The following is a 144,179-nucleotide window of genomic DNA, read 5'->3' as shown; positions in this document are numbered from 1 at the left end:
CACTAGCTGTCTGCGCTGAAATGCAGAGATTGCATTGGCTAGGTGCACTGCAATGTAGGTAGAAGCACTACCAGGGTGCGCTGAGCGGGAAGTGACAAATGGCAAGTTCATTCAACGAGGTGGAAAGACCCTGGAAGCTTCCAGAATCTTCTCCAATGACACTTGCCTCAAGGAATTCGACTAGTGATGAGTAAGAGGCTCTTAGTCTCCAAGTGGAAGCAAGAACTGACAGAGGGAGAGGACACTAGTCAGATCTCAAGCTGACTCATCCTCTCTCCAAACATCTATATATGGATCTCTCCTCCATGAGATCTAGAGGCTGGAATTTTGTTATTGCAAAGAATTGTTGTTGGTTTGAGATTGGAATCATTGGGTGCATAATGCTTTGAAGGAAGGTGAAGATAGGAATTTCATTTGCTGGGAAGGAGATGCTGGATTGGAGCCTTCTGGGTTGTATCTCTTCCTGAACCTTGTTATTCATCAATAAAGCTATCTTGGTTTCTCCTATATACTGATGTATCTTTGATGTATGATTGCATTAGTATGTTTAGTTTATTTCTAATCCTGAACTAGTTATGAATATGAATCTATGTCTTTGTGTAGTGTTCTCTTCTTGTGATCTTGCAGGGACCTGTTGAAGCTGGGCGAGCGAGAAGGCAAGTAGCTGGGAACTCTCAAAGAGAAGAGAAACCAGATCGAGGGACAAACGGAAGACACCGGTTAGTCCATCCATCTCTCTTCATTCTTAATTCGTAAAGGAAGAATACTAGAATAGCTGTTTCTGTTTGTCGCTAAGGCACTGTCACACCTTAGGTGGATATGATCGTCCTACATAGGTATTTTTCCCCACAACACCTAGTATCCAGGTGAACCAAGATTCGCGCCATTGTCATAATCCCAGATTTTTCAAATGATTGGTCATGTTCTAAATATGTGCCCAGCACATATCCTATATGCTTGAACACAACAGAGGTCTAGAACAACATTGGAAGGCCCAACAATCAGGCCCAGATCGGCCCTGCACCCAACGTTTCACGCTTTGGATCAAATAAAGGGTCCCATCTTTTTAGCAGTACTGGTGCAAGCTCAATGTGTTAGAAGCGGGAAAGAATCCAATCAGTGTATTCTTCCCTATGGAAGCGAAGGGAAAACCACCCTCGAGCCAAGACCCTGATAATGGGAAATTCTTTGAGTAAGGATCCCCATATCTCCGAGGTCTAGAGGCGAAGTTGTTCCACTGAGTAGTTTCTGCCCCTTACTCTGCCCACCAAAACCTTTTTTCCCGTATCTGCGACTTCTCCCATCGGAATTGCCCCGCCAAGGGTTAGGTTGATGTCCCTTTCCGCCGCTTTTAGGCACCTTCCTTTCTTAGGTTTATTTGTGCGCCGGGCCGTCGGATGCTCCTTGAGAAGACCCCTGCAACCTTGGTTGATAGTTTGGGGAGTGGATGGGGTAGATTTAGGTTTTTGGATCGGGGAGCTGAAGCAGCCAGAACGAATAGGGGTGTTAGGGTTTGAACCTCTGGGAGCTAGGGTTGCACTGGTGAAGGCAGGGGTGGAGAGGGGAGGTGGTCTGGACAGGGAATGTGGGAGGAAGAGGGTGCACAAGAGAGCACCGAGGTCTGAGGAGGGTGTACCAGGGGAGCATCGAACCTAGGAGAGGATTGAAGACAGGTACCCAACAGGTTTAAGGTCGTTGGAGAGAGCAGGGGATAGTCTAAACCAGGTGCATCATCAATATGGACTGAGGGCGGGGGATGTTTATCAGACAAACTCATACGAAACGGAATGGTCTGGGGAGCTGTCAACGGTCGTAGAGTGGCAGCAAAGGGGCCAGAGCCCATCACTGTTCGGTGGTGCGCCCAGATAACCTGGTCAGGGTAGGGGTCCACCTCGTAGTCTACATCGTCCAACTCCATCGGAACCGACAGTCACGGTCAGTGGAGCTACAATTGTCAAGGAAGCAGCGAAACAGGATGACAGGTAACCAGCTGTGCTTCGCAGTGAGTCTCGAATGATAAGGACAACGATTGAGTGAGGGTGAAGCCAGGTAGGAAGGGAGATAGATGGTAGATCAGGCGAGCCCAGTGCGAGTAGTGGCTATCAATCCTCGGGGTTATGGCCCCCGAGGCCTCCATTGTTACTCGCTGCGGTCTTGCAGAGCTTCATATTGGAACCTGAGAAAGGGCCATCTACCCCATGGAAGATTTTCATGTACACTTCCCTTCCCTTTTTCCAAAGTTTAGCGTAATGTAACTATTATTATTGACAAAGAGAAAAAATATATGAAATTTATAATCACCTTTTAGTCATTAAGTATAAAAACTCACTTTCTAACTTTATAAAATCACTTTATAAAGTAAAGTTCCCAGAAAGTGAAATATGCTTGGTCACTTCTGCATGCTAGGAACTACCAATGCAAAAGTGGCACAAGAATCAATTGATTCAAGGAAATCTCAACAATCGGCCCCTGTGTTTGCTATCTCCTTTACAGTCCCCCTTCGCTGCGCTACTATGATTTCCACCCTTTTAGTAGCCAACACTGATATTTACCCTTTTTAATAGAACCACTCGTGATTCTCCGTAGATCATCTCACCTTAGATCCAATGGTCCAGGTTATATCGCAATCGCAAATCGCTATGGGCAAGCGCTTAGGTCTCAACACACACATATAGAATGCTGCGATGCGATATATTCAATGGTCCCACTGTCCATCACATATCGCAGTTTCCCAATGCTTGAGGTCCATTTCCTTTGTAATGAAATATTGCAATGCGATGTATCGCAATCGCATATCACACTGTCCCATTGCCGCGGTTCCGATAACACACAAAGGCTTTCTTGTGATGCGATATTTTGGCGATCACACTTCGCAATTTCTTAAGGCCTGCGGTCTGATCACACACCACTGTTTTATTGCGATGCGATATGGGTGATCCAACAATTGGAATTTAAGCGGCTTCAACACTGTTATTAACGCAAAGGCGTGCGATTTCCGTTGAATTCGAAGTTCCATATCATAAAGCATAAAAGCAGAGAAACACTTGATTCTGTATCGAATACAAATAAACATAAGTAAAATGAAAGTTCACACAGAATCGATATATATATATATATATATATATATATATATATATATATATATATATATATATATAAAATCCCACAGGACATTAATTTATCAATACTATCAATGTTATAGAGTCTCGGCCCTTTGGCTCGATTACAATGATTTAAAAGACCCTTGTTTCAATCTGGAAATCCTTGCTCTATTACTTGACTCTCGCTTCGCTCAATCCTCTCTCATCTCTGCCAATCCTTCTACATTACATTTTTCTCCTTTTTATCAATCGAATCCCACTCTAACTACTCAATCCCTATTTTAAACATTCTAACAGTCAAATCTCTATTTTCCAGCTCTATCACACACCTATGCTAACAACTTATCTTTGGATCTAAAATAAGACAATTTCTACTTATTACAATAATGAAATACAACTCATTTCTTGAGAGATCCAACCCTCTTGGTAAAAACTGACTTTTGACCACTCAGGTCAGTGAAATTCAACTTGTTTAGCCACAACATGTGAACAGACTTTCACATTGTTGGCTAAGTCCAGATGCTCCTACATCAAACTCCCGGGGAAGAAAAGAATCATCCTTTAGACTTTCAGGGCTTACTCCATACTTCTACAACTTTGTTGTAGTCAACCAGCTAGCATCCTCCACTGGCTGTCCTTTCCATTTGACTAGATATTGAAAATAAATCTGTCCTCTGGTTCTTTTTGATACTATTTTCTCTAAAACAACTTCCACTTCTTTCTTAACGTCCCTTAGCATTTGTTCTTCCTAGTTCAAGGTTTGAACTTCATCTTCTATATTTTCCTCCTGTAGCTCTATCTCTGTCCCATTGTATGGATACAAATCTGCAATATTGAAAATATGTGATATTCCAATCCCTTATGGCAATTCAATTTCATATGCATTAGATGAAAAATTTCTTACAATTCTAAATGCTCCTATCTTTTTCATTTTCAGTTTATTGTAAGTATTAGCAGGAAATCTTTCTTTTCTCAAATCTACCATCACTAAGTCTCTCACTTGGAATTCTTTCTCTCTTCTTTTCATATCCACTCTCTGTTTGTATTTACCACTGCTTTCTTGCAATCTGCCTTTGACATCTTCTTGTAGTCTTTGCATCTGTTTTTAAAACTCTTCAGCTTTTGCACTTCTTGTCTCCTGTTTACCCAAATTTCTGAGCTCATACACACCTCTTGGATTCATTCCAAAAACAATCTGAAATGGACTCATTCCAGTACTTCAGTTTGGAGTGCATTTTAAGCAAACTCAGCTTGAGTTAGTGTAAATCCCACTGCTTAGGATTTTGATACACTAAACTTCTCAATATGTTTCCCAAGCTCCTATTTACTACTTCGGTCTGTCCATTTATTTGAGGGTGGTATGCTAAACTGGAACTGAGGTTAGCTCCTAGTTTCTTCGAAAGAGTTCTCCAGAAATGTCCTACAAACTTTGTATCTCTATTAGACACAATACTTATAGGAAATCCATGTAATCTTACAATTTCTGAAAAAAATAGATTAGCTATATGTGTTGCATCACTAGTCTTCTTACAAGCAATGAAATGTTCCATCTTGGAAAATCTATCTACCACAACATAAATGGAATCATTCCCTCTTTGAGTTTTTGGTAATCCCAAAACAAAATCCATGCTAACTGCATCCCATGGTCGGTCTGGTATTGGCAATGGCTGATACAATCCTGTATTCTGGCTTCTCCCTTTAGCATGCTGACATATCCTGCACTTCTCAACAAATCTCTTAACATCAATTTGCATTTTTGGCCAATAATAAAAAGCATTCACCTGAGCAAAGGTTTTATCTTGCCCAAAGTGACTAGATAATCCTCCACTATGTTTTTCCTTTATTATGTTTTCCCTCATAGAACATTTGTACACAACTTGTTGCCTTTAAACAATAAGCCTCCTTGGACGAGATAATCTAACCACTGACTTCTGTTATGAACTATTGGATTTTGAACTGCTGTATAGATATCTTTGAAATCTGCATCATCTTTGTACATTTCAATCATTTCTTTAAATCCTACAACACCAACTTGGAATTCTTGCACAAAAAAACTTACCCTGGTCAACGCATCAACGACTTTATTCAACTTACCGCTTGTGTGCTTTATCACAAAAGTAAAGCTCTGCAAAAATTCTACCCATTTGGCATGTTTCTGGTTCAATTTCGACTGGTTATTTATGAACTGTAATGCATGATTTTCTGAATATAATATGAATTCCTTTGGTAGCAAATAATGTCTCCATTTTTCAAGTCTTGTTCAATAGCGTAAAACTCTTTATCGTAAGAAGAATACTTCTTCTTCACTTCATTCAATTTCTCATTAAAGTACGCTATTGGTCTTTGTTCCTGACTCAGAACTGCGCCAATGGCAACTCCGCTAGCATCTGTTTCAACTTGAAATACTTTTTCCAAATCAGGCAAAGCTAAAATCGGTTCCTCTATGATTTTCCTCTTTAGCAATTTAAAGTTCCGGTCTGCTGCTTCTGTCCACTTGAACGGTTGAATAGTATCCTTAATTGTTTCAAGAATTGGTGCACAAATCTGACTGAAACCTCTGATAAAATTTCTATAAAAGCTTCCAAGACCATGGAAGATTCTTACCTCAAATATATTTCTGGGAATAGGCTAGTTCCAAATTGCTTGGACTTTCTCTGGATCCATTTTCAATCCTTCTTTAGAAAATACAAATCCCAAATAAATTAATTCTTCTTTCATGAAACTACGTTTCTTCAGATTTATCAGTAGTTTCTCTTTCTGCAGAGTTCTTAAAACCAATTTAAGATGCTCTAGATGTTCTTCCTTACTTTTACTAAAAACTAGAATATCATTAAGATAGACAATAACAAACTTGCCTGCATATTCCTTCACGACTTTGTTCATCAATCTCATGAACGTGCTAGGTGCATTAGTGAGTCCAAAAGGCATCACTAACCACTCATACAACCCACTGTTTGTTTTAAATGCAGTCTTCCATTCATCTCCTTCTCGAATTCTTATTTGATGATATCCACTCTTCAGATCTATTTTAGTAAAATACTTTGATCCACTCAAACAATCCATTAAATCATCCATGCGTGGCAAAGGAAATCTATACCTGATTGTGATCTTGTTTATGGCTCTGGAATCTGTGCACATACGCCATTCACCTCCTTTCTTTGGACTGAGTATTGTTGGTACAACACATGGACTAAGACTCTCTTTGATTAGTCCCTTATCCATCAGTTCTTGCACTTGTCTTCCAACTTCTGCATTCTCTTGAGGAGTTAATCTGTACGCTTCTTTATTTGGCAAACTCACTCCTGGTATTAGATCAATATGATGACTAATACTCCTAATTGGTGGCAATGCATTTGGCAACTCATCCACAATAATATCAATGAAATCATTTAACAGAGTTTTGATTTCTTCAAGTAAATCATCTAAGTTTGTGGAAGTTAAAATTACCTTCAGTCTCCCTATGACAATAAAATGCATTTCTTCACCTTTCTCAATCTCTTGCAACAACTCCTTTCTGCTCATCAGCATGACATTATTTCCAGGTGCTCCTTCGTCAGCGTCATCCTTCAACGACAACAATGTATGTTTATTTCCATCTTTCTCCAAAGTATAAGTGTTTTTTCTCCCATCATGAATAGCTTTCCGATAAAACTTCAATGTTCTCCCCAGCAATACATGGCATACATCCATTGGCATTACATTGCATAATATTACATCCTTATACGTACCAATATATATTTCAACCTTGCATTGTTCTGTCACAATAATTTGATGTCCCTTCTGCAACCATGACACTTTGTAAGGAGTAGGGTGCACTGTCTTTGCTAATCCGAGCTTGTCCACCATCTCTATAGAAACAAGGTTATTAGTGCTTCCACTGTCAATTATTACTTTGCAACACTTACTTTTGATTTATAGGTAGTTTTGAATAAATTCTTCCTCTATGCTGGTTCTTCAATCTCTTTCTTTGTCTTAAGAAATGTCCTTCTCAACAACAGGGATTCTCCTACTTCAGGGGGTTCTTCCTTTTCCACAAGTCGAGGTTTTTCTGGCTTTGCCTCAGCCACATTCACATTCCTCTGACTTGCTGGTTTATTATGAGGACATTCCCACGACACATGTCCCCATTCTCCACATGTGTAGCACCAAATATCTCTTCCTCAACCCCTTCCTCTGGGTGCAAATCTTCCTCTATTAAAATCCCCTCTCTATGGTGGTCTGCTACTTGAACTACCTACTTCATGCTGATGTTGCTGTCCCCTTGGTTTGGTAGTTCCTCTACCTCTTACTGAGCTTCTTCCTCTATTCCTTTGATTCTGTTTTCTCAACATCTTCTCCTCTACCTTCAAACTCACTTGATAGGCATCCCCAATAGTCTTCAGACCTAACAAGCTGATCTCGTCTTGTATGTCATATCGTAAGCCATTGATATATCTGGCTACCTTCTCCATGTCATCTTCTGCATGTCCTGCTCTAATAATCAATCTATAAACTCTTCTGTGTATTCTTTAACAACCATTCCTTTTTGCCTTAGATTCTACAACTGTTTAAAAAGAATTAACTGATAATCATTAGTCATAAATTTTGCTTTCATCTTACTCGCCATTTTGTCCCATTGCTTGATCTTGGACTTTCCTTTCCTTGTTCTGGATGTCTGTAGCTCATCCCACCAAATAGCTGCACGACCCTTCAATCTGGTAACTGCAAATTTCACCTTCTTCTTGTCGTCAATTTCCTCTTCATAGTCAAAATATTTGTCTAATGACCCGATCCAATCCATTAGATCTTCTGCATTGAGACTCCTTCATACGTAGTAATTTCCACCTTTGGTTTTCCTCCTACTTTTTCCAACATCTTAATAACTCTGGTAGTTTCATTTTCCTCCTCTTCTTCTTCCTCAGAAGATTCTTCTTTAGCACTATCATCCCCTTCATCAGGTGTTCTTCTCTGAGCAGTCTCAATTGTTTCCATCCTCATACATAGACTTTGTATCTCCTCCAGCAGAACTACATTTGCTTCCGATCTTCCTCGACCAATGCCAGCTCCTCTCCTTGGCGGCATGTTTACTGTAATCAACCTTAATCTCTCTGTGCTCTGATACCACAAATGACACAAGAATAAATTGTTTCAAGGAAATCTCAACAATTGGCCCCCACGTTTTCTATCTCCTTTACAGCCCCCCTTCGCTGCGCTACTGTGATTTCCAACCTTTTAGTAGCCAACACTGATATTTCCCCTTTTTAATAGAACTGCTCGCGATTCTCCATAGATCGTCTTGCCTTAGATCCAATGGTCCAAGTTATATCAAAATCGCAAATCACTATGGGCAAGCGCTTAGGTCTCGACACACACATATAGAATGCTGCGATGTGATATATTCAATGGTCCCACTATCCATCACATATCGCAGTTTCCCAATGCTTGAGGCCCATTTCCTTTGTAATGAAATATTGCGATGCGATGTATCGCAATCGCATATCGCACTGTCCCACGGCTGGGGTTCCGATAACACACAAAGGCTTTCTTGCGATGCGATATTTCGACGATCGCACTTCACAATTTCTTAAGGCCTGTGGTCCGATCACACACCACTGTTTTATTTTGATGCGATATGGGTGATCCAATGGTTGGGATTTAAGCGGCTTCAACACTGTTATTAACACAAAGGCCTACGATTTCCGTTGAATTTGGAGTTTTATATCATAAAGCATAAAAACAGAGAAACACTTGATTCTGTCTCGAATACAAATAAATAGAAGTAAAATGAAAGTTCACACATAATATATATATATATATATATATATATATATATATATATATATATATATATATATATATATAATCCCACACGGCATCAATTTATCAATACTATCAATGTTACAGAGTCTCGGCCCTTTGGCTCGATTACAGCGATTTAAAAGACCCCTGTTTCAATTTGGAAATCCTCACTCTATTACTTGACTCTCGCTTTGCTCAATCCTCTCTCATCTCTGCCAATCCTTCTACATTACATGTTTTCTGCTTTTTATCAATTGAATTCCACTCTAACTACTCAATCCCTATTTTAAACAATCTAACAGTCAAATCTCTATCTTCCAGCTCTATCACACACCTATGCTAACAAATTATCTTTGGATATAAAATAAGACAATTTCTACTTATTACAATAATGAAATACAACTCATTTCTTGAGAGATCCAACCCTCTCGGTAAAAACTGACTTTGACCACTGAGGTCAGTGAAATTCAACTTGTTTATCTACAACATGTGAATAAAATTTCACATTGCTGGCTAAGTCCAGATGCTCCTGCATCAAAAAGTACCTACTGAGCTACAAAAACTAACACACATTACTTTTGGTGAAGAAGCAAGTCAAAATTAGGGTGTTGCAACTGGGCTCTAGTGTCATTGTCGTTTTCCTAGTGGCAATCATGTTTTTATAGGTGAAATGACAACCCCAACTTAGATTTTTGTCTTGTGTGTGAGAGTACAATGAATTCCACCCACTGTTTCTCAATATGGCAAGGATAAAGGTTGTCACATTTGGGTCTCACATCGTCGCTATGTTTGCATAAGGTGTTAGATGATGCTTTATAGAAGGGTTTTTTGTCACATTTGGTATCTCCATTGATAGTGCCTATTGAGTTTCACAAAAGGATGCTCCTTTGCATATTCGAATAATTTATCAGTAAATCTTGAATTCTCGTTATAAAGGGAGATCTGATTTTATCTTAGAAAACATAGAATATGCCCCTATTTTAAGTACTCCTTTGAAGGAGGCTAAGACATTCAATAATAATTATGGAAAAATACCTTCATTTGTAGATTCATTGAGATATGTCCAACATATACTACTCTTATTGAATGGATTGATTCCATTGGATGAAGGTGTACAAAGTAAGTTTCTATTCAAAAGGAGTTTATCATTTGTTTTCGTACAAAAAAAAAACCAACAACAACATAATAGTCATGGAAGAGGGAAGTTTTGGAGATAGAGTTGGTTTCTTATTTAAAGCATAGTTTTTCTTGAATTAAATTTTCCTTGATAAATATGTCCTTATACTTTGATGTGGGGGAGATTACAAAGCCTCCCCCTTCACATATGGGAAGATGAGATCTTCCGAGAATTTTGAAATAATTTGGGCCAACATATCAACTATGATCCAAGTCAAGAGGTAATGGAATTTTTACCTATGATATAATGTGTAGAGTTGGATTTGAGTGAGGGTTGACCAATATCTTATCATACAGTGTGAAGATTTGAAATGGACCCAATAATTGGACTTCAATAATACAACTTTTTCATGTAGACTCGTGAATTTGTTTAGAGACATGCAATCTGGAGGATGCATGTCCAAAAAAAAAGAAATTCAATTGGATGGAAAAAAACTAACATCATTTTAAAGGAAAATTTAAGTGGCTTCAAAAAAGATAGTTGAAGAAATAAGAAGAAACTTGGGTGGGTAGTTAATTAGCTGAGTAATCTAGTTGATCCAAGAGCTCAGACAAATGGAAAACCACCATCTAAGACATCAAATCCAAGAACCTATAATTGGTGAAGAAAATCATATTGAGGGTCCAATCTAGTTCAATAGGAAACAAAATGAAGTCCTCAGATCAAGAGGACAACTTTAAGATCACAATAAGAATCTAACAAGAAGTTCAATTAGAGGCACATCTCATATAAATCCCAATTTTTGTGATTCTAGTCATATCACCTTTTCAATAGGTAACGAAATGAAAATTATATCTTATAGCCATTGTAGGAATTTACAGGGTAAGATCATGAGACAGAAAACCAAAGGACATCGCTCACAAGCATATCACAGATCAATACACCAGTATTCTTGACGTGGTTGAAACCCTCAAAGAGGGAAACAATCCATGGCCTGAGCCAACGCGACCACTTTAGGCAATTTATTAATAAAAGAATGAAAATTTACATAAGCTTCTCTCATGAACAGTTACCCTACAAATGACCCTCCATGCTCTTTAAATAGAGATCATGGACCAATCGGGTGTTAAGCCATAGATCAAGTGTCGGTAATACTAGGGAGAGAATGAACCGTTGGATCACTACATATCATGACTGACGGATTGTAAGTTACAAAAGTACATAGTAAAGAAACACACTTTACCTAACTCTACACTAGACCAAGTTATACTTAACTATTTCCTATGTGTCGGAATACCCTAACATCCCCCCTTAAGAACAACTTGGGATAGGATTGAAGGATGTACAATTATGACACAATAGGAGAAGGAAGGTGGCATTAGAGCCTATCCTTGCTTAGTGACAACTTCCTGAACTCCAACCATAAATCAAAGTTTAGTAAACTTCACCTCTGTGAGAGCCTTTGTAAAGATGTCTGCAACTTGATCATGTTTTGAACAATATTTCACTTCAAGAACATGGTCATGAATGTGTTAGTGTCAGTCTTTACAGCCTTCCTCCAGTGATCAAATGTGCTCTTACATAGTGATTTTGAAATGTCAAGGTCAAATTTTGTCATTTCAGTGAGTCTTCAAGCAAAATTTGGTCACTAGGTATTAGGTCTAGGGTTTGCTTTCACTCTTTTCAAAGTTTGCCCAAATGTCAGTCCATGTCATCATTCAGCTGAGCCTATCATTATTCAGAGGTTTGTCATCGTCATGTCAGTGTCTAATGGGTCATTTTACACCATGTTCATGCTTCAGTTGTGCCTAGGCAAGCTCATTTCCCTCTCCTAGGGTTTTGGAAGCCAATTTCTCTTGGGCGGCCAAATCATCGGCAAAACTTGTTTCCTGATGTTAATACACCTTCCCCTATCCTTCATGTACCTTATCAAACACTTCCCATCCCTTAGATCCGCCAAATTCCTCATTTTTGCACAAACCCTAGTTTCTAGCTACAACTTGGCAATTTTCTAGGTTTGGCCTGTGTTTTGCCCTTTTGGACCCCTTCCCCTCGCTCAATCTCTGAGATTCCACTTTCCCCTGCTTCCTAACATCCCTCCCCATTCCCAAAAATTTCCCCAAGAATTTAGAAGCCCTCTGTCCCCTTCATTCCGCTTCATTTCGACAAAATTCCTTGTTTCACACATCGGGACAAGTTTCACTCAAAAGCTGTTTCTGAGCAATCAAAGATGAATTTTTCAAAACTGAGAGAGGTTTTTGTCCACAACATGCCAAGGAAGAAAAAACTCCTTCATTTTTTACACAGGTGTCATGGTTTGAGAGAAATGTCAAGAATACCGTTGCCTCAGGAGAATCAAAGGCACCTCTGAAGTGACCTTGGGAAAATCAAGTTTTCTCCTAGCTTGGTTGGCCAAATGACTTTATTGATGGTTAAATTGATAACTAGACACAAATAGATTTCCAATGAGCTATCCTGCGCTCAATTTGGGGTTGAGGAAGGCATTCAAAAGTTGACTGCAACAGCACTCTTCCTTGAGGCAGCCTCATTGGACACTTTTTGACCAGTCTTGGGAGATTTGCTTTTTGATAGGTCAAATCAACTCCAAATTGAAAAATTCCGGTTGGGTTGGACAGTAGACTCAAATATCTTTCCAACGAGCCATCCTGCACCTGATTCCGATGCCGGGAAGGCCCTCAAACAAGGCTGTGAACGTGCGCGACCAAACGGAGGTGCGCGACCAAAAACAGGCCAACGCACTGTGTTAAATTACACAGGCGCGACCAAACGGAGGTGCGCGACCAAAAACTCTGTCTGCTGTAAAAACTCACCCAAACGCCAAATCTCCCTCAAATTTGCTCGATTTTGTTGAGGTATGTCTCTTCCACGTGTGGTGTGTTGGTTTTGTGGTTGCAAAGGAAGGTAATGCTCATGATTTTATGCAAGGAATCAATAGAGAATAAGCTAAATGACTTGATGTTTTGCAAGCAATATGCATGGACAGTTTGTTTGTTTTCAAGGCAATTTTTCCCTTATGTCCCTCCTTTCATTTTCCCATGTAAATTACATATGTTAACATGTCATATTTATTGATCTCATTTGCAAATTAATCATACCAACCCTACCCCTAAATCCTATCAAACCCTAGTCCCCTCTAATCATTTCAAACCCTACCTTTTCCCCATGTTATATGCTCAAAATCTAAACACTAGTATACACAGCAAATTATATATCAAATGTACAGCAAAAGAATGAAAAGAGACATTATAAAAAACAAATAGAAAAGTGATGACAAGGCATACATTCAAGAATTGTAAAAAAAAGTGAAAATTGCTACTTGCATAGCCTTAGAAAAAATAAAGAAAAATGTCATCTTGCTGTATGATGTCAAGGACTTGAAAGCTGAATAAAGTCATGACAAAATTCATTAAAGGTATCAGCTGCATAGTTATCAAAAAAGACCAGTTTTGCTGTGATTAGGGTTTTGCATTAACATGGTATTCTTCCCCATCCTTAAGACTCTGTTTTTCCCCACCTATTCCCTATATTAAAACCCTAATTCAATTGCATTTCCCTTCATTAAAACTCCTTATGCAATTGAATGTCCCTCCCTATGATCAAAGCACACAGTGAAACCCTAATTCCCCATGGTAAAAGCATGATGAAGCTGCCTCTGTTCTAAATGAATTGCTGTTATGTAAATTAGATTGGCAGTGATTTGTAAAGAGGGTTTCATGGTCCCCCTAAACTTAATTCCTAATATCCTCTCTTTTCCCTAATTCCCAAGTTACCAATTCCCTCTCCCTTCCATTGTAACATAATCACAGCAATCCCCTCTCCCATCATCTTGCAATCAAATACCCTAAACCCCTGTTTTTTATTAGCATCAAATGGATATTTTCACATGAGTAAAAACCGAGTATGCTCCTCAAGGACATGCAAAAGCAAAATGAAATGAGCTGCCTGTTACTTGTACATAAGTGATGCTGCCCTATCCCCCTATGCCCATGACATCCTCCCCTCCATGATGAAGATTTTCATTGTCCTTTCCCTTGGTGCTTAAAAAAATCACAGTTTCCCTAAATAAAGTATTGATTTGCAAATGGTGAGAGATGGAATGACATGTTTAGCATTATGTGATGTTTTCCTTCAGAATTCCCTGTTTATGTATATATTTTTCCCTTTCCTATATGTAAATTCCCTCCCCTAACATATCCCTCATGATGTTTCCCCTTGAAAACAACATACTTCACAGCATTTTGCAGGTAGGGCAGCCGTCATTTTGACTTGTTGATTCCACCTTGCTCAATAACATCAGGTCAACCAATGAGACTAATGAGCAAGGTGATGACCGGTCTTCTTCCACGGAGGTTGAGACACAGCAGAGGCTTTTAGAGAAGGCAAATCATGACAAAGATCTGCTACGCAACATGAAAACACATTATTGGGCCAGAATGCATGTTTACAAAGCAAGGATGAAGATCCTTCAATGGCGGTTGAACGAGGCTCTCATGAGGAAAAAGAAAAGTGTAGAAATTTTGAATAATATGACACATATTCAACAGAGATTATCCTGATCATACAATTTAAGCGGAACATGTATAATACATAATCTCCTCTACGTTGATCATCAAATTACAGAAGCAGAAACATCCACAGGCACACATAGAAGCATCAATCAAACTCATAAACACAGTATGTATCCCGGGGAAAGCATCTCGCTAAAAACCCCACACTATCTGTATATTATATTGATTGAATCATGTAACAATACAAAGCATAATACTTCTCACAAGTATCTCCACCTGTTACACACAATACAGCTCAGATTTGATCTCCAAATCTCTCCCGCTGCTTGCCTGCCTCCACTGCTCAAACCTGCTCGAGAACTGATGAGAATAGCTTCCCAAACTCGATTTTACACTGCAAAATAGTCAACCACACTATGTTGGACGTGAGCAACAGCTATAATATCATGAAGATACGTGAGCAAACTCATTGGCATACTCAATCCTTTGATTGTGCAAATCATCATGCACAGCTATAGTCACAACTGATAGCAATCTGATCCTCTAACACCTGTCCCTGCTGAACTGAACATGCACTGACATGCAACTGAGTTAACTGATGTATTCTATAGTTGCATTATGAGTTAATAACTTGTGAATTAATTAATAACTAATTCACCCAACTCATCTTTAGTCTATTGATCAGTTAGACTAAATACAACCAGTTTAACAAAGCTAAACTGAACACAACTCCATCAACTGTACCTCCAGTCCACTAAAATCAACTCACTTGAGTTCTAACTGAAGTCATGCATGCAACAACTCAACTGACTCATAAGAAAAACGAATTTCCTTCTGACAGCTGCATGTGCCACTTCCGTAGCTCAAACTGAAGTGCTCCAAGAGAATAAGATTAAGTTTATAGTCCAAATATTATTGTGAGATAATAATATTTGACTTTTCTATTTTTGACTTTGATCACTCACACTGTGATCACTCACACTGTAATCACTCACACTGTGATCACTCACACTTTCATCAAAAATAGAAGTCCATCTATTTTTCCCAACTTGATCAATCATCCATAGACATGATTCATATGTCTAAAAATAGACATAGTCTAAAAATAGACTTGCGCCAAAAATAGCCTGCGGGCCCACTTAGTGAAGGCGACTCTTTTCACTAAGCTCCATCATCTTGTTGCAATCTCAACAAGAATTTCTTGTTGCACACTTTTCAACACTCCCTCTCAACAAGAAAGGCTTCCTCTCAAACCCGATCCTGTAACTCTGGAATGTTCTCCATGCAACACATTTGGCCGGTCCACTTGCTCTGTCATCAAAGTCTCTGACTGCTATTGCCTCTGTCAACTGAAACTCTGCATCTCTGTGCTCTTCAGTATCTGACTGCTCTAGCCTCTGTCACTTTGATCTCTGACTGCATCCGTGCTGCTGTTGGTTCTATCTCCCAGCATTGCATCCGCACTGCACCTCCCAACTGACCTCCCTGTTGGGATAGAAACATCCTCTGATGCTGAAGCTCTACCTGCTGCTGACAAGTGCTCCCTCTCTGACATCTGCGCTACTGCAACATCTCCATGCATCTCGCACCATTGCACACCTCTCTGTGCCACCTAGCACTGTGCAAAACACTTGTGCCTCTCGCATTGCTACAGCCTGCTAGCTATGCGCTGTCCTGGGATTCCCTGCACTGTCGCTCTCTTCTGCCGCTCCATCCGCATCTGTCTCTACCCAATCAGTCAGTTCCTGCTACTACACATCTGGGGCTCCCGTAGCAAGGTCTCATCCAAGAGGTTGGGTACCTCAAGGATCTTGCCCCTCCTCCTTGGGATGATCAATCCACATCACCCCACCTCCTACCTGGAGGTATGGATGCATGCGATCCCTCAGCCCACCTGGCTTGAAGTTTCCCCCTACTGGAGGTCTCTGGATGAGTAGATGTCTCTACTCTATCTCCTCTCAGCTTCCCCTGTTGTGGCTCCTCCACAACCTCCTGAAGCTGCTGCACCAATCGTGGCTCCTCCACAATCGTCTGAGACTTCTTCTGGCTCTGCATGTTGAGAGGTGATATACGCTCCCTCTCAACCACCAAGTCTCCATCAGTTGCCTCGCTGCTCAAGGCTTCGCATGCATCTTGAACCTCAAGAGCATACAGGTTCTTGACCCGTGAACCAATCTGCTTCACCTGTCTAGTGATGATGTGTCTAAGGAAAACCTTTCCCTTACTGAAGACTACATCATAGCCTCTGTCTTCCAGCATCGCGATCGACACCAAGTTTCTCTTCAGTCCTGGTACATACTTGACATCGGTCAAGGTAAGTCGAGCTCCATGCTCCCTCTGAAAAATAACCGTGCCTACACCTGAGACACTATACTTCTCATCATTACCCATCCCTATGAGTATCTGGAGATCTTTCTCCTCCAAAGTACTGAACAAACTTTTGTCACCGGTCATGTGGAAAGAAGCTCCACTGTCAAGAAACCAACCACTTCCCATCATGGATGAAACCATGCATGCGAAGAGTGTGAAGTCCAACTCAAACTGTGAAGCAAGTGAGGCTGCCTCACCTTCAGATCCTTCCCCGGATCCCTTCTTGGACTTCTTCTTTGGGCAATTAGTAGCATAATGACCCAACTCATGACAACGAAAGCATCTCACCTTCGCCTTGTCAACCTTCTTCCCATCATTGGAAGAACTGGATTCGGAAAGAGAAACCTTCTCCTTCCCCTTCTTCGCCTTACTCGCTAAGGCACAATTCTCCTCATCCTGCATGGATGAAGAACTGTCTCTGGTGCACTGTCTAATCTCCTCCTGCACAAGATCCGACCAAAGTCTCTCCCATCCTGGCAGTTTCTCCCTTCCATTCACCGAGTCCTGGTAGCTATGCCAACTCTTAGGAAGGTCAAGGTGTCCTAGACTCACCATCCTCATCATCAACAGTAACCCCCACACTTCCCAGCTCATCTCGACACTGAGTGAACCTCGTGAGATACTGGGGCATACTATCTCCATTCTCGAACTGAATGTTTCTGAGTTTTATCTCTTGCTTTGGAATTAAATTCGAATTCCACCAGCACAAAACTCAACTGCTTCCGATCTAGAATTCGTGACTGAATAGTAGATCTGATGATCAATCCTCGCTTGATATCCTGTAAAAATCTCTTCTACAAATCAAGCAGCTCTGATACCATGTAGAAATTTTTTCTACAAATTATCTAGCTCCGATACCATGTAGAAATTTTTTCTACAAATCAGCTAGCTCTGATACCATGTAGAAATTTTGAATAATATGACACATATTCAACAGAGATTATCCTGATCATACAATTTAAGCGGAACATGTATAATACATAATCTCCTCTACGTTGATCATCAAATTACAGAAGCAGAAACATCCACAGGCACACATAGAAGCATCAATCAAACTCATAAACACAGTATGTATCCCGGGGAAAGCATCTCGCTAAAAACCCCACACTATCTGTATATTATATTGATTGAATCATGTAACAATACAAAGCATAATACTTCTCACAAGTATCTCCACCTGTTACACACAATACAGCTCAGATTTGATCTCCAAATCTCTCCCGCTGCTTGCCTGCCTCCACTGCTCAAACCTGCTCGAGAACTGATGAGAATAGCTTCCCAAACTCGATTTTACACTGCAAAATAGTCAACCACACTATGTTGGACGTGAGCAACAACTATAATATCATGAAGATACGTGAGCAAACTCATTGGCATACTCAATCCTTTGATTGTGCAAATCATCATGCACAGCTATAGTCACAACTGATAGCAATCTGATCCTCTAACACCTGTCCCTGCTGAACTGAACATGCACTGACATGCAACTGAGTTAACTGATGTATTCTATAGTTGCATTATGAGTTAATAACTTGTGAATTAATTAATAACTAATTCACCCAACTCATCTTTAGTCTATTGATCAGTTAGACTAAATACAACCAGTTTAACAAAGCTAAACTGAACACAACTCCATCAACTGTACCTCCAGTCCACTAAAATCAACTCACTTGAGTTCTAACTGAAGTCATGCATGCAACAACTCAACTGACTCATAAGAAAAACGAATTTCCTTCTGACAGCTGCATGTGCCACTTCCGTAGCTCAAACTGAAGTGCTCCAAGAGAATAAGATTAAGTTTATAGTCCAAATATTATTGTGAGATAATAATATTTGACTTTTCTATTTTTGACTTTGATCACTCACACTGTGATCACTCACACTGTAATCACTCACACTGTGATCACTCACACTTTCATCAAAAATAGAAGTCCATCTATTTTTCCCAACTTGATCAATCATCCATAGACATGATTCATATGTCTAAAAATAGACATAGTCTAAAAATAGACTTGCGCCAAAAATAGCCTGCGGGCCCACTTAGTGAAGGCGACTCTTTTCACTAAGCTCCATCATCTTGTTGCAATCTCAACAAGAATTTCTTGTTGCACACTTTTCAACAAAAAGGACAAATCCCCGTATCTTGGCTGAGGCCTCCCTCACTCATCATGGTACTGATCAGCCTTGATCTAGCATCAAAATGTGAAAATTTTGAGAATTTTGGAGCATTTTGCAAATTTTTGGTAAAATTACAGGTTTTGCCCACGGTTTGGTCTCACCCCGGGTGAGACCATTTTGGAGGACTGCTCGGAATTTTGAAAACTTGGCATTTTTGGAAAGGGCATTCAAAAAGAAAAATTACCAATACTTGGGAGAAGCCTGATTTTGAGTTTTGAGCCTCCAAAAGCTCAAAATACACCTAAAAAATGACTTTCTGCCCACTTTTTGAGTTGCAGAAAGTGACCTTGGGAGAAATGGTTTTTGAGGGGTCAAATCAACACCAAATTCAGAAATTCCACTTGGGATGGAAATTAGACAGGCCAAGCTTTCCAATGAGCCATCTTGCACCTGATTTGGACCAGTGGAACCCACTCAAAAATAGCTGTGAAGGGGCGCGACCAGAACTTCCAGGGGCGCGACCAGAACTTCCAGATTTGCCAGAATTGCCATTTTCGGTCAAAAAACACTGTTTTGACTATGGTTGACCATTTTTACTTGTAGATGATGGATGAATGTAATATTTTCATGGCACTTTGATGGATTTTATCTCTCTTTACCCTTCTAGAAGCTTCCATGATGTAAAAAGTGAAAAATTAATGCATGGATGAGTTAGCTAAGTAATAGAGGCAAGTTGTTTGGCTGCCTATTTTCTAGTCCTTAGTTTAGAATTTGTTTAAACTGCTCCTAGAAAGCTGAGCTCGACCCCTAGAGGTGGGGAAAGGAGTTAGATGGTCTAGATGGTCTATATTATGCTCTCTCCTTCTCATTTTGATGGTTGGACTCTTGTGGGAGAAAGCATTATTGTGTATTGTACATCTACTTCTGCAATTTAAGGAAAGGAAGGCCAGGGTTTTGCAGACTTCATTGTGGATTCTTGTGGATCATTGTGTTGATGGTGTGTCTTCTAATTGTTACTGTAAGTTTGTTTATGTGTTACATCTCTCTTTCTTTGCTGCTAATTGAACAAGATGAAGTGATAAAGTTTGAATTCATGCATGCCATGCTCAGCTTTTAATTCTGTTCAATATCTATGTTTTCCACCGTTTAAAGAGGATTCAAAGTCCTTGTTTGCCCTCTTTAACCTCCTCTCTTTCTTCCCTGATCACTCATCCAAGCCAAAGGCATCAGCACAAGTTCCTACCTTGCCCCAAAGATCCCCCTGCAAAAACTGTGCTCAATCCCCGCACCCTAAATTGCACTCCCTCCAATTGCCACCAAAAAACCAAAAATCTTTAAATCAACCCCCCTTTATCAATTTACTAGCCTAATATCTTTGATCCTAATTGGTCAGCCTAATTATATTATAAGATCTATCAAATCTGACCCGAGAGAGCCTTCTCATACCTCGTAGGGCTAGCTACGAGGTGAAATGGTTTGATGTAGCCTTGAGAGTTTGTCTATCTCAGCCTAGGTGAATTCCAAGCGCTAACAGAATGAACTTTCTGATGAAGTGCATGTGCAGTTCAATGTGTTTACTGTGCTGATGTTGGACTGGATCTTTGCATAGTTGAATGGCACTTTGATTATCACACCAAAGTGTAGTCGGATGATGCTGCTGAAAGCCAAACTTTGACAGGATCTGATGAAGCCACAGGGCTTCCTTACTAGCTTCTACAACACCACGATACTATGCTTCTACTGAAGAAGAGAAATGACACTTTGTTTCTTGCGAGCCCATGTAATAGTTCTTGAACCAAGAGTGAACACATAACCTACAGTAGACTTCCGATCCTCAGGGTCACCAGCCCAATCAGAATCAGTGAAACCAACCAATAGAGGAGATGCTTCTACATTGTAATGAATCCCAAAATGAACTGTACCTCAAACATAAAGAACTATTCTTTTAGATTCTTTCCAATGACTTTCATGTGGGTTTTGCATAAACTGAGAAATAAGGCCAACAACAAAGGAAAGGTTAGGACGAGTATGGGTCAGATACAAAAATTTTCCTACAAGTTGACAGTATAAGGTAGCATCAACTTTAGGGGAAGTACAAGTGACTGAAAGTTTGGCTCCAGACTAAAAGGGAGAAGGGGCTGGCTTACAGTCTTCCATGTGAAAATGCCGTAGAAGATCACATGCATACTTGGACTGGGAAAGGGAAATACCTTCCTTGGATTGCAAGACTTGAAGACTAAGAAAATAATGCAAGTGTCCTAAGTCTGTCATTTCAAACTTGTTTTTAAGGTTGGACTTCACATGGTTTATAAGGTTGGGGTCACTACCAGTAAGGATAAGATCATCAACATAAAGAACAATAATGATAAGAGACTTTCCCACTTTCTTGGTGTAGACAGTATTGTCATAATGACAACTAAAAAAGCCAATTTCTAAAAGAAAGCTATCCATTTTGGCATACCAAGCCGGAGGGGCTTGCTTGAAACCATAAAGGGATTTCTTAAGCCGACATCCAAGGCTGAATTCTGTTTGTATAAAGCCAGTAGGTTGTTCTATATAGATTTCTTCATGCAAGTCCCCATGCAAGAAGGAAAATTTAACATCCATCTGATGGACTTCCCATTTGAAAGAGGCAGCAAGGGAAAGAACAAGGCGGATAGAGTTCATTTTGGCAACAGGGGAGAATGTTTCAGTATAGTCAATGCCTTCAACTTGTGAGAAACCCTTAGCAACAAGACGAGCTTTATGTTTATCAACTTTTCCATCTGGTCCATACTTGGTTTTGTAAACCCATTTGCATCTAACAAGTTTTCGTCCCTTTGAAAGAGGAACAAGATCCCATGTATCATTTGCCAATAATAAATGATATTCTTCATTCATAGCTGCGTCTCAATCTGGATGGCATGAAGCTTCTACAAAGGTGCCAGGATCATAATTCACTGAAGCTTGAGCCAGTAAAGAAGAGGCTCTATCGAACTGAGAATGTGTACGTTGGTGATCTATAGGATCACCGGCAAGAGCACCTGCTGCATATCGAGTAGCACGTACCCATTTTGGAAGCTGAGGAGCTGAAGGAGGATCCTAAGAAGGTGGGGGAGGATTTTCATCCTTGCTGTCATCATCTAAAGAAGAAATATTTTCAGAAGTAGAAGGGATAGAGAGAGGTGGCACATCCGCCGAACTAGGCTCGTAGGCCGATATATTTTCAACAAACTTTACATCTCTTCTAATGATAACATTTTTGGACTTAAGTGGAATAAGTCTATATCCTTTAACATCTTCAGAATATCTAACAAAAATACATTTTTCACTCTTAGGTTCTAAAGCTTTATGTTTCTCATATGGAATATGGGCCCATGCTTCACTTCCAAAAACATGAAAATGACTTACATCTGGTTTAATTGAGCTCCATGCTTCTTCTGGAGTGATATTATTTAAAACCTTAGTAGGAGTGTGATTTACTATGTAATTTGCACAGTTAATTGCTTCTGCCCAAAAATTAAGACTAAGTCCTTTAGATTGAAGCATACAATTAGCCATTTCCTTTAACGTGTGATTCTTCCTTTCAGCTACAACATTTTGTTGTGGAGTATATGGAACAATATGTTGCATTTGAATTCCATTCTCAGTGCAAAAGTTGATGAATTTGTTGTTAACATATTCTCCGCCATTATCAGATCTTAGCTTAAGAATTTGATGTCCAAATTGTTTTTCAACAAAGATCTTAAAGGCCAAGAACTTGTTAAATACTTCACTCTTGAGTTTTAAGAAGTATACCCAAGTGCGTCTGGAGAAATCATCAATGAAAGTTAAGAAATACTTGTAGCCAGAGAATGAAACAACTAGAAGTGGACCACATAAATCACTATGCACAAGCTGTAAAGGGGCTAAGGCGTGCCAAGAGGCACGTTTTTCAAAACTATCCCGAAGATGTTTTCCGAGTCCATATCCAAAACAAACACCATCTATGCAAGATACCATTGGAAGATCTGTCATCATATTTTCTTTACATAGATTTTGAAGGGAGCGATAGTTTAAGTGACCAAATCGCTCATGCCAAAGTTTGTTCACTTAATCATTATGAGCAACAAATACTGAGGGAAGATTTCATGACCCAAATTTGTTAAACTTATACAACCTTGTAAAATCATCTACAATGCCAGTAGCTACAATCTGTCTAGGATCTCTTAGGTCCTTAATTACAACATTGCGAGATGAAAATTCAACGGTTTTACCTTCACCTGAATGAGTTATCTGATATACAGATAGAAGGTTGCAGGATAAGGTTGGGACACATAATACATCATTAAATTGACCATTGTCTATATGAACAATTCTAGTCCCTACAACACTAAGAGATCTATCATCACCAACATATATATTTTTGGTGTTACAATCATTTAAAGAAGAAAACATGGATTTATTATTGGCCATGTGATAAGAAGCTCCAGAATCAATGAGCCACTCATGAGAATGAGAAGAAGAAGATACATTTAGTGCATAACCAGACCGAGATGCTTGACAACCACATATAGAAAGTGCTATTCCTAAAGATGAAGTTGAAGTTGAGGAGTGCTCCAAATGGATGTTATGCTTCTTCATTGCTACTTCCAAGGCTTCCATCTTCTTAAATCATTTAGATTCTAAGTGGCCATCTCGATTACAAAAGTGGCAATGTCTATCAGTCTTCTTCACTTTGTTTTTATTTGCCTTATCATTTTGTTGAAATGATTTTTCATTTTGAGACTGAAATTTCTTAGGACCCTTGTTTGGTTTAGGACCATTCTTTTTAGGATATTGCTTCTTAGGATTCTTTGAATTTGGTTGCTGCTGGGCAGCTAAGGCTTTCTTAGAAGAGTTTCCAAGATTAAGAAGACCAAGATATAAGAGCTTTTCTTGTTCTCTTATTAATGAATCACAAAAGACATCAAAAGAGGGGGACTTGTAGTCTTGTCCTTGAGAAATAAAGGCTTCTCTAGTAGAATGGAAGGTGGAAACAAACACAGAGTAGGATGGTCCCAACTTAGTAAGAATGGAATAGATAAGGCTACCATCTTCTTTCTTAACCTTAACACCTTCCAAGAGAAGTCTAAGGGTCTTGAACTTGGACAAAAAATCTTCAATTGAAAAAAATTTATTGGGGTCCAATGTAAGCAACTCATTTTTGAGTTGATAGGCTCTAATTTCATTTTTAATTCCAAAAAATTTAGTGAAATGTTTCATTGCTTCATTAGGAGTATCAAGTTCTGCGATATGGAATCTAAGGTCTGGAGAAATAGACATCTCTGTAACCCATGTGCTTGATATTTCCTATTTTCCCATTTGGCTGCCTTATCTTCATCATGAGGTTTGGTTTCTTGGCTTGAGGCTATTATGTAAAGACCTTTACTTCTAAGTAAATACATAATGTACGATCACCATTGGAAGTAGTTGGTGCTGTCAAGAATAACTTGGCATGGAATTTCCATTTTAACAGAAACTGAAGCTGTAGATGCTGAAATTAAGTGTTCCAATGGAAAGATTCGAAAAATTAGGCCGATTAAAAAAAAGTGGCTCTGAAAACGACTTCCAGATGAAGAAGTTATGGCCTTTTGAGGAAAAGTTGTTGAAGATGCCGACAAAGTGCGTGAATGTGCGGAAATGAATGATAATGTTATATTTAAAAAAAATCTGCCCCCTTTCCAAACATAAATCTAATTAAGTCACTTTTAAAAAAATTATGTGACTCACTTTTATAAATAAGTGAAAGTCACTTTTACAATGGTACTTTATGAGCTACCCACTAAATTGTAACTTAAATAAAAGATAAAGAGACTTTAGAATTATAAGTGACTCACTTTTTATAATGGGTGAGAACACTTTTACACAAAGTAACTTTAAAACATAAGCTACATGTGCTTTTCAAAAGGTAACTCAACAAAAAGAAAGACTTGAACCCAAGACCTCTATTCTCATAAAGTAACTTTGGAACAAGTGAGCTAATTTAAAATGTTAGTAATTTTTGGAAAAGAGAAAGGGTTTTATTTTTTATTTTTTGTAAGTCACTGAAGCTTTGGGGTGCGTGCTTACCTGAGAAAGCTTTTTTTTGCCTACAAAAAAAAAAACACAAAACCCAACATGGACATACAAAAAAAAAAACCTTACCGCTTAAAGTTAGCTTTAGCCGGAAACTAAATATTTTCCTCAATGTTTCTGATTTTCCGAGATCACACTAAGGTGCGGCGGAAAAGAGCATACACATGAGAAAAATCCTTCCTTTTTGTTTCTGATTTGCCTAGATCGCACAGATTTGCGAGGCAAAGAGCATACGTAGAAATGAAAGGTATAGATCCGATAAAAAAACAAAGAGCTAAATGAACCGAAATAAACGAGAAAATAACTAAAAACTGCAAATAAACATTGTATACCTCCAGATCTTAAAAATGACATAGTTAGGGCTACCAGAAACCTTTTTGCGTCAAACGAAAGGGGTTCCTCAATGGAACAGATGCTCCTAACACAATAGAGCAGTCCCCTCGACCCGAAAGCAGTCATAAACAATAGATCTAGGAAACGACAGTCGGATGCAGTTCTACCGGCTTCAGATTTGGGTCACCAATGGATGCGGCCCTCAAATAGCTCTGATGCCTTGTAGGAATTTACAGGGTAAGTTCCTCAGATAGAACACCAAAGGACACCGCTCATAAATAGATCACAGATCAATACACCAGTATTCTTGACGTGGTTGAAACCCTCAAAGAGGGAAGCAGTCCACAACCTGAGCCAACGCGGCCACTTCAGGCAATTGATTAATAAAAGAATGAAAATTTACATAAGCTTCTCTCATGAACGGTTACCCTACAAATGACCCTCCATGCTCTTTAAATAGAGATCATGGACCAGTCGAGTGTTAAGCCACAGATCAAGTGTCGGTAATACCGAGGAGAGAATGAACCGTCAGATCACTACATATCATGACCGCCGGATTGTAAGTTACAAAAATACATAGTAAAGAAACACACTTTACCTAACTCTACACTAGAACAATTTATACTTAACTATTTCCTATGTATTGGAATATCCTAATAATCATGTGAAGAAAAATTGTGTTGAATTTAATCTTGTATATCACTCATCATAGTAGAATACACTTTCAGCCACTCTACACATTGGTTCAAAAGTAACACATCTCATTTGTGTGTGTGTGTGTGTGTTTATATTAAATCCATTATTTTTGTTAGAAATTAAATAAAAAACCAATGGAATACAAAAAATATTGCGGAAACACAAACAAAAAAACATAAAACATGAGAGACACATATATACATGGTTCAACCAAAATGGGCTACATTCATAGAGAAACAACTAGTTCTTCCTTTTATATTATCCATCAAAATAAAGAGATACAACCTACAAAAAATCTGTTGTTATTTCATATTCGCCCTCACACAATATCCTCTCTTCTTCTCATACATAATAAAACGTAACCACAAAAAAATTCCGTCATACAAAAGGAGGGTTATATTCTACAGGAAAAATACCTAAACTAACATAACTTCTACTGTTAGGTCTTCCGCCTGATGAATGACACAGATTGACTACAAAATTACAATATTTTACAAGACAATTTTTCTCTAATTTTTTTGCTTTGGGGGGATGCCCTTGAAGCCCCACCAGGGACTAGGATCCAACCATGGATGAAGCAAAAACCTCTGAATGATCAAGAAGATAATTAGGCTCCGCACCCAACAATCTCCTACTTGGAGGCTGATTATATCAACTCCATTGCTGCTTCACTTGTTGGACAATGCTTCCACTTGGACCTAACTATTTCTCATATTCACCACCATACTTGAAGACTAATTGAAATTGAGGAGAAACTCAGTTTCTCCCTTGTTACAACCTTTGTTAACATATTTGTAGGATTCTGTCTAGTGTGTATCTTTTCCAGCTTCAACTGTCCATATAAAATGGTACCTAAGTTGTATATGTTTAGTCTTTGAATGAAATGTTGAGTTCTTTGCAAGATGAATGACATTCTATCTTTCATTGTATAACCCACCAATCTCCTACTTCTAGCCCAATTCATCCATAAAACTTTGTAACCAAATCATTTCTTTACTCACTTTTGTAGCAGTAACATACTTCGCTTATGTTGTTGAAATTGCAACAATGCTTTGCATTTTTGAAACCCAACTGACAATTGTTCCACCTACAGTAAACACATACCCTGTGATAATCCTCCTATTATCTCTATCGCCTGCATCGACATATCCCTGTAGAATAATGTTTGAACCTCCAAAACATAATGCTTGATTAGTGGTACCTCTCAAATACTTGAGAATCCACTTCACTGCCATGTAATGCTCTTTTCTTGGATTGCTCATATTCCTTCTCACAACTCCCATTGCATGTGAAATATCAGGCCTTGTGCACCCCTTTGCATACATTAAACTTCCAATCACTGATGCGTATGGAACTTCATACATATAATTCATCTCTTCATGGGTATTGGGACACATACCCTTACTTAGTTTGAAATGTATAGCCAAATGTGTATTAATTGGTTTTTCATTTTGCATATTAAATCTTTCCAACACCTTTTCTATGTACTTACTCTGAGACAATGTTAATTTGTGATTTTTCTTGTCTCTAGTTATTCTCATACCAAGGATTTGCTTTGAAACACCCAAATCCTTCATTACAAATGAATTAGCTAATTTTATTTTGAGCACATTTATTTCCTGCATGTTAGACCTTACAACAAGCATGTCATCTATATACAATAGAAATATAATATAATTGCCATCATTTGTTTCTTAAGATAAACACAGTGGCCAGAGTGACATCTAGTATAACCTTGTTCAGACATAAACCTGTCAAATTTTAGATACGACTACCTTAGAGTCCATTTTTGGTCATACTATCTCTTATTCAACTTGCACACTAGTTTCTCCTTCCCTTTGACCTCATACCCTTGTGGCTGTTGCATATAGATCTCTTCCTGCGAATCCCCATGGAGAAAGTTTGTCTTTACATCTAACTATTCAAGATGAAAATCTTCTACTGCCACTAGACTTAAAATAGTTTTGATTGAAGCCATTTTAAAAAAAAGGAGAAAATACTTCATAAAAGTCTATACCTTTCTTTTGTGCGAACCCCTTCAATATAGGTCTAGCCTTATACCTCTATTTTCTTCCATCTTCTTCCTTCAACATGTAAACCCATTTATTTTGCAATGTTGTTATACCTGCAGGAAACTTGACTAAGTCCCAATTTTGGTTATGTACCAAGGATTCCATCTATTCTTTCATGGCTTGCTCCCACTTCTTCCAGGTTTCTATCTGCATTGCTTCTTCATATCCTCCCGATTCACCAGAATCAATCAACAATACATAATATAATGAAGGAGAATATAGTTCAGTGGGTCTACTTAACCTGGTAGACCTTCTAATAACACTAGCAGGAGTTTGAGATGCATGTTTCTGTTTTTCATTATGATTTCCTGACACCTTTGACTTTACTTTTATTGTGATCTCATCATAGCACTATGTATTATACCTCTGTTTTCTTCCATCTTCTTCCTTCAACATGTAAACCCATTTATTGTGCAATGTTGTTATACCTGCAGGAAACTTGACTAAGTCCCAATTCTGGTTATGTACCAAGGATTCCATCTATTCTTTCATGGCTTGCTCCCACTTCTTCCAGGTTTCTATTTGCATTGCTTCTTCATATCCTCCCGATTCACCAGAATCAATCAACAATACATAATATAATGAAGGAGAATATAGTTCAGGGGGTCTACTTAACCTGGTAGACCTTCTCATAACACTAGCAGGAGTTTGAGATGCATGTTTCTGTTTTTCATTATGATTTCCTGACACCTTTGACTTTACTTTTATTTTGATCTCATCATAGCACTATGTATTATGTGTTTTCTTTTTCAAGTTTCTTTCCCTGCAACTGATCTTTGTACAAGACCCTTTCATTGAATATCACATCTATACTCCTCATGATTTTATGGTTTTCATAATCATATATGCGATAACTAAAATAATTAACACCATATCCAATAAAGGTACACTTCTTTGATTTTGCCTTAAGCTTTGTTCTATTTTCTTTATTAATGTGGATAAATGATTCACAACCGAAAGTCTTTAGAAATGAGTAGTTTACCTTTTTACTTGTTCATGCCTCCTCTGAAATACCACCATCCAAGGAAATTGAAGGCCCTTTGTTTATTAGATAAACAACAATATCTAAAACATCTTCCCAAAATTGTTAGGGAAATCCTGCATGCAATCTCATGCACCTTGCACGCTCCATGATAGTCTTGTTCAACATTTCTGATACACCATTTTGTTTTGGTGTTCTTGGAACCGTCTTCTTGTGAAAATTCATTGACTGCAATTGCTAGAGTTTATTCTTCTAACCGTTAGTATTTTAATTGTTTACAACAATTAACGAAAAAATCGCAATTGCAATCTTCACAAATAAATTATGTGAAAATAAACTGGAAATTGAGAAATTTTAGCACACAAACATAAAATATGACAAAATTATTTTTGGACAAATGTCCCTGGAAAAACCCAATGCGGGAAAACTGTTGCAACAACTAAGGGTTTATTATTATGCAACAATGAATTTCCGAGTACAATATTTGGTAGCCCAACTGACTATCCAATCAACAAGAATTTGACAAAAAAAATCTAGAGAGAAAATTCTCTCTTTTCACAAGAAAACCCCTAGCCTTTGTCTACCTCTGAAAACTAACCATCCAACCCCTACGTAGGCCTTTTATGTGCTTCTTCTGATCAATCCACGCAACTATATTGGGAAAACCAATGCAATCCTCACGACTGTACTAGGAAAACTCACGCGACCCTAAAACTACAACTCCTCAGAAAATATGCGCAACACTTGCGGCTGTCCTGGGTTGACTTCTTCGTGAAATACTTCTGTCACTTGCTTCTACCTCTCTAGAACTGGAAAAATTCCTCTGGATTAATATCTCTGCCCTTCACTAACACTTGCTACTTGATCACTGAGTATTTGCTGTCACTTATCCATCTACCCATCGACCTCTTCTTATAATCTCTAGTTGAGACTTCAACGACCATGATTAAAACTTAATCAATAGTTGAGATCATCTCCAAGTCAATCCGTGTGACTTTCTAAATAATTTACACCTTTCTCAATTAATTACTATTAATTAATCGATTTCCCTAAGTTAGACTTAGAATTTTTTTTTGTTATCGACTAATTAATTTAATTGAGTCCTATTTAGGTGGAATTTCCAGAGACGATTTCTGTGTTTTGGAGAAATCTTGTGGTTTATCCTCTCCATAGAGTTTCAAGACTAGAAGACCATCCAACGCTACAAAAAATAATACTCCCTCTTTGCGAGAAGGTGTTCTCTCTCTATTGTTGTGCAACTTCCACAACACCCTGTCTTTGCATCATCCTCCCATACACGCTGCTGATATATGACAACTATAACTACTTGCTACTGCCCATCAACCATTGTGCTAACTCTGATTCATCTGCCACAGGCTATAGCTGAACCATGATGCATCTGTGCTGTTGCTGACACTGCATTGTACAACCTGTACTGCTTCCAACTCTGCATCCACACTGCAATCCAACTAATGCTCCCTCTCAATTGTTGTTGTTACTAATACAATAACTAGAATTGAGAAGTATACAAAATACTGAATCAACTTTGTCTCTATGCTGCAATTGTATCCTAATTCTTTGACCACTACTAGCCTCTACACTGTCCACTGGAAAGTCTACGTTTCTATTGATTTTTCACTATGCCTCCTACATTGCTATCAACACTGCTATGCGCTCCTCAACACCTAATTACAACTAGTCTGTAACTGCCACTTTGGAACTAACTGCATCAACTGACACTGATCCTTCTGTTACTGAATACTATGAGTCCCTTGTATTAAGGGTAATGATCCATGGGAAAACATCATCTGATGCTCACCTCTATGGACCCTGCCAAAATATCTACGCAACGTTGGGACTAAAGCTCCATATGACTCCACATATCTCTTAGAGATATAGTTTCAAACATGGAAAAATATTCCTCTAGCCTAGAGGAAATTTTATCAATCTCTGCTGATGCATTCACCTGATCCTACTTCTCCTTCTTCATTTGAGGACACTGATACTATAGTGGCCAAACTTGCCACACTTAAATCACTTGATCTTGGATATATCCTTCTTCTTATTCTTCTCTCCTTGCGAGCCTCTCGATGTGAGGGCTACATTGTCTTCTTCCTTCTCACTCTTCAATCCTGTGCTGCTAATATCACTGATGGATCTCTTAGCTATAGTTCTCCTCGTCTCTTCATGTGATAGATTAGCCCACATCCTCTCCCACTCAAGAAACGTATCTCGTTCCAAAATACCTTGGACTAAATTATCCAAATCCTCGATGCCACTATTGAATGCTAATATCACCATTTATGTAGGTGGAGGCATCTCTCCTACAACTGCAAGCTCATCCTGGATATCCTGAAGTCTGGTGAGAAAGGGGTCAATGCATTCACCCTTCTTCATCCTAACATTCCTCAGATTTTCTTGTAAGAAAATTTTACGTTGCTCGAAAGGATTCTAATATAACCCTACAAAAGCATCCCACATTTCTTTGGCCATGTTCTTGGTTGTTATATGTGAGACTATATGGTCCCAAACTCCATCTAGGATCATCCACTTCACCTTGGCCATATCTTTCTTGAATTCTTTCATCTAATTTGCATTAGTAGGTTCTGCCACTATGTTCTTTTCATAGTTTTTCAGGCATTCTCATCGAGTAGGAAGGACATATTGGCCTTCTAGATGATATAGTTGGATGCCCCCTCCAACTTGTTCCGATCTCTAAGCTCAATGGTGGCCATCTCTACAAAAAAAATAAAATTGGGATGGAGATTTCCCTCTTTTACCTGCTCAACTGCTAGTTCTGCTATTCACCCTCCCTCCCGGAGTGAGAAAATCTACCTATTTCTATTGTCGATTGCAATTGTAAATTTGGATTTATGAAGCTAGAAACCCTTTGAGAGAAATCCCCTCTGTGTGTGTACTTTCTTTTCCACCCGACCCTGAATCTTCCATAGCAAACTGCTACAAACCCTATGTACCTGGACAAGAATTTGCTCTGCGAAAATCTAAGTTGCCGCTTTCTCTTGTTGTGCTACATTCACAGCTGTTTCGTCTCTACTTGCATGAATTGTACAAAGAAATATCACGAGGCTCTCGTATCTATTTTGAGTGAACCCATGTGGACATCTGAAAAATTTGTTCTACAACTCCCTCTGACCCATAATTTTTTTTTCCTTTGAGCTTCTAATCCATCAATTATGCTCTGATACCATGTGAAAATTCCTTGATTGCAATTACTAGAGTTTATTCTTCTAACTATTAGCAGTATAATTGTTTATGGAAATTAACGAATAAATCACAATTTCAATATTCACAAATAAATACTGCAGAAATAAACTTGAAACTGAGAAATTCTATCACACACACATAAAATATGGCATAATTATTTTTGGAAAAATGTCCCTAGAGAAAACCAATGTGGGAAAACTGGTGCAATTGCTTAGGGTTTTATTATTATGTAGCAGTGAATCTTTGAGTATAATCTTTGTAAGCCCAACTAGCTATCCAATCAGAAATAATCTAACAAAAAATATCTAGAGAGAAAGTTCTTTCTTTCCACAAGAAAACCCCTAGCCTTTGTGTCCCTATGAAAACTAGCCATCTAACCCCTACATAAGCCTTTTTTTTACGTTGTTTGTAATTGATTTGTACGACTGTTCTAGCAAAAACCACATGATCCTTGTGGTTGTACTGGGAAAAATATCCTAACCCTAAAACTGCGATTCATTAGAAACTTTGCACGACCATTGCAACTGTCCTAGGCTTACTTCACCATGGAATCCTTTTGTCACTTGCTGTTGCCTCTCTAAAACTAGAAAAAATCCTCCGGATCACTGTCTCTACCCCTCACTGACACTTGCTACTTGATCACTGAGTATCTTTTGTCACTTCTCCATCTAACCATCAACCTCTTCTTATAATCTCCAGTTGAGACTTCAACGACCATGATTAAAACTTAATCAATGGCTGATATCATCTCCAAGTCGATCTTTGTGGGTTTTTAAATAATTCACACCTTTCTCAATTAATTACTATTAATTGATCAATTTCCCTAATTTAGACTTTGGCATTTTAATTATCAACTAATTAATTTAATTGAGTCCTCTCTAGGTGGAATTTCCGGAAACAATTTATGGGTTTTGGAGAACTCTTTTGTTTTAGCCTCTCCACAAAAGTTTCGATACTATAACACCATCCGATGCTACAAAAAATAACACTTCTCTCTATGAATTCCATGCTTTGAACAATAATTATCAAACTCCTTGCTGTAATATTCACCTCCGTTATCTGATCCGAGACACTTCACCTTCTTTCTTATCTCATTCTCAACCAAATTTTTCCATTTCTTAAAAGTATCAAAGACATCATAGTTATTTCAAATATAATAAATCTAGGTTTTCCTAGTTGCATCATCAACAAAAGTAACATAATAGCGAGAGACACCGAGATATGACACCTGAGTAGGTCCCCATACATCTGTATGCACAAGCTCTAAAATTTCACTCTACTTTTCTGTCCCAACCCTGAAAAATCTAACTCTCTTATGTTTTCCATAAACACCATTCTCACAAAAATCCAAATCAACATGCTTCAAACCTAACAACCAATTTCTTGAGTGAAGAATATGCATCTCCTTCTCAATCATCTGCCAAAGTCTGTGATGCCACAATTTCATCTCTGTTTCCGTGGAGGTTAAAGCATTAACATAATTATAAATACCATTGCATAAATACAATGTACCAACCTTTTCTCCTTTTACTACTACCATGGCTCATTTAGTGACCTTCTAGGTTTTGTCTGTAAAGGTAGTTCCAAAAATTTCACCTCCCAACTACCTTGTTGAAATTATATATATATATATATATATTTGTTTTTTCTTTGTTTTTTGCTTTTTGTTTTTGTTTTTGTTGTTTTTGTTGTTGTTTTTATTATCAGATATGGAACATGCCTTACCTCCTTTAATAGCCATTGGTTTCCATTTTGTTGCTTTATAAAAACCTTACTCATTCCGTTGAATAATTTAACTAGTTTCAATATGTCAAAAGAAAATTTATTATTAAAGAAAATTTATTATTAAAGCATGAGTTTCATGCTTGGGTCAATGTTTCAAGGTCAAAGCCTCCATTCAAAGCTTCTAGGTTTTGTCTTCAGTCATTAGAGTCATTTTCATTTTTATTAGACCCTTCTTGGGCTTTTGTATCATGTAAAACTAATTATTTTTGAGTCAAAAAGGTTATTTGTCACCTCCACACCAAGTCGGCCCTGTCCCCATGAAGTCGAATTACATTAGGGAAATTCAACCCAACATAAAGGATATATATAGAGAGACAACTTGAACTATTTGTCGCATTCACTCAACAAGTTTTATCTTCAAGGAAGAGAGGGCAGAAAGAGAGAGAAGTAGCTGGAGAAGGGAAAAATTTACTGGGAAGATCTAATTCTAGGCTTTGGGCTATCTATCTCTCACATGTGAAAAGTTTTTGGGCAGTTTCTAGGGCTAAAATTTTATGTCTACTGCAGGTCTGAAATTCTGTTGTTGGGGGTTGAAGTTTTGTTGCTGGAGGAACAAAATCCTGGACTTATCCAGGTGGATATTGGTGGCCTCTCGTCTATTCCACTTGGACCCCCACCATTGTTTCTTTCATTTTTTCAATTTCCTTAATTGTAGCACAATTTACTATTTTTGGCAGTTTTCCGGGTCCTGAACTTCCGAAGTCGTTTTGAGGCCCTAAACGACAATTTTTTTGGAAAATCGCGGACATGAATCTGTGATTTTGGCACAATATTAATTGCTAGTTGTTGTAGTCCTAAGATAGATCTTTCTAATGAGGTATTGTGTGCATCAAACGAAGATCGTATGCCAAAGTTATGATCAGGGGAAGTTGATGTACTAGTTTACCCCAACGAGGAGCATAGTTTGGCGTTTCATCTCCTAGGGTTAGGTTTTTGGATGTTTGAGGTTTTCCATTGTTTCTCAATAATAAATAGGCCTTCAAGCCTCATTGTAACATAGTTCAAAGGCATGTAGCTGCCACATCTCTTCTCAGAGATAAGCTACCATCACCCGAGCTCGTTTATTTCCATTCTATATGTAAGCATATTTTTATTTCTTTTATATTAATGAAATGAAGTTTTATTTCTAATGCATCTTTGTGCTTATGGTTATATTTGTAATTTTTTGCGTTCTTGTTTAAATTCAAATAAGTGGTATTAGAGCGGTATGCCATTTCTTGATCGTTCTTTTCATGTCCCCAATGAGGTCGGGGTATAAGGAGTTAGGGCTTGATCTGCTTGAACATTTGCAAGATCAGCCTCACAAAGCCTGACAACCATCCATGGTGGAAGAAAAGAAAGACGAGGGAGTAGGAGATCCTATAAAAATATTGCTCGAGGAGGTCCTTGAGAAACAACGGAACGCGATGATGGATAACTTTGCCCAAATCCTTCAACGGTTGCCCACTGACAACGCATATACATCCAACAACCACTCTGGAGGTGCCACTCCTTTTAAGGTACAAGTAAACTTTGACATTCCAATATTTGAGGGCTAAATAGATGCAGACGCCATAGATAAATGGTTAAATATGCTAGAAGGATATTTTTCTGTTCATGATTTTTCCAGCCAGGAAAAGATTACTTTTTCTCTTATCAAAGCCATCCCCCACATCAATGACTAGTGGGAAACCTAGTGTGAGCAGAAGGATGAAAGTACACCCTCACTGTTTTCAGCCACACCCACTTTGAATTCATTCTGGGATTCCATCAAAGAGAAGTACTACCCTATCGAGAGCTATGAGGATAAATACATAAAGTGGACCACGTTGTGGTAGGGAAGGGACAAAGACGTGCTAGAGTTTACCAATGTTTTTCATACCCTTTGCACGAAGTTGGGTATCAAGGATTCTGAGAAACATTTGGTATTCAAGTACCGCGGCTGCCTACACAGGTACATTGAGGATGAGATGGATTTCTTGGAAATCTCCTCACTTGGCACATCGTACCAATACGCTGTCAATATCGAGCAAAAGCTTAAACAGAAAAAGCAAGACTTTGGATTTGCGAATTCGAAGCAAGGGAAAGGTGCTCCTAGACCGCAGAACAAAGAAAAAATCCAAGGCGAGGCGGCCCAAGACAACCCGCCAAATCCACAAGCAAAGAAAAACACCGCGAAGCTAAATAAGGACACAGAAAGTGGTGTGAGTTCCATAAGAGCTCCACTCACAACAAAAGTGAGTGTCGGGCCAAGAAGTCACTGGTGGCCGAGCTGAAGGCTTCTGTATCAGATGCATATTCTGAATTTGAGTTAGAACCTAATAAGGGGAATGACAAAGGGAAGCAGATTATAAATATAGAGATCGACACCATCATTACCCCCATGAAGATCCAGAAGGAGGAACCTGAAGATCCAGAGGGGGAGGAGAGCCTCTTCCACTCCTAGATGTGGGTAAAGGGTTCCCCGTTACAGTTCATTTTCGATAGTGGGATCCAAAAGAACCTTATTTCAGCAGAGGTCATGAAGCGGATGGGCTTACTAACGAAAACACACCCACAACCGTACACCATCGGGTGGCTTTACCAAGGACGAGATCTTTGCGTCAACCAACAGTGCCGCCTTCCATGCAACATCAATCCCTTCACGGATGGGCTATTATGTGACGTTGATCCTCTTAATGTTTGTGATGTATTATTAGGCCAACCATACTTGTGGAAGCGACATGATGTGTATGAGTCAAGGCCTTGCGCTGTTATTGTTACCTTGGGAAATAATTTTTACAAGATATCGAAGGTAGCACCACCTACCGCCATCTCTTTGGTTACTGCAAAATAATGCAGTAAGCTCATTTCCAAAACCGGAAAATTTATTTTCCTGATGATACAACGTCAAGGAAAGAAGAAGACGGTGGCCACGACCTCTAGACAGGGCCCCTCCACACGAAAACAATAGATGGACAAGGTCATGGAGAAGTACGAGGACATCTTCACCTCCCTCGCAGGGGTGCCTCTGCACTGTCAGGTCAAGTACTCCATCGATCTGACCCCAAGTGTGATCCGGATCTTGGGGGGAGGCCCCTAAGATCTGAAAAATTGAAATGCTAGAAGAAAAAGAGGAGAATGTCCAATAAGAAAAACCACAAAGATTTTTTTTATTAAAAACGGAGAATAACTGTAAAAGTTACATTGTGGCAGACAAATTGTCCTTTTACAAAATGTGACTTGTCACTTATAGTATTTTTCAGTTACAATACCATGGGTGAATGAATACCATGGGTGGATGTCACAATACCATGGGTGAATGAATACCATGGGTGGATGTCACTTATAATACCATGGGTGGATGCCACTTACAATACCATGGGTAAATTCCATGGGTGAATGAATAACATGGGTGGATGAATACCATGGGTTGATGCCATTTTCTATTCAGATCATTCCTCCCTCCTTAATAAGCAATGGTCCCCATTGCGTGAAGTTCCCTCCTACGAAGCCTTTGTTGAATATGAAGAGCCACTGAAGAGAAGGGTTTTATGTGGTTAGCCCATAACCATGATGAATGTAAATACGAGGATAGAGATACTTTGTAATGCTTGTGACCAACTATGATACTGATAGTGTGCGGCATAGCAAATGGACTTCGATGAAGTGTGGGTTTGTGGATGACCCATAACCATGATGAAAGAAGATCCGAGGATAGAGATGACATGTAATGCTTATGACCAACTGCGATACTGATAGTGTGCAACCTACCAAAATGGCATCAACTGATGGTATTCATCCACCCATGTTATTCATTCACCCATGGTATTGTAAGTGGCATCCACCCATGGTATTGTAAGTGAAATCCACCCATGGTATTCATTCACCCATGGTATTGTGACATACACCCATGGTATTCATTCACCCATGGAATTGAATCGTGGTACTGTAACTGAAAAATACTATAAGTAACAAGTTGCATTTTGTAAAAGGATAGTTTGTCTGCCACAATGTAGCTTTTACAGTTATTCTTCGTTTTTAATAAAAAAATTATTTGTGGTTTTATTTATTAGACATTCTCCTCTTTTTCTTCTGGCATTTCAATTTTTTAGATCTTGGGGCCTTCCCAAGATCCAGATCAAAGTGTGCCGCTACCCAATGGACCAATTTATTGGCGCTTTGTTATGGATAATGACGAAGTAAAGAGGTAGATTCAAGAGCTGTTGCAAAAAGGTCGCATCTAGCAGAGTTCATCACCCAATGGGAGCCCGATTGTGTTGGTACAGAAGAAGGATGGGACTTGGGAGACTCTGTATTGACTATCCGGCGCTGAACAAGATCACTGTTCGGAATAGGTACCCTATCCCACAGATTTATGACTTTGTAGACCAACTCAATGGGGCAAAATATTTCAACGAGATCGACTTGAAGTCCGAATATCACCAGGTACCAATCGAACCCTCCGATGTGTGGAAGACTACCTTCAACACCAAGGAGGGCCTTTTTGAATGGCTGGTTATGCCTTTCAGGTTGACAAATGCTCCTGCAACCTTCATGAGGACGATGGATGACATCTTGTGGAAATTCACCAACTCATTTGTAGTGGTATACTTGGATGACATCCTGATATTAAGCCAGAGTTGGGAAGAGCACCTCCACCGTATCTGACAGGTTCTCCAAACACTGCGACAACACAAGATGTATGCCAATTTGGAGAAATTCACTTTTGGCATGACCCAGGTTCAATATCTAGGATACATTATTGATGAACCCCCCATGTGGATCCAACTAAGATCCAAGTCATTCGGGATTGGCCAACCCAAACCACTCTGACAGAGCTTCACAACTTTTTGGGTCTTGACAATTTCTACTACAGGTTTGTGTTGGGGTTCTCTCATATCACTTGGCCCTTAAGTCAAGTCAAAAAGGGAGGAGCAAAAGAAAAATTCTTTTGGTCTGAATCTCAACAGAATGCGTTTGCAGAGTTGAAACACCACCTCTACTCTGCACCAGTACTCACATTACCAGACTTGAAACAATCATTTGAGATCGAGACATATGGCTCTGACTATGCTATTGGGACAGTCCTTACTCAACAATGGCATCTAGTGGCATATCACAGTGAGACACTTTCAGGCATAGTTTGAAAGTATCCCACCTATGACAAAGAGATGTATTCCATTTTGCAGGCCTGCCGACAATGGAAGCATTACATTTTATGGAAGGAGACGATCATCCACACAGACCACTGACCCCTACAATTCATATAAATACAAGGGAAGTTGCAGAATGATCGCCATCATAAGTGTTCCACATACCTGCAACAGTTCCATTTGAATATCAAGTATAAGAAGGGAAACACCAATAATGTTACAGACTGCCTCAGCCAACCACTGATATTGGCGTTAACAACCATGCTCAACTCTTGTGGGCACGAGACTTCCGATTGGCCACTTCTCTACAAAAGAAATCTAGAATTCAGCAACACATACTAGACGCTCTTGGAGGGTCAGCAAGTTCCAGATTTTCACCTCCAGGATGCACTGTTATGCCACCTGGGACACCTTTGTGTTCCTTCAAGTGAGCGTGTCAAGATGATTTGGGAAGCACACTACAGTTGGGTCGCTGGGCATTTCGGGGTCGATAAAACTATGGTAGTACTACATAATTATTTCAATAGGCCGAATTGTCGATAGGATGGCGGGAAGTACATCAGATACTGCACTGCTTGTCTATTTCAAAACCGACCATCAAGAAGCAAGACCTCTATACTCTGCTGCCTACCCCTAGTCGACCTTGGGAATCCATATCTATGGATTACATGTCGGGCCTTCCTCTTCTAAGCATGGAAACAACTGTGTTTCTTTGTTTGTCGACAAATTCTCAAAGATGACCGTTATGGCGGTCTGCAAGAAGAACATCATAGCAGAAGCCACTGCTAAAATCTTCTTTGAATGAGTATGGGTACACTTTGGGATCCCACATTCTATCATCTTAGATTGGGACAAAAGGTTCCTTAGTACATTTTTGTCCAGTCTCTGGTCGATGTTGGTGTTGGGTGTGGAGCTTGATTATCTTCTATACTCAAAGGTATCGCCACATAGGACCCCAGCTCGAAATGGGGGCGGCAACGCCGCCCGTAAAATGTTCGCTGCAGGGGGGGTCTAGGGGGGGGCGGCTGCGACCTTTGGGAGCCCCCCCCTGGCGGGGGGTTTCGGGGGCAGCGCCCCCGAAGCTAAAAACAACTGTAAAATTGCCTTGTAAAAGTATAGTAATTTCTAGTCAATCTGGGCCGTTCATTAGGCGGATGATCTGACGGTAGAACTTATGTTTAGTTTAGGGTTTTTTGCCCTAGAAGGCAACCCCTCTCTTTGTATGAGGGTATTGTATTTGAGGCTGTGAGATAGATGTGTATTCTGTGAGCGAGAAATAGAGAGGTGAGGCTGTGAGAGAAAACAGAGGATATTACAGCGGATTTGCTATAGGTTGTGTCTCTTCATTTTGCTGGATAATAAAAAGGAAGGACTGGCTGTTCGGGGTGGACGTAGCCCAAACTGGGTGAACCACGTATATCTGTGTCTCTCTTGTTTTGTGCGTTTTCTGTGTTTATATTTCTGCAATATTTTATGTGTTCCATTGCTCCGTAATATATAATTTTCTAACAACTGGTATCAGAGCCGAAGGTCTATTTGGCTGATAAACTCGCAGGAAAGAAGGGTTCCTGGTTCGAGTGGGAGCAATGGCGGAAGATGGTAAGTTTAGGGTCGAGAAATTTAACGGCCAAAACTTCTCGCTGTGGAAGATGCAAATGGAAGATTATCTGTATCAGAAAGATCTATACCTACCATTGGGCGGAAAAACAAAGATGCCGACGGGTATGAAAGACGAAGAATGGAACCTTCTCGATAGAAAGGCACTCGAAACAATACGGTTGTGCCTTGCTGCGTCAGTCACCTTCAATATTTTGAAGGAAACCACGACAAAGGGTTTGATGCAGACGTTGTTGAAACTATTTTAAAATCCCTCGGCCTCAAACAAGGTATTTCTTATGAAACGGTTATTTAATATGAATATGTCGGAAGGTGGATCTGTTGCAAACCATTTAAATGATTTTAATACAGTTACAAGTCAGTTAAGTTCTGTAGGGGTAAACTTTGATGATGAAGTTAGAGCTCTGTTATTCTTGTGCTCATTACCAGAAAGTTGGAATGGTTTGGTAATGGCCATTAGTAACTCTATTTCTGGATCTAGTACTTTAAAGTTTGATGATGTTGTCGGTGCTATCCTTAGCGAGGAAATGCGACGGAAAATCTCTGGTGAGACATCGGGAAATGCTTTGAGTGCAGAGTCTAGAGGAAGAAAAATGGAAAGAGGAAAGAGCTCAGGATATCGCAGTAAATCAAGGAAAGGCAGATCCAAGTCCAGATCGGGGATAGTGTGCTGGAAATGTGGAAAGAAAGGACACCTAAAGAAAGACTGTAGATCTCGGAAGGGAAAAGAAGGAGATGCACAACAAGAAAACAATCATGAAGCAAATGTGACAGGTGAGGTGTTACAAGATGATTTGATTCTTTCTTTCAAAAATATTACTAATTCCTGGGTGGTAGATTCAGGGGCTTCATTCCATGCCACACCTGATAAGAAATACTTTCATGACTATGTTCAAGGAGATTTTGGAAAAGTTCGTCTAGGTGATGATAAACCCTGTAAAATCGTTGGAATGGGTAAGGTTCTTGTAAAACAGCAGAATGGAAACCAATGGCTATTAAAGGAGGTAAGGCATGTTCCAGATCTAAAGAAAAATCTGATTTCAACAGGGCAGTTAGGCGGTGAAGGTTGTGTGACAACTTTCACAGATAAAGCTTGGAAGGTCACTAAAGGAGCCCTGGTAATAGCAAAAGGCGAAAAGGTTGGTACATTGTATTTATGCAATGGTATTTCTAACTCTGTTAATGCTTTAACTTCCAGAGGAGCAGATGCAGCATTATGGCATCATAGGCTCGGACACATGAGTGAAAAGGGGGTGAAGATTCTTCACTCAAGGAATTTATTGCCGGGTTTGAAGAATGTTGATTTGGACTTCTGTGAGAACTGCATTTATGGAAAACAGAAGAGAGTCAGATTTCTCAGAGTTGGGAAAGAAAAGAAGAACGAAAAATTAGAGCTTGTGCATACAGACGTATGGGGACCTGCTCAGGTATCATCCCTCTGTGGCTCTCGTTATTATGTTACTTTTATTGATGATGCAACTAGAAAAACTTGGATTTATTGTATTAAGAATAAATCTGATGTATTTGATACTTTCAAGAAATGGAAAGCTTTGGTTGAGATTGAGACAGGAAAGAAATTGAAGTGTCTTAGATCAGACAATGGAGGTGAATATTACAACAAAGAGTTTGATAGGTACTGTTCAGAGCATGGAATTCGCAGAGAGAAGACAATTCCAAGAACACCACAAGAAAATGGTGTGTCAGAAAGGATGAACAGAACAATCATGGAGCGTGCAAGGTGCATGAGATTGCATGCAGGATTGCCTTTACAGTTTTGGGCAGATGCTGTAGATACTGCTGTTTATCTAATAAACAGAGGGCCTTCAAGTTCCTTGGATGGTGGTGTTCCAGAGGAAGCATGGACAGGTAAAAAGGTAAACTACTCTATTTTAAAGCCTTTTGGTTGTGAGGCCTTTGTCCATATTGATAAAGAAAATAGAACAAAGCTTGAGGCAAAGTCAAAGAAATGTACCTTTATTGGATATGGTGTTAATGATTTTGGTTATTGCTTATATGATTACGAAAATCACAAAATCATTAGGAGCAGAGATGTAATATTCAATGAAAAGGTCTTGTATAAGAATCAGTTGCAGGAAAAGAAGCAGGAAAAGGAAAACAAGGAATACGCAGTCCTTGATGAAATCACTGAAAAAGTAAAGGTGCCTGAAAATAATAATAATCAACAACCACAACAACAGCAACCACCACAACAGAAACAGGCACCCCAAACACCTGAAAGTGGTGTTAGAAGATCTACCAGGATAGGTAGACCCCCTGAATGATACTCTCCTTCATTACATTATTTATTGTTGACTGATTCCGATGAACCCGAATGTTATGAAGAAGCAACGCAGGTTGAAAGTAGGAAGAAGTGGGAGGTAGCCATGGAAGAAGAGATGGACTCCTTAATGCATAACCAGACTTGGGATTTAGTCAGGTTGCCTGTAGGAAAAACTACATTGAAGAATAAATGGGTTTACAGGCTGAAGGAAGAAGATGGAGGAAAACAGAGGTATAAAGCTAGACTTGTGGTGAAGGGGTTTGCACAGAAGAAAGGTATTGATTTTGATGAAATATTTTCTCCTGTTGTTAAAATGACTTCAATCAGAACTATTTTAAGTCTTGTAGCAGCTGAAGATTTGCATCTTGAGCAGTTAGATGTAAAGAAAACCTTTCTCCATGGGGATTTGGAGGAAGAGATATATATGCAGCAACCACAAGGATATGAGGTGAAAGGGAAGGAGAAACTAGTGTGCAGGTTGAAGAAGAGCTTGTATGGCTTAAAACAGGCTCCAAGGCAGTGGTATCTAAAATTTGACAAGTTTATGTCTGAACAAGGTTATACTAGATGTCACTCTGATCATTGTGTTTATTTGAAAAAGCAAAATGATGGCAGCTATATTATATTGTTACTGTATGTAGATGACATGCTTGTTGCAGGATCTAACATGCAGGAAATAAATGTGCTCAAAAGAAAATTGGCAAATTCATTTGCAATGAAGGATTTGGGAGCTGCGAAACAAATCCTTGGTATGAGAATAACTAGAGACAGGAAAAATCATAAATTAACATTGTCTCAGAATGAGTACATACAAAAGGCGTTGAAAAGATTTAACATGCACAATGCAAAACCAGTTAGTACACCTTTTGCTAGCCATTTCAAACTTAGCAAGGAAATGTGCCCAAAGACCCAAGAAGACATGGATTATATGTCTAAAGTTCCATATGCATCAGCAGTTGGAAGCTTAATGTATGCAATGGTCTGCACAAGGCCTGATATTGCACATGCAGTGGGAGTTGTAAGCAGGTACATGAACAATCCAAAAAAGGAACATTGGATGGCAGTGAAATGGATTCTCAGATATTTGAAAGGTACCACAAATCAAGCATTATGCTTTGGTGGTTCAAACATCTCCCTACAAGGATATGTTGATGCAGATATGGCAGGTGACAGAGATAACATGAGGAGCACTACAAGATATGTATTTACTGTTGGAGGAACAACTGTCAGTTGGGTTTCAAAAATCCAAAGTGTTGTTGCACTTTCAACAACAGAAGCAGAGTATGTTGCTGCTACAGAGGCTAGTAAAGAAATGATTTGGTTACAAAGGTTTATGGGTGAATTGGGTAAGGAGCATGATATGGGCACGTTATACAGTGATAGCCAAAGTGCCATTCATCTTGCAAAGAACTCAACGTTTCATTCTAGGACTAAACACATACAGCTCAAGTATCATTTCATACGATCAGTGTTGGAAGATGGAGAGTTGAAGCTAGAAAAGATACACACTAGCCAGAATCCTGCAGATATGCTAACAAAAGTTGTAACCAGGGAGAAACTGAGAATATGCTCAGTTTCAGTTGGTCTTCAAGGATGACGATGAAGATGAGAAACAGCCAGGTCGAAAGAGGAGTCATTGTCCAGCAAATGGAGCAGCGGTGGAGTTGCTACAATCAGTCTCCAAGTGGGAGATTGTTGGGTGTGGAGCCTGATTATCTTCTATACTCAAAGGTATCGCCACATAGGACCCCAGCTCGAAATGGCCGTAAAATGTTCGCTGCAGGGGGGGTGGCTGCGACCTTTGGGAGCCCCCCCCTGGCGGGGGGTTTCGGGGGCAGCGCCCCCGAAGCTAAAAAAAACTGTAAAATTGCCTTGTAAAAGTATAGTAATTTCTAGTCAATCTGGGCCGTTCATTAGGCAGATGATCTGACGGTAGAACTTATGTTTAGTTTAGGGTTTTTTGCCCTAGAAGGCAACCCCTCTCTTTGTATGAGGGTATTGTATTTGAGGCTGTGAGATAGATGTGTATTCTGTGAGCGAGAAACAGAGCGGTGAGGCTGTGAGAGAAAACAGAGGATATTACAGCGGATTTGCTGTAGGTTGTGTCTCTTCATTTTGCTGGATAATAAAAAGGAAGGACTGGCTGTTCGAGGTGGACGTAGCCCAAACTGGGTGAACCACGTATATCTGTGTCTCTCTTGTTTTGTGCGTTTTCTGTGTTTATATTTCTGCAATATTTTATGTGTTCCATTGCTCCGTAATATATAATTTTCTAACAGTTGGATACCAAGCTCACTAAGTCCACAACTTTCCATCCCCAAACTAATGGCCATATAGAGGTCATCAAAAAGATGACCGTACATATTCTGCACATTTACAACTCAAAGTATCCACGCATATGGTATGAGAGTCTCCCCTATGGCCAATACAACTATAACCGGGCTCTCCACAGCTTGAATGGCTATATGGGCCTGGGATTCCAACCACTATGTCCCATTGATGTGGCCATATCATTTACAGCTACTCAAGCAAATTCGGCTCATGTCTAGTCCGAAGTCGACAAGGAAAACAAATTCATTAAGCACATTCAACACATTCGCCAATAGGTCCATGACATATTGGACATAGCCAATGCTAAGTACAAGCAGTGGTATTATCAACATCGGGTGCCACTCAAGTTCCAGGTGGGCGAAATTTTTTGGCTACATTTGCAAAAGGAGCGCCTTGCTAGGCCCCACCGCAAGCTTCGCCTGTGCCGATATGGGCCATACACCATCACCAAGGCAGTAGGGAAAAATTCCTTCGAGCTCAGTATTCCACCATTCCTTGGTCTGTACCCAATGTTCAATGTGGACTGCCTTCAACCCTACTTTCCACCATTGTTAGACACATCCGACATTGCAGAACAACTCAAACCAACAAAGTTAAACCTAGACTGCATGGAACAATCCAAAATTGATCAGATCATGGATACACATATCAATAACACCCAAGTGCAAAGGGTCCAACTATATCGAGTTGTCAAAACAGGCCAACTCCTTCACTAGGGCAAGTGGCTCACGAGGGGCCAAGTCTAACAGAAGTTTCCTCATCTCATGGAGGAACTCAACGCAATGGGGACCATTGCTTCCTAAGGGGGGAGGAATTATCCAGGTGGATATTGGTGGCCACCCACCAATTCCACTTGGACCCCCACTATTGTTTCTTTCAGTTTTTCAGTTTCCTTAATTGTAGCACAATTTACTATTTTTGGAAGTTTTTCGGGTCCTGAACTTCTGGAGTCGGCCCTAAACGATGTTTTTTTGGGAAATCACCAGTGGTGAATATGAGTTTTCAAATTAGCATTCATTGTTAGTAGTTGTAGTCCTTGGATAGATATTTCTAACGAAGCATCATGTGTGTCAAATGGATATCGTATGCTGAAGTTACGACCCCGGGAAGTTGATGTACCAATATACCCCAACGTGGCCCATAGTTTGTCCTTTCATTTCCCAGGGTTAGGTTTTTGGATGTTTGGGGTTTTCCATTATTTCTAAATAATAAATAGGCCTTCAAGACTCATTGTAACACTGTTCAGAGGCATGTATATGCCACATCTCTTCTCAGAGATAAGCTACCATCACCTGAGCTAGTTTATTTCCATTCTGTATGTAAGCATATTTTCAGTTCTTGGATATTAATGAAATGGATTTTGATTTCTCCCGCATCTCTGTGTTTATGGTTATATCTGTACTTTGTTGTGTTCTTGTTTAAATTCAGATCAAAGTTACTATTGGAGCACTGCCTCTTGGATATTTTTTCAAGGAGCATTTATTGAAGGGAAGGTATAACTTGGTGGTTGGAGGAGGTATTTGTCTAGGTCTAAGAAGTCTAAAATTGTCTTATCTTGATTTGAATCTACTAAAGGAAGAGTTTTTTTACTAGGTTTCCCCCTTGTAGGGGTTTTTCCCTAACTGAGCGTCTACATCTTGTGTCTCTTGTTCTTGTGGTATTCATCTATATATATATATATATATATATATATATATATAATTTGATAATTTCTTTATGAAAGATAAACTAATTAATAAGTAAGAGAAGCCAACATAATTCAAAAGTAATTATCAAGAAAGATGGATCAAACCCTAATTTCCATAAACATTGATTTCTCAACCCATTCCAATGATTTTACAAGGTTTAAGATCAACCAAATGAACTTGTCCAAAATCTCCTTGAACATAGTCATGTAATTTTTTCCTACCAAGTGTCGCATGGAATGGAGCCCCTAATCTACCACCCATGCATCAATAATATTTTCCAATGAAAGAATCAAAGCATATTGCAACACATCACTGCTATATTCACTTCATGATTGTTCTGTTGTTGCCCATCTCCTTCTTTTCCCTTCTGAGATTTACTGTCTTTCTTCAGGTGTATTTTCTTCCGACATTTCCAGCACATTATCCCTGATCTAGATTTGGACCTACCTTTCCTTGAATTATTGTGATGTCACGGGCTCTTTCCTCTCTCTAATTTTCTTCCCCTAGTATTTGCAATCAAAGAATTACCTGTTGTCTCACCTGAGCTTTTCCATTGCATTTCCTTGCTAAGGATAGCACCAACAACATATTCAAACTTTAAAGTACTAGATCCAGAGATAGAGTTACTAATAACCATGACTAATCCATTCCAACTTTATGAAAATGAGCACAAAAATAATAGATCCCTAACTTCATCATCAAAATTTACCCCTACAAAATTTAATTGACTGGTAACTGTGTTAAATTCATTTAAATGATCAATAATAGATCCACCCTCTGATATCTTCATATTAAATAAATGCTTCATATGAAATATCTTGTTTGAGGTCGAGGGTTTTTTATATAGTTTGGCCAATGACATCATTAGACCTTATTTTTTCATTTCCTTTGAAATGTTGAAGGCCACTGATGCTACTAGGAACAAACGTATTGTCCCTAGTGCCTCTTTGTCAAGAACCTCCCATTCTTCATCTGTCATATTTGTCAGATTCTTTGCTTTTCTACTCAATGGTAGGTAAATATATTTCTGATACAAATAATCCTCCATTTGCATATTTCATGGTTGGTAGTTTTTACCATTGAATATCTCAACCCTAAACCTACCATATTCCGTCGTTGCTCCCACTCGAACTAGGAACCCTTATTTTTTGCGAGCTTATCATCCAAATAGACCTTTGACACTGATACCATTTGTTAAAAATTAAATAACAGATAATAGAACACATAAAATATTGTGGAAACACAAACAAATAAAAGAATAAAACAAGAGAGACACAAATAAACGTGGTTCACCCAATTTGGGCTACGTCTATAGAGAAACAACCAATCCTTCCTTTTATATTATCCAACAAAATGAAGAGATAACCTACAAAAAATCTGTTGTCATTTACTATTCACTCTCACACAATCTCCTCTCTTCTTCTCATACAAAAGAATACATAGCCACAATACAATTCCCTCATATAAACCGAGGGTTGACTTCTCTAAGGGAAAAATTCCTCAAATTAACATAACTTCTACCGTCATATCTTATGCATAATGAATGACCAATATTGACTACAAAATTACAATATTTTACAAGAAATTTTTTCTCTAATTTTTCGCCTTGGTGGTGTTGCCCTTGAACCCTTGCTAGGGACTAGGATCGAAATATTGAAAGCATTGCAAGATTTATTGGTATCTTATAAGGTCTTGCTAGTTAAAAGCCATAAAAGGCCCAAGGGAGCCTGGTGACTAGTGGGCATGTGAGGGAGCATATTTGTGGATATATTGGTTTTGATGAAGATACTAGTTCCATTTTTTTTAAAGGGTAATGTTGAATTTAGAGGGTGCATATAAAGTTGCATTGGTAACTCTTTGTTTGGCCATCAATTTGATAATTAAAAACTAGTAGAAACTTTAAATTGATGACCCAAGATTTTTTACAAAGTCTACCAAAAATTGTAAATAAAACAAAATTCTTAATTACAAATGATCAATAAAGGCATCCCAAAATGCATCCAAATATGCTATAAGATTAATTAAAATACCAAATATACCAAAAGACAAATAAATACACAACAAAAATAAATACAATGCAGGCCAAAAGTCTAAAAGATTATACAAATAGAAGGACTATTAGTTTAGAGAAATGCTCTAAATTATAACAAGGGTTTACTCTAAAACCCTCACAAATCAAGGTTTGGAGAAAACACATCTCCGAGCTAGAACCTTAAATGGAATAAAATTTATGGAAGTAAATTAGAACTATTTATTGAATCCAAAATTGTTGTTATTTTTGAACATTTCTATAGTCCTTAACCGTCCTCACTCTAGTAGGTTACAATATTATGACTAATAATTATAGATAATAGCCATTACGTTGGGTTATATGGGCACGATATTTGTCCTTGTGATGGTTCAACCTTTGATCATTAGATTGACCAAATAATGATATTTGTTTTTGACATTTACACTCAACTGGTACCATATTTGATTATCCATCCACTCGTATCCAACCTAAATATCATTTCCTAGCCATTACGTTGGGTTATATGGGCACGATATTTGTCCTTGTGATGGTTCAACCTTTGATCATTAGATTGACCAAATACTGATATTTGTTTTGACATTTACACTCAACTGGTACCATATTTGATTATCCATCCACTCATATCCAACCTAAATATCATTTCCTTTGATACTCTTATGTCAAATAGTTTAGTTTGATTATGTTTCAATGTACTCTCACAAATTTTCCATTTTGCTAAAATTATTGATCTTTGATAGCCTTTCTTGTATAATTGTCCTTTCATTGCAATGCATATCATGGTTCTACCACTTGCTTTCTTGAAAATGTGGCTATCAATTTTTGTTGTGATGTTTTGATTGCACACATAAGGCATGTTGATATGTGAGATATTTGGAAATGGATCAACAAAGTTAGAAACCTTGGAGGGTTGTCCATATATTAGCCAAGTGAAAAACCCTAGGATATAATCCTTCTATGGGTAGAATCAATAGGGTTGGGGAAATATCCCAACTAACCCTGTAGAAGACGAAGGCACGAGTTTGCTGTAAAAGTGGGAATGAAAATACCTATAATAAATATCCTAATGAGAAGTTTCCCTACTAGAGGGATCACAACAAGGGTCAGATGGGAGAATCAACGTACAAAAGGTAAGATTTCTAATTTTTTTACTAGTTTCCAATTATTCTAATGCTAAAATCTCACACTTTCCCCATTTGGGAGACTTTACAATCATTTTAGCTGACTTACAACATTCAAATCAAGATATTTTAACTAAGGGGCCACAAGTGGGGGGAATCTATTCCACAGAAGTTGCCTAAGACTTGCAACTAACCCCAACCACTATTTCAAGTACATGCATACAACAAACACGATAAAAAACATAAACATCATTCGAAAACTTGAACTTGACTTAGGATCTTCTGCAAATTTTGAATAAATAGCCATACTTCTTCATCCTTCTTCCCTTCATCCTTTGCTTTAAGAAACCGTGACTTGACCTTGATTTTCCTTGAAATGCCACCACTCTAATGGTCACTCGAACGATTAGAAATTACACAAAAATACCCAAATATAAATATCTCACTCCAACACTATTATATTTATGTCACTCCAACACTATTTGGAAGGCGTTATTTAGTTTCCATTTGGTTTCAAATACTATTCTCTAAAGTCACATAACTGTTGAATTGTTATCTCTTTAGTGATATTGTAATATCTTTCCACCTTCCAAACTTTTGCGCTTTATACGATTTGGAGTCTCCATTAAATATCCATATATTTGGAGGCTCCTATATTAGTTATTTTTCTCCACATTTGGATTTAATATTTTTTGCTTTAATTTTCCTTTTCCTTGTTGAGGTGTTTGGCTCCATTATCTTTCGCATTTAATCATATGAACTCTCATATTGTAGGGAACACAATCATACTTCAGTATATTTAATTTAATTTAATCTTAGTTTTATTTTTGGTTTGCTTATTTCTCTTATTTCATTTTGTTTAGATAGCAAAGAACAACATTTTGTTTAGATAGCAAAGAACAACATAGGTAGAGTAAGGATTAACAGTATTTGATGCTCATTATTTGTTTTCTCTCTATAATCAATTGTATATTTCTATTGGTCTATATTATAAAATGGTTATTTTATATCAAAACCTATTTGCGAACATCTTCGTTAGTTACTTCAAAAAAAAGATTTGGATAATCAATCGGTTTTGATCAGGATTCATACACATTTTACTTATATATATGTATATATATTTTAAATTTAGATAGAACTAAAGAGAAATGGGTTAGTTAATTAATTCTAGTTAGTTTACTTTCTTTCATTAATTCAAATGTTATTTTATTTTTCACTCTAAATCAGTTTTGATATACTTATTAAATATAAACTTTAGATATACTTATTAAATATAAACTTTAATAATATTAGGAAATTAGAATAATTGATATCTTAAAGAACATCATGGTCTATCTCTTCCCCTAACTTAGTTTTTATTGTTTTTCCTAAAAAGGGGTGGTGATTCCACTTCCCTTCCAAGTTCTCAAGCCCACGATATCCTCTTTGTGATAGAATGATCCATCACTCTACAATTTTGTACTCCATTGGGGATTTCTCATCAACTCTTCCCTTTTGCAAGAAAATTGCTTCATTATACCTTATTTCTAGCTAGGGGACATTCAAAACACAAGAAAGCAAAGAATATCCTATTAATATGCTAACATCCCCATTTCAATTAGTGGCTTCCATGCTGTGTCGACTATATGGTAGGTCCAATGCCCAATACCTTCCTTTAAGGTTGGGTTCCTCTTGTGTACATTGTAGAAGTTGAAGGAAGCTTTTCAACTAGGTAAACATTTATCAAGCTCTTTGAGGGAATATATTGAACAAGATCTGAACTCGAAGGAAGGGAAGCGACCTCAAATTTTCATGGCCTCCTATATCATATATGTAGTTTGTGCTAAGATGTCATTCTTAGCCATGAATTAGAGATGTAAAATTCATTGGGAGTTAGTACATATTTACTGCAAATCCTCTAGGATGGTCACTATATACTAGTGTATGCACATATATTTCAAGATTTTTTTGTGCCCTTGTATAAGGATTTATTTAATGAAGATGCTCATTATATGTTTAAAAGGGCCAGGTAGATAGTTTCCTCAATCAATTACTAATTTTTGGACCAATAAGGAACTTACATCAAAGCCTCTGGAGCAACTAAACCTCCCCACCTACTGCCCATATTTGTAACTGATAGAGTATTATTTTAATAAATAACTTATTGGGTTTACACAAGTGTAGGTTGAGCTCTCTCATGGACCAAGAAGCATCCCTATCGACACATGCATTTCCACCTAGGAGCATATGAGTTAAAATACATTAAGAGAAATGAAGATTCTAATGGACTTATGCTTTTGTGTTTTGGGGACTTGATGTTCCATAAGTATGATCCAATATTTGTAGTCAGAAATATTATTGTTGGTCATGCAAATACAAGTGGGAATATCATCATATACTTGGGAAGAAGAAGAGATGAAAAATAATGATATAAAATTTGCAGAAATTATTTCAATAATAGGCTACAATACTTCCCTTAAAAATTCTAAAAATGATTAGGAAAAGATAACATCCTTGGCCCAAGGCAAGCAAATTAGCAAGAAATAACTTGAAAGAAATAGGAGGAAAAGGTGAAGCAAGAATAAGAGGCAACCTAGATAGCATAGGAATCTTCTAGAGCAACTCAAGAGCTTGAATTGAAAGAGAATAAGGAGGTAGAAATGAGAAGGGAGAGGGAATATAGAAGAATAGTTGAGGAAGAATGAAGCACTGAAGACGAAAGGAAAAGACAAGAAGAAGCGAAAGAAATATTTCAGGATGAACTAGAGGCTAAAGCCAAGGAAGAATTCCTCCAGGCTTAGCAAGAAGAACTAAAACTGGAAGCGCGAAAAGGATTCAGATGCGATGGAGATTGACTCAGTGTCACCGAAGATTCTAGATGTCACAGGAGGCCACCTACCTATGACAGAAATGAGCATCACACCAACCAAGAGGAGAAGGTGATCAATTTGAACAACATGTTTGATCATAGCTTGAAAAAAATCATGGAGCATACAAAGAAGAAATATTTCAAGCCACATCTAACACAAATATATATTACTAATGCATTGAGCTATAGTATAATTTAAACCTATTAAAAATCCCCTTTTCCATTCCTTGTTACCCTTTTCTCCCTATTTTTTATCCATGTTTTGGCTCATGAACTTCATAAATTGAGGCTTAGTATTTTTCTTTACAGTTAATGAAAAAATACTTATTTTCATATGTAATCCCTTTAGTTGATTAACATTAGATTATGGTTCAATAACATGATTACGTGAGAATGATCTTCTTCCAAGGTTTTGAGAGTAACTACATTAGATATTTGGATCAATTTTGCAATGAACACTTGCAAGGATCTTGCTACCTTGTTTTGGCAGTGTCTTACTAACGTCATAGATAATGGTTGGGATCTAGAGTTTCCTCCCTGATTACGATGGAAGCATGTGCATTTGAGACTACTCTCTGTTCGTGCTTGAGGAATCCATGCATATCTAAAACATTTCAAAGTTGTGCTAGTTCTAGATTTCAAGGTTAGGAAAATGTGATGAGAATGAATGGTGAATTTTGTTTCCATATCAACTAATATGGAGTGCATAATTTCCTATAGATTCACAAGCTCATGCAATTTACTAAAACACAGGACAAGAATCTACTTCTACTTTCAACCAGCAGAAGCCAATAGATCAATGAAAACAATATGAACAGAAAGAAGACAAATCAATGGCACATAGCACAATAAGTTTTCCTGGGGAAAGACACTGCTCAAAACCCCACCTATCTGTATTGCATTAAATCAGAAATACGAGTGAAGATACAAATCTTGTTCTCACTAGAACAATTCCGCACAAGTATGCTCAATTCTCTATCTCACAAGCCTTCTCTTAGCCAATACTTAGCCAATTTCCACTACTTGCCAAGCCCCTATTTCCTTGCTTAATTCCTAGGATGAATAGCTCGCATTTAAGGGAATTCATGATTCCAAAATTGCGCAATCCAAACATAGGTCCTTCTCTGATTGCACGCATGATATTTACAACTCAGTAAATCATAAAACTAATAGTACACTATCCCTGCACTCTAGTCTCAACTAGGTCTTTCTCTGAACTGACATGCATGAGTTTCTCAAGAGGGAATCTTTAGTTAACTGGAGTAACACTTTTGGATGCACCAGTGCACCAATTGATTGTTAGTCCTCTATTAGTTCCACAAATAGTTAGAACTAATTTAACTGACCATAACTCAATAAATTGAGTTATCTAATTACAACTCAATTTAAACTCATACTGGAACCCTAAAATTTAGGGAGAACATATACATGGCTACATAAAGACTTCCAACTCGAAATTTCTAAGCTAATTAAACTGAATTAACTATTTACAAGTTTCTATGAGAATAGAATTCGATTTTAATTATCAGTTTAATTCAAGGACAAATTAAACTAGAATTTCTTGTTGCCATTTCTTCACACTCCCTCTCAACAAGAAAGGAATTATCTGCTACCCCGATCCTATCTTTGTGAAACTTGAATTTACATCTTGACAATGCCTTTGTCAAAATGTTAGCAACGTGCTCTTCCATGGGAATGTACTCTAACAACATGATCCACCTTAATACACAATCCCATAGATGATGATATCAGATATCAATGTGCTTGGACTTATCATGAAAAACTAGATTTTCAGAGAGTTTGATACAACTCTGATTATCGCAGTAAATCATTGTCGGATTCATCTACTGACCAAATAGACCAACCAAGATCTTCCTCATCCAGATGGCCTCACATGTTTCTTGACGTGCAACCATGTACTCTGCCTCTACCAAACAGAGTGCAACCGATCTCTGTTTCTTGCTATACCAAGAAACTACCACTGACCCAATACTGAAAATCCCTCTTGATGTGCTTTTGTGGTCGAATGGAATCCTCGCCCAATCTGCATTCGTGAAGCCTTGAAGCTTCACTCCCTATGTTCATCTGTACCATAATCTGTATTGAGTAGTGCCCCTGAGGTATCTCAATACATGATTTTCCACCTTTCAATACAACTAGGTAGGTCTAAACATCGCTTGACTAAGCTAGTTAACTGCATAGCATAAATCTGGTCATGTGTTCACCAAGTACATGAGTGAGCCCACAAGCTGCCTATAAACAATAGCTTCCACTACCTCTCCCGAAGTAGCATCCTCCTTCCTCCAGTTACCATCTAGAGGAGTCTCCATAGGATTGCAGCTCTCCATGTGGAACCTCCTAAGTATCTCGTTGGCATACTTTCTGTGAGACACAAACAACTCCCTATCACCTTGCCATACTTCCATGCCGAAAAAGTAATGCATGAGCCCGAATTCCTTCATCTCAAACTCTCTTGCAAGGTCCTCCTTGCAAGAATTGATCAGATAATCATCATCTGTTAGTATGAGATCATCAACATAAAGTAAAATGATCAACAATTTACCTTCCACCACTATGTGTTATAGGTTTGCACCCTCTTCACTCTTCGTGAAGCCCAACCTAGTGAAGTAGCTATCTATCCTGGTGTACTAAGCATGAGGTGCTTGCTTCAGCCCATACAAGGTTCTCTTGAGTCGGCACACATGCGACTCATAGTCGAAGGTTTCAAAATCTTCAGGCTGCTCTATGTACACCTCTTCCTCAATTGTGCCATTAAGGAAGGCTATCTTTACATCCATCTAATGTATCTTCCAACCCATCTGTGCTGATAGTGCCAATATAGATCTGATCAATGAGTACCTTGCAACAGGAGAAAAGGTATCATCATAGTCAATCCCCTCTACCTGTGAAAAGCCACAGGCCACAAATCTAGCCTTATGCTTCTCCACATTACCATCTGCGGCTTGCTTTCCCTTGCAAAGCCAACGAGATCTCACCACAGACTTATCCTCCGGTCTCGGGACCACATCCCAAACAATGTTATGAACTATGGAGTCATACTCCTCCACAATGGCATCAACCCAAATCGGCTACTGCACTACTTCCTTAAAGGAAGATGGTTTTGTCACAACACATCGCTCATAAGATCCATGTATCCAGTGTACCTGTCAGGTGACCTCCTCTGTCTGTGCTGTGATGTGGGTGATCCCACATTCTCTCTAGCATCCGACAACAATCTATCCACCTCTCTGGTGCACTTTCTCCCATCTTTGGAAGACTCTTCTTGAGTGGATGTCTCCATTCTTGGATCCTCTGCATGTGGCTTCTCCACATAAATTTGAGGCCTCTCAACCTTAGGAGATAAAATATCCTCAATCGCATGTAGATGAAGCTCTCTCTCAAGGGAAACTCACATGGTCTTCTCCTCATCGAATTTGACATCCCTGCGAACCACTGTCATCCTACTAGTCGAAAAGTACACCTGATAGTTGTGAGGTGTATAAGTGTACCCCACAAATATCACCAACTCTCTTGTCGGATTAAGCTTATTCCTTTCATCTTTAGTCACATGGAAATATACATGTTAGCACTCTGTATTTCCTAAGACTGTGAAAGAAATACAAGGGTAACCACAAAACCACTTCGGAAGCTGGGATCTAGCCCTGCTAGCTTCAGAGAGGGATCTCTCTTTCAATTTTAGATTTGTTTATATTGAGATATTAGGTTATTTGTGGAAGTTCAAGGGTTTGGTTTGGTTGTTTGGTTGAGAATGTAACAGTACACCATTGGGTAATGGAGTCAATATACTTCAAATGGATTTATTTCAACATTTACAGACAGGTCTAACAGGGAAAGGTAGGCAGATTTATTGGATCTTATATGTTTAATGAGATGAAAAAAGGAGAAATGATTAAGTATCCATTAAGCAGAGAGAAATTAAGAATTCTATTTCTTAACTTTAGTAGAAAACATTTATATTGTTTTAAGCCAGAACAGGGTGCTATTAAAACAAATCCTGAACTTAATTTTCTTTAAAACAATAGAGAAAAGAAACACATATGAAAAATAGAGAAAACACAATAACAAAAAGAATATCACTTCACCAAAAATTCTGACACAAGAATCCTAAAAAAGCTTTTGTATTACTAAAATGTGTCCACTAGAACTCGATGGAACAACTTTACATCAATGGTCCTTTCTTTTACATAAACATCAACCTCTATTACTTCGAATTATGAAGTACTTATAGGAAAATAATTACAAAATATCTTGATGTCAAAAGATCAAGACAAAATCCTAAAATATCTAAAATAGATTACATAAATAGTACAAAAATTTAGGAATTCAGAACTGCTAGAGCTACTGGCACTATTGTTGAGGAAGGCTGTTGATGACTGGTGCCAAAAAAGTGATGCCTTGCTGTCTGAGATGAAAAAATGTTTCACTCAGGTAATTCACACAAGTGATCCCATCGATCTTCATCGGGGATAGAAAGTTTTATTAGCTTTCTATATGTTTCATAAACTTTGGTATGTTTCTCAAAGGTAAGTCTATTGATGAAAATATGTTTAATCTCAGGTTTGATGATGAGATAAAAATACAAAGCCTCCAAGAAAGCTTCGCCTTTCATACTTCTTTTTACCCCTGCAAACTTGGATTTATCTTTGGAAATAGTGTAAATCTTTTGATTGTAGTCACTCAAGCTGATTAACCTATCATTCATGGCCACTAAACCTGACAGACCTCTCTGATTCAATAGATTAAACTTGGTATGAAATATCTAGACAAAAGTTTCCAGAGTCTAGCATTTGTTCTCTAATTGAACCTGTTAGTGTCGGTCTTGAAAGTCCTCCATCAGTGATCAAAAAGCTCTTTGCATTTGCATTAGTAGGTGTCTCATCAGTGTCAAATCTTGCATCCCGTTAGGCATGCCATAACCCTGATGGAGGAGCTGGTCTATTTATACCCCTCTTGGCTTTGCTGGATCAGGTCATATCAGTCATTAAGTTTTTCAAGCTTGTCTTGTTTTGTCTTAAGGTCAAAGGTCCTAGGTCTAGGGTTTTGGTCATTTATCCTTGCAAGGTCATGTCTTTGAAAGTCCTTGAGTGCCCAACAAGCCAGAGGGAGGATTGTAAACATGTTTCTTTGATACTTACATCATGTACAGTTCATTTTCAACCTTGGATTTAAAAACTCTGTTTTTAAAGCCAAGGTCATGTTAAATTTGTGTAAAAAGAATGAAATTCCAAAAAGTCTTCAAAAGGACAGCAGTAACCCTGGTCCCCTTGCCAAAGTCCCTCAGATGATCTACCTGCAAAAAGAATCAAGTCAAAGCACTCAAAAAGTCAAATTCAGGATAAAGGAAACCAAAAAATCAGTGTTTTAAAAAGTGTCAAAAATAAACTTTATAAAGTGGGTTTATGGATGAAATCTTTTCAAATGGAGTCTATAAAGGTTCTACTTCCTTCCTTTTACTCTCATTGTGCATCCCAACGCTTGGAAGAGAAGTTTGAGAGAGTGATTGGAGAGAGGAGCAAAATTGCAGTGATTTCGGGCAGCTGAGTGGTGCGCGACCCGTTGAAGGAGGTGCGCGACCTGTTGGGCGGTGCGCGACCCATCCAGAACCCCTCAGCAGTGCAGAAATACTACGGGCGCGACCCGTTGGGAGGTGCGCGACCCGTTGGGAGGCCTGCGCGACCCGTTGAATTGTTTGCCTGCAGACTTCAACAACATTCCTCAATCTCCCTTCAAATCATCCAAATTGTTCGAGGTAGGCTCTTTACACATTGTCTTGGAGGTTAATGATGGATGTAAGCCCTCATGCTATGATTTTAACCTCAAATCATGCAAATGAAAAGACTTATATGGCTGCAATATTCATGTGCAAATTGTGCTAGGGTTTATGGTGTTTCAAGCTGTTTTTCCCTTTGATTGGTTTCCTTCCCTTCCCTTTTGCCCACCCTCATATGTACATTTCTTTTCCCCATGATTATTTTATAAACGAAATACAAATCCCCTTCCCATCCTTAAATCACTAAAACTGAAAACCCTACCCCTCTCCCAAAGCATCAAAAAACAAAAACAAAAAATGAAAACCCTAATTCCCCTCTACCATATGCATATGCAAGATAACAAAAACTGTTGGTAAAATGTCAACATGTGTGGTGTATGGTTTCCCTTTTGTTTTTCCCTATTAAACATGTATGCATATGTTCCCATGTTCACTTTTATGCATGTTTTTCCCATATGCAATAATCTTTGCAAATGATTTCCCTATTACAAATATGTGTTCCTATATGAATATGATTTGCAAAATTTCCCTTAAAAACTCCCTGTTATTTTTATATATTCCCATTCCTGGTTAAAAAGTTCCCTCCCCTAACATTTCCCTCATGTTTGGTTCCCCTTAAAACAACATAGATTTCAGCACTTTTTGCAGGCAGAGACAACAGTTTAGTTTGTCCACTTTGCTCCAAAACCATGTCAAAAACCGAAACTTATGAGCAAAGTGATGACCATTCATCTTCTACAGAGGTTGAGGAACAGAGGAGGCCTCGTAGAGGGGGTAAGGGAGGACATCATAAGCGGGAGGAGCCTACTTCTTTGGCAGAATTACAGGCCTGTCCTTTGGCAGTGAATTGCTTCCAGTACATGTCTTGCTATCAGTTTTGTGAGAGGATCTCTCGGATTCAGCATCATAGAGAGTTGGCCCGCTTGTTTGTCTTACACCTCCATGATGGACATGTCACTCTGGCAGGGGTGAACTTCACATTGACACCTGAGGTGATCTCACAGGCTACAGGGATACCAAATGTGGGTGAGGTGTGGCCTAAGCGCAGGTTGCTTGATTTTGTTCACTTTGAGCCCTATGTCTGGCCATCATTTGTGAGACTTTTGACGGGTGTTTTCCCATTCAGATTTCTCTGGAGCGAGTATGCTCCCCTCATGAGGCTTATTATGCATTATTTTACCTGTGAGGGAAGATTTTCACAGGTGTATTCATATCACATTCGCCTTTTGATGCATTTCACCCGAGTGAGGATGATGAACATCCCGGTCTTCTTGTTTCATAACATTCAGAGGATGGTGCCCATGTTGCAGAGGAAGACACCGACCCAGCAGTACAAGAGCCTTTGCCATTATGGTTTGATTCAGCTCATAATCTCATATCAGTTGACTCAGCAAGGCATCTCATGGGAGGAGTTCATCTCCCGTGAGTTTTTCACAGTGCCACATCAGCCACATCAGGAGGTCATTCATGAGGAGGGAGGACCATCTCAGCAGCCCGATGCTCCCGTCACCCGACATGTTAGCTCCACTCCTTTGGTCACTTATCAGAAAGGCCCAAGGGCCTTATTTGCAGCAGCTAGGCGAGTACTATCTCCATAGCAGGTGGAAGGGGTCTCGCCTTCATCTTCAGCTCAACGAGTGTTATCTCCACATCAGGTGGAAGGGGCCTCGCTTTCTTCACCATCACAGGTACTGCAGAGGGGCAAAGAGCCCATGATTCATGAGGATCCGGTGATTGATCTCGAGGCCAGTTCTCCTAGCCAAGAGGCGAAGGAGATCATTCAACATCTTAGGGCTGAAAATGATGTTTTACAGAGGAGACTTGAGGGTGCCCAATGGACCATCACGTACCTGGAGCAGCGGAACACACAGCTAGAGGAGGAGAAGGCACTTGATGAGCTATGGAGGATTCGTAGCGACCGAGTCTTGAACCGTAGGAGGTCCGGTGATCCATTTCCTGCTGACCGAGAGTCACTGCTCATTCAGGAGAATGCCCACTTGGAGAGGCTGTTGGCTAAGGCCAACCAAGAGAAAAAGCTGTTGAGAAACATGAAGAATCACTATTGGGCAAGAATGCATGTATGCAAAGCCAAGATGAAAATGTTCCAAAGGAGGTTATCCGAGGCTCTTAGGCGGAGGAAGAAGACCAATCCACTCCGTATCTTGGCTGAGGCATCCCTCAAAGATCATGGTACTCACTAGCATCAGCTACAGCACAAATCCCAAATTTTTTTGAGAATTTTGGGTAATTTTGGTAATTTTGGGAAATTTACAGGTTTTGGCTTCTCAACGGGTCTCACCCCCGGTGAGACCCTTTGTCATCGTAGCTCCGTTTTGCAAAAACTCAACATTTCTAGATTTTTCATGCAAATTTACACATTCCTATGGATGGACTTGAGTTTTTATGGGGATTTGGGCCTCCAGAAGGTCAAAATACATGAAAAATTTGACTTTCTGCCACTTTTTTGAACTGCAGAAAGCTGTCTTGGGAGAATTGAGTTTTGACTGGGCAAATGACCTCCAAATCCAAAAATTTCAGTTGGGTTGGAAATTAGACTCATAGACCTTTCCAACGAGCTATCCTGTACCTAATTCTGACACCGAGAAGGCCTCCAAACAAAGCTCCAAAGTGCGCGACCCGTTGAGGAAACTTTGCCAGATTTGACCACTTCAGCCCAGAAAACGCAGTTTGGCTCCAGTTTGACTTTTTGAGGTGGATGGTGGTCCTCTTGGATGTATTTGTGACACTTTTTGGATATTTTTACTCTTTTTTAACTCTTCTAGAAGATTCATTCATGTCAAGGGTAAATATTTAATGAATGGATTGGTTTCCTAGCTTATAGAGGCAAGTTGTTTTGACTGCCTAGATTTTAGTGCTCAGTTTAGAATTAGTTGAAACAGCTCCTAGAAGGATGAGCTCGAACCCTAGAGGCAAGGGAAGAGGTTGGCTTGCCTATATTATGTATTTTCTTAATCATTTTCAGGGGTTGGAAGGTTGGACTCTTGAGGGAGAAGCTATCATTGTATATTTTCACTGTATCTCTGCAATTTTTGGCTAAGGAAGACCAGGGTTTTGCAGTCATCTTTGGGATTCTTGTGGACTCATGTGTTGATGGTTTGTTTCTCAATGTTCTTGTAAGCTTTGTTATGTGATTCATTTCCTTTCTTTACTGCTGCACATTAAACAAATGAAGTGTTAAAGTATGAATTCATGCTAGCCATGCTCTGCTTTTAAATTTGTTTAATTTCAATGTTTTCTACTGTCTAAAGGGAATTCAAAGTCATTGTTTGCTCTCTTTAGCTCCTCATATTTCATTCCTGATCATCCATCTCACTTTAAGGCATCAATACTGTTTCCTACCTTGCCCCAAGGAACCCCCTGCAGAAACTGTGTCCAATCCCCGCACCCAAAATTGCAATTCCTCAATTTGCCACCAAAAACCCAAAAAAACCCCCAAATCAACCTTTTATAATCAGTTTACTAGCCTAAAATCAGTGTTACCTTGTTGGTCATCTCATCTCATTGAAAATCTACCGAGATTGACCGGAGAGAGCCTTCTCCTGCCCCGTAGGGCTAGCTACGAGGTTGAATGGTTTGATGTAGCCTTGAGGTTTACCTTCCTCAGCCTGAGGTGAAATTTCAAGCGCTAACAGAACCATCAGGTTTCTCTTCTACAAAACCTTCTTGATTTCTAAGATGGTTTTAGTCCTATCTTCAATCAATAACTCCTCTAATTCTTCTCTAGTATTAGAATTTAAGATTTTGATCAATGCTGCTACTTTAGTTGGCTTGTCTCCCAATACTTCCCTCACTTGTTCTATCAATGTTTTTGACCTCTGCATCAACTCCTCCTGCTCGAAAATGATTTGGATTGATGGCCAAATATCAGTTATAGCTTCATTGATATCTGTCCATATGTTTTCTTTATGCTGTGCTATATTTTGAGCCATCACTGACTCACTCTCTAAAAACTCTATTCTTTGAGCAATCCTGTGAGATATTTGTAACTCTGATATATAGGAGTTATCATTCTTCAACTTCTGTTCCTGTAGATTTTTCAACTGTTATTTCAATTTCTCAATCTCCTTTCCCTGAATGGACATCTCCTGCATGGATTTAACCAATTCAGTGGTAGAATCTGTAGTCAATGTTGGTGTTTTCGTTGATGATGAAGCCTCTGCTGCTCCTGCCACTGCAATTGGTATTAATGTAAGTGGTAATATATTCAATTGTGAGGACTGCTCCTTCTCTTTGAGTAATTTTTCTAGTTCCACCTCCATTTCCCTGATTTTTAAAATCTATTCAATTATTATCTTGAACATGTCTTCCTTTTGTTTTTCTAGTTCTCCTATTTCCTTGGTCTGAGGATATTTTGTAGATGGCAGTTTGAGCTGCTTCCTCGGAGCTGCTATATGAACATTTTTCTTATTTCCAATCTCCTCCATTGCCTTTACATAACTGGGGCCATAACCTAACTTTATGGCTAAGTCCTCTAATGACTTAATCTAGTATCTTTTGCCAAGGATGATATTTTCTCTAGCTTCAGTTGTGGCTATATGTTGCTGATGCAGGCTTGCAGTTTTGAAGCTGTCATGGTAGTGTTAGTCAATGTAGAATACATCATCTCTCAAGTCTGTTTGTGCATGTACATCTGATCAACCAGATGGATTTGATTTGTATCAAAGAAGAAGATTGTCTTCTTGTAGTCTACTGGTGATTTAAGAAAATGAAACTGTGATTGTAGGAGCAATCTTCATTCTTCCTTGTTCAGTATCAAAGGCTGACAAAAGCCTGTGTTGGGAAGTAACAATTTGCTTCCAGAACTGAGTGTAAGTACTGGCTTATAACATTTCATTCTTTTTCTTGATTGCTTTGTACTGAGAAAAAATATTAGGCTTTGTTTGGCCTAGAGCCAAGTCTGTTGTCTGAGTTACATCTATAGGATCTTGTGAAGCAGAGGAAGATGGAGAGCCTATAAAAATGTCTTCTTGTCTTGTACATGAAAAAATGTCTTTTGGTGTTGTTGAAACATGTTTACTTGTCATGACTATATTAGTCTATCCTTCTTCACCTTGCATAAAAGCTGGTGGTGTATTCTTTTTGGGCTTCTTTATATAAATTAAGAATTGCTTGGCTTCAATTTCTGTCACAGGAGAAGATTCTTCTTCTCTAGGCATTTTATCACATTTCTCCCGAGGGAATGGTGTCTATGAGGTGGTTGTAGATAAAATATGCTCCTTAGTTTCCTGCAAGGTGTTCTCTTCCCATTGATCTTTTTTCATAATCTTCTCAATTTCGGCCTAGGAGTATGAGAATAAGGAGTGGTCTTTTGCTCCACTCTTAAAATGGAAATTATGCCAAAGGGGTCATAGGACCAAGTGAAACTTAACTGAAAGTTAATCTTCTTGGGAATTGTATCCGCCTCAATGCCTGCTACCCTGCTGTTGCATATGAATGACCCCACCTATGTTTTGATCTTTAATTGGGACTTCTTCTTGGCTGAGACAAAATGTAAATCATCCATATTAATCATTTTCCTGATATACTCCAATGAGAAAATTCTCATAGGAACATATTTTGGCAATCTGTATGGTGGCAACTCACAACCATACACTCTGATTTCGGTGTAGTTCTGGTACAAGTACTAGTCTCCTGTTTTGGCTTGATCATTGAGGTGTAAAGTTCTTTGAATCTCATGACCTATCCTAGGTTCCACATTACTTTTTAGAAGACACACCACTGTATAGATAATCTGATCAATGAAGTCACTAAAGGTGAAATCATTGGAATTCTTCCTCACTAAAGAGGTCCACTGTCTAAGTGACTGTGCATTACCTTGATTATCCAATTTCTGCAAGGTCATTGGAAACCTGTCCGCTTGATGAAACAAAAACATGTATACTAACACTTATGAATGTTTAAACATTCCTTTTGTTGCGATCTTGAGGAATTGGTCATGGATGCTAATTGCAAGGAATTGACTAAAATTAAATATTACAGAAGGTTTTTCTTCTGTGGAGAATATGGAAAGAAAACCTAAAATAGGCCCATCTACCCATTGATTTGAGTGGTATCCTAGTAGAAAAATATCAAATATCCTAGCTCTCTGAGGGAAGGTCAACTTTTGGTAGAGTTCCATGAGGGAATCTACAAAAAAAGGGCTAAAAGAGTCACCTTGGGGGATTTTCAACCTTTCTTTAATGGATTTGGGGGTTATGGTTAGAATAATGTCACAATTCTGGGCCACAATGGCTCTCTGGCTAGGAATATATTTGGATTGACACCACATGACAAATTATGGAAAAGGATGAATCCGAGGAAACATGAATTGTGGAAAGAGGGATTCCCAGAGGTTGATTTCATCACTTTGGTCCAGAAAGGTCTGTTTGAGCCAATTGTGTAGTTCGAGCAAGTCAAACTCACAATTGGTCTTTGTAATTTTGTTGCATTAATCTGCCAAGGGTATATGGTCCAAGTTGACTACAGGAGGGATCATTGGATTCTCACTGGTTTGTTTTGACTTTCCCTTAGGTTCCATTGCTTAGAATATCAGGAACAAATAAGAGGTGATGAATTTGGTCTTTTACCTAGGAAAATTTGAAATTCTGATGCAAAAAATTGATCGTTGTGACCGATACGTGGCCAAAACAGGATGAATGGGATCTGCAGGGGTGACCAAGCAATTGAGTAGTTGAGGTGGCAGTTTGAAAACCTACACCTATTTGTCTGAAAGGGACGGGGAGAAGAAAGGAGCGACATTGATCGATTTGGGGATGTTTTATAAACAATTGGGAGTTTTTCGTTACTTTTGGTCCATTATGGAACAGAACGGTTGCCAGGTGGTATACGTTTGGGAGGTAACGAGCATAGTGTAATAGGTTGATTATAACAAAACTAGAGTAGGGAGGCCACATGGTGAAATAAGAGTGGAGGGGAAGTAGGGACGTGGTAGAAGAATGATGTAATGGGCAGAGATAACCATTGGTAAGAAGATGGGCAGATTTTGGAGGGGGGGTAGGTGGTAAGTAGTTTGGATCGGGGGGGGGGGGGCGGGGGGTGCAAAATAACGAGCACCCGCTACTATCGTGGGGCCCAGAATTGGGGATACCTTTTTTCGGACCGCCCTGCTGATAAAGGTAGAATGGGCAAGCGGGTCCGAACTTGATTCCTTGCCATTGATCCGGGTAGGGTAAATCACAACCGCTGGATTGTGCGTGCCATATACCACAAGCCAACACAAAATATTTTTCACTTTCGACCCTTGTTATAAAAACCAAATATTAGCACCCGTGCATTATTACATATTAATTAATTGTGTTTAAATTACATGATTAAACTAAATAAATCAGGATTAATCCATACTAAACATAATTAATTTAATCCTAAGGGCATGTTTTAATTAGCAAGCCCATATTATTTTCCTAAGGTTGCTTCTAACCCTATTCTAATGCATATTTAATCAATTAACCAAGTTTAGACACTTTTGTTAATATTCCTCTAATCTATCTGTTGATTTCAACCAAGATTAATCTTAATGATTGATTTATTATCTAATCTATGCAACCCTTTTAACTTAGTTTAATCATGATTAAGTAGTATGATTAAACTATACAATTTATTTCTATGTGGCATTTAAACAAGCTGCACACTTTTATTTGAAAAACTTCTAAAGTAATTTTAATGCATTTTTTGATCTTTTTGGTGGCATTTCAACTTGCTCACTTGCATACAAATTTCATGGGGTTTTTTCATTCTTTCTTTTTCATTCTATTTTTTCTTTTCTCATATACATTTTTTATACCCTCTTTTCATCATTATCTATATCTCTCTCTCTCTCTCTCTCTCTCTCTATATATATATATATATATATATATATCATTTGCAGAATAAAATATTATTTAAAATTTCAATCACCTGAAAGGAAATAGTCAATCAACAATTGAAACTATGAATCATAGGACCCTAACAATATCGATGAACCAAAAATCTTGAAGTGACCAACGTCTGGCCTCTTACCAGAATAAGCCTCCTTTGGTGTCTTCATCCCAAGTATTCGATGTGGGCTACGATTTTGAACATAAAACATTGTGTTGCATGCCTCAACCCACACGTGTAATGGTAGGCCCTAATCATGCAACATCGCCCTCGCTGCCCCTACTATGGTTCTGTTCTTCCTCTTAGCCACTCATTTTGCTGAGGGTTATGGGGTGCTGTCAACTCCCATTTAATCCCTTCCGTTGCACATAAGTTCTTAAACTAGTTTGAGACATAATCACCACCGTTATCACTCCGTAGAGATTTAACCTTGTTACTCGAATCGTTCTCAACCAATGCTTTAAATTTACAAAACTTTGTGAAAGTTTGATAATTTTTCTTCATGAAAAATATCCAACATTTATGAGAAAATTCATCAATAAATATAACATAATACTCGTGTTTGGCCGTGGATGCTGTCGAGAATGGTCCACACACATCTGAATGGACTCGCTCTAGAATACCCTTTGCTTGACTGTCTCTGTCATGAAAGGAAGACAGTGTATTTACCCAAAGTATACCCCTTGCATGTATTAACTTTCTCTAGTGTACCTTTGGGAATACCGGTGGAGATCTGTTGCATGATCTTTAAAGCCCTATGATGCAAGTGGCCCAATCGCCTGTGCCACAAATCACCAATGTCTCATCTTTGCACCATCTCTTCTCTCGTGCTCAAAGCATCACAATCCTCTACCTCAAGCTTATAGAGATTCTTCACCTGAATCCCTATCTTCTTTACTTGACCCGTGGCTATGTGTCGAAGGGATGCCTTTTCTTTCGAGAAGACCACATCATAGCCTCTATCCTCAAGCATGGTAATCGATACCAATTTTTTCTTTAGCCTGGGCACATACATAACATTATTCAAGGTGAGTGGAGCCCCATGTTCCCTCTAAAAAGTAATCATTCCCAATCCAGTAGCACGATACCTCCCATTGTCATCCATCTCGATATGCATTTGGAGATCTTTCTCCTCCAAGTCACTGAATAACTACTTATCGCCAGTCATGTGGAATGAAGCTCCACTCTCTAAGTACCATATTATTCCCATCATTGATGAAACCATGCATACAATGTGGGAAAAGTCCAAATCGAATTGAGAGGAAAAAAACCTCACTCACTGCTCCCCTTGATGACTTCTTCTTGGAATTCTTGAGTGGACAATTTGTAGAAAAATGGCCCATCTCATAACAATGAAAGAATTTCACTTTCTTCATGTATTTCTTCTTACCTCCATGGAAAGAATCCGATTTGGAATGGGAAGATTTCCCTTCCCCCTTCTTCACCTTAATCACTAAGGCACAACTCTCTTCATCATTAGTCTTTGATGAAGATCCATCCTTAGTGTTCTCTCGGATCTCCTCCTGCATCAAATCCAACCATAGTCGTTCCAAATCTGGAAGCTTCTCCCAACCATTGATAGAGTCCTGATAACTATGCCAAATATTTGGGAGTCCAAGAAGAGAAATACTCACCATATAATCCTCAGAAACCATGATTCCAACACTTACAAGTTCATCACGACATTGAGTAAACTTGGTCAAGTATTTTGGAATAGTCTCGCCTTTCTCCATTTTGATTTTTCAAAGTTTGTCCTTCAGTGCCAATTTCCTTTGGTCACTACTATTTTGATACAAGTCCATCAATGCTTTCCACATAGCATATGAAGTTCCCTTTCCATGGAGACTCGAGACAATGTGTTCTCGAAATCCCTCAAGTATTATCTGCCTCTCTTTTGTCACACACTTCTTCCATTCAGCCAGATTCTGTGCATCCGATGTTGCCGGCTTATGAATGTATTGATCAAAAAATTCCTTCAATCCATTATCCTTCAGCACAAGCTCCATTCTGTCCCTCTAGGATATATAATTAGAGCTTCATTCCTAGGAATACTCGAGCCACAAATTGTAGAATGCCATCTGTCGATCCTGAAGTATGTATTGCAAATTCAGATTTCACCTATAACCCAAAACTCAAAACTTTGAAATCTCCTCTAGTATATTGAATTCAACTCCGATAGCATGTAGTATTTCCTGTAGATTCACAAGCTCATTCAATTTACTAAATCATAGGACAAGAATCTACTTCTACTTTCAACCAACGGAAGCCAATAAATTGATGAAAACAATATGAATAAAGAAGAAGACAAATCAATGGCACATAACACAATAAGTTTCCCTGGGGAAGGCCACTGCTAGAAACCCCACCTATCTCTATTGAATTAAATCAGAAATATGAGTGAATATACAAAGCTTGTTCTCACTATAATAATTCCGCACAAGTATGCTTAACTCTCTACCTCACAAGCCAGCTCTTAGCCAACAATTAGCCAATTTCCACTACCTTCCAAGTCCCTATTTCCTTGCGTAATTCCTAGGATGAATAGCTTGTATTTAAAGGGAATTCATGTTTCCAAAAATGCGTAATCCAAACATAGGTCCTTCTCTGATTGCATGCATGATATTTACAACTCAGTAAATCATACAAGTGATAGTACACTATCCTTGCACTCTAGCCTCAACTGGGTCTTTCTCTAAACTGACATGCATGAGTTTCTCATGAGGGAATATCCATTTAACTGGAGTAACACTTGTGGATGCACCAGTGCACCGACTGTTAGTCCTCTATTAGTTCCACAAACAGTTAGAACTAATTTAACTGACCATAACTCAGTAAACTGAGTTATCTAATTACAACTCAATTTAAACTCATACTGGAGCCCTAAAATTTAGGGAGAACATATACATGACTACAAAAAAGACTTCCAACTCGAAATTTATAAGCTAATTAAGTTAATTAAACTTAATTAACTATTTAAAAGTTGCTATGAGAAAATAATTCAATTTTGATTCTAAGCTTAATTCAAGGACAAATTAAATTGGAATTTCTTGTTGCCATTTCTCAACATGGATAAATGCTATAAGAAACTTGCTTTTCCATTCAATTGGTTGTTATAGTTTGTTCAAGCCCTAATCTATATACTGTAGAATTTTCACTGAATAGGGGATGAAAATTTTCTTTAATACAAAGCTAATACTCTTTTGATTTGAGTTTGTGACTGTAGTGTGGCTGAATAGCATAGAGGCAGTGAAATCCTAGAGGAAGGGCCCATTGTAAGAGATTGTGCCTCCATTAATATGTATGTGTATATTTTGTTTTTGTGTGATTGTTGGTTACCAACACATGTCTATGTTTTATTTAGTTACTATTTAAAATTTGCTAATAATGGTATTCCTGTAGGATAATGTCATTATTTCTCTTCATTGTTTGTATTGATATTCATATACGTTTTATCTCATTAATATTTGTAATTGCTAAAAATGGTAGTCTTGTAGGGATATAATACTTTCTCTACTTTAATAAGAATATGAGTTGAGTGTGGTTCCAATTTGTTAAGCATAAAGAGTGTAGTATTGTAGATACAATTTCAATAATTATTTCTTTTAGTTGTTTTATTTGCTATAAGAACAAGACTGTAATTGTAGGATCACAAAGCTTTGTATTTCATTGTTGCAATCGGATCACAATTGTAGTTATAGGGATAATGTCAAAAAAATTTGCACTCTTTTGGGAACATAACCCTGAGACTACCTAGAGTGAGGTTATAACAAAGGTTCTCACTGTGTGGTAGAATCAAATGAGGAGCCATTTGTTGATCTAAGGATTCAAAGCTTAGTTTCTTTATAGCATTATAATTTACATTGTTAGGTTTTGATTTGGGAATTTCTAAACTATTATAGTTCTTTTATTGTGTTTTAAACCATTAGGATAACAAGTGCAATACTGAAGTTGGTATCTCCTTAATGGTCAATACTAGACCTCAATCTCTTGAAACAATAGTGTGAGTGCCTCAATATAGGAAAGATAACCATCGTCCATAATTAAATGTTAGAGACTTGTAATGATACTTCATGAATAAGAGGTGACATTTTTGGTGTCATTGTCGGGGAGGCACTAAAAGATATTGAAATTGCTTGTTTTATATTAGAATAGGGGAAACTACTTGCGTCAGGTAGATTATTTTCCTTTAGAATCCTTAGGTTGATTTAGGATGAATTACTCGAGGATTTAGGAATCCTTGGGGATGTACTTCTAGTGCTGATTTTGATTGTAAAGAAGAAGTAAGTCCTTAAGGAGTTTTTAGAGGTGCTAAAGGCACCACTTTTGATAAAAAAGTAAAGGAAGGTAGGTAAAAAAGAAAGGGTAAACCTAAGGCACCACCTATTGAACCAAATATTGAACAAGTAGCATCCAAATATATATAATATCCCCATATGGGTGAATTTACAGGTCTTTCCATAATCTCCAAGCCTAGACTCTTCTCATTTTGAAATCCAGTGTTAGAGAAATTGGGAAAATACTATTAGAGGACCTAGCCCCTCAGTAGAGTCACAAGGATCTGACCTTTGGAGGGAACCATTCTTAGATATGGGGGAAGAATTGGATGGAAAAATGTGAAAAGGAACTAGTTACATTTGAGTTTCCCATCAAATATCCTAAGCGGCTAGTCCAAATGAAAAACATTCCTCCATCTACTTTACCTAATTTTCATAGGTTAGCTAATGAAACGCTGAACACTTGCTTTTTTGAATTTTATTTATTATGTTTAATTTGTGATTATTCCTTAGATGCTAAAAAATTAAAATGATTTTATACCACCTTGAAGGACACAACAGTTCGTTGGTTCATGGGGCTTAACTACAATTCTATTAAAGCATGGGTGAAAACGAGGAAAACTTTCTTGAAAAAGTATCGAGACTATTATAAGGTATGATATATAAGAGAAGAAATTTTCAAAATGCCCTGAATGAAGAGGAAAGTATCAAGGAATACATTGAGAGGTTTCAATATAATTTGCAAAGATGATTATTTATTTTCTATTTTTTATTTATTATTATTATTATTATTATTGTTATTTTTAATTTTATTATTATTATTATTATTATTTTTATTTATTTTTCCATTGAATCCTAAGACATTGTGCATTATCCTCCTCCACGGAATAGGGGATGACTGCATAGATGTCTTAAATATCACAGGGGGTGGGGACATTTACCCATTGAATTATGAAAAAAAATGTTAGCTTTGTAGGAGACACCCTATAGGAAACACTAGGATAGGTAAGGGACTTAAAGTCATACTTACAATGGAAACCAAAGCAAATAATAGAGGGGTTATTTAAGGTGAGATAGGAAATTTGTTGGAAAAATTTAAAGCTGATGTTTTCAGCTCCTTGAGCTTGCAATTAGATGCCTTTTAGGAAAAAATAAAGAAAGAGGAGGCAAATTTAGCCTTAGCCACCTTCTATTCAAAATGTAGGAAGAAAAATCTCTTGTGAGAATTCCCCCTTTGATAACATAAAAACATGTGGTATTCATAAACAAAATCATGCCACCAAAGATTTCCGTTCCCTACCTGAAATCAAGGAAATATACTAGGGAGCCAATGAGACAACTGAACAAATTTTTTTTATAGCTAAAAACTGATCCTAGCTGCCTCTAACCCCTAGCATGACACATGAATCACCACCAAATTTTCATCCTTATCAATATCCACAACAATGGTATCCTCCAATTTCCTAGCAACATTGGTCTCTATAAGCCCGTGGAAAACCTTGGCAACAAAGTTGGTGGGGCCTATACCTTATGGGAAGCAACCTCAGAAATATGTGCCTTAATTCCCACCTATCACCCAACATCAAGAACAACTATAATTACCCACATCTCAACCACCTCCAAGACCACCATGAATTCCTCCCCAACCTATATCTATTACCAATAATAAAGTAGCTTAGTCCACTTATAATCTTGAGTTCCCCCCTTACCCAACTTATTTTGTTTCTTCTATAGGCTGTGATGATATCCATATTCATTCAGGGAAGGTGGATTAAAGTTATCCTGTTGTTGAAGAACACGACAATGAGGAGGGAAGTAAGGAATTGGAAAATCAAAGGCTTTTTTGTGAACCACCAGCATTCTCTTTAAAGAACATAGATCATCATAAATCGCCATAGCATACTTTTATTCCTTCATTACTCGAAAAATTATATATAATAATGCCGCCAATGTAACCAGACTTTTATCTTCTAGGAGAGATGAGAACTATACATGTAAACATTTGTTTATTTCAAGAAATAAAAGATTTCCCAATTTATGCAAAAGTCGTTAGGTAACTATGTTTAAGAAAACTTGGGAGAAAGAAAAAGGACCCCCCAACTATGCATGCTATTGGGAAATTAATAGATTTAATGTTAGGTAAGGTCTTTATGACTAAATATATAGATTTAGGGAGTCCAACCGTTAATTTCCATATTAATAATATACCTATTCATAATATATTAATTGACCTCGAGGATACCATTAGTTTAATGAATAAGGAAACAATGGAAAAACTTAAACCAAACTTAAGGCAACTATTGAAAAATGCTAGAAGAAAATCTAAATTTGATTTTTCCTTGATTAAATTGAAAAAAAATCAAATTTCCACATTAGTAGAGAACTTGGATGCAGTTAACTTTTTTGACTTGGATTGTTTCACCCAGTTTACTTAGTAAATTCAAGTTGGAGGAGTTAGACTTCAGTTAAGCATGTGTGATTTCTAATTTGTAGCAATCAAGGTCAATTATTTCAAGTTATTTTCAATTAAAGTAGTTCCAATTGTTGGAGGAACTAGTGGAAGGTCATTTGTGCAGTGAGACTTTAGTCTAACTCAGTGATCATCCAATTAACTAATCAATCAACCCAAAATAGCTAGTGCATGTAGAGAATTCAAGTTCCCGAGATGTGGTGGAGATTCCAAGGTAATGTAATATTAGTTGTAGACTAGTCTTGAGTGTGTATGTGTTTCATGTAGTCAGAAGATCGACCTTGGGAATTGCGAAATCAAATTGAGGAATTTCATAAATATCAGGGACCTAATTTCTCAAGGAATTACGCAAAGAAATAGGGGCTCAAGAAAACAAAGAAATTGACTAAGTATCAGTTAGAGATTCTAAGTGAGCAGAGAGATAGGCTATACATTTGTAGGTTGTGCTCAGTTGATCAAAGCATTTGTAATACATCTCTATTCATCATATTAATGCAAGCAGGCATAAGGGTTTTTAGTAGACTGCTTTCCCATGGGAAAATGCTATGTCCATGTGTGTTATTTCTCATTGCATGTTTGTGATTGATGTTCTAAATTGTGAATTGAATTCCACAAACCAATATATTAGGTTTGTGTCTTGTGATTTTGATTAAAACTTCATGAGTAGTTGCAAATCTACACCATAATTTCTACATGGTATTAGAGGAGGATTCACGTTAGAGAAGGAATTTCGAAGTTGTTTCTTAGGAGGTTCGAATTTGCAGTTCAATGTAGTAGGATCTCTTCAAATTTGGGAAGATGTTCTTCAACAGGCTGAGACTAGAGTATGCCTTGGAAGGAAACTCTAATTTCATTGCATGGAAGGATTGCATGGGGTCGGTGTTGGATGACAACAATTCCTAGAATACATCAAGATAGATGTTGTGAAACCACAAGTATGCAATGCACAAAACCTAGCCCAATGGAAGAAAGATGTAGCCAAGGTGAGGAGAATAATATTGGAGGGAGTGCGAGATCACATTGTAACAAATATCCATGTGAAATAAACTCCTTATGCAATGTGGTAGGAACTGACAGAGCTATTCCATAATAACATCGACCATAGGAAATTGGCACTAAAAGAATGACACTAGTCAACAATATCTGAGCAGGTTCACACAAGTTCATGATGAGCTTGCAGGAGTTGGTGTTACTATTTCAGATGATGACTTGGTAATCCTATCCCTTCTAGGCCTTCCCAAAAGCTGGCATAAATACTAAGATTCAGTGAACGAGAGGGAGAAAATACCAAGTTGGGAACACTTATGGTCCAATTTGGTACAAGAGGAAATAAGGAAGAATACTAGAGTTGAAACTTCATCCAAGGGAAAGGATGAAGAAAAATTTGCATTGGTTGGAAAGGGAAATAAGGGAAAAGGGAAGAAATATCAAACCGAACCAGAATCTAGCCAACGAGGAAAGAAGAAATATTTTTCCAAAATTAAATACTTCAATTATCACGAATATGGGCACTATGCGACGAAGTGTCCACAAAAAAATTCAAGTAAGAAGACCTCAGGAGGAGCAATAGATGAATCTTTGGCTTCAAAATTCGAGATTTACTTCACCCTTATCGCATGCATGACCAACACAATGATGGGAAGCGTGGGGTAATTTGACTCTAGTGCCTTGTTCCACATGAGAGGGTGTAGAGACTTTTTCAGTGACCTGGAGGAGAAATATATCTAGATACACATTGAGTTTTGGGATGAAGGAAGGTACAATGCGATCGAGATTGGTACAATCACCTTTTAGAAGGATTCGGGCTCCCCTCTTAGGCTCAAGGATGTCAAGTTTTTTCTAGGCCTAAAGAAGAATCTAATATCTGTTGCAGTTTTGGAAGACCGTGGTTATGATGTGATCTTCAGCAAAGGAAAATAATTACTAAGACACATAGACATGGGACAAGTGAAGCAAATCGAGGTTCGTGTGAAGAAAATGTATAAGTTAGATGTGGAAGATTGTACTGCATTAAGCAGTAAGGTGGAGAAAGTGCAGAGCCGTGATGTCGGTGAACTTTGGCACAAAAGTATTGGCCATTTGCATCATGGTGCATATAATTTTATGTAGAAAATAACCACTAGCCTCCCCAAAGGATCACTTGAGCAACAAGATGTATGCAAATGATGTACTTTGCGTAAGTACACAAAATCCACATTCCATGATCAGGACAACAAAGCACATGCGGTCTTGGAAAGGATGTACTCTAATGCTTGTGGAACTTTCTCGACAGACTCCACTGTTAGACAAAAATATTTTGTCATTTTTATTGATGACTTCTCAAGGAAGTGCTAGATATTCTTTGTGCGGAAGAAATATGAGACATTCACAAAGTTCATAGAATTCAAGGCATTGGATGAGAAATAAACTGACAATAAGGTGAAGGTTCTTAGGAGAAATAATGGAGGTATGTTTCGAATGAATTCAAAAATTTATGTGCAAAAGAAGGCATTCAAAGAGAGCTGAAAGCACCCCACAACCCACAACAAAATGGGGTGGTTGAGAGAAAGAACCATAGTATTGTGGGAGTTGCAAGAGATATGCTACATGAATAAGGCCTACCTTTTCATTTGTGGGTTGAGGCATGCAACACAAAAATCTACTTGTAGAACCAGAGTCATCAGAATCTTGGTATGATTACAACAGAAGAGGCTTTCTTGGGGAGGAAGCTAGATGTGTCACACTTCAGGATTTTTGGAGCCTCTGTTTATTGCCATGTCTCTAAATAATCAAGGAATAAGTTTGAGCCGAAAACAGAGTTGGGGGTATTTTTGGGTTATACGGAGTTGGGGGTGTGTAGTTGCCATCCCTCAGAATGACATTTGAATGAAGGGATGTAAATTTTGATGAGGAGAAAGAAATGTAATGCTGTCTTGAGAGGGAGATTCAAATACCACTAGAAGAGGATATTTTAGCTCCAAAGGAACCTTAGGAAGTTGTGGAGAAACCAAAAATTGAGTAGCAGAGAGTGGAGACATCCACTCAAGAAGAACCATCCAAAGAAGGCAGAGAAATAACTAGGCAAGATGATAAACTTGTCCAAGATGCGAGGGAGAATGTGGGAGCTCCTGCAAATTTGTGCAGGAAGAGAAGGTCACCTGAGAGGTACACTAGATACATGGCTCTAATGAATGATATTGTAGAGACTGAGCCATCCTATTTTTAGGAAGTAGTAGGGATACCTGTATGGGTTGATTCAATGGTGGAGGAATACAAATCCATTGTAAAGAACAATGTTTTGGAATTGGTCCCAAGACCGATAGATAAATCAGTTGTGAGTTTGAGATGGATCTTCAAGGTTAAGCATGCAACAAACAAAAGCATAGAGAAGTATAAGGCCATATTTGTGGCCAAAGGATTCTCTCAAGTTGAGGGAATTGACTATGAGGAGAACTTTTCTCTTATAGCAAGGTATTCATCCATTAGAGCAATTCTTGCTCTGACTGCGCAAGTAGGGTGGAAGATACACCAGATGGATGTAAAAACAACATTTCTGAATGGGGTTATTGAGGAGGAGGTATACATCGAGCAACCATAAGGTTTTGAGACATTTGATTGAGAGTCTTATGTGTGTAGACTTGAGTGAGCATTGTATGGTCTCAAATAAGCACCTCGTGCTTGGTACACTAAGATAAAACGTTATCTCACAGGTTTGGGCTTCACCAAAAGTGAAGAAGATGAAAACCTCTATCACATCTTGGTAGAAGGTAAATTTCTTATTATTGTATTATATGTTGATAATTTTATTTTGATTGGTGATGAGAAATTGATAAGCTCTTGCAAGGAGGACCTTGCAAGGGAATATGAAATGAAGGACATGGATCTCATGCACTACTTCCTCGAGTTGGAAGTATGGAAAGGCGACGAGGAACTATTTGTGTCTCAAGGAAAGTATGCAAATGAGATACTACATAGATTCCACATGGAGACTTGTAAACCCATGGAGACACCTCTAGCGACCAACTAGAGGAATGATGATGCCACTTCAAGTGAGGAAGTGGATGCTACTATTTATTGACAATTAGTGGGTGTAGTAATGTATCTTGTGAACACACGACCAGATATGTGATATGCAGGCAACCAATTGAGCCAAGTTATGGTTAGGCCAACCAAATTATTTTGGAAGGCAACTAAGCATGTTTTACGGTACCTCGGAGGAACTATCCAATTTGGACTATGCTACAAACATACGAAGGGAGTGAAGCTGTGTGGCTTCATAGATGTAAATTGGGCAGGGAGTCCATCCAAAGGAAAGAGTTCATTGAGTATAATTTTCAGTGTTGGGTCCACAACGATTTCCTAGTACAACATGAAGCAAAGATTTGTGGCACTCAACTCGAAAAAAGCAAAATACATAGCTGCAAGTCAAGCAACATGTGAGGCGATCTGGATGAGAAAGATACTTTTAGGAATGTTTGGTCAGATGATGGGTCCAACTATGATCTACTATGATAATGAAAGTTGCATCAAACTCTTTGAGAATGTTGTATTTCACTATTGATCCAAGCATATAGATATCTGATATCACAATTTGTGGGACTATGTGCAGAGGTGGATAATGTTGCTACAATACATTCCAACATAGGAATAAGATACTGACATTTTGATGAAGGTCTTGTCAAGAGGGAAGTTCAAGTTCCACAGGTGCAGGATAGGGGTGGTTGATAATATCTTTCTTGCTCAAAGGAAGTGTTGAAAAATGCAACAAGAAATTCTCAATTTGATTTTGCCTTGATTAAATTGAAAAAATCCGAATTTACACATCAGCAGACAACATGGATGCAATTAACTTGTGTGACATGGATTGTTTCACCCAGTTTACTCAATAAATTTGAGTTGGAGGATTTAGAGTTTAGTTAAGAATGCGTGATTTCTATTTTGTAGCAATCAAGGTCAGTTATTTCAAGTTGTTTTCAGTTAAAGTAGTTCCAAGTATTGGAGGAACTAGTGGAAGGTTAGTTGTGCAGTGAAACTTCAGCCTAACTTAGTGATCATCTAGTTAACTAATCAATCAACTTAAAATAGCTAGTGCATGCAAAAAATTCGAGATCCCCAACTTTGGTGGAGATTCCAAGGAACCATAACATCATTTGTAAACTAGTCTTGAGTGTACATGTGTTGCTTGCAGTCAGATGATCAACCTTGGGAATTGTGCAATCAATTTGAGGAATTTCCTGAATAATGGGGCTTAATTTCTCAAGGATTTGTGCAAGGATATAGGGGTTCAAGAAGAGGAAGAAATTGACTAAGTCTGGGTTAAAGCTTCTCAGTGAGCATAGAGATAGGTTATACACTTGCAGGTTGTGATCATTTAAGCAAATCAATTGTAATACATCTCTATTCATCAGATTAATGCAAGCATGCATAAGGGTTTTTGGAATATTTATTTCCCCTATAAAAATGCTACGTGCATGTGTGTTATTTCTCATTGCATGTTTGATGTTCTAAATTGTGAACTAAATTCTGCATAGCAGTAGAGTAGGTTTGTGTCTTGTGATTTTGATCAAAACTTCATGAGAAATTGTAAATCTACACCATAATTTCTACAACTACTACTACTGTGCTTAAATTAGTTGATAGATCCACATACTTCCACTTTGATCTCCGAGATGTGACAATTTGTTTAGTGTGCTTACTGAGGAATGGAGGTCCCCCATGAACCATAGTTTTCACACCTTTGTACATATTGGTAACATAGTGTAGTTGTTTTATTTCATTTATTTTCAGAAAGTGTGTTTTCATTTTATGCAAGTGTGCTTTTCCTTTCAACAAGTGTGCTTTCATTTCAGCATGTGTGAGTGTGATTTCAATTTAGCAAGTGTGATTTCATTTATGCAAGTGTGGTGTGATTTCATTTATGCAAGTGTGGTATGATTTCAATTCTGCAAGTGTGATTTCAATTATGCAAGTGTGGTGTGATTTTCATTTATGAAAGTGTGGTGTGATTTCAATTCTGCATGTGTGATTTCAATTTCAAGTAAGTGTGATTTCCTTTATGCAAGTGTAATTTCAATTTCTTTATGTTTGGTTTGGTTTAGATTAGATTGATTTAACTTTTGTAGTAATTAGTTTTAACTGCATTAGATTGATCTATTCTAATAAATAACCACCTAGTACATATATTACATGCATACCTCATCATTTATACGAATGCCTGGTTGACAATTAATGATAGGGATTTAACTCACAATTAAATCACCCAACACATATCCTAAACTTTCCCCACTCTCTTGGATATCTTATGGAATCACACTCCCAAGATAATCTCTCATTAGGATAAATGGAAGACAAAATGGATTCAACTACCCTATTGATTAATACCTTTGTAAATAAAAGTATAGGAACCAAAATATTCTTAGGGAAAACATTGAATATTAACTACTATATAGATTCCCAATAACATGATTGACTTATAAAAACATTGTGAAAACATAGTAATGCATTTGCTTGGAATTATACTGACATGAAAATAATTCACCCTAGTGTATGCAATCATCACATATATATTAAGGAAGATGCCTTACCTGTTAGGAAACTCCAACATAGAATGAATATGATTCTTAAAGATATTTTTAAAGAGGAATTGCAAAATTTACTTTATGCTACTTTTATTTATCCCATTTGAGATAGTAAATGGGTCTCACCATTAGTAGTTGTACATAAGAAAAATGGGAAATGGTGGATATGTATTGACTATAGAGAATTCATTAAGGAAACCCCTAAGGACTATTTTTCTCTACCTTGGATACCTTTCCAGGAAACAATTTTTTATCTTTTCTTGGTGGATTCAATGGTTATAATAAAATTCAGATCGCCCCTAAAAACTAGGAAAATAATGTGTTTACCTACCCATGGGGAACTTATGCCTACAAATTTCTACCCTTCTGTTTATGCAACACCCTTGATACATTTCAAATGGGTATACTGGAAATATTCTCATATCTTATTCATGATTTCTTTGAGATCTACATGGATGAATTTACTATATGTGGCAACACATTTGAAGAAGCCCTAAAAAAGCTTGAGAAAGTCTTGATAAGGTGTCAGGAAACCAATCTTTCCCTTAGTAATGAAAAATTTCAAATTCTTCTTACTAAGGGCATGGATCTAGGACACCATGTATCATCGACTAGAATTAGAATGAGTCCTCCAAAAATAGAAGTAATACTAAAAATACCAGTGCCATCATCACAAAAGGAGGCATGTAGCTTCTTAGGCTAGCAAGCTAATATCTGATATTTTTTGAAAATTTCAATAAGAGAGCTTCTCCACTATTCCAGTTGCTTTCCAAAAATATACACTTTTCTTGGAGTGATCAATGTTAGGAGGTCTTCAAGGCTCTTAAGAAGAAACTTTTGGCTGCACCAACATTGCGAGGAGTGAATTGGTATTTACCCTTCCATATCTCCACTAATGCACCAAACACTACTATTGGGTCTGTGCTTGGATAGAAGGAAGAACAAATCCATATGTTGTTTACTATAATTGTAAGAAACTTACTCCAATCAAAATGTATCATATAGTGTCTGAGAAGGAAATATTGGTTGTTGTGCATTCAATTAATGAATTCCATTACTATATTACATGATAAACCATATTTATACACACATACCACTTTGTTATTTTCTATATTTTGAGTAATCCAGTCATGAATGGAAGAGTAAATAGATGGTTACTTTTGTTGCAAGAGTTTGATATAACAATCTTAGATAAACCTGACAAGGACAATGTCGTTGTTGATTTTCTCTTCAGGATTTCAAATGAAGATAGTATTGGTCCAATAGAAGATGTTTTTATTGATGAAAAATTGTTTTTCTATCTATTAACACATCATGGTGTGTAAACATTGCCAATTATTTATTTGCATGGATTCTTTTGCAACATTTGTCACCAAAAGAATGATAAAAGATCATTAGACAAAATGCCATATAGTCATGGGTGGATGGTTATCTTTTCCGCACAAGAGTTGATCTTATCATTCGATGATATGTTAGAGAGGATGAAATTTATGACATCCTCAAAGATTGTCATGATGGACTTCGTGGATGTCATTTTGCTAGCATAAGAACTAAAAATAAGGTGCTTCATTTTATGATACTATTGGCCAAAACTATATATCATTTTTCCAAGGATTATGTTAAAAACCATGACAATTGTTGAAGGATGGGACAAATTGTACAATCTAATGAGATGCTACTCCAATGTCAAATCTTGATTGAGACATTTGAGAGGTGGGACCTTGATTTTGTTGGCATTATGACACAGGTTTGGCACAGCTGTTGTCCTTGATGGCAACTCACTCAGATGACAAACCACAGTTCAGGCTCTCAAAATGAAGGAAAATAAATATACACAGGTTCCCCTTGACCAAGCCGCGTATACACGTGGGTTCGCAGTCCAGAAGGTGTGTATGCGTATACACGCACTTTCACGCAAGGAAAAGCGCGTACATGTTGGAAAACTTGTTTTTGGTCCGTGGTATTTGGTCCCTGGTATTTTGACCCATGGTATTGATCCAAGGTATCTTGACCGAAGTGTTGACCCCAGGTATTTGGTCCAAGGTATTGCTTCTAAGTGGTTTTGGACCATGGTATTGAGTAAGGCCTAAGACTATAAAAGGAGGAGGAGATCATTAGGCAAAAGCACTCAAGGATTGAATATCTTATGAAGAGAAAGATCTAGAATATTGGTCATTGGGTTATGGTGTGTAGTTGGATCTGAATCAAGGAGGAACTTGAGCGCTTGAAGAAGGATAAGTTCTATTGATGGGTCAAGATCTTTAGGCTTGAAGAGAAGTATCTTTGTGTGGTTTTGATCTTTTATAATTGGTGCATGTCATAATCTGTAATCTGATGATCTGGGTATAACTGATGTCTGAATAGTTGTAAAGGTTAAATCATCTTTTACAGATCTGTACGTAGGTTCAGTATAGAAAAGGTGCGTATACACGCTGGTTCAACATTTCAAAACTGCATATACGCAGGTCTGCCTTCAGATAACAGTGTATGAACGCAGGTTCGACACATTGAAGTAGCGTACGTCTCATAAAATATGTTTTAGCTACTTCTGTTTGCTGTTGCAGTGTTCTGGGTTTTGTATTAGGTTCTGGTTACAACATTCAGAAAAGTGATTGTTTGATTCAGTTTTGGTTGGTGCAAATGAGATTGATTGATGCAGATATATTTGATGTTTGATTAATGTTATTGATGGATCCAGTTTGAAAATTTATGAAACGTGGTCCCTGGAAGAAAAGAGAAGGTTGTAGCCTTCTGTAGGTTGGCACCTACATACTAGTGCATCAGCTAGTACAAGATCTAAGGGGGTTGTAGCTCCCTTCCAGGAGAAGATGGAGAACGAGAGAAGGTTGTAGCCTTCTGCAGGTAGAAGCCTACGTACTTGTATAATACTACACCAGTACAGAAATATTGTAAAAAGAAGTTTCTTATTAAAAGAAGATAGAGACGAATTGCAGTAGGTGGTTTTCACCCACATTGGGTTTCCACCTTATATCTTGTGTTCTTGTGTGTGATTGTCTACTCTGTTTTTACTATACCTGGTTACTGTTATATGGTTTTGATACATAGATTAAAGATAAACATTTGATGAATTAACTAAAATTGTAAGTCTGCAGGATATATGATAGTTCTCTTAACAACAGTTGCGTATATACGCAAGTTTCATTAACTGAAGTAGCATATACAAATCTGATTGTGAAAAGAAATATTATTGACTTGCTAATATTGATTCACCCCCCCCTCTCAGTGTTATTTCCAACAATTGGAATCAGAGCAGGTCCTTCAGAAGAAGCTTGATCGGTTGAAGGAAGATCTATCATCATGAGGAACTACGAAAGAGAGGCATCCATCAGGCCACCAATATTTGATGGGAGCAACTTCATTTATTGGAAGGTAAGAACCAAAACCTATCTTCAATCTCTTGGAATAGAATTTTGGCATATCGTGGAAGGAGGATACACATTTCCATCAGCAACTCCTACAGATACGACAGGTAAAAAGCAGTATGAAACAAATGCAAAGGTTGTCAATACTCTATTGGGGAGTCTGTCACAATCAGAATTTGTCAAGGTTATGCAGCTCAAAACCGCCAAAGAAATATGGGACAATATCATTCTAAGCTATGAAGGAGATGATCAGGTAAAATGTGCAAAACTACAATCTCTCAGAATTCAATATGAAACTCTTAGAATGCACAATGATGAAAGTGTAGCTAATTATTTCTTACGTATAGATGAGATTGTTAATCGCATGAAAAACTTGGGTGAAGAGATAAAAGAAGTTACTTTAGTTGAAAAGGTTCTAAGATCCTTGTCTTCTAAGTTTGAATCAAAAGTTTCTGCCATAGAAGAAAAGTAGGATCTTCAGAGTATTACTATGTCACAGCTGCACGGAATCCTAACTGCTTTCGAAATGAGAAAAGGGGGTCCATCAGATATGAGAGAAGCCGCATTCAAAGCTTCAGGAAAAGGAGAACTCAATGAGTCAGGACATACATCAGAAGGAGAGGAAGAATCAAACTTTGTCAAGAACCTTCAACGGGGTTCTGGAAGATTCAGAGGTAAACTACCTTTCAAATGTTTTTCTTGTGGAAGAGTAGGTCATTATGCTGCCAAATGTCCTCACAAAGATAATCTTGATAAAGGTAAGGAATCAACAAAATGAAATAGAAAACAAAGTGTAAATAAGAAGAGCTACTATACGCATGAAGATAGTGATGGTTTATCAAATACTGATGAAGATGAAAATAGTAATGATTATAGACTTCTAATGGCTTTTGAAGATGATGATTTGTTGGATGCTTTAGATGAAGATGGTCTCTATGAAGAAATTTCTAAACTTAAAATTTGTTTAGAAGAAAAGAGTATGATTATAGATACTCTTACATTCCAACTCGTTGAAAGGGAAAAACAAAATGAAAAGTTAGAATGTGAAATTGTGGGTCTACGAAAAGAAATTGAGAAAACAAAAGCTCTCAATCTTAAGTTTGCTAAAGGATCAGAAACTTTGGATGAAATTATCAAAGTAAAATTTTCTCCTCTGATAAAGACAAGTCTTGGATATACTGAAGAACCATCTCAAACACAGAAGCCATCAACCTCCAAAAGCTATCTTGATGCAACAAGGAGAAATGAACAGGTTGACAATCGTCAACAAAGGCTTAAAACAGATCACCAGGTAAATCGGGTTCAATCTACTTCAAGGATGAACAGAAGCTATAACCAACCATAGGTAAACCATTCTCAATTTAATTCAAGAATGAATGTCAATGGAAACTACAATCATTAGGTCAGTAGATTCGATAATCGCAGGAATTTCTTTAATGGCCAATGTTTTTCATGTCATAACTTTGGACACAAAGCTGCTCAATGTGTTGCTTACAAGACCATCATGACTAGAGAAGCACGAAATCAAAGGAATGTGACTGGGATCATGAAAAGGACCTACAATAATTCTTGAAAATGAAATAGAATGCTCTATCCATAACAAATTCGGTCATGAAGACTCTGAATGCAAGAGTAAATTTTGGCAAACATATCAGAAGGAGCAAGCTTCATTGGGTCCCAAAACATTGAAAAAGAAAGAACCACAAACCGAAAGATGTGGTATAGCCTTATATGCAGAAGGACAAGAAAATCATTGGTACATCGACAATGGATGCTCGAAACACATGATAGGTGATAAAGAAAAACTTCAGTCATATAGTGCCTTAGAAAAGGAAAGGAAGGCCTCATTTGGAAATGACATCCCTGCAGTCATAAAAGGTAAAGGCTCTGTTCTCTTAAAAGAAAAGGTCAAAGCTAGGAATGTTATGTATGTTGATGGTTTAAAGCATAATCTATTGAGTGTTAGTCAAATGTGTGATCAAGGAAATGAGGTAGTATTTCAATCAAATGGATGTGTTGTTCATGAGCTTGATACAAAAGAAACAATGATCAAAGGCATAAGAACTCCAAATAATTTATACATACTCAAGGGAAAACAACAACAATGCTATCTAAGCAAAAATGATGAACAATGGCTATGGCACAGAAGATTGGGGCATCTAAGCTTCCCTCAGATAAGGAAAGCATGCAAATTCCAGGCTGTACGCGATTTTCCTTAGATCAGAATTCCAGAAAATACAATATGCAAATCATGTCAATTTGATAAGAAAACCATAACACATTTCCCTGAGAAGGAAGGATCAGCTAGTAAGCCGCTTGAACTTGTCCATACCGATTTATGTGGTCCATCAAGGAAAAAGTCACCTCGTGGAGAAGAATACTTTATATTGTTCCTTGACGACTTTTCCAGAATGTGTACGATAGGACTTATAAAGCATAAAGATGAAGCATTTGAAAAGTTCAAAGCATTCAAAGCTTTGGTTGAAAACGAATTAGATCGCAAAATCAAATGCCTCAGGTCTGATCAAGGAGGAGAATTTACCTCGGATGAATTCTTCGACTTCTGTGAAGAACATGGAATAAGAAGGGAATTCTCTATCGCAAGGACTCCTCAGCAAAATGGACTGGTAGAAAAGATGAACATAACTGTTCAACAAATGGCTCGTGCTATGCTAGATGAGTCTGGAACTCCTGCAACCTTCTAGGGTGAAGCTGCATTTGCTACCGTCACTATTCTCAACAAAACGAATGTTCGGGTAAACAAAACTCAAACTCCTCATGAACTTTGGTATGGTAAGACTCCTACTGTAAAATACTTCAAAGTTTTTGGAAGAAAATGTTACATCAAAAGGATTGATGAAAAACTTGGCAAGTTTGAACCTAGAGCAGATGAAGGCATTCTCCTTGGTTACTCTTCTCGAAGTAAAGGATACAAGTGTTATAATAAAAGACTTGGGAAAATTGTTGAAAGTATTGATGTTGTGGTTGATGAAGCAGGCGAAAATCCAAAGCAGGTAAAAACTGAAGAGTGGGAAGAAGATGAGGATTATCAGACTAATGCTGAAGAAGAAGAAACCAATGAAGCACTAGAAGAGTAGATAACGGCAGAAGAAAAGACTCCATCCAGATATGTTCAGAAAAATCATCCAAAGACTCAAATTTTGGGACAGAAAGAGGCAGGTGTGCAGACAAGAAGAACTATTACAAAAGCTTCAATCTATCTAGCATTGCTTTCCTCCATTGAACCGCAAAATGTAGATGAAGCATGCAAAGATGAATGTTGGGTCAAGGCTATGAATGAAGAGCTTGAGAAAATTGAAAAGAATAATACTTGGGAATTAGTCCCTAGACCTCATGATAAGAATGTCATAGGAACCAAATGGATATTCAAAAACAAGCTGAATGAAAATGGAGAAGTTATTAGAAACAAGGAAAGACTTGTTTGTAAAGGGTATGCTCAACAAGAAGGTATATACTTTGAAGAAACTTTTGCACCTGTTGCTAGACTTGAAGCCATAAGAATGTTCCTTGCTCTTTCTAGCTTTTAGAAGTTCAAAGTATATCAAATGTATGTGAAATCTGCCTTTCTTAATGGGGACCTAGAAGAAGAAGTTTATATTGAGCAACCAGATGGATTCATCCTTGGAAATTATCCAAAACTTGTATGCAGACTCAGAAAGGCTCTTTATGGTCTAAAACAAGCTCCAAGGGCCTGGTATTATCGTCTTGACAAATACCTTCATCAACAAGGTTTTTCAAAAGGATCAACTCATAACAATCTATATATAAAAATTGACAATGATAAATTGCTAATACTTGTTGTATATGTTGATGATATCATTTTTGTAGCAATGAAGAAGACATGAGTCAAAAATTTGCTTTGGTAATGCAGAAATAATTTGAAATGTCCCTGCTTGGTGAGCTCACATATTTTCTTGGTTTACAAGTTCAACAAAATAAAGATGGTATTTTTCTATCACAAACCAATTACCTCAAGCAGATCTTGAAGAAATATGGCATGGAAGATTCTAAACCAATATGTACCCCTATGGTAACAGGATGTAGCCTCAGCGCAAATGATGAATCAACAACAGTACATCAACCAACCTACAGATCCATGATTGGTAGTTTACTCTATCTAACAGGTACCCGACCAAACATCATGCATGCAGTGGGAATATTTAGAATATTCCAAGCAAATCCAAAGGAAGCACACCTTCCAACAGTCAAAAGGATTTTAAAATATCTTCAAGGAACACAAAACTTTGGTTTATGGTATCCTAGAGATACAGATCTTACACTTCATGCATATACAAATGTAGATTGGGCTGGAAGTGTGGATGACATAAAAAGCACTAGTGGTGGTGCATTCTTTATGGGTTCCAGATTAGTGTCTTGGATCAGCAAGAAACAAAGTTCAGTTGCATTATCTACAGCTGAAGCAAAATATGTGGCTGCTACATCTTTCTGCACACAACTTCTTTGGATGATGCAAACAATGCAAGACATTCAAATCACATGTACTCCACCCATCTCCATTCTATGTGATAATACAAGTGCAATTAGTATTTCAAAGAATCCTATCATGCATTCCAAGACCAAGCACATACCAATCAAATATCATTTTCTCCGGGAACAAGTGCTTGAAAAAAAGGTCAAATTGGAGTATGTTCCCTCCAAGGAACAAGTTATTGATATATTCACCAAACCACTGCCCAGAGAAACATTTGAATACCTCAGACAGAAGCTGGGAGTAGTTGATGCATCATCTTGCTGTTGACACTTATCTGTTTCAGAGAACAGTGGTTGTATGTGAGTTTCATGAAGCGTATCCATGTACATACGCTGGTTTCTGTGGATACAACTTTGTATATATTGGTTTGAAGAATATCAATGGGCCAGACTCATGATGAAAAGAGTTTGATATGGGTCTAACAATGATCATCTGGCATAGGTTTCGGGGGAGCATATACTTCTAATAATGCATTATCATTGTTGGCATTACCTTAGAAGATCTTGGTACAATTTCACAGTTGTTTTTGATTCAGGTGGAACAGGTGCAGAGGGAGATCATGGTTGCTGGTCTGGATGGTGATTGACAGATGCTGTTGATGATAGTTGGTGATGAATATCATAGTCTTGTTTTAGATATTTTGTCTCTATGTTATGTATAACTTTTATTATCAAGGTCATGTAGCAACCTATTTTGTTTCCCCACTATGCCTGGGATGGATGATGTAATGTTCTTGTTTTATCATGTATAAACTTTTGATGTATCCCCACTTGGTTGGATGGATGAGTAAATATTGGTATATCCCCACTTGGTTGGGAGATGGATGTATGTATGAGTATTTGGTGATAGGAAGGTAATTTATGATGTATTGAGTCATGTTCTTCCTGTAGAACATCTTTTTGCAGACCTTTCTTACAGTCAGGGGGAGCATGAACATCACACTTCAGCATATCAGAGAATTCAGCATGTACTCAGGGGGAGCATAACCCTTTGCCCTTGATGACAAAGGGGGAGAATGAATTGGGGTTGCCATTAAGTCCAAAGGGGGAGATTGTTGGCATTATGACACATGTTTCGCATAGGTGTTGTCCTTGATGGCAACTCACTCAGATGACATATCATAGTTCAGGCTCTCAGAATGAAGGAAAATAGATATACACAAGTTCCCCTTGACCAAGCCGCGTATACACGCGGCTTTGTAGTCCAGAAGGTGCATATGCATATACACGCACTTTCACGCAAGGAAAAGCGCGTACATGTTGGAAAACTTGTTTTTGGTTCGTGGTATTTGGTCCATGGTATTTTGACCCATGGTATTGATCCAAGGCATCTTGACCGAAGTGTTGACGCTAGCTATTTGGTCCAAGGTATTGCTTCTAAGTGGTTTTGGACCATGGTATTGAGTAAGGCCTAAGACTATAAAAGGAGGAGGAGATCATTAGGCAAAGGCACTCAAGGATTGAATAACTTTTGAAGAGCAAGATCTAGAATACTGGTCATTGGGTTATGGTGCATAGTTGGATCTGAATCAAGGAGGAACCTGAGTGCTTGAAGAAGGATAAGTTCTATTGATGGGTCAAGATATTTAGGCTTGAAGAGAAGTATATTTGTGTGGTTTTGATCTTTTATAATTGGTGCATGTTATAATATGTAATCTGATGATCTGGGTATAACTGATGTCTGAATAGTTGTAAAGGTTAAATCATCTGTTACAGATCTGTACGTAGGTTCAGTATAGCAAAGGTGCATATACACGCTGGTTCGACATTTCAAAACCGCGTATACGCAAGTATGCCTTCAGATAATAGCGTATGAACGTAGGTTCAACACATTGAAGTAGCGTACATCTCATAAAATATGTTTTAGCTACTTCTATTTGCTGTTGTAGTGTTCTGGGTTTTGCATTAGGTTCTGGTTATTGTTACTGTGTTCTGGTTACAACATTCAGAAAAGTGATTGTTTAATTCAGTTTTGGTTGGTGCAAAGGAGATTGATTGATGCAGATATATTTGATGTTTGATTAATGTTATTGATGGATCTAGTCTGAAAATTTATGAAACGTGGTCCCTAGAAGAAAAAAGAAGGTTGTAGCCTTCTGTAGGTCAGCACCGATGTACTAGTACATCAACTAGTACAAGATCTAAGAGGGTTGTAGCTCCCTTCCAGGAGAAGCTGGAGAACAAGAGAAGGTTGTAGCCTTTTGTAGGTAGAAGCCTGCATACTGGTATAAGACTGCACCAATACAAAAATATTGTAAAATGAAGTTCTTATTAAAATAAGATAGAGACGAATTGCAGCAGGTGGTTTTCACCCACATTGGGTTTCCACCTTATATCTTGTGTTCTTGTGTGTGATTGTCTGCTCTGTTTTTACTGTACCTGGTTATTGTTATATGGTTCTGATACACAAATTAAAGATCAACATCTGTTGAATTAACTAAATTATAAGTCTGCAGGATATACGCTAGTTCTATTAACAACAGTTGCTTATATATGCAAGTTTCATTAACTGAAGTAGCGTATACAAATCTGATTGTGAAAAGAAATATTATTGACTTGCTAATATTGATTCACACCCCCCCCTCTCAGTATTATTTCCAACAGATTTTGTAGGGGAAATCAACCCACCATCCAAGCAAAAGGAGTATATTCTTGTGTGTACCAATTATGTCACTAAGCGGGTTGAAGCCAAGGCCTTACCCAAAGCCACAAAACAAGATATGAACATTTTTTTATATGAAAAAATCTTCATTTGTTTTAGAGTTCCTTAGGAAATAGTTATGGATGAAGTATCTTAGTTTCCTTCCCAACAAATCTAGATAATTATGCAACAATGCAGAATCAAACATCATATGTTGAGTCCTTACCATCCTCAGGCGAATGGTCGGGTTAGAGCCAAAAATAAATTATTGGAGAACATTTTGACCAAAATTATTTAGAAAGACCATAAAGATTGGTTAGACAAACTCATGGAAGCACTATGAGCATATTGTACTACTTGGAGGAACACCACATGTTTCACTCCATATGAATTGGTGTATAGGAAGCATGTACTACTCCTAATATAATTTGATGTTAAGACTCTATGAACTACAATGTAGGTAGGATTGGATATATCAGAAGCCCGATGCTGTTGCCTGGACTAGAGCAATGAACTCGAGGATATTTTCCAATATTCTCTCAATTAAACATCCATTACAAAGAAATAAAGAGCTAAATGACATGATATATTTATTAAAAAGAAATAGTTTAAGGAAGATGACCATGCTCTCCTATTAAATTCACAATACAAATAATTCAAAGGAAAATTTTGCACAAGATGGTTGGGAACCTATGAAATTGGTATCATTTATGATAATGGTTCTATTTGGTTTCATACTAATGATGATAATAAACCACCACTTATGGGAAATGGGTAACGATTATGATTATATGATAAGCCAACATCAAAGGAGGAATTTGATTGGGATCTGGTTAAATGAGCTGATCTTGATGTTGTAGGTTAAGTGGAAGATCCACCAAAACCTACTACTTCTAATTGATTTTACTCTGCAATAATAATAATAATAATAATAATAACTATCTAGGAATGAAAACTTTCTATATGCATCCCTAGATCTTGAGATCTCAGAGAACTATAATATTGTCTAAAATATGTTGATAAAATAACACAATTGTGAAAACTAGATTATTGTCTAAAATATATTTGATAAAATAACTCAATTGTGAAAACCCTATTAGGGCACAATTGGGAAGGCCTTGCTTGAAAACCAATTTTATGGTAGGTAGATACTATAAAGATAAGAAAATAAAAATAAAGGAATAAAATCATAGTCAACAATTCCACTATTGTTAGCCGCTCTTTGCTTTATAAAAAAGATAAATATCGAAGTTTCAACAATGTGATATTTAGGAATGTTTTCTATTTTTTTCAATTTGTAGATTATCGCAAGTTAATGACATATTTGGAATCCTTGTCTTAATGTCTTTGTATCCATAGCAAGATGTTAATTTCACATCTGAGGAAACCAAGCCCTATACTAAAAGCTACTTATTTATTTTATAGGGAATATACAAATAATGGAGGAGCATGTCTTCACAAAATTCAATGGAAAGAATGATAAAACCAAAACACATTTTATATTTTCTATAATGATGAAATAGCTAACCTAGTTTGTATATTTTCCAAGCCATTAATATGTTTAATTCTCTTTGTCCCTCTTGGGTTGTATTTTCATCTATTTCCATATATATTTTTCTTTCTCTTATTAATATTTATACTTGTGTATATCCTACTACCTTTCTTCAATACTACTATCCTCATAATTTATTGATATTTGTGGGATTTTAATGACATCTTTTAAGAATTTGAGAAAATTAGTGTAAGTATATCAAAGTGCTATGTTATTTTCACATGCCATTACCATCATAATGTTAAGGTGAAGGATCTATTTATTATTGATCCTTATATAGTAAAACCTTATGGGTGTTTGGAGGCTACAACAATGCCATATATACAAAATTACCAAAGATTCAAGTTCATGATAGTAGATATGTCAGGTAATTTAATTATTAGTTAAATTACTTTATTAAATTGTCAAACTCGGGGTTCATATCCTTGTGAATTGGATGTGCACTATATATTCTAGGAGGTTTATTTTTGATTATGGATTTCAAATTTAAAGGAAAATTATAAAGTTCAACTATTCGAGACTAACTCTTGTCAAGTTACACACATATTCTTTTTGTAAGATCAACCAACAAAACTAAAATGCGAGAAATGAAAGCACATTAATCTATGAATTGAAATGAATATTTTACTGTCGCCTTGGATAGAGGGTGATTGGGTGCAAGCTTACAAAAAAAATGACTATTTTACTAAACTAAAATTAGAAGTCTATTCCAATTGAGCAAAATTGAAATACTACACTAATGAGCAGAATTAAAAGTCTATGCTATTTTGCATAATTGAAAATATATGCTATTGAACAAGTAAAGAAACTCTATTTTAATGATCTTGAAAGGAAACATATCTAATCTAATTAAATTAAAATAACCACTATTCTACAAGCACATAATAAATATAAACAAGATCAACTTGAAAAGCAGTGAGTGGATAATATTAACAAATTACTGACATGCACAATCTTAATGAAAGTTAATCCAAGCGTGAAATATAAATATGAGACTAAGCTATGGAGGAATTTAAACAAGAAACTAATGAAGGGTTTTTTTGTTTTTGACCTTAATTGAGCACTCAACCTATCTTATTAAATCGACAATGAAATAAACCAAGCATAAACAAAGTATGAAATTTCTAACTAGGAAAAGAAAAAAAGATAGAGTAAAATAACTTCTTCAAAAGAACGAAATTAACAAAATGATACGGTCTTACAACTCTTTAGGGGGGTCTCTTGTTAAGTGTGAGCAAGATTAAACTCAGATCAACAAATTAATTCACCAACATATTCGTAATATTGTCAAGAACAAAGTAATTATGTTATTATAATAGAGTCTCTCATAACAATAATTCTTAACTAGAACAAATGCTTATTGTCTTTTCTATAAAAATTATTTATAACATTTCTTAACTAATAGCTTTGAAGAATTACAAGCCGAGAAACTAGTTCTTCGATTCACAGATAAATGTTCTAATTGAAATAGGAAATACACTTGTGATTTTATACGAGAAGAGAAAATCATGAGAAGATTTCAGATCAACACATCATCGATTTTAAATACAAGTCTCACTCTCTTGATTCCATGCTCTCCTAAAGTTGGAATCATTTTCCTTGAAACCCTACACGAGAATAAACCAGAGTTGACTTTTTCTTTGACCAAGCAAATTCTTGAAATTTATGATCTTCCACATAGGAATAATAGGTCTATATCCATGTACTCGACATTTGGCATCCATCCATGTATCTTGTTCACCTTCAAGCTTGCTGGAACTTGGTTAACCTTGGACTTAGCTGCAAAAACACTGATTAGCTATGAAATATACACTTTTTGGTAGCCATAGTAATGTTTCAATTAATTTTCACAAAGAAACTATAAATTACAAACTTTGATTGAAGGGTACATTTTATTATGCCTGAGCACATCCTAGATGATCTTATAGTTTGGAAACGTAGCAAAACTATGTATGAAAAAGATGGAGGTAATGGTAAAAGGATGTTATGAAGAGGAAGATTCAGGACCCCAACAAGGTGTCCACCTTATATTACTTCACAAGTTACTAATATTGATAAAGATCATGCTAAAGCTTTATGTGAAATCATGCAATAAGGGAATTGTAGCCAATTCCACCACATTATTACTTTTATCATATCAAATTCTGCAACTTCATTTCCAAATTCATGGCATGTACCATTGGTATCCTACAAAAATTCACTCGTATAATCCTCTAATTGAGCTTGAGACATTGGGGTTTGTACCCTCAATTGAAATCAACCGTTAGAAATTAAATAACGGAATAATATAACACATAAATTATTGCGGAACAATAAACACAGAAATGCATAAAATGAGAGAGACACATATATACATGGTTCACCCAATTTGAGATACATCCACAAAGAAATAGCCAGTTCTTCCTTTATATTATCCAACAAAATGAAGGGATACAATGCACAACAAATCCGATGTAACGTCCTCTTCAATATCACATAGTCTCCTCCCTTTTTCTCACATATAATAATAATGCACAACCGCAACACAATTCCCTCATATAAATCGAGGGTTTCCTTCTAGGGAAAAAAACCCTAAATTAACATAACTTATACCATCAACTATTTCACAATAATAGTGGGGGGGAAGCCCCCCCACATCCCCCCATTAGGGATCAGGATCCAAACTTGGCTGAAACAAGACCTATGAATCAAGAAGATAATCAGGCTCCACACCTAACATCAACTTTGCATGAACAAAATAATTGTCCATTCAATCTCTTTTCCAAACTACAAAGTAGAAAATGTACCATTGAAACGAAGTTGTTATCTTCATCCTAGCCATGGGGGTGATATCAATTGACATGAACTTGACAATGTCAATGCCATAATGAGTAACTATAGGGCTTCTTCCCTATCCACTAGAGTAGGATGGCTCCAATTTTTCCGATAATTCAATTGAAGTGGCCCACAAGTCACCCTTGAGTTTGTTTAATCATTCAATGGATTTTAAGCCAAAATTGGGGGTCTACAGTTCGATGTAATAAAGTCATAAATAGAAAAGGAAATTGGTTTACCTTGTGTTGGAAAGAGATGGTATAAAAATTCTAAACTATCAAAGGATAATTGGAATTTAGTTCTTCAACATCTCTATTTAGTAAAAACTTTTAATAAAGGTGTATCTAGGACGTTGATTATTCCTTTACGGGACGAAGTTGTTTATTACATCCAAATGTTTATTACATGTGAGGGATGATAAAACTTGGTATATTATTACCATATTCTATTGATGATGCATATACAGGTTGAGCATCCTCTCAACTTGCCGTTTTACCTCCACAAAGCTTGGCAAAAATGAAAAATATGGTATTGAAAAAGTAGTGCATATTGACCAACCTATAACATCAAGGATTGATTAAAATCCTTGTGATGATAGAATTACATGATAGTGGATGGGAATGGGAGGAATTTATGTTTGGGTGAGTGTGGAATTGAAAGCCCCAAGCAAGGGTTCGACCCTTTGTTTATACAAATTTAGCAACACAAAATGAACTCTCGAATTGACCGTACTTGATATGTTGATAATTAAGCATAGGATTTGATCTTAACAACCCCAAGCAAGAATCCCTGAATTAGATAATATGCATCCATATAGATTGAATTATCCTATTCCCAAAGTATGCATGTTAATATGGTTGAATATGAGAACAAGGAAGTACTACGAACCATGGGGCCTCTAATGTAAGGACCGACACAAGGGATGTGTCTTAAAGGTTCTTCTTCTAAAAATAAGAAAAGGTATGGATTGTGCACCATCAAAATTTTGATTTAATTGCAATTTTTTGTAGTCTAAGTTGACAAATATTGTGAAATATCACAAGACTAAGAATACTAGGCTTAAAAAGCAACCTAGAGAGGTTAGGTAGAAATTCGCTGACCTAGAGAAACTTATTATACAACCATATTAGGAAGGAAACTCTGAATTTTATGATAAAATAATGGATGATACTAACCCTTAAGGGAATCATAATCAAGAGAATATGCATGAGGACGATAAGGTCTCTTAGGAGGAACTTGAAGAAGCCTCAGGAGAATTAGGCCACAAGTCAAATTTGGATGCAAGGGACATCCCTACTCACAAGACTAATAATTTTATCACCTTTTTCCATCAAATTTAACAAAAAAATATTGGATGTTATCATGACAAACACATGCATTTTTTCAATTGAATCCTGATTTTCCTAGTTGGAGAAGTAAAGATGAGATTTTTGATGTTGGTATCATAAAAAATAGAATCACTACTAAGCTATTAAAAAACTGAAGGAAAAATGATTAATGTACTTCGTGCAAGAGACCAAATGGAAAAATAAAAGCAAGAATTACAAAGAAAAATTGACTTAATATCGAATTCAACTTCAATAAACCTATGAGTTTTCACTTCAAGGGCTTATGTGTATACCTCCTTTTAGAATAATTGAGGTATTCTCATAAGAAAGGTGGATTTTATTTAGAATTCAATAGATAAAAATAAGGAAGAATTACAAAATAATCACTTAGGATAATTTTATGGAGGCCTTTTCCACGACCTCTCAACATGACTGGGACCATTTTTTTTTTCTCTGATAATCAAGTTTTATGGAAGGAGGCATCTAAGTTTTATACCAATGTAGATTTTATATCTAACACCTTCTTCTGAGATGAATACCCTATACCTTTAGTGTTTCAAGATGACCATTCTATATTATGTGGATACCCTATGGATACCCTAGGGCAATATTCCATTCATAATATTTTAATATACCATTTATGTGGATACCCTATGGCAATATTCCATTCATGCATTGATGGAATCTCATGATAGGTGGACTGAAACACTTTCCTACTTAAGGAAGAAGGACTCTACATCGTATCCCTTATTCAACTTGGTAATGGAAAGCTCAATTTTTTATGCTAGCTCCGTTAGAAAGATTCACACAAGTTAGATAGGGTTGCATTTTAATTTCTTACTAGTATGGTACCCTACAAAAGTTTATAGGGTTATTACAAAATGACAAGAACTTTAAGAGAATGAGCATTGTATATAGGTAGAAATGACGTTGGGGATTTACACATTAAAGGAATTTGGTCATCCTAGACATAATTGGGGTGACTTACATGTTAGGTTTCCTGATCAAAGTTGATGGGTTGCATGGGGACATGAAACCATTTTGGAAGGGGGGAGATGCCAAACTTCCTATATGGTATAAGTCAAACCTATGAAATCCCCTTTTCTATTCCTCATTACCCTTTTCTCCCTCCAATTTATTAATGTTTTGGCACATGAACTTCATAACTTAAGGACTTTTTTTTTTAGTTAATGCATAAATACTTGTTTTGGTATGTAATATCCTTAGTTTATTAACATTATGTTATGGTTTAAGAATAAGGTTATGTCAATGTGAACTTCTTGCAAGGTATTGACAAGAACTACGTTGGATATTTGAACGAATTTTGCAATAAACACCAAGGATATTGTTACCCTATTTTGAAAAAGTCCTAACAATGTTATATAAACTGGTTGATATCCAACCTTTCCTCCCTAATTACCATGGAATAACATGCTTCTAGTTTTGATCTTCGTTCATGCTTGAGGAATATAGGCATATCTAGAAAATTTCATAGTTGTGTTATTGGTAGATTTTGGGGTTGGGAAAACTGATTTCCAACCACTCGATGAGGGTGAATGTTGGATTTTGTTTCAATCTCCACAGATTTGGAGTGATGCTACAAGGAATTTTTTTTTCCATTCAACTAGTATTTATCCTTGTATTCAAGCCCTAATCTATATATTGCAGAACCTACACTAAACATTTGATTGATGGTTTTATTTGGAATATGTAATGAGAAAATCATCATTAATACAAAGCTAGTACTATATTGATTTTATTCTCGAACTATAACATGGTATAATATCATTGAGGCAACAGAATATTTGAGGAAGGGCCCACTCTAAGGGATTGCGCTACCATAATTGTGTATGCGTATATTTTGTTTTGGTGTTCTTGTTCCTTAATAGCACATCTCTATGTTTTATTTCTTTTTTGTTTACAATTGCTAATATTGGTATACATGTAGGATCATATCTCTATTGATCTTCATTGTTCATATTGATATTCCTAATTTTTTCATCTCTTTACTATTTGTAATTGCTAACATCGGTAGTCTTGTAGGGAAATAATACTTTGTCTGCTTTCATAAGAATATTGGTTGAGTGAGATTCCAAGTCACTAGGCACAAAGTGATATAGGGTTATAGATATAGTTACCAATAATAATTTATTTTTATCATTTTTTTCTTTTCTATAAGAACAATAATGTAATTGTAGGATCACATAGATTTATATCATATTATTGAAATCAAATTACAATTGTAATTATAGGGAGATCGCAGAAACAATTTGCAATATTTTGGGAACAAAACCCTGAGAAACCCCATAATAAGGTTCTCACAAAGGTTCTCATTATGTGATAGAATAAAATAAAGAGCCATTTGTTGATCTCAGGATTTTAAGCTCAATTGCTTCTAAGCATTCCAATTTCTATTGTTAGGTTTTGATTTGGAAATTTATAAATTATTATAGTTATTTTATTGTGTTTTAAACCATTGGGATAATGTGCGATACTAGAGTTAGTATCTCCTTAATAGATAATACAAGACCTTAGTATTTTGCACAAATAGTGTGAGTGCCTCAACAAAGGAAGAGTAGCATTGGTCGATAACTAAGTGTCATAGAGTTGTTATAATACTTCATGAATAAGAGTTGACACAATGAGAAGCCCATAGTGCCTAACACAAGAAAGTATCCCCTTTCCATGGACTTCGTATGCATGGAATACCCTTAATTCACTGAGAGGAATCTATACAATCTCCTAGAGAAAATGAAAAGGGAATATGCACATATAGTTGAGATAGAGAAATAGGTCAAATTGATGAAAGAATAGATGGAGATAATCAAATATGCAAGCATCAAGGTGGAGGAAAAAAAGGAATGTGCTTTAGAAGTGCATTAGTCCTACAAGTCTCTGGTCTTACAAGTGTACCTATGCCTACAGATCATGCAATAAATTTCAACCAATCTATTGCTAAATTGGCATATAGACAAGGATACAGGGACTTGGAAGCAAGGAGTACTAAATGCTGTTCATCAGTTGGAACAATGGCACAACGAATATCCACAGGCCCCGAAATAACTCCTGAGAATTATCACGTGGAAATAGACACAATTCTATTGCTATCAATCAAGCTCCGAAGATATAAGAGAAACTAGAGAAGGACATAACTTGGCCAGTCGTACAATATCATAAAAATTACTCATTAGCGAATAAGATCATCAGAATGAATAAAATTCCATAAATTGGGGTCCAAAGAGAGGCTAGGCCAAGTGAATAATTAAATAGTGACTTTGAGGAGCTATTGAATGCAAAATAATTGTGTTTTAGTGTCTTCACTAGTAAGGTCATTAACGACAACTTGAAGCAACATCTTGTGGTTCTTGATAAATTGCAGATAGTCCTAAACTATTTTGTAGTTTCATTGAATAAATATGTGCCAATTCTTTCCCAAATCACCTCATAGTATCACATAATGATGAAGAGTTTTCTACCCAACAAAATTAATATGATTTCATCATACTATGAAGTTTGGGTAACTTATATTCAGAACATCACAAAGTTCTCAATAGAAGATCCAATTATATTGTAATAGATGTCAACCTCATTTCTAAGAGTTTTAAATTATTTTTCTTTATCATATTCGTAAATAATTAGGATATAATGATCTATAATTGCTTCTAGAGAAATTCAATAGTCATAAGGGAAAGTTACTAACTCAATCTATAAATATTTTGAAACTTGGTATGAAGGGTTTTGAACTTTTGAACCTTTTGGATTAACTGTAGACCATTGATAAGATGATGGTAATTCTGTGTTCTTTTCTATAATATTGTTAAGAATTGAAGGCCATTCCTGAAGCTATATTTCTACATGTATTATGTTTTTGTTTCATACTATTCTTGAACAAGTTCATTTATATATGTATCCTGTAAGATGTATTTCCGCTAGACGACAAACTAATATGTGGAATAAATAGTCTCTTCTCAGAGGTTCATTGTTTCATTTTTTTATCATTCATTAATGAGAACTTCTTAGATTAAAACATAATTATTCTAGATTTGTTCTAATAAGTTAAGCATCCATTGTTGTCCTCAATATCAACTAGCTGTTCTTTAACTACGTATGCGTGTGCTTCATAGCTCATTTCTTCCCAATTATTATTTACATTTCAACTGTTATCTAGCTTAAATTAGTTTCATTTTCATTTAGATAATTGTATCTTATATTTTTCATTCCCCTACCGTGACGATCATCCATATCTCATAACATCCTCAAAACCAAGCATGGTTACTGGGCTAGAATTTGGATGGGTCTCTTATCCCAAATGGTGTGAGGCCTAGTTGGGAACTCATACTAAAGAGAATCCCTTAGTAAATATTTCTAGGTCATTTATCCTTGTAAATAGGTACAAAGAAAATTCATTCCTAAAATGGATGAGCCTAGCAAGGTTAGATCAAGTAGTGACCGTTGAAGTGAAGGTCAAGCTAGAAAAGCAACAAGACCAAGAAAACCTCCTACTAGTGGGAGAAGCCTTCAAGGAAACTAGAAAAATGGGGTGAAATATGTTCCCCTATGGTTCCCTAATCATGTATGTGCACTAGGAGGGTTTCAAGTCATTTTGATGGGTGAATCAAAGTAAGGTGATAAGTTATTTACTTTTATGGTGTTTAAATGTTTTCATCAAATAACAATTTTTCAAAGATGGCAACAAATTATTACAAGGTTAAAAAATTAAATTCCTATGAGACCCAACGTCTTTACACTCACAATGTAATTGGGCCTTCCAATTTTTTTCGACATTGGTTTATGATTGCACTGGAAGAAAATTAGTGAAGGTTGAAAGGGGGGTTGCAATGACTGGTACTAGGGGCATGTTTTGAAGTGGATGGAAAGGTTCCCAATAGATGTTCAAAATTTCCTCTAGGTGTAGTTTCATCCCACAACCAACACCTTGGATATATTTCATAGGAATTAGCCACTAATCTACCTCCATCCAGTGTGGGTGAGAGAATCGGTGCCCCATTCACAGGTTTCTTATCACCACTAGCCTTTTTGGCAACAAATTGTGGAGGATTTAAAGTACCCTAAAATTCAACTTTCTATGTTTGGAATGAGAATGACTAAGGGGGATTATTTGGATGAATACCCCCAAAGTCATAACATAATCTATTAGGTTTGTTTTTTGACCCCATGATGGGGGAAATTAGTTGGTTAAGTCAAAGTTTCTTTTTAAAATTTTTTATGAATAGGCAGGATGACCCCACTTGTTATCTTAGGGTGTGATGATGCCACAATTATTAAAGATAAAACTCTAACTTTTTTAAAGATAAGACTCAAATTTCTTATTTCCCTAGATTATTGTGAGTGAAAATAAAAGATAATACTTTGTCAAGAGAGTGATCTAAAAGAAGTTTAGTATGTTTGAGTAAATTGTGTGCAAGTGGCATGTGCCAATCACATATGTTATAAAGTTGTAATATGTAGATATCGTGTGATCCTTACTTGTTTAACTAATTAAACTATGGGATATTGTTTCTTTCATAAAATAAAATATGTGCTCATATGGTGGTGGTTACTTCCTCCTACTTAACCCATGTGATATTTATGCCAATTCTTAATAAGGGACAAGAAGATGGTTTAATGTCCTTTTTTATTCACCATGATCACTTAGCATGTAAGGTGAAGAGCATACTTTTAAAGAAACACCGCTTTTGGTCTTGAACTAATAATCCATCTAAAATGACAATGTAAAATCCATCCATGTGGTAAAAAGAAAATGGTTATTTTTAAGTGGATTACCTTCTCTAATGGCCTAAGTAATCTGCAAATTATCAATGAGTAGGGGAAGAATATTAGTGGCTACCTCATTAAAAAAATTAGAGAAAGAAAATTGAAAAAAATTATAAATAAGTAGACCCGTATGTGTTACTAAATTAAAGTGAGACAAGTCATGCAACTTGCAAACAGAGAGTTAGTAGGCATCACATGAATATTACTTTAGTAGTCAAATAGATTGTCTACATGATGACATAGAGAAAAATTCCTATGATAACAAGAAAAATATATGCTTTTGAGTAGAAGAAAGGGACATATAGGAAACATAAGAGATAAAATAAGACAATATGGTCACCAATATGCATGGTGGAATTTATTGGAAGAATGGAGAAACTCTAACTTGCCGAGCAAGTTGTTGCAACCTACATAGGATCATAACAATTGCCAAAATAATTTCAAAAACATGAACAAAATATTGATCCATTTAAACAAGGATGAATAACCAAATAGAAAAGACAAAAAAAAGCAATGGACATAATATAAAATGGGAATCAATAACTCTTTTATTGATTGTGGATCAAGATAATAATGATTTTCTAGATGAGACACAAAGGAAGATGTAGATTTATAGTATCCCTCTTCAACCCTCCAATGGAGGTTCCTTCTTTGTCCTTCTACAAGTTCTCTCTTCCCTCAAGAAGTTTGTAAGTGGCTTTAATGGTGAAGGATAAAAAGTTTGAAATGTGCATGCAACCATGTTTAGAAGTTCAAGTGAGTTTCTAACTAGATTTTTGTAGCATAACCATGCAATTATACTCTTACTAAAATGGCACCCCAAGCTTGCCATATGTAAATTTTTTGAAGGTTTTCATGGCATTGATTCATTAAATGAGTGTCGATTACTTTGTGTGCTCCTCATGCTTGAATGGATCATGAGGAGTTCTTTGGGGGATTTAAGTAATCCTCCCCAAGTGTGTGGGAGCTTAGAGGCAGGTTGTCCAAACTTTTTACTTTCAAGTGAAAAAATCTTCGTGGTTTCACACACCACTCATTGAGGAGAAGTGACTTTATATAAATTGACATGATTTTCGAAGGGATAATTGTGAATTGACAAAACCGGAAAGGTCATTGTGCGCAAATTTACCAAAACCAAATCTATAAATATAATATAGTTGCTTGTGAGATATTGATTAATTTCCACATGGAACCTTTATCTTTTTGAATTAACGATGTTTACCCATGATCACTTATATAGCTATGTGAGCAAATTTTAGGTGATAAAAACATTTAAAACTTTTTTTTGAGGGGGGAGGGGGTTGGAAGTGGTTTAATTTATGATATTCATGTCTATTTTGAGAAGAATCTTCGGCGAAAATCACATAGAGATAGTTTTGTCGACGCGTTTCGAACCAACCAGTGTGGTTCATCGTCATGACAAGTTGAATGAGCAGATCTTGATATGCACTATAAATAGATCGGGCAGAATCTTCAATGACCAAATTTCCAAATCAGGGAATGGTTAAAATGATAACAGAAACCGGAATAGTAGTGGAATCTCTGCACCTTTTAAGAAATGCCAGATCTGCCTTCAACTTAGAAACCTGCAAGCAAGCTCGTTCAAAACGATGAACCTTAGTTGTAGTGGCTCATCCCTGCATGGAGGAGCCACTGCAACTAAGGTTCATCGTTTTGAATGGGCATGCTTGTAGGTTTCTAAGTTGAAGGCAGATTTGGCATTTCTTAAAAGGTGCAGAGATTCCACTACTATTCCGGTTTCTGTTATCATTTTAGCCGTTACTTGATCTGGAAATTTGGTCATTGAAGATTCTGCCCGATCTATTTATAGTGCATAGCAAGATCTGCTCATTCAACTTGTCTTGACGATGAACCAAACTGGTTGGTTCGAAACGCGTCGACAAAACTATCTCTATGTGATTTTCGCCGAAGATTCTTCTCAAAATTGATATGGATCACATAAGCCTAAATTCATTAATATTCATGTCTTTTCAATATTTTAAAATTTGAAAAAAAAAGCGATTCACATTGTTTATGGGAATTATGTTAGGTCCCTATAATACTAGTGTAGCCCCCTATTGCTATTGTTGTGCCCATGTATGCATGATGTCGTTATTGTTATGCTCCATAAATTCACTGTTGTTATTGTTGTGTCTATACATTATTATTGTTATGTAGGTTCTAATTATATTGTGACCCCTTAGACTCCTATATATAACAAAGAGGTCTAGCCATTTGTATCATCTAAGAAATATTCATTTATGTAATATAAAGGAGGATCCCCCCTCAAAGACGCTAATTTTTAAGTCGTTGATCTATTTGTTACACCTCAATTTTCACCATGACACTTGATCAGCTTATGGGTCTTTTTACCATCCGTGAACATGTTTGATTGAACTCCCTTAGAAGTTAAACAACCATAATTTCTTGAAGATGGGAAATTTGGGAAAAATAGCTGTCACACTTTGTCAACTATCACCAATGCTGATTTTCCTAGATATTCCCACGCATTCTCTGGAATTAACTTTGATAACAACACAAAACTTTGCTCTGTCTGCCACTATAGACAATGCATGTGAAACAAAGAAAGTAAAAATAAAAAGTACATTCTAAAAACATAGTTGGTTGAGTATTTCACAACTGAAAGATTCCAGGTGATGACTATTCGAGCTACAACCCTAAGATGATGCATCTTAATCCATTTCCTCAAGGAAACCTAATCCCTCAATTAGGGGATCTCACCCTCCTCTTTTGGATTTGAAACTTATTCCTCTTGGCCTATAAAATGACTAGACGGTAGAGGGATTGAAGAGGTCAGAACTAAAAGAAGCTAAAGTTTTGCTGCTAGTTTGAGATTAGAAAGCTTATCATCTAAGGAGGAGATTGAATTCATTTGGGAGGAACCTCACGGCATCAAGGCGAAGGTTGTAAGGCTCTTCTTTATCTTTAACTAATACAAATGGACGCTTTTCCCCATTGAATTGTCTTATTGGAATGATGAATGGCTTATAATTGTTTAAAGTGTTTATTAAGGAAAATTCAATTCCTAATCTCCTTGATCATTAGGTTAAGTTTGCTTGGATTATTTTATCGCATATGCTTTTGATATTTTTCTTGTTTATGGTTACAGATATTATCAAGCATTGAGGAACTGCATCAAGTCACAACAAGGGATCTTCATCGAGCATTTCATGAAATAGGTAAGTGGCTCATCCATTAGCTTTAATACTTATAATTCAAACAAGTCCAACTTAGGGAAAGAGTTAGTTCAATTGTTTGTTTGTTTCTAGTTTCCGTCAAGTATCTATGGAGATCGCTCTTGTCCGCAAGAGGGATTTATTCGCCTAACAAATTGGTGACTCCGATGGGGAACATTTATGTTCTCTTCCTTTTCCTTAGTTTTTCTTTCTGATCTTTCTAGTTTATCTTGCCCTGAGTCTTTATGAACTGATGACTTTTTAGATTTGTGTGGTTGATTTCTTGATTTTTTTATTTTTTTTCTTGGGTTTGTGAGATTTGTGCTATTTTTTTTCACCAACAGAGTGCAGATTTGTGCTGGTTTTACCTTAGCAACTGGGCGCATGCACTCTGTTTTGTATTGCTAACCTACACAGGCCTTGGAAATTTTTGAAAATTTATATTTTATTCCAACTCAGACCTAAATTTAATTTTCTGGAAGCGTCATTATCTTTGTTTGGATTGTCTTCTGTCTCCTCTGAACTCATTTGAGTGCTTTGTCAAGGTTTTTTTTAGAATTACGTCTTTTTGCAGAAACTGGTTGGGGTTTTGTCTGGTTGGTTTGTCGATTGATCAAAACGAGATGGGTTATCCTTGAATTTGTGATATCCCTGTCTTATTCTATCAAATACACCAGTTTTCCTTTTAATCTTTCTTATTTGTGATCAACTCCATATTGAATTGCAAATTAGGGTTTCTTGAGATTTAGTGTTTTTGTGAAGGAATTGTTGTCATTTTTGTGATAAAAGGGAATTGTTTCTTTGCAATTTTGAAATTTTCTCACGATTACGCTGCTAATATCATTAAATTAAAGCATTCATAGGGAAAATATTTTTTTCTCCACTCTCTTGATTGAGTTATGTGTACTTGAAAGTTTTGAGTGATAAACAATAAAGAGTATTATCTTAAGGTAAATCTGGATTTTAGTTTACTTCTTCATTTTCATTGCATTGAGATGGAATTTCTTGTTTTATGAAAAGTCAAAAAAGTTGTGAGTTTTGTATTTCATTTCAGAAAAATTAGAAGAAACTCTTTCTTTCCTCTAAATAGGATTTCATCGAATTTGAAAAGTGAAAATTGCATAAATGGGTGCATTAAGATTTTGAGTCGTGTCATAATATCACGAGTTTCACCTTAATCACCTATTGAGTAAAGAACAACTTAATAATACAATGTTAATCAAAATTCATCTAGAATTTTACATTTTTTATGGCTCTTACCACCTAAAGTAGCTTAAGTGTAGGGCTTTGGAATAGGAAAGTGAGTAAAATTTCCAAAGCTACAGATATGTAATAGAATCTTGAGCTAGGGAGAGAAAATCAAGTTATTTCAATTTTTCTCTTGGAAGCTCTTCTTATACATGAGTTAAGCACAATATCACGTCAAATCTAGTGAAGTGATTTTACCCACTTCATTAGCCAAGATATAGTGATTTTCATGTATTACAACGGTAATGAAAGGTACTTGGGGTCACTTGAAAGTAAACCTCCAATTAATCATGTGGATGAGCCTTTAAGGGGATTGCGCTTGTTACTCTGCCCTTGCGTGTACGTCTAATATGCAACTGTCCCCCCAGGTGAAATTGTTGTATTTGGTAAACTTGGTGACCATAATCCTAGGGCTCTACCTATGGTTATGGTAGAGGGAAGGTCCTATCGTACCTGGAGCAAACATTGACTAGAATCACTTGGACGTTTTGGAGGGTAATCTTTGCTCAAGATGGTATAATAAAATTTACTTGCACCAAATTGTTTCATTAAGTAAGTTGTTAGGGTAACTATTTCCAAATGCTCATATCTATAAATGTTTTCACCTTGATCGCTGCAATGTTGGATTTCATTGCCAAATAGTAATTAATGATCTCTATGAGGACTCAGTTTGTATGGTTTGAACTCCTAGATTTTTAGCATGTGTTAATTTATGTGTTGTTTTTACTTTTTAGAGACAGGTGTAATTTAGATATTGTGTGAATCATTAATTCAAAAATTTTCATTTTCGCTGAATTATCGAGATAGTCACGTAGGATGCTCAGGAAACCCCTAAGTATACACTGAGTCAGTTAGAAAGATCAAAGTTGAAAAGTCTAAATCATCAGGGTACAGGACTACAATAGAACCTGAAACTTCTATTATTTTATAATCTGGAGTGCAAGAACTGAACTTGATCAACCTCAAAAATTAGAATCACACTCAGAAGAAACTAATTTAATAATTATTGAATTTATTCAAATAGAATGAGATACTGGAGAGGTTTCAGATTCACATGTAATTGAACCATATATCGAAGAACATGAGTCTAACATTTTTGAGCCTGAATAACCTTGAACTACTATAGCCCCTACTCTGAGTCCTCCATGTTGATGACACGTTAAACTGATTAACACTGATGGTCTTCCTCCTAGTCTCATTAGTGTTGAAGAACTTTCCTAAGACAAAGAAGAAGAATCACCTCACACACAAGTTTCTACCAGTGAACCAAAATTTATTTCATAACTTCTCTTTAGATCTCTTCACCCTAACCCTTGGTATTTCACACCCTTTAACTTTTTAGGACAAGGTATTCCATGATACACGACTCCTTACTCTACCATACCAGGTTTCGACTGGTCTAGAATGGCTTCTGGAAGTATTTAATTAGACACATCTATGTTTAATACTTCTCCGATGTCAACTTTATATGGTGGCCCATCAGTGCCTCTTGGATATCAATCTATTTCTGGTACATATTCAAAAGCTTCTATTTCAACTCAACCTTTAACTATGTCAACTGGTTTAACTGATCCTACGCTTCATGAGTTGACATCTAATTAGTATATTAATATGATTTTCGGCAACATAGGTTAAATCCTCAAACAAACCCAACAAGCAGTTTTTACCTGCGTGGAGGGAAACTTACATATCCTCATCCAGGAGGGAAACCTTTAGTTGGAAATTATCCTATAGGTGGAGGGAAACCTCCTTATGGAAATTATCCCAATTATGGTTAGATTCCTCAAAACGGTTTTGGTCAACTTGTCATGCCTCAACCCACCATGGCAACACCTTACCTTGGGGTGAATACGATATGGAATCCTTCATTTAATCAACAATCAATTCCAACTGCTCCTCAAGTACCTATTTATCAACCTGTTCATCCCGTTGAACAACCTATCCATAAAATTCCTATTCAAGGAATTCCTATTCAAGTCCAAAAACGTTTTCAGGATGGTCCATCCACACCTGTTCAACAACCATTGCAACAACCTGTTTCGAGTACTCCTCAAAATTGGTTCAGTCTACTGTGCCTATGTCTATACAAACTCTAGTTATGAGTTGACCATGGATTCCCATCCCATGAGTATCGTAGGTAAATGTTCCCTTTACTTTTCAAGTAATGACGCAATTAACTACTCAGGATATGCCTCATGTATCTTCCTATCAAACTGCTTCTATCACTCAATCTATTCCCCAAATACATGTCATACAACCTAGTATTCCATACATTCAAACACCGTTTCAAGGGAAAGATTTGCAAGGCCAACCCAAAGTTAGTTTGTTCAACGCAAACCTTTTCAAACCCATTTTCTCCAAGGTCAAGCTTTGCAGAGTCAACCATTTCAAGGATAGTTCATTCAAGGTCAAATGGGCCAGGGTCCTCCGTTCCAGAATCAACCATGCCTAGGTCATACCTTTCAAGTACCTTTTCAACCACAATTCAATATGGATCATCCTGGATATCTAGGAGGTATGCAAATTCAAATTTCTCAGGATATTCCATGATATCCATGATATCCTCCTCTAGGTACAAGACTTGTCCCTCAGGGTTATCAATATGCACAACATGATCCTAACCGTTAGTTACCATTTATTGCAACTTTGGATTTACCAGACCTATCACGGTTAACCAATGATCCTATTTACTATCTACCGTATTGGCCCACTATTCCTACAAAGTTGCCCAGTGACATTCCTAAGTTTGAAGGTAAATCGAGAGAAGACCCGTCAAATCATGTTATGACTTATCATCTTTGGTGCACGTCCAATTCATTAATTGATGATTCTATTAGATTACAACTTTTTCAATGAACCTTAATCGGTTTGGCAGCCAAATGGTATGTAGAATTTCCATGAGCTTCCTTCAATACATTCAACACCCTTCAGATTGCCTTTTTGACACACTTTCAGTTACCCATTCGATAGATAATGGAACTAAAATTTTAACCTCTTTAAAACAGTCAGGGTCGACCAATATATCAGATCCCACTCACAAATGGAGACGAAGATGTTTGGTTAAATTTTATATCCTGGACGAGATTCTGGCTGAATGGTTCATAAAAGCACTTTTTTCTAGTGATTACTAAATATGTTTCCAAAGGTGGTGTAGTAACTAAAGAGCAAGTTATTGCTTGTGCTAAATACCTAGATCTTGTTATACTCAGTCCAATACTTTGTATGAAAAGATCCTAGATTTACCCCGTCCTGGTAAAACTAATCTAGCCCTTACAGGATCACATGTCGTAGATGGTATGATTGGTTATGTTAGCCAAAAATATAAGAATAAAAAGAAAGAATCTAAGCATACTCATATTTTGGCTTTACCCGATTCACTCGAAGAAGATCCTTCTCCTAAAATTACTTATGAAATAAATGTTGTGGAATCATCTACTGGAAAAAGTAAGCAATCCAGAGGTAAGAAAAAGGGAAAAGGAAAGGCTAAACAAGACACTCCTTCTAGGGAGAAATTAAGAAAGAAAAAATATTCTGATGAAAAGAAGAAACCTTAATATCCTTGTTTAATTTGTGATGAAGATCATTACACTAAGGAGTGCCCTCACCACACTGGAGTTTCTAAATTTATCAAAAGTTCACCCACTCCTGCTATTTTGAAGGATCCTTTCCCTCCTCAAGACAACAAAATGGTTTCTCATAACCAATATTCCTCCTCCACATTGGCATATCTCATGATGATGTATTTCAAAGTTATGGTAGCAACGAGATCTAAAGACTATGGATCAAAGAGTCCTATTGAAGATGGAGATGATTCCAATTCACCTGGTAAAACTTTCACATCTACCCTTCCTTCTTATGAATCGTTACACATTGAAGAAACAAACCCTGATATGATAATTCGACCGCCTCCCAAGGGTGTTTTGCTAAAGTAATCCTTTAACCCTCATTCTAGGGCTACCCAGAATTAGAACATTGTCGAATATTTGGCTATGTCACCTTCAACAATGTTGGCTCTTGAAGTGCTGCAAACTTGTCCAACACAAAGGAAATTATTATTATCAACTATTGGAGTAGTAGATCCTCATGACTCCAATTTAATTATTTTTGATCTCAAGAATCATGTCCCACGTCTCCCATATCAACTGGCTTTTCAAATACCAGTCCATGTCAAAACTCGACGAGTTTTTCGAACAATGATTGATGAAGGAGTGTAGACATGTATTATGTTCATTTCATGTTGGAAAGATTTAGGCTTTCCAACAATCAATCAATCTCCGAAAACTCTGAAAGCCTTTGATGGAAGAGGTTTTCATCCTTTTGGTGTTTTAAATGATTTACTAATAGAATTAGAGGGTAAAACAGTTACAGTTGAAGTTGAGGTTGTTGATGCTCAACTTGACTACAACCTTTTACTTGGTTGGGGCTGGACTTATGCCATGTTTGCAATAGTATCGTCATATTTCAGGATGATCATGTTTATTCACAAAGGAAGAATTGTGAAGGTAGACCAATTGTCATATTATACCTCAAACCCTAATTCCACTGGTAGTGTGCCTTTTGTTGGAAAATCAACTACTCCATATGAGGAAGTTGGTGTTGGTCTTCTCAAAGACTCATCTTTGATGGGAACTTTTGCATTCCCTCCACTTGATTTCCCTCATAATGTTGTCCATATTAATATGATTACATCAAGTACTTTTGAATCAGAAGATCCTTGGAAAGTATATTTAGAGTTAGAATTAGTCTTATACGACAGTGAGATGACTCTTAGTCTTTTTGAGTTGGCTTATGAGGCAATTCAATATTTTTCCAACCTATCAACATTTGAAAAAAAATCGAATGAATATGATTATTGATGAATATTCTCATTTGTCATGCTTGGAACCAATTTCTGTTCCTGATCCTTTTGAAAGATAATTTTTAACTGATGAAGGGATTATGGAAGTTATGACTTTGGACGAAATTCCATGGGACGATTCTCATAATTTTTCATCTTTCTTACCATATTTTGAAAAAATTGAGAATAATTTCTCGTCTATGTTTTCATCTGAGATTATTAGTGATCTTCAATGTCTAATATCTTCCCTTTCTTATAATTCTGAAAATAATTTGGGAAACGTATCGACAACGATACCCATAAACATGTTGGTGAAACTAGGGATAACTGAAAATATTCATATAGGAGCTTCTTGTTCTTTATAATAAATTTAGACTTATAAAGCCCTATTTCAGGAATTCTGCGACATTTTTGCCTAGTCTTACGAAAAAATGCTTGGAATCGACCCTAATATAGTTGTACATGAGATAAAAACTTATCCGGATGTTAAGCTTGTCAGACAACGATTACGTCCCATACATTCGTGAAAACATGCCGTTACCAAAATTGAGGTTGAAAAACTATTGAAAGCAAGATTCATTTACCCCATTCCTTTAAATGATTGGGTATCAAACATTGTACTTGTTAATAAGAAACAAGGAACTATTCGAGTATGTGTCGATTACAGAGATATTAATAAATCTTGTCCCAAAGACAATTATCCAACTCCGTATATCGACCAGATTGTTGATGACTGTGATGGGAATGAAATTTTCTATTTTATGGATCGATTTTTCAGCTACAATCAGTTAAACATACTCCTTGTTGATCAGTATAAAACCACATTTATTTGCCCATGGGTAACTTTTTCTTATCACAAACTCCCATTTGGCCTGAAAAATGTTGGCACAAATTTTCAAAGAGAAATGTATTATGCATTCCATGATATCAAACATATTTTTCAGCCCTATTTAGACAACCTGCCAGCTCATTCAATGAAAATGAAAGATCACTCATTGCACTTGAAAGCAATTTTCATTATGTGCAAGAATTACAATATTCGTTTGAATCCACACAAATGTGTTTTTTGTGTGTAACCAGGTTGGCTTATAAGATTCATCTTTTCGAACGAAGGCATTCATGTTGACCCCCTTAAGGTAGAGGCAATTCTAAATTTTCCTTCTCCTTCTAGTCTTTGACAACTACATAGTTTGCAAGGGAAAGAAAACTTTTTATGTAGATTCGTCCATAATTACGTTGAACTAACTCAGGGTTTTACTCAACTGTTGAAAAAGGGAATTCCATTTTTCTCGGATGAGCTTGCTAAAAGAGCTTTTGATGCATTAAAACACACATCAACTAATGCACCATTACTGCATCCACCTAATTATCATCGAGATTACCTTCTATACCTAGCTGCGTCTGATGCCACTATTGGCATGGTGTTAGTCCAAGAAGATGAATCTAGTAGTGAATATGTGATTTATTATTTAAGTAGAATATCACTAAAACTGAGACGAAATACGCACATGTGGAGAAGCTAGCTTTGGCAGCTGTTCAAGCTGTTCAACGATTCTGTCGCTATATACTTTTGCAAAAAACAATTGTCATTTTAGATTGCAACCCTATGATGTACATTCTTACCAAGAAATTACTAGGGGAAAATAATGCAAATGGATAGTTATATTGTAAGAATTTGATTTAAAATTCAAAAGATCTAAATTAAATAAATCTTTGGTTTTCACCGAATTATTGTGTGACTTTCCCCATACTGATACAAAAACTATAACAAAAGATTCCTTTGCTGATGGAACTCCCTTTCTTATTAGTACACCATATCCATGGTATGGAGATATCATTATATATATTCAAACCCAAACTTTTAATCTTGATTTATCTAGAACTGATCGTCGTTGAATCCAATACCAATACCCAAAGTTTTAATCTTGATTTATCTAGAACTAATCATCCTTGAATCCGATACCAATCCCAACTATACAATATTGTTGGTGACACTCTTTATCGTTGCGGTACTGATTCTATCTTTTGATGTTGTTTGACTCTCCAAGAGGCCAGAAAATCATTAAATGATTGCATTCTGGAGGATGTGGTGGTCATATGTTTGGGTATGCTACTTCCCAAAAGATATTATGTGCCGATTATTTTTGGCCTTCAATGTTTAAAGATTGCATTATTGCAGTCCACAAATGCCATTATTTCCAAGTCTACGATCACAAAATGCGAGCACCTTCAGCTCCTCGTCACCCAATCATAGCTGTCAGTCCTTTTGCCAAATGGGGCATATATTTCATCACCTGTAACCCTCACTTGGCCAGGGGGCATGGGTATATTATCATTGCAGTCAATTACTTTACGAAATGCGCTAAGGTGATGCCTACATATAAAGACGACGACAAAACTGCAATAGTTTTCATTTTCAATCATGTGATTTCTCGGTTTGGTGTCCCACAAGCTATTGTTACGGACCACGGTAGCCATTTTCCTAACTTTATGATGATCAAATTATCAACACAACTTGGGATACGCCATGATAGCTCTACTCCTTACTATCCACAAGCTAATGTTCAAGTCGAAGTTGTCAGTAAGGTTTTAACAAATATGTTTAAACAAATAGTTGTTATTCATAAAGGAAACTGGCATACCATGTTTTTTCAGCACTATGGACTTACCATACTACTGCAAAAACATCGATGGGTTTTACTCCTTTCCAACTTTTTTTTATGGTTTGGAAGCAATATTTCCCATTGAATGTGAAATCCCATCTTTGAAACTAGCCATCGAATTACTACCCGCTACCTCTACAGAAAAAGAACATTTTGTACACTTAGCACATTTAGATGAAACTCATTGTGATGCCACACTGGCTAGCGAGGCTCATAAAAAATGAGTCAAAGCTCAATTTGATCAAAACGTGAATCCTCATTCATATACAGAAGGTGACCTAGTCTTGGTTTATGATCAAGCTCATGACAAGTTAGGTGCAGGAAAATTTGAGCCCATGTGGCATGGCCCATACATCATAAAATGCATATTAGCTAAAGGAGCCCATGAGCTGGTTGATTTAATGGTATTCCTTTAGGAAATCCTAGAAATGGTGTTTACCTAAAGAAATATTATGCATAAAATTGTCATGGAGATTTATACATTATTTACCATTTTAGGTGTGCGACAGTTAATCTTTTTTACATTTCCTACTACTTCTCCTGCTTATCTTGTTTTGCACTTGATTTGCAGATGTCGATGTTCACTCAAACTTACAATGGATTTGCTGATGGCACTAGTTGTAGTACTCATAATTTGTCTTCCACAGTCTGGGTTATCTATTCACCTAGTGATGAGCTAGTCTCTATTCATGGAATATGCGTCGGTCAAACAATAGACAATATAGCAGAATATAATGCAATCATTGAGCTACTATATGATGCCATCACATTTTGGATTCAACGTTTGATCGTTAGGTTAGATTCATAGCTCATAATATTACATTTAAACATTGTGTATACAATAAGAAGTCCTTCAGTGTTAAGAATGTTTTTATGGCTCCATCTTTTGGAAAGGAAATTTGATTATAATGAATATCGGCACATTCCAAGAAATTTAAACACAGTAAAAGATGCATTAGCTAACCACATGTTAAATAGAAATTTGTGAAATTTGTAAATTAAAACAATATTCATCCACATATTGATCAAGATAAATTGAAAGTAAAAGTAGTATTTTTCATTAATATAAAGTTTGTATAAAAGTGTGTCTACAAAAATATGTCATCCAAGGACATGTGGTCTCATGGCCTTTATTTTTTGAATATGATAGCACCAAAAATCAAAATGTCGTCTTAGAAACTAGAACAACTAAGCATGATGATGCTCATGATAGCAAACTATAGCATGGGCAACTCGATGCATTAATCGCCTAAGTTTCCCTGGAACCCCAACAACATGTCTCTGATATTAGAGAGGGATGTCATCCATCCCAGTCTTTGGGATATCCAAATTCAACCTCTTTATGCTGTGTTCCAGCTCTGTCAAAGTCTCTACTACATATGGGTTAGCTTCCACAGCTGCTATAGGCTCCTCGCCTTGTCTGTCAAATCCCCTCAGCCCTGTTGGTCGGTTTAGGCCCACATCTGCACATGAATTTCATATAATTAGCCTTTGAAGATAAGAAATACATAAAAATAAAAAAATTGAAAACATGTCGAAATGAGAAATTCTCACCCAGGTCAATCCATTGAGCTTCAACTCGAAGTGGGATATCAGGGTCAACTTTGTAATCCATCCCTGCGTATGGGAAGTCCTTGATCGAAACGATTTGTTGGCCCAACCAACCAAAAAACTCAGGAGTATACCTGACCATTGGTCCATTGCCTCCATGACGTGCCATAAGGGCAACCCATCTCAGCATAAGTGGAGTCTTGGGACCTCCCTCACCTGCTAAGATTTGCTGTGGCCAGAGAAGTGGAATTCTCTCTAAGGAAAAAGCAATAAGAATGGCAGCATAACCGAAATTCTTTAGTTTACCATTCTTGTATCTAGTTAGCTACCACTTCATGTTTATAACCATTGCCTCGCAACAATTGAATACCATGGATTCCCAACATTCCACGATAGTCTGCATCTATGCCTGTGTGGCCAAATGAAGGGCAGCGCTGCCACACAACTTGCTAACAGTGAAAGTAATGGTCCTCAGGGGTAAGAGTATAATGGTATGAATATCAATCCTTCCATCCTTGGGTGGTGCACCCCCATAAAAACATTGTAGATACCCATCTGTAGTATCTCCTCCTGTCATATGTCCAAATAATGAAATATTGGCTCCCCGACGAGAAAGCCCAGTCAAAAAATAGATGTCATCGATGTCAATGGTAACGAAATGATCTCCAACTACAAAACACTATTCCTCGGCATTCCAGGTCCTTACTAGCCATGTCATCAAATCTATCTGAGATTTCATCCTAGGTATGAGCCAGTATTTTAGGAGGCCACAAGTTCTTAGACCCTGCATGGTAGCTGGATCTGCCAGAGCTTCCATATCATTGGCTTAGTGATATATTTCATTCCAATCCATTTTGAGCAATCACTAAACTTGAAATGACCATTTAAGATAGTTTAGAATATTTTTTAAAGTCTATCTCATGATTTTTGGGGTTCAAATATTTTATTTTTAAAAACCTCAGTGCCTGCGTTGCCGCTGTTTTACAAACAGGGCATAGTTGTGTGGATTTTCTGGAGGATATCCATGCAGACCGTGATTTACTGCATGTAAAAATTTACTGCCCTACATGAGCCTGATAAAAGAATATCAGTGCAGGGTCGAGGGTAGAATTTTCGACAAAATTTTACCCCAAAAATTGATTGAAAGCTTAAAACTAAAATTTAAATGGATGAAAATGTTAATTAGGAAGAGATCTTCTACCTGGAGGAAGCAGTTTGTGATTTCGTCCACCAATTAGCTCAAAATCAGTCCCGGAAGTCTAGTGGTAAAAAGCTCCTTTTTTTGCTCTCAAATGGTAAAAATGCAAATGGTGAGAAATAATTTACTTTTTCCACTTTTATAGGGTTTTTGAGCTAAAAATAAATATTATTTTTATGATTAAGACCTTTTAGGAGGGAAATTTTTATATTTTTGAGCAGTTATAATAATTTATTGAGTTTAAATGTGCAGAATATGTTATAGAGTGAGAATAAATCATTTTGACTATTAGCAGACTTTTATCACTTTTCATGCTCTTGAAAAATTACGAAAAGAGAAAATCATAGAGTCCTCTTTTAAGCCCTTTTCAGACTCTTAAAAAATGAAAATATTGTCGAGTACTTGTTTGTTCAAACTCATAAAAGTAAATGAACAACTGTCCACTCAGTATAAGTTTAACCTTTTTACGAACTGATCCAGGACTATTTACGAAAAGGTATACATTTATCAAACATGGTCAATAGAGTTCTCTCTTGTAATATTTTATCCTTTTTTTAGACCTAAGGGACTAAAGTTACAAAAAAGAACTTAATTGAGTTTACTTATGTTTTTCTTCTAACTCCCTAAAAATGAAAAACACTGAGCTTTACTTTCTCCGGGCTCGTTAAAATTTTATGGTAAAAGAACTGAATGAGTTTCCTTTTTGTGTCTTTTTCAAACTCTTAAAAGAAAATGACATTGAGTTACTCCTTTACTGGACTCCTAAAAAATAAACAACATAGGAATAGTTAAACATAACGAGACCAAACCATTCCTTCTTAGGGTTCGTTAAAAATACTTCGATGGACTCATTTGGAGGATGAGCTTATAGTAAAAGCATATGTTATCCTCCTCAAGCTTGTAAGAAAGAAATAGGTATTTTCCAGTAATGGTGGGGGGAAATTAGGAAAAGGTGTCCATTTTACATTTTATTATGAAGGTAGAATGTCGCTCTTGAACATGACACTCTGTCACATTTCTTGTCCAGATTGGGAAATCCATTTGGCTTACAGTCAATCAAACCTCATTGAAAGTCTTCATGGTTTTGGGTATTATTGTTAAGTCAAATGCTACCAAGTCAATTGTCGTGTCGTTATGTGTTCAAGAGAAGTACAACCTCAGTTCAAGTTCCTTTGCAAATTTTAGCCTTCAATTACATCGGCCATCCCTGAGCCAGTCCCTGCAAACTATTTTCAAAAAACTAAACATTATGTTTTGTGTCGTAGGTTTTCCTACGATGGGTCACTTCCTATCAACTTCAGCTCATCTACGAAGTTTATCTAGAGACATTCAGTACCTTGAGGCTGAGGCCTGCATGCCTTAATGACAGGTTCTCGCCTTCAACAATAGGTTCTCATCATTGGCTTTCGATCAAACGATTCTATGAGTGTTCAACTTCAAATCACTTATTCTCACTTCATATATTGTATTGGAAGTGCCTTGAGGACCATTGTCATTATTGGTGGTTTCTCTCGCACTTGTTAAAAGTTCACATCATTAACTAGTAATCAAGTGGTTTCTTCCATGTTAAAATTCGAAACATTCATTCGCATGGTTAGGTTCGTACTATGGATTGGAAAATGAAAATCAACACCCTGGATCTAGTTTAATCAATCCAGGTTGCGAGGAGATTTGTATTCATGATTATATAGACAATTTCATGATAGATGGCTAAACCCATACTGTGTCTACTATCTATATGATTTTTGATTTTTTTGTACTTATTCATTGAGTTAGATTTACTCTGAATATGGCAATGCCTACCTCAGTGATGATTATTTATATACATTTGCATTGTAATCCTTGAATGTTCCCTGCAAGTTTTGGACAATTGTCTTTGATCCGATCCTTGGCATGATAAATCACTTCAATCTTTTAAAAATTATTTCGCAAACTTCACACTTTAGGGGGAAATTTGTTACACATCAATTTTTAACCATGACACTTAATCAATTTATGGGTCTTTTTACCATCCGTGAACATGTTTGATTGAACTCCCGTAGAAGTCAAACAACCAAAAATATCTTGAAGAAGATGGGAAATTTGGGAAAAATAACTATCACACCTTGTCAAGTATCACCTTCGTTGATTTTCCTAGATATTCCCATGCATTTTCTGGAATTAACTTTGATAACAACACATAACCGCCCTCTATCTGCCACTATAGACTGCGTAGGTGAATAAAAAAAAGTAAAAATAAAAAGTACACTCTAGAAACATGGTCGAATATTTCCCAACTGAAAGCTGCTAGGTGATGACTATTCGAGCTATAACCCTTAGATGATGCAACTTAATCCCTTTCCTCAAGGAAACATTATCCCTCAATTAGGGGATCTCACCCTCCTCTTTTGGATCTGAAACTTCTTCCTCTTGGCCTATAAAATGACTAGAGGGTAGAGGGATTGAAGAGGTTGGAACTAAAAGAAGATATACTTATGCTGCTAGTTTGAGATTGGAAAGCTTATCATTTAAGGAGGAGATTGAAGGCATTTGGGAGGAACCTCACGACATCAAGGTGAAGGTTGTAAGGCTCTTCTTTATCTTTAATTAATACAAATGAATGCTTTTCCCCATTGAATTGTCTTATTGTAATGATGAGTGGTTTATAATTGTTTAAAGTGTTTATTAAGGAAAATTCAATTCTTAATCTCCTTTATCGTTAGGTTAAGTTTGTCCAGATTCTATCGCATATGCTTTTGATATTTTTCTTGTTTATGGTTGCAGATCTTATCAAGCATTGAGAAACTGCATCAAGTCACAACAAGGGATCTTCATCGAGCATTTCGTGAAATAGGTAAGAAGCTCATCTATTAGCGTTAATACTTACAATTCAAACAAGTCCAACTTAGGGAAAGAGTTAGTTAAATTGTTTGTTTGTTTCTAGTTTCTGTCAAGGATCTAGGGAGATCACTCTTGTCCACAAGAGGGATTTATCCACATAGCACTATTTTTTCTTCTATTTTGTGAGCTGGTTGCATAATATTTGGTATTAGAGTCTTGAATTCTAGGGCTTCGCTTCTTCAAACAGGTCATCCTGGAATTTTCGCTAAAGCTTTTTTTCTACAAGGATTCAGAAGCTGAAATTAAAACCATGTGGAGCCAAAATATTGGTGAAATTTGTGTACAAATTTTAGATCTTGTTTTCCTAAATTTTCAGAGATATGATCTGAGGAAGTTAGCATTTTTGCAGGCTCCAGAATTCAATCTCAAATTGGCAACCTAGAGAAAATCATCATAACTTTCTCTCTGAGAATCAAATTTAAATTCCGTAAAAAGTGGCTAAAAATGCAAAAATATTAGTTTTTTTGTATCATTTTTAGGGCCGAAGGTTGAAACACTGACATGTGGTACTCCGCACAAGTTCACTCTACTGAACCAGTCTATAATCAGGTCATTGTAGGATATTGTAAATAAATCTTTCTTGAAGAATCCAATATCAGTCAGACTTATGGGGTAGGAAAGAAGACTCATAGGGGTACCACAAGAAAAAAAGTCAAACCTTGTTGATCTGAAATTACAAAGATATAATAGTTTCAATATGGAGCTCCTAAAAAACAAGAAAAAGGTACGTACTTTTTTTTTTTTAAATTTGCATAACTTTTGTTTGAAAAATTAGTTTGAAGTGAGTCAAAGGGAATAGAGAAGCATAGATATCATTGTTTGATTCCAAAATGCCTCGAAACAAAAGAATTAGCACAACTAGTAAGAAACCAGAAAGACCAGAAAGCTCTTCTATGATGCATGAAGAAGAGGAAGAAATGCAACATGATCTATAAATTACGAGACCAAGTGCAACAATTTTTTCTCTCGCAAAGAGTAACCATGTACTCAATTAGCTCATAGCTCATCTTATCATCCTCAATCTAATGGGAAAACTAAGATAGTGAACAAATGTTTGGAAGGATATCATCGTTTCTTTGTATATGATAAACAAGCACAATGGGTCAAGTGGTTACCTCTGGCGGAATGGTGGTATAACACTTCCTTCCATACTGCAACAAAAATGATCCCAATTATGGAACTTTATGGATATCTTCCACCATCCATCACATCATCATTAAGGGAAAATTCTAAGGTTCAAGTAGTGGAAGATCACATTGAGCATCAAAAACAAGTTCTACAACTCTTAAAGGATAACCTCACTCAGGCGCATAATCGAACGAAACAACAAGATGATCAACATTGTAGTGAAAGAAATTTTGATGTAGGAAACTGAGTATTTTTACGACTACAACCATACAAACAAATTTCCCTCAAGCAAGATAATAAGGATAATAAATTATCACCTAAGTACTATGGTCCTTACAAGGTGTTGCAAAATATTGGTATTATGAAATACAAATTCGAGTTGCCTACATCTTCCTGAGCACACCCAATTTACCATGTTTCATGCTTAAAGAAGGTTATCAATGATAAGCTCCGAGTTCAAATAATATTTCCAGAACTTGACGAAGAAGGAAAAATCATATTGGAGCCTGAAGCAATCACAGAAACAAGAACCTGATAGTTACAAAATAGATCAATTTCAGACTATCTCATTAAGTGGAAGAACTTACATGCTGAATATTCCACGTGGGGGGATGAGAATTTTATACAAAAGCATCCAGAACTACTCAAGCATTGAGGACAACATTTTTTTGAAGGAGAGGGGCATGTTAGGTCCCTATAATACTAGCATTTCCCTTTTATTGTTATTATTGGTGTATCCGCCTATTGTTATTTTTGTGCCCATGTAGCCCCCATATTGTTGTTGTTATGGCCCATAGAAGCCCCCTGATATTATTGTTGTGTCCTTACATTATTATTATTATGTAGGCTCTAATTATATTGTGACCCCTTAGACTCCTATATATATTGAGGAGGTCTATTCATTTGTATCATCCAATAATTGTTCATTTATGTAATGTAAAGGAGGTTTCCCCCTCGAAGAGGGTAATTTTTAAGTCGTTGATCTATCTTTTCATCTATTTTGTGAGCTGGTTGCATAAAAAATTGTAACTAGTCACGATAACATTCCATACAATCTAGTTAGAATTGTATACAAACATGATTTCATAGGAAAGGCAAGTTACTATTCCATATCTTCATCTAAATTCTATTGAATAGGTTTCCATATTTCTTGTACTTATAACTTTTTCTATAATATTTACGAATTATTGAAGGTAAGTTATAAGATATTATCTTATACTATAACAAGTGCATTGAGTTTTAACAATTTTCCTCTAGTATTAGAAAATGCTTGAAAAAGTATTTTAATTATGCAAGTTTAAATCATTACTGTTCTCCTCAATCTGTTGACAAAGTATTTTAACTTGCAAGATAAAATCGCTACTATGCTTAGATCAATAAATTGATTTGTAATAAGAAGGGTTGCAATGGGAAAAGAGTAAACTAAATATATATATGCTTAAATTATTTCCTTAACAAAAGCAAAATTTATTAATTGGGAAGGAAGAGACATTGATTATTAAGTTTTTTTTTCTTGATATAGAGTAAAAAGTGAGATAAATTTATTTTATTCTACTTTTATTATTATTATTATTATTGAGGAATAGGTTTCTAGAGTTTTATCCACAATATTCATTTTTAATCGACATTTCGAGTCTAGACTAGGACTAATCATCCGAACTCAAAATGTCGATAAAAAATGAATACTATGGATACAACTTCGGAAACATATTCCTCAAATTCAATTCACCATAGAAATTTGCAAACAAGAATTATTATTTTTCCTGATACATGGAATAAAGAGACACACAAATTTGTTTAAAAAATGTTTTTTGATATAGAGTTGTTTGAATGACTTACAATTTGAATAACATCAATGTGAATCCTCCAACAATAATTGTGCTTTCTTGCTCCTTTATCTAAGTAATTCAAATCTTGATCTAGACTAGAATATGTTGTGGTTTGGATGTTACTCAATCTTAGATTATGTAATGTTACAGACATTTTTGGGCACTACAACCACAAGCATGAAATGTCCATAAACCAAGGGCTCCTAAGTCCCTAAAAGTGTTGTTTTAACCCCTAAAGGAACAAGGTCAACTGATTACAACTTCTCCCAGAAGTTCTCCATGAAAAACTGCTCAGAACTGGTCAAAACAGGATCATTTCAGCTGCTCCATAGGCAAAGTGCGTTGCATCTCACCTAAACACACTGTGTGGGTGCGTTGCATTTCAAAAATCCCTTCTATGGGGTGCAATGGGAGAGAAGTGACAAATGGCAGTGTCATTCCGCGAGGTGGAGAGGCATGGAAACTTCCAGAAACTTCTCCTGTGACATTTGCCTCTCTGAATTCGACCAAGGATGAGTAAGAGATCATTAATATCCAAGTGGAAGCAAGAACTATCAGAGGGAAGACACTAATCAAATCACAAGCTGACTCATCTCCCTTACAGATATCTATATATGGATCCCTCATCCCAGAGATCCAGAGGCTGGAATTTTGCATATTATAAGGAATTGCTGTTGGTTTCTTGAGACAACATCAGATTGTTGGGTGATCTAAGCTTTGTATGAGGTGAAGAGGGGCTTCCTTGCTCAGAGGATGATGCTGGGTCAGAACAACTGGTTGTAACTCCCCTTGGCTCTTTCTCAGGGAAAATTTTAAGAACCCCCCCTAAATTTATAAATATAATAAATGGGCGAATCTCCATGGTATATAGGAAAAATGGAAGGCGATTTTATCAATAATATAATATCTATATATAATTTTTTGGCGAATCTCTCACCAGGCATGGCGAATATTTTACTCAATTATAAAATCTTTTAAGATCTTGGCGAGTCTTTCACTAAATAATAAAGCTTTGTAAAGTCCTAATGAATATTAGCATAGGCTACATGCTGGTTTAATTCCCGCATTTAAATAGGCTACATTCCAGGTGAATACCATGGGTCAATACCATGTGCCATTTTGGTGAATACATGGGTCAATGCCATGTGCCATTTTTGTTTTTATTAATTCTAATATTAGGGTCAATAATGGTTTTTTGCATGGTATTAATAACAATCTAGTCCATGGTATTTGTCCCATAGTATTTTGGCCATAGGTTTCACCTAAATATAACCCATTTTTTTAGTGTTCGTAAATATAAGGTGACTTATGGAGTAAATATAAAAAAATGTTTTATTTGTTTACTATACCTCTCGTTTATTTATATTTTTATTAATTTACCATACCTCGTTTACAAATATGGTATTTGGCCCATAGGATTCACTTAAATAAAACCTCTTTCTTGAGCCTTCATAAATAGAACGAGGGTTATGGACTAAATATAAAAAAGAGGTATTTATTTACGATACGTCTAGTTTATTTATATTTTTATTTATTTACCATACCTTTTGAGTATGTATAAAAAGACGTTTTATTTATTTACCATACCTCCACTTTACTTATATTTTTATTTGTTTACACTCTTACATGTATATAAGGTGACTTATGGAGTAAATATAAAAAACGCTTTATTTATTTACCATACCTCCACTTTACTTATATTTTTATTTGTTTATACCCTTACATGTATATAAGGTGACTTATGGAGTAAATATAAAAAATGTTTTATTTATTTACCATACCTCTCATTTATTTATATTTTTATTAATTTACCATACCTCTTTTATAAATATGGTATTTGGCCCATAGGATTCACTTAAATAAAACCTGTTCTTGAAAATGGGCGAATGGGTTCACTTAAATAAAACCTATTCTTGAAAATGGGCGAATGGAAGGTTGTAAGTCCTAATTTCAAGGGCTAAATTTACCTTTTTTACCCTCTCCCTTAAAATAAGGTGGGCTATTTGAGGTGATTTGTAAAAATGTACTATGATACAAAATATTTGCCCACTAAAAATTTAAAATCCCTTAATTTCGCCAAAGGGCGAACATTCGCCCCTAAAATTATCCTTGCTCTTTCTTGTTTATCAATAAAAGCTATTCAAGTTTTCCTCCATACTCTTGTGTCATTTATGTTTACTGCATTTGTATGGTCAATTTACATCTGATCCTAGATTGTTTATGATTATAGATCCATGTTCTTGTATAGTGCTATGACACATTGATCTTACAGGTACTCTGTGAAGCTGGGCGTGCAAGGGAACAAGTAGCGAAAGACTATCAAGAGAGAGAGGAATCGAACCAGGAGATTAGCGCAAGACAGAGGTTCGTCTTCTTTGTTCTTCTCTCATCTATACTTCGTAAAGGAAAAACGAAAGTAGCTTTGCTTTGTTTGTTTCTAAGGTAGCTATCACACCTTAGTGGGATAAGCAGTTCTGTGTAGACACTTTTCCCTATAACAAAATGGCGACTCCACTGGGGACGAATTAGTTTGTTTGTTTATCTTCCTTGTTGTCTATTTTATAAACTTACAAACGGAGCTTGAAGTTGAGCCAGGTAGCTTTCGAACTGCATTTGCTATGCAAATGCAAAGTAGATAAATGCCGCTTCAGTCAATCTCCGGGATTTGTTTATAAATAAAACAACTGATTTACAAACTCTCTGATTGCCCTTTGTGATAGCTCTTAGATCCTCCTTAGATCTACCCCTGATTGTTGCATTACTGATTACCATTTGCTCGGCCAAAACCCATGAACTGAACTGCAAACTGTGACCCGGAACCCAAGCAAAATCTCGTCTCTAGCCCAACGCAGGTACTGTTTTGTGAATCTGAAATTCAGTGCACTTCCCGAGTGTAGTAGGTGCGCTGCATTTCAAATTCCCTGTGTTATAGGTGCGCTGATCAGACTAGGCATTGTGCAGTTTTGGTTTCTACAGTTCATTCTTTCCAGTTCTATTCATGAATTTTGCTGCCTGTGATCAATATATCTTGTTTGAAACCCCTTTTCTTTGCTGTTATTCCGCCTCCTTTGTACAAAAGAATTGTAAATGTTTTTGTGTGTTTGTTGGGTCATTTTCAGTTCTCCTTTGCAAAAGTAACGTAATCGTACTGTCGTCCTTTGATTTGATAGCGTCGCAAGTGTCGTTTTCAGGCATAGGAAAGAGTTTGATTGCTGTAGATAGTCGATTATCCTGTTACTATTGTATTTGGTCTGAATTTGTAATTTTTCTAGTGTCGAAAACAAGTATTCATTTCAAAATCGTAAGGTGTTGTAATTGCCTCCATTTTTGATTTCGAAAAGAAACTTGTTGATAACTGTCGCTTGAAAAGTAATTCATATTTGTGCATCAAATTTCTTTTTACCATTTACATACTAAGAAAGTCGAAAACAAATACATGCATGTGCATTTGCATGTAGACTGTTTGATTGGTTTGATTTAGGAAAGTGCATTTAGAGTGTGCTCTTTGCTCTTTGTGAGATAATACTGTCTCTCTTTCCTTAGTAGCTAGGATTTTCATTGCACAAAGAAGATAAAAGACTGTTTATCATCTTAGATTACATTGTAGGAATTACACATCTACATCTCGCGGTGAACCTAAAAGTCAAACTTCATAAACAAGATCAACTATAAAATAAATTCAATGAATCTAACGACGCTTTGGAACCTAACGCACAACATTTAGAAGTCTAGGCTAGAGACGTATTCCGGCGTCGTAAAGCCTGGTAACTATTGTTCTCACTGATGGTTGGGTGATTCCTCCACTTTGAGACGATAAGTTCCAGTACGGACTTGTGCTCCCACGTACCGTCGCGTATATTTTGGGAGACCACAATAGGCTTAATCCTTTATCCATAGGAAGCCGTGTCTGCCGCCCTATCGATCGCAATGCACTGAACACAGCGTTTGGGAAGATTGACTGCCATACCGTAAAAAGTATTCTGCAGTTTTGCGATTGGTTTGGTAATCCCTCTACCTAGATTTCCAGAGCAGTCCCTTTCGTTCCTTTTCAGACTCCTTAATGGAAAAGGTCCATCTGAGCACTTGTCACTTTAGGCTCATTAAAAATCGAAGGCGACTAGAGTCATCTTTTGTTTTTTCTCGACTCTTAAAAATTGAAAAACAAGTTGTGTCAAAGCGTCTAAAATTTATTTTAAACGGAATAATCATCACCCTTTCCTACGTTGATCTTAGGTTGAGAAAATGGAACCCACCAACCAAGGAATTCCCCTTGGAGGAAATCCTAGTCCCTTCTCCTCATGGGGAGATGTTGGTTCACCCCATATGGCCACATTGTTGCTTCCAGGATTGACAATCGGCTTGCCTATATGGCTCTTCTCAACCTCTGTCGTTCAGAACACCGCAATTCCTGAACAATCGAATCAGCAACTAGACGAATCCAGAGTTACCCACCAACCTTCTACTTCCTCCAATTCTTCCTCTCCTCCTTCTTCTTCGCTTGATGGGGTTGGTAAAGCCAAACATCAAGTACCTGAGAAGAAGAAGGAAAAGAAGAAGAAAGAGAAGAAGAAGAAGGAACCAAAAGCGAAAGGGGGCAACCAAGCGTCGTCTAGCTAAAATCCACACACTGCACCGACCAGGCCTAAATCTCCATGTGTCATTTGCAAAGGAGACCACTATCATAGAGATTGTCCTTGCATCCCTCGGATCTTAAGGGACTGGTCTCCTCGTTTGCACAACCCAGTGTCGTCAACCTCTGATAATCATGTTGAAAACACACAATCAATAAGTGAAAGTGAAGCCCCACGACAAAAAGGAAAATACATATTTCCTTGTAAACTGTGCGAAGGCGATCATGCCGTCCACCGTTGTCCCTTCTTAGACGAGGCTAAAAGAGTTTTGGACGATCGTCCGATTTCACTGTTACGACTTCCTCCTGGATATAAAAAACTCTTGCCGAGTCTGTCACTAGTTGAGAATCCAGCTGACCCGCCCAGGTGGTCGGCCAAAGTTTCTATCATCGAAGAAAAACCATCTGAATCCACACCAGACGAAAGTAAAAAGGTCGAGGCGGCAGTTGACCCAGCCTTGCCTTCAGAGGTTTCGTCTTCAGATGATACAATCACAGAAGAGAATAAGGATGACACCGTCCAAATTCTTTTCGTAAGCACAAACTCCGATGAATATGGGGGCAATTTACCCATTCCTTTACCACAGGAGGGAAATTCGTCAGAGTCGTACCCGACCGTCTATTCGGTCCCACCTCCAAGCAACCTAGTTGTCTCCTTCGACTGGAATCAACTAGGCAGACCCCGTTTACCGGCTAGTGTACCATTCCGAATTATTGCTCAAGTATATAGAATGGTTATGGCTGGTACCATCATAGATGAAGGGGCTTCTGTGAGTATCCTTTCCTCGACTGCTTGGAAAGCGCTTGGTTCGCCATCGCTTTTGCTTGAGATGAGAAATCTAACAAGCTTTGACAAAGGAACCAGTCGACCATTAGGGATCCTTCCCAATGTGCCCATAACATTGAGAGGGAAAATCGTTTACATGAACGTAATGGTAGTTCAAGGACCCCTGGATTATAATCTACTCCTTGGACGAGACTATATTTATTGCATGGGAGCCATTGTCTCATCACTCTTTAGAGTGATGTGTTTTCCGCACGAAAGAAGAGTGGTCAAGCTCGTAGACCAACTTTCATTTCTTGGATCACACAGAGCAAATAGTCATATACCATCCATAAATGGTGTTTTCACACAAGGAATGTCTCATCAATCTCCAGTCCATCCACCTGATGAGCGCGAGTGATTCGGGAGACATGACTGAAACCCAAGGGGCATGCACCCTGGTCTGCTTCGGCAGGAAAACTTCGGGTATAGGGTAGGTTTCCGTGAGAGATATATGACTAAACTGTACTCCCGTCCGTGATTGGAAGAGGGGGTTACACTGGAACAAGGTTCTCTCGTCAAAGTTATGTGAGTGGATTGTCTCACCTTTGTCTATTTCGGTAGACATCGCCGAAGAAATGTTTTGTTTGCGCTGTGAATAGAACAATCTTTGGTAACCTAAAAGAGGATTACCTTTCCTGATAAAACAAATGTTTTTTCGGTAGAACAAAAGGTGGCCTTGAAACTTTATTTTATACCTGGGGGCATGCAAACCTTTTGGCATGCAAGCGAAGAGAGACTATTTATTTTTTTAAATTTGTAGGTCCTCTAACCCTTTAAACTCGTAGGATGGGTCATTTCCTAACTTGCATAAAGAAAGGATGTGGGGCAAAACTCTAAAATTTTTAAATGGGACATTCTTATTATACGACTGGATTAATCGAGCAGTTTTAGCGCATAGTTCAAGCTCGTTAAAAAATAAACATAAGCCATGATCAAATGTTTGCCCCCGCATTTAAGCTCATTAAAAAATGAACTATTCCCCGGTAAATAACCATCGTGAATGTAGTACTTTAGCCTTTAAAAGCCTTGGTCATGTTCTCACCATCACCTCCACTCTGTATTGGCCGATCATTCACCTCCATTTGATTGTTTACCCCTTTTGAGGAACAGCTGCGAAGAGTGATCTCACTAGCCATCCTTGTAACACTACCATGATTGGAACATTCCAAACCTTACCTGGAATCAGCTGCTACCCAATTTTATCACTCGTTCCTCAAAAGACGAGTCTCCTTTAAGCTCTTTTCAACTGACTCGTAAAATATGAAAAGATTGCTGAGCCATTGGCCTCTCTAGCTCGTTAAAGGGACCGGAAGTACTATCCCTCCTCTAAATTTTAATCTTTTTGGACCTGAGGGATTATTACACAAAAAGATCGAGCGCTTGTTTTGTTCGGCTTGTTAAAAGTATCGAAAATTCATCCCTTTTGTATTGTTTTATACTTTTTCGGACTTAAGGGATTAGATGACGAAAAAGGAAGTTTTGGAGTTTCCTTTACGTTCCTTTTCAGACTCTCTAGAATTGAAAAGGACCGAGTTATCTTTGTCGTTAAACTCGTTAAAACTTAATAGCGACAAACTTGTCTATAGACGAGAACGCGTTTCACTATCGCTAGGCTCGTTAAAACATAGCGATGGTTTTGCCCGAAGGGAAAATTATAGAACAAGCATATGTTATCCTCCTCAAGCTTGACAAAAATAAAGAGGTACTGGTCAGCAATGACTGGGGAAAATTGGGAAGAAAACTTGAAGAAACTTTGTTGGTAGCAAGTCGCTCTTGAACATGACACTTTCACTCCACATCCAAGTCGGGTTGGGTTGTTTCATTCACCGGCCACATCGCCATGGTCCCATCACACCATCCACATTTGGGGTAATGCTACCAATCCATCATGTCAGTGTCACCGATATGTTCAAGAGAAGTCATTCAGAGAATTCACCTGTGTCTCACCCGCTACAATACATTCATACTCCATTCTTTCATGACCGCCACCCTGAACCGTATGTCATCAGATCGTTTTCACCTCCATTAAAATCATTTGCTCCGTTCCGTGTCATTGATGTGGGATTCATTAAGGCCCTCCTGTGATGGATCACTTCTTGTCGACATCAGCTCATTATCCAAGAAGTCGATCTAGGAACACCTCGTTCAGTACTTTGAAGCTTGCATGCCTCAATGGCAAGTTTCTCACTTCCTGCGACAGGTTTACATCAATGGCCTTCGACCGAAAGATTTTGCGTGGTGTTCGACGCCAAGTCCTTTATTCACACCACGTGAATTGTACTGCAGTACCTTGAGGGTCATTATCATTATCGGTGATTCCTCTCGCGCCTGTTAATAGCTTACATCATTGGCTGGTAATCAGGCGATGTCTTTCCATGTTTGACTCCAGAACATCTCTCACATGGATAGACTTGTACTTCAAGTGAAGATCAAACGAGATTGAAGACCCCAGATCTAGTTTCATCCATCCGGGCTGCGATATATATTCAGGGAAATAAAGACATCAAATGTACACAGATAATCATCCAATCAAAGGGATGATGGCTCTATCAGAATCATCAGTCTACACTCAAACGATTGTCTGTCCTATGTACATGAAAATGAATTTATAAAGCTGAGCATGGGAATTCCCGCCTCAGCTAGATCATGAAAGTATTATGAAGATAATGTATTGTATTGTATCTTATTACAGGTCTCCTCCCAGCTTGAAAGAACTTCGGATCCTCATAATAAAGCATTTCACCCGACATCAAAAAGATTAACGACCTCATGCTTTAGGGGGCAACTGTTATAGACATTTTTGGGCACTACAACCCAAGCATGAAATGTCCATAAACCAAGGGCTCCTAAGTCCCTAAAAGTGTTGTTCTAACCCCTAAAGGAACAAGGTCAGCTGATTACAGCTTCTCCCAGAAGTTCTCCATGAAAAACTGCTCAGAACTGGTCAAAACAGGATCATTTCAACTGCTCCATAGGCAAAGTGCATTGCATCTCACCTAAAAACACTGTGTGGGTGCGTTTCATTTCAAAAAGCCCTTCTATGGGGTGCGATGGGCGAGAAGTGACAAATGGCAGTGTCATTCCGCGAGGTGGAGAGGCATGGAAACTTCCAGAAACTTCTCCTGTGACACTTGCCTCTCTGAATTCGACCAAGGATGAGTAAGAGATCATCAATCTCCAAGTGGAAGCAAGAACTATCAGAGGGAAGACACTAATCAAATCACAAGCTGACTCATCTCCCTTACAGATATCTATATATGGATCCCTCATCCCAGAGATCCAGAGGTTGGAATTTTGCATATTGTAAGGAATTGTTGTTGGTTTCTTGAGACAACATCAGATTGTTGGGTGATCTAAGCTTTGTATGAGGTGAAGAGGGGCTTCCTTGCTGAGAGGATGATGCTGGGTCAGAAAAACTGGTTGTAACTACCCTTGGCTCTTTCTTGTTTATCAATAAAAGCTATTCAAGTTTTCGTCCATACTCTTGTGTCATTTATGTTTATTGCATTTGTATGGTCAATTTACATCTGATCCTAGATTGTTTATGATTATAGATCCATGTTCTTGTATAGTGCTATGCTATTGTGATCTTATAGGTATTATGTGAAGCTGGGCGTGCAAGGGAACAAGTAGCGAAAGACTATCAAGAGAGAGAGGAATCGAACCAGGAGATTAGCGCAAGACAGAGGTTGGTCTTCTTTGTTCTTCTCTCATCTATACTTCATAAAGGAAAAACGAAAGTAGCTTTGCTTTGTTTGTTTCTAAGGTAGCTATCACACCTTAGTGGGATAAGCAGTTCTGTGTAGACACTTTTCCCTGTAACGTGTAAGACTTTCCCAATTAGTAGTTTGGTGACGTGGAAGGCGGTGGAGACCACAATGTTGTCTTGATGTCAAATAAATTAATTGCTAATTAATGTTTATATATCCAAAAAGTATATGTACAACTTAAAACGTTAGATATATAATATGAAAAGAAGAAACATTAAAACTATGATGTATAGTATTAAAAATGATAAAAATCAAATCTCATGTAACCTAAGGTTTTTAATGGAAAATATGTATTAGAAAGAGTGAAGTCCGCAATAAGACTTTGATCTTATTGTCCAATGAGATTCAAAAGAAATCATTTTTTTAATTATATATAAAAATAAAATTTCATTCTCTATCTTATAAATTAGGGATTGTAGAAGAATTTATGGTCAAAGATGAATTAACATCTAGTGAATGATCAACCTAACACTAGAGTCTTGGCTCGACAGGGACTAATCAATGTGTTTCTTTTAGTTGACAAGGAATAAAAATATTAACATTTAATATAATCACCAATAATATTAAATGAATAGATTCCATTTCACATATGTGATCTAATCTCATGTTCAATATAAGTGATCCCATCATTCATCTAAAATAGTTCAAATGATTACCTTTAGATACAAGTGGCTTTACTCTTCAATATTTGAACTTCAAAATAATTACAATAGGAACATGTACTATGTGGACCTTCCTCTCTACATTACTATAGAAAATTCCTTTAGAAATAATTACAAATTTATGCTTACAACTAATTAACTTGAGTTTGTTGTAATACTAGGATCTAATTATAGGTGATTCCATATGTTTTTTGGTAAGCTTCTCTATAAAATTATATTTCATCTAAATCATAAGGAAAAAGTGCATATGCTTGGATACTAGTCTACCACTTGGGAAACTATACTAGTGGCATAAGAGTATTTTATTTGTCCAAACAAATATGTTTTTCAGAAATAATACTAAAAATAAAAGCCATATGTCTACTATTATCTAGGTTCTTACTGTCTATCCTTAATGCCATATTAAATTGTTTAATAGATTCACTATTGAGGAAAAGTAGGAAAAAAAGTAAATTCTCAACATGAGTATCTAGAGGGCAAGTCAACTTTTTCTTTTACTAGATGATCCTCTTTTTCTTCAAACTTAGGGAGCTCTATATTAGAAACCTTCTTAGCAAGATGAGTGACTTTGTGATCCTCTTTTGCACTTGAATTTGGAGAGCATTGATGCACAACAATATTTCCTACTAAGCCTCACTCCTTTCCACCAAAAGTTTACCCCTAAATTTTCCACTTTCAAATATACATACACAACCTAAATATATCTATTATGTCTTCCCGTATTGGTTTTGATGGACACTGGATAAACCAACACTCCACGTGTGTTTCATGACATGGACTAACCACCTCTCATGGATCCTTATCTCTGGCGATGTGATTATTGACTAGCACATGCGGGTTTTGGTCTAATGACAATTGTGATTCCCAACAAGTGGTATCAAAGTGTAGGTCACGAGTTTGATACAAACTTGGCTTGAGTTGGGGGGAGATTGTTGGACATTGGATAAACCAACTCTCCCCGTGTGTTTCATGACATGGAATAACTGCCTCTCATGGATCCTTATCTCTGGCGATGTGATCGTTGACTAACACTTGCAAGTTATGGCCTAACAACAATCATGATTCCCAACAAGTTCTTGTATTAGGAATACAATAACCCACATTTTATATAATTTCTTTATCTTGCCAAAATTGTCTTTCAACTCTTGATTCTTTCTTTGCTATATTAATTGATTTTTGTAAACCAGAGGCATCTTCTCCTAGTAGTGGCATCATAATTGTTAGCATTGATATGAGCACAGGTTCGGGGTGGACCACTACTACCAGACCTGGATATTCCATGTTGGTATGATCCAAGTATAGCCATACTAATTATAGTGTTGACTATTAATTCATTGTTTCAAGGTGGTAGGATATTATTAAAACGGAGGTGGAAGAAGCAAAGAGAGGTTTATGGGGGAAGTTTTTAACTAGAGGCAAAAGACTAAAGTAAAATAAGGATGACCAAAGGGGCGTCTGAGTGAGAAAGATTGAAGAAGAAACTAAGAGGATGAGTAGCCTTGAAAATGGAGAGTATGGGTTAAACAACATAGGTGAGGACTGAGTGACCAATATTTTGAAATGAAAGTGAAGGAAAAACAAATATAACCTCCATGAGTAAGGGATTCGACAATCTAGAGAAAAGGGTGAAGAAAACACCCATTGAAAAGTCCAAGTGCTCAAGAGATAAAGGATGGAAAGAATCAATATAAAGGAGGAAACTCTCTGCTCCAACACTATAGAGGGAATATAAATGAGATTGTGGAGAATATGGAAAACAAAAATAACAAAAAAATGAGCTTTCTCTATGCCAATAAGACCATAAATCCAATGCCTATGGAGCTTGAGGTTCCTTATTCGTTAAGTAACTCACAAGTTGTTTCTTCATAATGGGCGAGCGAGGAGGACCAATGAACACACTGAATCATCATATAGATTGGAAGGAAAATATTTGCATAGCTACGTATAGTGTGGTACAAGTTACCATAAACCAAGTTCATTTTGAATGCATTTCCAACTACCTTTTGCTACCAATTGTCCCATCCATGGAGTGAGAATTGAGGGAGGATGATAGTGGTTATTCATAGATTCAAGTGTTGATAGGTTGTCATGCCATCATGGAGGTGATACCATATGATTTAATATAATATTTTATATTGAATTTAGTGGTTATACATTTTTCTTATTTAATAATAGAAACACTTAAATAATTTATGCAAGCAGATGGGGTTTATGTACTTTCCTCTCTACATTATTGTAGAGAATCCCCACACAAAAAAATACATACTTTGTGCATGTTTCTATTTTGAGTCTCAAATATTATTGCATTGTTGGCATGCTTAATAAATTTTAGTGATAATGGATGGATCTAAGATTTGGTAATGTTTGAATATAATATGAGACCATTTACAACCCTAGATTCCATGCCTATAAATAGCAAATTACATTCTATACAAATTAATAACACATTTTTTCTACTATTAGTTGGGAAATGTGTTGTTTACCACATTCGACCATGAAGTTTCAACATGTTTAGCCTAAATTTTTAAAAGGCGATAAAGGAATCATATGAATCCATCAATAAATTACCATCAAATTCATGTAGCTTGATGATGTGCCTAAGATTTAGGTGAATCATTAAATATTATATGTGGATGAAATTGGTGAAGTTAATATAAACTAGTATATAATGATGTGAAATGTTTTTTTTTGTTGGCTTGATACACGACAGGTTTGAACCTTGAATATCATTGTTTACATAATACTTCATATCATGACGATCACCAATTAAGTTATCCCTTATGGTAATGATGTGAAATATCAATGTATCTATTCTATTTTAATTATATAAATAAATAGGATCCCTATTAATGATGTACATATGAAGTTCAACTTCTATATTGGAACTTTCTTAGTCAAATATATATAATTCCTTAATCTTGAAATACAAAAATATATAAGATATTTTTTCTAAACCATTATTAATTCTCCAAATCTCAACTTATCTACATTATTCCATGTCAAGGTTGTTACTTAAGGAAGAGGTGCAACTGAATGATGATGATAGTGGTGAGATTTGCTGGTGGTGATATTTCATTAGTGAATAGATGCATTGATACATTTTGTTGTAAGAGAAATAATTAGATGAGCTAGAATTTAAGGACATTTGTAGTGAGAGATCCCATATGGTTGGATGATAGATGTAGAGGGAGAATTGAAAATAATACGTTAGACATCCAACTAGCAACCAATGTGGCTTCCATATTGAAGGTTCATGCCATCATGGCCGAGCATTGTTGGATATGTATTATATTCTTTCCATGATTAGTCTCACGTGCTATACATTGCGCCAGGTGCAACAGGGGAGGGGTCACAAGGGAGGCGACAACCCCCAATGTTAGGGGGTTTACAAGGGGGCTATAGCCTCCCTACATAGGGTCGAGGGAAACACCCTAGATTTTTTATTTATTTTTTATGCATACCTGAGGATGGGGGAGGACCCAAATATGGTGGCTGTACCTACCCATGGTTTTGTGCATGATGGTTTTCTATCCATGGTATTTTGTAGAGCCAGTCAAGGGAACTACAATTATGTTCTAATCCAGGGTTAATGTATTGGCGGTTTATGAATGCTTCAACATGTATATATATATATATATATATATATATATATATATATATGTATTGTAGTATTGAAAGGAATATAATGAAAAAATCAATTTGGTATTCCTAGTTTTTGGATCCAAGGGAAAATATATGTGTATATTTGTTTTATGTTCTCGCCATTTAATATTTTTTTGTTTTAAGAATTCATTTGCAGGTAATTTTTGTACAGGGTTAAAACCTACAAGCATTGTATTTGATACTTTTCATGATCAAAATAACAGGGTCAATAGAAATTTGGCTAGAGAGTAAAAGGATGATCAATATATAACCTTCAAATCAAATTAACTAAATGGTACTCATTTTATTCCAACATTTGGATGTTTAAGAGGAGGGGAGGGACTAAAATCATCGAAACCATCTGACAATTTGTTGCAAATGACTTGATTTTCCTTGCATGCTTTTCATTTTGATAAAGGTTTCTCATTTAGTTTTTACACAATGGATTCTTCTTTATCCATATCTCTTTTTTAGATATGACAATATTATATTGATCACGGTCTCTTAGGAGAATAATTAATGTTATGGGATGTAGATCTTTCTTCCTGCTCGTGAATTTGGATGCAGATGTTGAGTGTCAACTTAGCCATCCATTTGGCCTTTAAATATATTAATGGTGTTAGATAAAAAGATAAGACACTTGTCATAATTTATGAATCAAGGCCTTTTTTAATTAATGGAGGTCATGGAATATTAATTGAGGAGGGAGAAACTTTATTTTATGATAGGTTAGCTACATGAAAGGAGGAAGATAGAGTGTGTCAATGTGAAGATAATATAAGAGGTGAAGGTCCATAATAAATAGGTGGCTCAATGAAGAAAGAAAAGAGAAGGTACAATTAATAGAAGAAGGGGAATAATGAGTAGGAAAGGAAGAGGGAAGACATGTAGGAAGATTGAGATAAAATAATTAAAGGGGGAGGAGGGAAAAAATAGAAAATAAGAAGAAGAAATAAGGGGGAGAAACAAAGAGCAAATAGGGAAGAGGAGAAGGAATAAAGGGAAGAAATATTAAAATAGAAAAGTATGATAAGGGAGAAGAAGAGGATGAAGCACAAAGGAAATGATAAAGAATAGATAATTTGAAGTAGAAGAAACTTAAGTAATGAATATAGGGAAAATCATGTGTTTTTAGAAATTTATATTAAAGTTAACATGGTAGATTAAGCCTAAGACCAATAAGCTTGATAATTAGATAATTTAAACCCAATTTTAAATTCTAAAGCAAAAATCCCATTAAGGTCTGTAACATAATATTTAAATAATTTTTTTTGAAGTTAATGGAAAGGATCATTGGGCTAGATTGATGAAGGAAATTATTATGCATGTTCTTTAATTTCTAAGTGTTTAATTTGCAATATTTAAATTTGTTATCTTATGTGAATTTTAGAGCCTATTGTGTTGTCTTGTTTGCGTTTGTGGGTTGGTTTTTGTAAGTGGTGAATGAAAAATGCATGGGACTTAGGTCCTCTCTACATCAATTGGTATCAAAGTAGGAGTATCTTTCACACTAGGTGGACTCCAATTAAAGAAGGCTACTCTGCAATTATTATTGGTAGAGTTGTAGTAGAATAACGGTACAACTCTAGCTACTCTACAATTATTATGGGTAGAGTTATAGTAGAATAATGATACAACTATAGCTACATGTTGGGTAGATATTGTAAGAAGGGATATTAGGGACAACTCCATAGTGATTGTGGGTATATTTGTTTGAGAAGATTGAAGAAATTTGAAGTTTTGGGTATTTTTCAAAGAACATAACCCTTGGTTAAAATTTTTATAGTTAGATATGTATTCTATAAGGGAGTTTGAGAAGCCAATAATTCTAGCTAGAGAAGAACTATTGAAAGAGATTCAATCAAAGGAAAATAATTAGTATTTGAGAAGAAAACTCCAACAATGAGATTGGGTAGAGATGTGAAGTCAAAAAAGAAGCTACACATTGACCAAGTGTAGACATGACCTATAGTAAGAGTGAAAATCGAGGTTTGTAGTATAAGAAGTTCCATGAAAAGAAGGCCTTGGATGGAATATATGTATGAATGAAGAAAACCGTGCCTAAGTTGAACAATTTGGAAGTAGCATAAGGGATTAATGAAACCATTTTTCAAAGTAAACCATTGATGAAATTAGTTGAAAGAAAAAGGATTCTGGAGTGAGGATGAAGTCTTAGTTGCATGTAAATTAATCAAGAAAAGTTTGGAAACTCCAAAGAAAATATGGAATCCTTACTATGTTAGGGAATTTTGTATGCATGATAATGAAAAGTAGAGAATGGTGGAAGACCTTCTAAAAAATGAGGTAAATGAGGAAGCATAAGATGAAATTGAGGCTAATGAGAAAAATTGAAGGGAAGATGGATACTATGATTATGTTGATGAAATTATGAGTGTACACTAAATGAAGAATTTTTTTTGAATGATGTTCCATGGGGAAATTCAAATGGCTAAATTTTGGATGGTGTTCCATGGAGGAATTAAATTTGCTTGATGTATTTGTGATGATGATATAGGGTTTGATGTAAATTTTGAAAAATATTGTGATGATGATTATATTACTCGAATCAGGAAGAAGGTTCTTTGGAGGATCAAATTATTTCACAAAGGGCTAGAGCATATCTTCAAAGGCTTGAATGGGTCAAAAACATTTAATGAATTCACCAAGATCAAAAAAACACCATAGACATTGCTGAAATTGATGGTTACTAAAGAGAATTGAAAAGTAACGGAACAAAGAAGGCAGGGAGGACCGCGATCTGCAAAATAACGATAATGGATATTAGACCAAAAATCTCAAATTAGCATGTTGAAGTACATATTGAGTGATTCACCCCCCAGTAATTCAATATTCTAATAGTTGGTATCAGTGTAAAGTTCCTTCAGGAACAATTTAACCACTAAAAGGTAGATGTATAAGGAATAATGCCCATACAAGAGAATCGGGATGCTTTTTCAAGTAAGGTACCGGTCTTTGATGGGACAAACTATGTTTTTTGGAAAGTAATGATGGAAGCCTATCTCATGTCCCTAGGGGTAGAAGTTTGTAGCTCTGTGTTAGTAGATTATGATGTCCCAGAAACCCCTCCTACATATGAAAATGGTAAAAATGATTATGGGAATAATGACAATGTCAAGAATGCCATTCTCTTTGGTCTTAGTCAATCTAAACTTGTAAAGGTTATGCACTATAATTCGACCAAGGAAGTGTGGGATAAAATTAATAAGGGTCATGAAGGGGATGATAAAGTTAATAAATCCAAGCTTAAAACCTTTAGAATGAGATTTGAGAGACTAAGGATGAATGGAAAAAAAAAAACATAAAACGATATTTCCTTAGAGTTGATGAGGTAAAAAACATGATTAAAGGACTTGGTGAAGATGTTAAAGAGGAATTAGTTGTTCAGAAAGTGTTGAGATATCTTCCTATGAGATTCAATTCCAATATATCAGCCATTGAGGAGATGATAGAATTGAATAATCTCACAATGGACCTACTACGTTGAACCCTCACTTCCTATGAGATGAGATTAGGAAAGGAGAAGACTAAAAAAAAGGAGGCCACATTCAAAGTGTCTAAGAAGGCTAAGGGGTACAAATATCACCAAGAATGTTCTATTTGTAAATATGATCAAGACCTGACTCACTTTGCCAGAAAATTAATGCATGGTTCATGCAAGTACAAGGGAAAACTACCCTTCAAATTCTTTGATTGTGGAAGAGTTTGGAATTTTTATTATAAGTGATCTTATAAAGAGAATCCAGAAAAGGATAAAGTTCAAAATCCCATTGAAAAATCTCATAAGTATCAGAAGAAAAAAAACATTCAAGAAGAAGGGCCTCTACTCCAAAATGGACAATTGTACATCATAATCTAATAGTGAGGATTCTGCATAAGGTGAGCCTAATGAATGCTTGCTTATGGCACTTGAAGCTAAATCCAAAAGCAAGAATGACTTAGACTCTGAGGAAGGAGAAGGAGTAGTGGATCTTTAATGGGAGCTCATTAGTGCTCTTGATGAATTGAAGAAGGTTAGGAAAAAGAAAAAGAAACTAAAAGAGAAGTTGTGGTGAGCTGAAGAAGGTATGCAGAAATATGATATTGAGGATTTTCTTTATCGAAGAAAAAAACTTAAAGAATCTATTAAAAGCAAAGACAACCTAGCACTTCAATTAGAAAAAAAATAAAAATCATAGGAGACACTAGAGGATGAGAATAGACTCTTGAAATATTAGCTGATTAAGAAACAAGAGGAAATGGTTTTAGAAACATGTAAAAGAGAAATTATGTCTCTAAAATTAAAGTTGGAGGAAGAAAAAATAAAGGAAGAGGTTCTAAATGATTTGATCCTCGAATTGGAGGAGAATTGTCACAATTTAGAAGTAGAAATAGTTTCTTTTAGAACAAACCTTGAGAAGTCACAACTGATAAGGCTTTGGACAAAAAAATTCCTGAAGGGAAAAATAAATTAAATCACATCGTGAGCAGTCAAAGGCCTCCAGAGAAAAAGAAAATTCTAGGATACTCTGAATAAAAAAAGTCTTCTGTAGGAAAGACAAGTTCCAAGTCTGCAGGATGTGAAGCTCCCCAGAGCTATGCACAGATGCTTCAAGGTAGACTCAATGAAGATAAAAATAACCAATCTCGAGAAGCACTCAACATTGGAGCAAGAATGCTAATTTCTCAAATATTTCTTCATGCAAAAATCTAAATCAATCAACAAGACAAATAAGGTATAATAAACTACTGGTCAAGCTCATAATTTTTTAAATATTTGGTACCCACAATTATTTTATGGTCATTTCTATAATTTTCATCTCTTTGGACCTAAAGATATTAATTTTAGAATTCTTAAAGTTGAAAAAGATGAACATTTCTGAAATAGAAATGATCATAATTCTAGAACTCAGAACTCATTCCCTAGGAATAAAAATCCTTTCTCTCCCATGATGAATGTAATCAAATGCTTCAAGTGTAATAATTTTGGTCACAAGGAAAGTGAAAGCCAAAGAAGGTTTGAGTACCTTGCCAGACCATAATACATTGAGAAACAAACATTCCCTAGGGACAAGCGTAGTTGGAAGCAAAATACTGAGAAAAACTTGGAATGTGGACTTAATCTATCTGCACATGATCAAAAAACAAGTTGTCTGTAGATAGTGGTTGTTTGAAGCACATGACTGGGGACAAGAGTAAATTCTTGATTCTGAAATAAAAGGATAAAGGGAATAATGTTACCTTTGGAAATAATGCTCTAGCAAAAATTAAGGGAAAGGGAATAATTTATCTTGATGAGAAAACCAAGGCCCAAAATGTGTTGTATGTGGAAGGCCTCAAGCACAATCTTCTTAGTGTAAATTAAATGTGTGATAATGGCTATGATGTGAATTTTTGATCTAAGGATTGTGAGATTTGAAAAGTAGAGAATGGGAAGGTTGTGGGAAAGGAACTCAGGACTCATAACAATGTATATGTGTTTGTTGATTCCAAAGTAAGTTGCTATCTAAGTAAGACAAATCAAACTTTTCTGTGGCATAGAAGACTTGGTCATATAAATTTTAACAACCTAATAAAGATCAACAAAATAAAAGCGTTCAGATGATTTCCAAGCTTGTCAAATCCCGATAGCTCAATCTGGAAGTCCTGTAAATTTAACAAGCAGACAAGGACTCAGTTCATGACAAAGGAATTCTCAACATCTAAACCTCTGGAGTTTGTTCACATTAACATTTGTGGTCCTATAAGAATAACTATCCCAAGAGGAGAAATGTACTTTAGTTTCTTTATTGATGATTTTACTAGGGCCACTTGGATACTATTGTTAAAGGAAGAATCATAATCTCTGAAAAACTTCAAGGCATTTAAAGCTCAAGTTGAAAATGAGAAATATCTAAATATTAAATGCTTGAGATCAGATAAGGGAGGAGAATTCACCTCAAGAGAGTTTGAAGAGTATTGTGAAGAACATGACATAAGGAGGCAATACTTAGTGACTAAAACTCCACAACATATTGTAGTATTAGAGAGAAAGAACATAAAAATTCAAGAGATGGCTAGAGTAATGATGGATGAAGTGGAGTTTCAACACACTTTCTGGGGAGAAGAAAAATAATAAATTATCTATTTCACAAACAAGACACAACTTAGGTCATATAGTGATAAGACTCCCTATGAGTTATGGAAAGGGATACCAACATCAGTGAAACATTTCAAAGTATTCGGGAGCAAATGTTATATCAAAATAAGTGATAAAAATATCAAATAATTTGACTCTCAAGCTAATGAGGGTATATTTCTTGGATACTTTGTCAAGATTAAAGGCTATAAGTGATTCAAAAAGGGAATAAAAAAGGTTGAAGATTGCATTGATATTGTACTGGATGAAGTACTACCATGTTCATGTTAGGATATTCCGACACATAGGAAATAGTTAAGTACAACTTTTTCTAGCTTAGAATTAGGTATAGAGTTAGGTAAAGTGTGTTTCTTTACCGTTGTACATTTTGTAACTTATAATCCGACGGTCACGATATGTAGTGATCCGACGGTTCATTCTCTCCTCGGTATTACCGACACTTGATCCGTGGCTTGACACCCGATTGGTCCATGAGTTCTATTTAAAGCGCATGGAGGGTCATTGTTCGGGTAATCCGTGCATGAGAGAAGCTTATGTAAATTTTCATTCTTTGATTAATAAATTGCCTGTAGTAGCCACGTTGGCGCAGGACGTGGACTGTTTCCCTCTTTGAGGGTTTTAACCACGTCAAAAATACTGGTGTATTGATCTGTGATCTGGTTGTGAGCGGTGTCCTTTTGGTGTTCTTTCTGAGGAACTTACCCTATAAATTCCTACATGGTATCAGAGCTATTTGAGGGCCGCGTCCGTTGGTGATCCAAATCTGAAGCCGGTAGAACTGCATCCGACTGTTGTTTCCTAGATCTGCTGTTTCTGACTGCTGTCGGGCCGAGAGGACTGCTCTGTTGCGTTCGGAGCATCTGTTCCAGTGAGGAACCCCTTTCGTTTCATGCGAAAAGGTTTCCGGTAGCCCTAGCTGCGTCATTTTTCAGATCGGGAGGTATACAGTGTTTATTTGCAGTTTACTGTTATTTTCTCTCTGCTTATTTCGGTTTCGGTTTATTTACTTTTTTAACCAGATCTATACCTTTCATTTCTGCGTATGCTCTTTGTCCTGCGACTCTGTGCGATCTGGGAAAATCAGAAACAGAAAGGAAGGATTTTTCTCATGCGTATGCTCTTTTCCCTGCACCTTAGTGTGATCTCGGAAAATCAGAAACATTGAGAAAAATATTTAGTTTTTCGGCTAAAGCTAACTTTGAGCCGCAAGGTTCATTTTTTAAAAAAATATCTAGTTTTTTTGCTAAAGCTAACTTCGAGCCATAAGGTTCGTTTTCCTTGCATGTCCGTGTTGGGTTTTGTGTTTTGTGTTTTGTAGGGAAAAAAAGCTTTCTCAAGGCAAGCACGCAAACCAAGGCCCCCCACCCCCCCCCTCTCTCTCTCTCTCTCTCAAATTTTTTGTATAGATCAATTGGTTCAAAGCTATTTTAAGAGAGTAGAGGTCTTGGGTTCAAGTCTCCATTTTGTGGGGGCGGATTTTTTCATTCCCGCACATTCGCGCACTTTGCCAGCAACTTCAACAATTTGTTTTTCAAAAAGCCATAACTTCTTCATCGGGAAGCCTTTTTCAGAGCCGTTTTTTTTTAAAACAGCCTAATTTTTCGAGATCTATCCATTGGAACACTCACTTTCAGCATCTTCAGCTTCAGTTTTTAAAAAAAAATGGAAAGTCCATGCCAAGTCATTCTTGACAACACTAACTACTTCCAATGGATAGCCTACATGGAAGATTTACTTAGAAGTAAAGGTCTCTACAGAATAGCCACAGACCAAGAGAAGAAACCAAAAGATGAAGACAAG

This window comes from Pinus tabuliformis, chromosome 8, assembly GCF_031772625.1.
Source record: "Pinus tabuliformis cultivar Carrire ecotype Pingquan chromosome 8, CPIR1, whole genome shotgun sequence".
Taxonomy (NCBI): domain Eukaryota; kingdom Viridiplantae; phylum Streptophyta; class Pinopsida; order Pinales; family Pinaceae; genus Pinus; species Pinus tabuliformis.
This window is presented reverse-complemented; position numbering follows the sequence as displayed.